This window comes from Schistocerca gregaria, chromosome 6 (assembly GCF_023897955.1).
Source record: "Schistocerca gregaria isolate iqSchGreg1 chromosome 6, iqSchGreg1.2, whole genome shotgun sequence".
NCBI lineage: Eukaryota > Metazoa > Arthropoda > Insecta > Orthoptera > Acrididae > Schistocerca > Schistocerca gregaria.
The window spans coordinates 31,669,729-31,813,907 of NC_064925.1; the positions used below are offsets into that span (position 1 = coordinate 31,669,729).

At 42.2% G+C, this 144,179-nt stretch overlaps 1 protein-coding gene across 2 annotated transcripts; it reads left to right on the top strand.

The window, feature by feature from the left end:
* Positions 1–1,807: 1,807 nt before the first annotated feature.
* LOC126278208 (derlin-1) lies at positions 1,808–111,275 on the top strand. Of its 2 annotated transcripts, none has more exons than XM_049978140.1 (7): positions 1,808–2,770; positions 2,869–3,045; positions 56,576–56,687; positions 69,645–69,736; positions 79,076–79,224; positions 94,608–94,718; positions 110,713–111,275. In XM_049978140.1, exons 2-7 carry the CDS (start codon positions 2,893–2,895, stop codon positions 110,843–110,845), a joined length of 750 nt encoding a protein of 249 aa, XP_049834097.1. In that variant the 5' UTR covers positions 1,808–2,770; positions 2,869–2,892; the 3' UTR covers positions 110,846–111,275. The 2 variants fall into 2 exon arrangements, with proteins under 2 accessions (XP_049834097.1, XP_049834096.1); XM_049978139.1 differs by having other exon boundaries at positions 2,478–2,770; positions 2,852–3,045.
* Positions 111,276–144,179: the final 32,904 nt, after the last annotated feature.

Sequence of the window (144,179 nt, forward strand, 5' to 3'; positions counted from 1 at the left end):
GTATTTTAAATGCTGCATGTTAGACTGTTGTGCACTTTATTTACTCTAGCACCTGGCAAATATCTTCACCACATCCTTGAAACAGTTTCTGGTAAAGTAAAGCAAAAAGAGTAACTTGTTTGTATTTTAAATGCGGCATGTTAGACAGGTGTGCACTTATTCACTGTAGCACGTGGCAAATACCTTCACCACATCCTTGGAACAATTTTGGTAAAGTAAAATAAAAACTTGTGCCATCAATGTTCTGAAGTTACAGTACAGAAATTACAGTAAGGTTCCAGCAATTCATGTTAATCTGTTGTGTCCAAAGCTATTTACAGTAGTATCTCTGTTCCAGTTTGAATAGTTACATGTTAAACAATTTTTGTTGAAAGTAAAATCGATGATAGGGAATGAAAAAAAAACAACACTAAACAGCATTTCATTAAATAACATCAGAGCACTGTGCTTTATTTTCATGAGGGAATAATTACTGTAATTACAGAAAATATCAAATTGGGTTTCAATGTTTGGGCAGACACCCATACATTACAGTTGTCGTATTACATTTACAATTTCCCGTCTCCTATTTGTTCCACGTACACGTACGTTTGCTGCTTCCTCTTCTCCCAGTACTGGAAGAGTGTTGTCGTCATCACAAGGTGTCTCAAAATCCTCATCCCCTACATGTTTTGCTACGTTGTGCAAAACAAAACAGGCTACTATCACACTGGGGATTTTTGTTTGGGCAAGCCTTATCTTATTTTGCAGAACTGGGAAACGCCTTTTCACCTGTCCAAAGCACCGTTCGATTATCACCCTTTCCTTAGAGTGAAGTCTGTTGTATGCCCTCTCATCAGGTGTTTCTGGATTTTGAAATGGTGTCATTAACCACGGTGCAATGCCATATCCTTCGTCTCCTAAAATTAGTTCGTTGCACTGATTCTCACGTAATATACGACAGACATCGGAGTTTCTCCATATCCTAGCGTCATGCACAGACCCTGGCCATGAAGCATCAACGCTCGTAAACATTTCACTGTTGTCACACGTCGCCTGCACGTTTATAGATGGAAAGCCCTTTCGATTGACGTATTCATCTACATGTGAAGAAGGTTTCATTATAGGTATGTGAGTGCAATCTAGGACCCCTATCGCACATGGAAACTTGCATCTCGATTGCCATTTAACTTTCGCTGTTTCAAGTTCGTTAATATTTCTCGGAAATCTGATCCACAACGGTGCTTTCCTGTTGACCTGTTGCAGAACATACGAAAATGTTACTGATACTGTAGTCTGGTGTACTCCCAAATCTTCTCCTACGCCTATCTGAAAGCCTGGATCCGCTAAATAGCGCAAAAATATTTTGATTTTGCATTCATTGGAAAGGGTGCCTCCTCTTCTTTCGCAATTTTCCGGAAAAAAGTGATTGGCCAGCCAGTTAATGTTTTGACTGTTAAATCTATACAAACTTCTACAGTTCCTTTCTTTTGTGTTCCTGCGTACTACGTGTATCTTTTTTTGCCTTTCAAGAAACATAAATTCCGCCATTTTCGCTAAAAACACTCGGTAACGCTTAATCACAACACAACACAACACAACTCACTCAGCTCGAAGTATGCTATGGAGCTCACTCACAAAAACAGAGATTGTTCTCCGCTTGTGAGAAACTTCTTTGGCTTTATTCATACGAAATCGGAGAATATACCTTGCTTTGAGCGACTTCCCCCACCCTTCAACCCACACTGAGAACATACTCGGGTGAAGTATATTCTCAGACTCGCTTTATTCATGCCAACCGGAGAACTTTCTCCGAACATCTGAGTATAAAGTATATTCTCTGTTTAATTCATACGACTCTATATGTACATCGACTACCAAGAGGTCTGCGAAATGGATGTCAGTTTCTCGAAATTATCACAAAGGTTTACGTTAACTGCATGAACAGGCAGATACAATTGCTTCACAGTTTTCCATAGAATGTTACAAATTAAGCTCACTGATATTACAGTACTAAAACTTGGGCATTGGAATGGCCTTTCTGTCACTTGACATTTCGGAGTTACTTGTAGTGGAAAGCGACTGCCTCTCTCATTAACATATTTATCACAAATAATTTGCCGCACGATGCAGAACTCATCGGAAAATAATTTATGAAATCTTTCGGGTTCGTGATTTGTATCTGTCAATGAATTAACATGTGACTGATCGCTCCTTTTCTCAACCAGTCTCGGACCCATTTCCTCTCCTTCGTTGTTTTCTGTTTCTTGCAAGCTATAACTCGCAGACATGTCTGTGCCATAGCTTTCTTTTGACTGTTTGGCAACTTAAATTTGTAAAATCATGTTGTCAACTGACAACTTTGGCAATGTTATTGATACTGTGAGGTCGCTTAAATATATTGAAGGATTGAAAACTAGTATTTTCAATAAATACTGATTGTGTGTAGGCCCCGACAGCACTCGTAAAACCAGATGATGTAGTCGATAGGTGAACTAGTCGATATTAGCCAAAGGTCTGAGAAAGAATCTAGTCATGCACTGCTAAGCTGTTTGAGTTGGGTTGGTTAAAGTTGTGTGTACTGTGTAGTGTATAATATGACACGTGTCTACAAATAATTCGTGTGACAGTGTGCACTCCAATAATCAGTCCAGATATGGAAGTTTCATGACATGAGTATTCTTTGTCTACTTATTCCTAAATAAACGCCACGGTGATGAGAGCTGAATAAAATAAGTTTGGAGGGTCCAACGCCAATGGGATTACTTGAAGGCATTTAATTATTTTGAAGGTAATGTGAAATGCCAGCGAACTGTATGATTATATACTTTGTAGATAATAGGTCGGAAAAATCGTGCACGCGATATAATAGTGGTTTCTGCGTTTCAGACGGGTACCTGGCTGCGAAGAAGAATGAGTGATTTAAGTAACTGGTTCTATTCATTACCAGTCTTCACGAGATGGTGGATGACACTGACAACGGCGTTCTCTCTTCTGGGACGCTTTGGATTGCTGAGAGGCATTTATCTCGCCTTACTTTACGAACCTTTCATCCACCGATTCCAGGTTTGGAACATCAAATATGTATCTTGCATAGTTGGTTTGTTACTTGGAGCATTCATAAGCTGTTTAGTGTGTTCTGTATTCCTCCTATCCTGCAGTGTGCACTAAGAGTAAGAGAACACACACACACTTCTTGCATCCTTATTCCAATTGAAATATGGGTTGTGTTGCGTTGAGACTATCTACAGCGTAGCCCAAAGTAGGCATAAGTGTAGAACGTGACAGTGTATCAGATGAAAAAGCGGTATCGAATACTTCAGTTAAGCTGAATGTGACCGGTTTAGTTCAGAGCACATTATGGATATTGATTTTATTCTCTGTAAGATTTCTGGTCAGTTTAGTGGGATTAAGGTGTTTCTTTTGTCATTTGGTGGAGGGGAACAGTAAGTTTTTAGCACAGACATATGTAACTCAAACAAGGCATATTAATAAACGCCATTTCCTCAGAATTAATAACAGAACTTGTGTCTTGAGTGATGAATGATATTGCGGAATATGTTATACTGAGCAATATTTGATATGTCATGTGCTTTGACTACTGATGTATTTGTAACGGCTGCTATGGCTTCACCTTTTGGTGCACATATTAACATTTTTGTTGTTAGTTGCCATAGCTGAGTTTAGATGTTCCAGATAATTGCCACAGATATGTTATAGGCATGTTGTTTGTGGCATCTGTAGCACATTTGCTGCATCACTTGTAATGAATATTCCTCTTATCCAACTTTTCAGTGTTTTGCAGAGTGCGCATTTGTACATTTTCTTATGTTTAAAACAAGTTGCCAGTCCATACAGCACTCTGAATTATTATTATAATCTGACTGAATATTGCACCTTTAGACAGTACTCCATTAAAGACAACTGCGGCTACAAAATGTGTGTGGTTACTGTCAATATTGACTGCAGGGTCAGCAGTGTACAACATGAACAGCAAGGGTAGCAATTCTCTTCCCTGGCGTATACTTGAAGTTATTTCTCCATTTTGTGATGACACTCTGTCCAAGAAAACAGTGTGCCTTCTGTGCCAAGAAATTTACTCCAATCACAAATGTTTTTGATAACATGTATCATTGCACTTGTGTTAATAATTGTCTGTGTGGCATATAGTCCATTATTTTGTTTAAGTCAAGAAGTACTGCATACATTGATTGCCCTGATCCATTCAAGATCTCCTGTAAGAAAAGCTCAAGTTGGGTCTTGAAAGACTTAAGTTTCCTGAATTGATGCTGCTTGCCATGGGGTGCTCATTCTGTTAGAGATGCCTCTTTGTGTTTCAGCTCAGTTTATAATTTGAGATTGTACAACAAAAACATGTGAAGGATATTGGATGGTAGACTTGTAGATGCCTCTACCTCCCTCCAGGTATTTGCTGCAGTCCCTCCCCCCACCCCAACCCACCCTTCCTAAGGCATTTATCGTAATTTACTGGTCAAAAGGGGGGGGGGGGGGAGGTAACTGATCTTTAGATTGTGTATAGACTGTGACAGGTTCTCCATTGGGCTTTGGAGCTTTGTTCAATTTGCACAATTTCTGCTGTTTTCCAATGTCACTGTCAATAATACACTGATAAGCCAAAACTTCAGGCCCACTGCACACCCTAAGAGTGAATACTGCCTGGTGCTATTGTGAGCATGAGGCACAGTAAGAAACATTTATAGTAGGAGCAGAACGAAGTGGGCTTTCATCCTAGTATTGATAAAGGACTCGAATGGAGAAATCACCGACGCAGGAGATTCTGACAAATGGCAGTTTGTCATAGGCCAGTGTCTGTGAAGGAGCAACCTAGAAACAGCAAAGCTGGTTGGCCGTTCTCATGATGCTGTTGTGTGTGTCTATGGAAAGTGGTTTCAAGGACAAATCACAACCAAAAGCTGACTGGGTGTCAGAGGCCTACACCTATGCACAGAACATGGAGACCAGAGGCTTGCTTGTTCAGTAAAGCAGAATGGATGGCAGTTTTTTGTAGGTCAGATGACAGAGTACAGTGCTGGTACAAGTGTTTTGGAGCATGCTGTTCACCATACATTGTAGGATATAGGACTCTGCAGCATACAACCTCTACATGTTCCCTTGTTGACTCAATGATAGCCCCCCCCCCCCCCTTCCCTTCCTCGGCTCCGGCGGTTAGAAAAGGCCCGAGGTATTCCTGCCTGTCGTAAGAGACAACTAAAAGTAGTGTCTCACATTTCGGCGTTCATGTGATGGTCCCCTGTAGGATTTCACCTCCATTTTTCAAAATTTTCCCTAAGAACGAGCCAATTGGGGAAGGGTGCCTTAAATGGTGCATAGTGTCCATCATGCTCTGAGATCCTTCATCAACGTGGATCTGCACTCCCTCTCATTCTGCAGCTGTTGGATGCGTTCACCCTCCTGGCTGCATTTTTCTCCATCCTCTGTGCAGTTTGCTTTCTGCGTTGTTGACGATAATGGACTTCTTAGCTCATTTGCACCTGATATCCAGCATGTTAGCCAGTCCATTGTTGTGTGGCCACCATGTACCCTTTTGGTTGTAGCCTCCTGACAACACAGGGATCGCTCTGCTGATGCCTGTGCCGTTAACTACCCACATATGCCAAGGAGTATATACCCACTCCCACCAATGGCTAACCTGCCAGATGGCCTTTGCTGCAACTGGGTGGCACCCATGGGGAGGGCCCCTGATTGGAGTGGATGGCATCAGGGCAGATGACACGCCATGAAGTGTAGTTCGTCATCTCTTGCTGGTGGTCAAACACCAGCAGTCTTCTCTAAGCGGACAATGTCTAACTTCAATGCTAAGAAATGTGACACCAAATCGTTCCCTCCCCCTCCTCCTGACCACATAATGGGAGAAATGCTAGGCTAAGGATGGCAACGAACCTTATTAACCCCAGTACCCTGTATGTATGAGAATTGATTGGGAATCTTTCTTTTCAATGAAACCTAGTTTTTTGTGGACCATTTAGAGGACAAGTTTCGGGTGGTGAAGGGCTTGTCCAAAATTCGGTCATGGTCGGTCTTGATCAAAACAGCATCCTCTGCACAGTCGTGGTTATTACTCGCATGTGACAAACTGTTTCGATCACACCCACCATAAGAGCTTAAATATGGTCCAGGGACCTTCTTTTGCAGTCTGAAGATGAGCTGCAGGCCAATTTAGAGCGGCGAGAAGTCCATTTCATCCAGCGCATCCACTGGGGCCCGAGGGATAATCAGGTTGCCACCGGTGTCTTCATCTTGGTTTTTGAGGGTGACAAATTACCTGAGAAGGTCAAGGTGATGGTCTGCCGCTGTGATGTAAAGCCATATATCCCTCTCACTATGCAATGCAGTAAGTGCTGGAAGTTTGGCCGTATGTCTTTCTCCTGTACTTCCAGCGTCACCTGTCGGGATCATGTCCTTCACATCCCAATACCCCCCAGGGGATCCACAACTCTTTTATGGATGGATACATGCGTAGCGAACACGGACCCCGAGCTAATGTGGCCCTCCTTCCTTTCCGGGCTGCATACCTTCCTTTTCCACATCCTTCCCCATCCCCCGTCTTCGTGCCACCCCTCCCCCCCCCACCCCTCACCTACGCCTCTTTCCTTCCCTTTCTCCCCCTCTGGGAGTATGTTTTGTGCCTACGTCCGGAGATGGACGCTTGAAAGTGTGACATTTCATTTGCTTGCAAGTCTTCGTCCTTCCTTTGTCCTTCTCTTTTCCTTACCTCTTCTTTACCCCTTTCTCCGCTGCGGCGTTTGAGACCTCTCTTCTTTCCTTTCCCATTCTTTGTATTTCCCTTTGTCTTTCTTCCTCCCTGTGCGTATCTGAAGGCCAACCCACACATTTTCATGCATAGCCGGTGACGGGGTAACGCGTTATTTCCCGGCCCGGGTAGACAGGTAGGACACATACGTACCCCCTGGTAACGGCCAGGCCCAGGGAGGGTTGATTACCTGAGCTGATACCTTCCGAAAGTGCCGATTGGTCCCTCCGTCCGTTTCTTGGGAGGTGTGACCTGAGGTGTGAACAATCACCTAAGGCGGGAGTGCTCTCAGAGTGGGCCCCCACAAGGAAGGAGCGCGCCATCAGATACACCAGTAATCATGGGGTATTCTTCCGCAATGGTTTCCTCATCTTCCACTATGTCTGCTCACAAGAGTAAGTTCACTGAGTCTCAGCCACAGACAGTTCTTCCCTCGTTGCCACAGTTCCTTGTTCCTCGGTCTGACGAAGGTCACGACTTCTCCACGGTCAACCCTTTCGTCATTCAGAAAGGTGTCAACACAATTGCAGGGCCTGTGAAGTCTTGTTCCAGATTACGAAATGGCACCTTGTTGTTAGAAACAGTCAGTGCCCTCCAGCCACAAAAATTGCTGCGTACTTCATTGCTCCACGCCTTCCCTGTCCGGGTGGAAGCGCACCGCACTTTAAATTCCTCACGTGGAGTCGTTTATACACGGATTGTCTGACGAGGAAACTCAACACTACCTGTCTTACCAGGGCGTAACGGCTGTTCATAGAGTTATGAAAAGGGTTGACACGAACATCGTTCCAACCTGTACTGTCTTCTTGGCATTTGACAGAGTTCAACGCACATCCAAAATAAAAGCGAGCTGTGTGATAATTTCCGTTCGCCCCTACGTCCCAAACCCTACGCATTGCTATCGGTGCCAGCGGTTCAATCATACCAGCCAGTCCTGTTCCAACCGGACCAAATGTGTTACGTGTGGCAAGGATGCCCATGAGGGTGCTTGTCCACCTCCATCCCCTCGTTGCATCAACTGTATGCGTGACCACGCTGCTTCCTCTCGAGATTGCCCCATTTTTAAAGATGAAAAGCTCATTCAGAAAATCAGAGTGAAGGAAAAGGTGTCTACCTTTGCTGCTCGAAAATTATTCGCCAGTCGAAAGCCCACTGTGCCTCAGACATGAAAATACAGCACTGTCCTTGCCTCTTCTCGGCCAACAAAGGAGATGGCCACGCTGACTTGTAATCTCACCTTTAGTGACATGGTCGTCAGATCGGCCAGCGCAAAGATCGTCCGTTCAACCTCCCCACTTTCGCCTGCTCACTCTATGGCTCACCCTTCATCAGGTTCTGCTAAATTTCGATCCCAAAAGTCAGACACGTGGACTTCCAAAAAAGAGCATACTTGTGAAGATTTTTTACGTACCCCAAATTCACAACCATCTGTTCCTCCTTCATCTAAACATCATGTTTCCAAGAAGGCTAATAAGAAACCCGGTTCCTCTCCTTCTCTGCCATGGCGTGTCTCATCTACAGCACAACCTGGCGCTAACTGCCCTTGGCCATCTTCTGTGTCGCCGAGGCGCACTGCTGGCGGCCGATCGCTGGCCGCTGCTCCTGAACAACCTATGGATCAGGATCTTCTTCCTTCGGCTGAGTGTCGTTCCATGCTGTCGGTCCACGCTGTCATTCACAAGCTCTGACCAGTCATTGAGTTGACTGTAACCTTGGTTACATTCTTTCATTTTCTGTCCACCCTATGTTCATTATCCATTGGAAAATCCACAGCATTCGAGCCAATCGGGATGAACTGATGAGCCTCTTACGATCCTACTCGCCTGTCATTTTCTGTCTTCAGGAAACAAAACTTCGTTCCCACGACCACTTTGTTTCCCCCCCATTTTGAGTCAGTCAGATTTGATCTCCCCTCTGTTGAAGGCACTACAGCACATGGAGGACACATGATTCTTCTCCATAATACTCTCCACTATCACCCAATCCCCTTAAACACTTCCAAGCAGTCGCTGTCCGTCTTTCCCTTTCTGGATACACCTTCTCTCTTTGTACTGTATATATTCCATCGTCCACATCAATGGCACAAGCTGATCTCCTTCATCTTCTTGGTCAGCTTCCACTCCCTCATTTGCTGGTTGGGGACTTCAGTGCCCACCACCTGCTTTGGGGATCTCCTCATCCTTGTCCGTGTGGCTCACTATTGCTAGACATCTTCCACCAAGCAGATCTTGTTAGCCTCAACACTGGGGACCCTACATTTTTGTCTGCCTCCACGACAAATTTCTCTCATTTGGACCTTTCGGTTGGTACTGTTCCTCTAGCTCGGCGCTTTGAATGGTTCGCCCTTGCTGATACACACTTGAGTGACCACTTTCCATGTGTCCTTCGTTTGCAGACACAACTGCCATATATGCGCCCGAGACGCTGGAAGTTTGCCAAAGCCGATTGGATACTTTTTTCGTCTCTAGCGACATTCGATGACTGTCACTTTCCTAGTGTCGACAATGAGGTCACTCACATTACAGACGTTATTCTTACAGCTGCGGAACGTTCAATACCTCGCACAACCGAATTGCCCTGGCACCCCCTAGTTCCTTGGTGGAACGAGGCATGCCGTGACGCAATACGTGAGCTATGTGCTCTTCGCGTTTTCATACACCATCCTACATTGGCCAACTGTATCCGCTATAAGCAGTTCCATGTGCGATGCCGTCGCGTCATCCACGATAGCAAGAAGGCAAGCTGGGACTTCTTCACTAGCTCATTTAACTACTTCACTCCCTCCTCGGAAGTTTGGAGTCGGATTCGACGGTTATCAGTCGTGCCTAGTTTACCCCCGGTCTCTGGGCTCACCGTCGCGCATGATAAGTTAGTGGACCCCGTCGCAATTTCTAACTCATTGGGTCAACACTTTGCTGAGATTTTGAGCTCTTCAAATTACCCGCCAGCGGTTCTCCCGAAGAAACGTGCAGTGGAAGTGCAACCTCTTGCTTTCTCCTCAAAATAGCGAAAGCTACAATACTGTTTTCTCCATGCGGGAACTCCAACATGCACTCTCTTCTTCTGGCTCCTCCGCCCCAGGACCGGATGGTATCCACATCCAAATGTTGCTGCATTTATCAACCCATAGTCTGCGTTACCTCCTTCGCCTTTATAATCGAATTTGGACTTTCAGTTCTTTTCCCAGACGATGGCGGGAAGCTATCGTTGTTCCTGGTCCGAAACCTGGAAAGGACAAACATCTCCCCTCTAGCTATCGCCCCATTCCTCTCAAGAGTAGTGTTTGTAAGGTTTTGGAGCATATGGTGTATTGCCATTTAGCTTGGTTGCTTAACACCTGCCCAATACTGTTTCCAAAAGCATCGTTCTGCAGTTGACCATCTTGTTGTTCTCTCCACTTATATCATGAAAAATTTGCTCCGGAAATGCCAAACAGTAGCAATATTTTTTGATCTGGAGAGAGCATACGATACCTGTTGGAGGACAGGCATCCTCCGTACACTGTTCTCTTGGGGCTTTCGCGGTCGGCTGCCACTATTTCTTCGCGAATTTATGGCAGAGCGCACATTGAAAGTGCGGGTGGACACTACTCTCTCCTGTACTTTCTCCCAAGAAAATGGGGTACTGCAGGGCTCCATGCTAAGTGTTGTACTGTTCGCCATTTCCATAAATCCAATTATGGATTGTCTCCTTCCTGATGACTCGGGCTCCCTCTTTGTGGACGATTTTGCTATCTACTACAGTTCTCAATGGACCAGCCTTCTTGAACGACGTCTTCAAGGTTGTCTAAATTGCCTCCACTCTTGGAGCATCGAAACAGGCTTCCGCTTTTCTCCCAGTATGACCGTTTGTGTTAATTTTTGGTGTCGTACGGAGTTTCTTCCACCTTCCATACATCTAGGACTTGTCAACCTTCCGTTTTTGGACGTTGCTAAATTCTTGGGCCTTATGTTTCACAGCAAACTGTGCTGGTCCTCCCACGTTTCCTATCTTTCGGCTCGCTGTCTGCGATCCCTCAACACTCTCCGTGTCCTGAATGGCACATCCTGGGGATCGGACCGAGTGGTCCTTCACAGCCCCTATCGCGCCTTAGTGCGCTCGAAATTGGACTATGGAAGCATAGTTTACTCCTCTGTTCAGCTGTCTATTCTTCGGCGTCTCGCCTCTATCCACCACCGTGGATTACATTTAGTGTCTGGAGCTTTTTACACCAGCCCTGTGGACAGCCTTCATGCTGAGACTGCTGAACCTCCACTGTCCAATCGGCGAGCTGTCCTAAGTCGTTATGCTAGCCATGCCTGCTAATCCGGCCCATGATATTTTTTTCGACGCCTCCCTGGATTTAGGGTATGCAGGCCGCCCTTCCTCCCTTCTACCACCAGGAGTCCACTTCCGTCAGCTGCTCCATTCTCTTTCCTTCCACTTTCCTAAAACTTTCTTGACAACTTGGGGTACAGCACCGCCTTGGCTCTGTCCCTGGACCTGCCTGCTCCGTGACCTTTGTCAGTTTCCCAAGGATGGTACCCCTTGACTTGTTTATCATTGCACATTTTCTGCTCTATGTGCACAAATGAAGGAAGCCACATTTATTTACACTGATGGCTCAAAAACATCGTTTGGTGTAGGGAGTGCCTATATTGTTGGCGACACCCCAAATTGATTTCGGCTTCCCGGCTAGTGTTCGATTTATACTGTGGAGCTTTACACTGTTCTCCAGGCTGTCCATCACCATCAGTGGATACAGTATGTTACCTGTTCAGATTCTCTCAGCTCTCTCCTCAGTCTCCAAGCTCTCTACCCTGTCCACCCTCTGGTCCATTGGATTCAGGACTGCCTCCACTTGGGGGGCGTCTCGGTGGCGTTCCTCTGGATCCCAGGACACGTTGGTATCTGTGGAAATGAGGCGGCCGATATAGTCGTCGGGAGGAGGTAATTTTAACTAGACTCCGGATAGGGCACTGTCTTTTTAGCCATCGACATCTTTTAAGCGGCGATCCTCCCCCACTCTGTCCCCACTGCTCTCAGCTGTGGACGGTAAGACACATTTTACTGGAGTGCCCCTATTTTATTCCGTTACACACCCATCTACAGCTTTCGCCTGAAATATCGTCCATTTTAGCAGATGACACGCACTCAGCCGATCGCTTTCTTGAGTTTATTAGTGCCAGTGAGATGTCAGTCATTTGAAGCTCTTTTTGGGGACAACCAACCCCTTTCTGTAATGGTTTTTTAAGCTTTCCTTCTGCTTTTAGTTTCTCCATTTTTTTGAGTTTCATTCCCATTGCTGCTGGTTTCCATTTTCGTTTTTTACCTTTTCATAAGTCACAGACAGGGCGCAAATGACCATAGCAGTTTTGCACCCTAAGAAAAAAGAAAAAAAAAAATCCCAATACTCCATGTGCCCGACCTCCCATCTGTCAACTGGAGAGCACCATTTGCCTTACTCGCCAGACTGCAGGGTTCTCCATAAAGCAAGAAAAGTAATGGAATACAAGACCCTGGACTGACTGACCTACACTGAGGCTAAGAGAAAATATGAGAGGCTACATCCTGTGCATATGACGTCAGCCTATGCTGCTGTTACGACAACAGTTCTACCATCTTCTGTTCCACAGCATACAGTTGGCTCCGAGCTGTCAGACTCCACCTGTTCCCTTGATGGTGTGGCACTTCCCTCCCCGCTGCTCCTGCACAACCTATTCCAGGAGGAAACCTCCCCCCCCTCCACCCCCCCCCCCTCCCAACCATCAGAGACGTCAGTCCTCACTTCTCAGCTGAAGAAATGTAAGTCTTCTTTGGCTCCTCTCGATAGGAAGGGATCCCTTGGGTAACTCCCTTCTCAGGTTCTTTCCAGTGGCTAAAGCTATGACAGTAGCTGGTCGTAGGGCTTCACGGCCCTCTTCAGTCCCTGAAGCTGAATCAGTGAAGCCCTCCCAGCCAGACAAACCTAAGGAGCAGCGAGAGAAACCAGAAATGAAAAAGGACCCCAAAGAACCAAGGCATTGCAGTGGCTCCCACACCACCACCACCACCACCACCACCACCACCTACAAGCTCTATGTCTGAGGATAAGGTGAAGATTCTGGTGTCCGCTGAGAACCTAGATCTCACTGGGCCCTCAGACACAATGGATGTCGATCTCACAGATACTCATATGGCCGCAGGTGTCCCTGAGGTGTAGACTGCCTCATTGAATGAATGTGTCATGCCTTCCCAGTCTCACAATCACATAATCCTCCAGTGGAAATGTGGCAGTTTTTTTTTCTCGCTACTTGGCTGAGTTGTAGCAACTGTAAGCTTTACACCTGATTTTTGCATTGCCCTCCAGGAAACTTCGTTCCTGGCAATGTGGACCCCTTCCCTTTGTGGCTATAAGGGTATATTACAGGAACCATAGTGACTATTATAGTGTCAGGTGGAGTTTTTGTCTATGTCCTGAACTCAGTCTGTAGTGAACCTGTGCCCCTTTAAGGTCCTCTTGAAGCTGTGGCTGCCAGGATAAGAATGACACAGGAAATAACTGTCTGCAATGGATATCTTCCTCCAGATGGTGCAGTACCCCTGAACGTATTGGCTGCACTGATTGATCAACTCCCTAAACCTTTCCTACTTTAGGTCGATTTGAACAACCGTAACCACTTGTGGGGTGGCTCCATGCTTACTGGCAGAGGTAGGGAGGTCAAAAATTTACTGTCACAACTTGACCTCTGCCTCTTAAATACAGGTGCCCCCACACATTTCAGTGTTGCACATGGCACACTGTCACTAACCCGGTGCCATGCCCATGGATGCCTGCACAGATGGGCTTTAAACAAGGTAGACCGGGAAGCCTTTCTTTTGCTGTCACCGCTGAATCTCCGCCACATGGTGCCATCATGTTGTTGTCGAGCAGGTCACTACAACAATCGTATCTGCGGTGGAAAACACACTTCCTTGTTCATATTTAGGGTGCCCTCAGCAAAAAACAGTCCCTTAGTGGTTGCTGGAAGTCGCTGGGGCAATTAAAGAGCATCGGCAAGCTCTACAGCGACATAAGCGGCACTCTTCCCTAGAGCACCTAATAGCCTTAAAGCAGCTCTGTGCCCTTGTTTGCCAGCTTACTAAACAATGGAAACAGGAGTGTTGAGAGAGGTATGTGTCAACCACTGGGTGCCATACATCACCTTCCCAAGTCTGGACGAAGATCAGACATCTTTCTGGGTACCAGACCCCATCAGGTATCCCTGGCATTATCATAAATGGCATGTTATCTACCGACACAAATGTGATTGCTGAGCACTTTGCTAAGCACTATGCTCGAGCCTCTGTGTCGGAAAACTACCCCCCCAGCCTTTCGAACCCTCAAATGGCGGATGGTAAGGAAAGTCCTCTTGTTCACTACATGCCACAGTGAACCCTATAACGCCCCATTTACAGAGTGGGAGCTCCTCAGCATCCTTGCACATTGCCCTGACACAGCTCCTGGGCCGGATTGGATACACAGTCAGATGATTAATTATCTCTCATATGACTACAAGGGACATCTCCTCGTCATCTTCAACCGGATCTGGTGCGATGGGTCTTTCCGTCGCAATGGCAGGAGGGCACCGTCATTACGGTGCTCAAACCTGGTGGATAGCTGCCAGCCCATGAGCCTCACCAAATTTCTTTGTAAGCTGCTTGAACGTATGGTGTGTTGGCGGTTGGGTTGTGTCCTGGAGTCACGTGGGCTACTGGCTCCATGTCAGGGTAGCTTCTGCCAGGGCCACTCTACCACTGATAATCTCGTGTCCCTCGAGTCTGCCATCCAAACAGTATTTCCACATGCCAACACCTGGTTGCCGTCTTTTTTGACTTACATAAAGCATACGACACGACCTGGTGACTTCATTTCCTTGCCACAGTGTATGCGTGGTAGAGCTGGCGGCCATATCTCGTGCTCTTGAGCACATCCACTTGTGCCCTGGCGAGTCATTTCTCCTGTGTACTGACTCTGTAGCAGCCTAAAACTTATCAATCGATACTACCCTTGCCATCCTTTGGTAGCATCCATCCAGGCGCTCATCTGTGCCCTGGAAGAGTCCCATCGTTCAGTGGTGTTTGTGTGGACCCCAGGACATGTCGTAATCCCAGGCAACAAATTTGCCGACAGGCTGGTCAGACTGACTACGAGGAAACTGCTTCTGGAGATGGGCGTCTCCGAAACTGACATGATTTCTGTCTTACACAACAGGGTTTTTAGGCTTTGGAAGATGGAGTGGCATAACAGTTCGCACAACAAACTTGGTGTAGTTAAGGAGACCATAAATGTGTGGGTGTCTTCCATGCGGTCCTCGCTCAGGGGACCAGTTGTCCTCCGTTGGCTCTGCATTGGCCATACGTGGCCAACACATGGTTACGTCCTCCGTTACGAGGACCCACCTTGGTGTCACTGTGGCTCACAAATGACGGTTGTCATCCTCTTGCTGGACTGCCCACTTTCCACCACTCTGCGGTGGACCTATTACTTTCCCAGCACCCTACCTTTGGTGTTGGGTGGCAATGCTTCATTAGCAGCTTTATTTTTATGTTTTGTTCATCAGGGTGGGTTTTATCAATTGATTTAAGTTTTAGCGCATATCCTTTATCCCTCTGTCCTCCACCCTAGTGCTTTTAGGGTGGAGGTTTTAATGTGATGCTTTTTGTTCTCATGGTCAGCCAGCCATTGTAATCTGCTCTCTTGTTTTGATCTCTTCTGTGGTTTTGTTGTCTGATTTGGTCTATTTTAGTGTTTGTTGCCCTTCTGTCATTCTTGTGGTTTTCTCCTTTCTCCCAGCTGTTTTTTGTATGTCTTGATTACTTTACTCCCTCTCTTGTGGAATTATTTTAATTGGAACGAGGGACCAATGGCCCAGCAACATTGCCCCCTTAGGGGGTTCACAGTTCTTTTGTGGGTTGGTGCATAGCACACATGGGTCCTTAGTTATTGTAGCCCATTCTTCCTTCCCTGGCTGCATTTCCTTCACTGTGGCCCTCCCTTTCCATCCTCACTCCTGGCCACTGCCCTCTCCTCTCTCCTTCCACACTGTGCGTTCTTATTTATTTCAACCTGGATATCCACCAGGTTCCCTCTATTCGTTACAATTTTGTTCCTCTTGCCCATTCTGTTTCAACCTTTTTAGTGTTTTGGCCCTCCCTCGGAGATTAACCTCCACTTATAAATTTTCTGTCTTTAGTGTGAGCCATTTGGGGAAGAACTCTCTCCATAACATGTACGGCATAGATTCCTCTACCTGGTCCCCTTTCTCTCCCCTCTCCCCTCTTCCTTCCCTGCCATAGTGCCTCCTCTGTCCTGCTAGGTCACCAGCCAGCTGTGTGGTGCTCTTATGTACCCATATGGCTGAATCCCTCGACAACACAGGACTCGCACTACTGATATCGGACTTGTTGCCTCCCCATGTATGCCTAGAAGTGATTCCTTGTCATTCCAGCCCTTGCTGTGGCTGGGTGGCACCCATGGGGAGAGCCCCTGATTGGAGTGTGTGGTATCAGGGCATATGCTTTGCACATGAAGTGTATCAAGCTCCAAACATCTGCCCATTCTCCTATGGCCATCTCGTCTGGTGGTAATGGATCACTGAATGCTGTTTATGACCCAGCGACCTTCTTTGCCCTGGCTACAGCTGGGAGAAGGGCCAGGCTCGCTGGCTTGGAGAGAAACACTTTCCTCGCTACCTGGTCTGTACTAGGACAGATGGGGTACACACTAACTTTCACAAAGCCACTATTTTTTTGGGAAAATATCCAAGCCCAGTTTCGTGAAGTGGAGTGTCTTAGGACGATCCGGTCAGGTTCCCTGTTATTTGAAGCTTCTGCCACCCAATCTGCAGCTCTTCTTTCTTGTGATCATCTTTGCAATTTCCTGGTGTCTATTACACCTTACCAGTCTGAGTATGGTCCAGGAAGTGGGCCTCATCCTGTAAACTGATGAGGATCTCTTGGCTAACCTGGAGCGACATGGTGTTCATTTTGTTCAGTGTGTGCAAAAGTGTTGTTAAGACAACCTCCCCAATATTGGTGCTTGTTCTGGTTTTTGAATGGGAACCCTCCCATAGGTCAAGGTTATGTGTTCCTGATGCAACATGAATCTGTACATCCCACCATCCATGAGATGCTTTTAGTGCTTGTATTTTGGGCATATGTCTTTCCACTGTACAGTGGACTCAGTGTGGCGTCTGTGGCCACCCACTCTATGCCGGAAGCTCTTGTGTACTGCCACCTTTGTGTGTCAACTGATGTGAATGCCAATCTACACGCTCACCAGATTTCCAGTTTACAAAAAAGAAAAGAAGAGCCAAGAGTACAACTCCGTGGATTGTCTATCTTACGCTGAGGCCTATCAAAAATATGACCATACCCACCCAGTGTTGATTTCCTGTACTTTTGCCTCTGTTGCATCCTTTCCCCTTCCTACCTCTTCCTTGTGCTAGCCCTGTTCCCCTCTCGTGTCCCCCTCCGCTGTGGTTCCCATACCCTCCCTTCCAGCTATAACTACCCCTCCCTGGCCAAAGAACTGCCCCCTTCTTCAGCGCCTGCCAGTGACAGAGCTCTGCTGACACCTGCCTCCGGCACCTCTCAGGCTGGTGGCCTGCTCCCACAACTCGGCCAATGCACCCCAAGGTTGTCCACTCCCTTTTGGTTCTAGATCTTGTGAAAGCCTACTCTCCCTCTGTGCCTTTCTGTCCTCAACCTCTAAAGGACAAGAAGAAGAAACATAAGTCCCAGGACAATCCCACCAGCCTAACAGCCCCCCTCCCTCTCTGGGCCACCAGATGTGCCATCTCCCCCTTCACAACATGAGTCTGACATCTTATGTACTGGAGCCATGCCATCCACTTCAGTTACTATTACTAACCCAGTGACATGACCTCCCCTTGGCTTCTTTGTCTAATGAAGACTTGCACGACAGGAGAATCCAGTGGAACTGCAACGGATATTACTGTCACCTTCTGGAAATGAGACTTGTTTTCTTTTATTCTGCCTTCTGTCTGGCTCTTCAGGAAACACATTTCCATGATGACCATTCTCCAATATTACATGCTTATTGGGCATTCTGTCGAAACCAGGCCGTTCCCAGGATAGCATCTGGAGGGGGCCTGCAGTTTGATTCACCCTAAAGTTGTGCGAAGGCTCGCACCCTTATTAAGCACAGTAAAAAGGAATGGTGGAATCACTGTTTCCTCCGTGGGCATTATGCTTCTTCATCATAGGTTTGGTCAAAGCTCTGTAGTCTTCTGGGCTGCTAGCGACAATCAACTTTCCAGGGTCGTATCCTACAAGAGTGCTCTGTGTACCGATCTATCAGTTCTTGACGAACACTTCACGACACTCTTTGTGGCAACATCGGCATCCGCATCCTCTTCATATCCTGCTGCCTGTCTCCAGCACAAACCACGAGTTGAAGAAAGCCCCTGTGTTTCAACCCCCACCAAGCTGAATCCTATAATTAGAGGTCTGCACGGATAAGAAAGTGCAATCCGCATCCGCACCCACATCCGCAGCAATTAATCGGCATCTGGAAGTTCCTCATCTGCTTATATTTAAGTTTTGAATGAGTAATTAATAGTAATAGACAGTAGTACTTAGAATTATGGTATGTAATGACATAGTTATTGTTATGCTGCCATTTCTGTGACAACTTAACTACTTTTGACTTCTTAAATCGCAGGAAATGCTCTATACCTACTCTAAATCAAACCATTCCAAACTGGAAAGCATTGGCACTCCGGAGCACACACAATAGAGGCTCGGATCTCGTGAGATTGAAAACGCTATTTTAAAAAATAAAATTCAATGTAATAGTATTAAATGATGAATATACATGTATAGAAACAATTATATTTCGCTGCTCTTGAGCCAAGGCAGATGAAAATGACGATGGTTTTAAACTGTTACTAGCACATTACATCATTTGCCGACAGTTTTTTTTTTTTGTACTCACTGCTTGGATGTGTCAAATTTTGAAGCCATTCATGTCAGCTGATGATTATATCATAGCTTACGTGTTCAGTCCTCGTAATTTCCAGGTAAAAATATTCTCTTCCGAAGAGAGATTACAAAATCAGTGGTTATAGAAATTAGGAGTCCATTTAGCTTTAGCTAAAAATACTATTGAAATCTCAAACCTCACCTTTTGGTTGATTTATCGAATTAAGACCTAGCGATAAAAGAATTGTCTGTTTCATTCTCAACTAAACAAAGTTTTTCGCACTTTATAACATCCTCAACATTGGTCTAAATTACTAAGACAAAATTTGCAATAGATTTCGCAGTTAATACTTCCAATTTAAAAAAAAAAAAAAAATTTCAGAGTTTAATGGAACTGCAAATGATTTCAAAATGTCTATATAAAGACCACTGTCCCATAACTTCAAATGTTTGTCACTGTTCCCTGTTAAGCAATACAGAGTTACAGTTAAAATTTTCAATTTTGTTACGAAATTCAGCCCTTATCTTTACTAATTGTCTGGTAAATTAAGACACATTATTATTTTGGATGATTTGAATATGTTTTAAGTTTTCAATGTAATCAGAATAATCTTTCACGGGCTATCGCAGTCACAGCTTGTTGGTCATCGTGAGCCGTAGTTTGAAGTCCCACTTGTAATTAATTACAAGGCTCGCCATGCCACCGCTCCGGCCGGGCTGTTTCACTGTTCACAAAGAGCGAGAATGCTTGGCGGCTGCAAATGTTACTGTAGTGCACGCTAAAATTTAGGTAGGCACTTATGAGATCATCATTACCTAGTTTAATAATATTGACGTGTTAGCTATTCAATGTTTTTGTTGCAAAGAGTAAAACCTTAAAATTGAGCTCTTTAATATGAAAATTACAACAAAACAAATTGCTTGTTAAATATTTCCTTCTATTACCTAATGCTACTTAAATGTTCTTATTGGGAATAGTAAAAATACTAACAATATGTCGAGGAAATTCTTTACTATAAATATTACAATTAAAACTACCAGGCTTCAGATAAAATAGTTTCATCTTTTGCTTGCTTCTGATTCAAATTATGTAAAAGAAAGAATCAGATGGAAAAAATAGTAACTAATTCAGATAAGCCCAAAAAATACAGTGAAATAAGAGAAGCTGTACAAGTAAGTACCTTTCTACTTTGGAAGATTACTATGCAGTAACATGTCGTCAATCGTCTGTGGCTTCAAAGACGTCAGTCCTGCATTATTTGTCCCGCAGTAGAGAAGCTTCTCTCAGATGACGCGCTGGCCGCTGAAATGAAGTGCACGAAGTACGTGAGTTTGGCAAGACACGGATAGACGTTTTCATATCCATGCCACCAAGCTATCAGGTCGATGCCTTCCGAAAATTGGACTTTGTTGTTGTTGTGGTCTTCAGTCCTGAGACTGGTTTGATGCAGCTCTCCCTGCAACTCTATCCTGTGCAAGCTTCTTCATCTCCCAGTACCTACTGCAACCTACATCCTTCTGAATCTGCTTAGTGTATTCATCTCTTGGCATCCCTCTACGATTTTTACCCTCCACGCTGCTCTCCAATGCAAAATTGGTGATCCCTTGATGCCTCAGAACATGTCCTACCAACCGATCCCTTCTTCTGGTCAAGTTGTGCCACAAGCTTCTCTTCTCCCCAATCCTATTCAATACTTCCTCATTAGTTATGTGATCTACCCGTCTAATCTTCAGCATTCTTCTGTTCTGTAGCACCACATTTCGAAAGCTTCTATTGTCTTCTTGTCCAAACTATTTATTGTCCATGTTTCACTTCCCTACATGGCTACACTCCATACAAAGACTTTCAGAAACGACTTCCTCACAAATCTATACTCTATGTTAACAAATATCTCTTATTCAGAAACACTTTCCTTGTCATTGCCAGTCTACATTTTATATCCTCTCTACTTCGACCGTCATCAGTTATTTTGCTCCCCAAATAGCAAAACTCCTTTACTACTTTAAGTGTCTCATTTCCTAATCTAATTCCCTCAGCATCACCCGACTTAATTAGACTACATTCCATTATCCTCGTTTTGCTTTTGTTGATGTTCATCTTATACCCTCCTTTCAAGACAGTGTCCATTCCGTTCAACTGCTCTTCCAAGTCCTTTGCTGTCTCTGACAGAATTACAAGGTCATCGGCAAACCTCCAAGTTTTTATTTCTTCTCCATGGATTTTAATACCTACGAATTTTTCTTTTGTTTCCGTCACTGCTTGCTCAATATATAGATTGAATAACATCGGGGAGAGACTACAACCCTGTCTCACTCCCTTCCCAACCACTGCTTCCCTTTCATGTCTCAACTGTAACTGCCATCTGGTTTCTGTACAAATTGTAAATAGCCTTTCGCTCTCTGTATTTTACCCCTGCCATCTTTAGAATTTGAAAGAGAGTATTCCAGTCAACGTTGTCAAAAGCTTTCTCTAAGTCTACAAATGCTAGAAACGTAGGTTTGCCCTTCCTTAATCTAGCTTCTAAGATAAGTCATAGGGTCAGTATTGCCTCAAGTGTTCCAACATTTCTGCGGAATCCAAACTGGTCTTCCCCAAGGTCGGCTTCTACCAGTTTTTCCATTCGTCTGTAAAGAATTCGTGTTAGTATTTTGCAGCTGTGGCTTTTTTAATGGATTGTTTGGTAATTTTCACATCAGTCAACACCTGTTTTCTTTGGGATTGGAATTATTATATTCTTCTTGAAGTCTGAGGGAATTTCGCCTGTCTCATACATCTTGCTCACCAGATGGTAGTTCTGTCAGGCCCGGGTCTCTCAAGGCTGTCAGTAGTTCCAATGGAATGTTGTTTACTCCCAGGGCCTTGTTACGACTCTTGTCTTTCAGTGCTCTGTCACTCTCTTCACGCGCTATCGTATCTCCCATTTCATTTTCACTTACATCCTCTTCCATTTTCATAATATTGTCCTAAAGTACATCGTCCTTGTATAGACCCTCTATATACTCCTTCCACCTTTTTGCTTTATCTTCTTTGCTTAAAACTGGGTTTCCATCTGAGCTCTTGATATTCATACACGTGGTTCTCTTCTCTCCAAAGGTCTCTTTAATTTTCCTGTAGGCAGTATCCATCTTACCCCTAGTGAGATAAGCTTCTACATCCTTACATTTGTACTCTAGCCATCCCTGCTTAGCCATTTTGCACTTCCTGTTGATCTCATTTTTGAGACATTTGTAATCCTTTTTGCCTGCTTCATTTATTGCATTTTTATATTTTCTCCTTTCATCAATTAAATTCAATATTTCTTCTGTTACCCAAGGATTTCTACTAGCCCTCGTCTTTTTACCTACTTGATCCTCTGCTGCCTTCACTACTTCATCCCTCAAAGCTACCCATTTTTCTTCTACTGTATTTCTTTCTCCCATTCCTGTCAATTGTTCCCTTATGCTCTCCCTGCAACTCTGTACAACCTCTGGTTCTTTCAGTTTATCCAGGTCCCATCTCCTTAAATTCCCACCATTTTGCAGTTTCTTCAGTTTTAATCTACAGGTCATAACCAATAGATTGTGGTCAGAATCCACATCTGCCCCTGGAAATGTCTTACAATTTAAAACCTGGTTCCTAAATCTCTGTCTTGCCATTATGTAATCTGAAACCTGTCAGTATCTCCAAGCTTCTTCCATGTATACACCCTTCTTTATCATTCGTATATCTGAGAATTTCATCTGACGCAGTCAAGATCTCTCGCTGATTCATCTTCTGAGGAATCTTCAAATTCATTAAAAAGTATGTCAGACTTTTTTTATTTTTTAATGAATTCCAGGTTTTGTTTCCTTATTATCTTTGAACTGTGGACAATTTCTCGCAACATAATTTTTCACTTCCTTTACAACTTCATCTTTTTCGACCATGCTAAGAAATTTTAGGTTTTTATATTTTGGATTCAAAAATGTTGCAATTTTATGGGTTACTTTTATGTCCCATTTGCTGATTAAAATAATTTGGGTGTACTCTTTAAATCTATCAGTAATGGGCAGTCTCCATCATTTTTTTTTTCAAGGAAGGAGAGAAGTTTTAACTTCCACAACACACACAAAGCAAGCATAGGGGTTTTGGAGGCTGAGAGATCACAAGAAGCTATTTTAAATGGTATCAGAAAGGTTATTATATCTTCCAACTTCCTCTTGTCTATAGAATCAATCAAATTATCTTGATTTTTCTCTGACAAAATTAACAGAAATTCAAACCATTGTGAATTAATAGATTCAAACGTATCCAATTTACTGTTTCATTGTGTGTCTATGTCTCCTTTCAATGACTTTTGAAGGCGATTCTAAAGACCAGATCTTTTAAAGAAAGTTGTGACTGCTCGACTGGAAGTTAATAGTCGCTGCACGTCACTCTTCTCATCATTTGCGTCTCCTCAAGTCGTGTGCTCCAGAAGAGTATTAAGAATGTGTGCTGAGCATGAGAGCCTCTTGTATTGGTGAAGTGCTGTCACAATATTTGGACCTCTATCTGCAATGAACATGATGTTATTCACAGCACTTAATAAATCTAATGACTGTAGTATCTTAATTAATTCAAGTTTAATGTTTTCTCCTGGTTTTTTAATCTCACTCTCAAAATTTCTGGTGCACAACACTCGATCCTCAAGTTTCACTTCTTCATAATTAACATAATGTGCAGTTACTCCCATATAGTTTATTTTACGGTACAAATCAGTCCATAAATCAACAGTTAGTGCTCCACCTATATCTCTGAATATGTTCTTCACTTCTGTGGAGACAGTTTCACACAGACGATCGGCATTTTCCTTCAAATTTTTGGATATGGTGGTTGGGTGAGGTAGCAGTTCCTTAGTACTCACTGCACCATACTTGGCCCCCACATCAATAAGAAACTGTGCCATCTCGAGAAACCCAGATCCACACGCAACTTCGAATGGTAAAATGTCTTTGCTGACAAGATTGATAAGTTTTTCTGTCGCGGCTGTCTTCAAATTTGGCGGAACTTCAGGAACTTTCACGTCTCTCTTGGTATTTAGATAAGCAATTATGCTACTTTGTCCAGCCTCAAACGAATGTTTTAGCAAATTTGAAGTTCCACTTTTATGTCCAGTGTAGGAATATAGTTTTTTACATGCAAAACAAGCCACTATATCTTTTTCGTTGCCATCAAATACGTATCCGAATTTTTTCCAAATTGGCGATTTCAATTTGTTTTCCTTCACTAATGTAAAATCACCTTTTTTCACCTTACATGAAATTGTATCCATCAATATGGTGTTCATTTGAAGAAAGAACTCTCACTGATATTTGCTGCGATGCACGTTGTTACTTGGTCACTACAATGCGCTAACTGAAGGCAGCGGAAAATTGCAACGGGCACCTGTCTGGTAGACAGTGGGCAGGTTTGCCACCTAGAAAGCACTTCACAGGCCACACAAAAGACAGTTGCGGAAACGGATTAGGTGCAGGTCTCTTGGGTACAGCTACGTCGGTCGTAGCCAGGGGCTGAGGACAACAAACATCCGCTCTACCCAGGCTCTGCAAGATTCCAAGAATGTTAACAGACTTGAAGTTTTCAATTAACATTGCAACATACGTACTGGGCAGATGCTTGCTCATTATCCACAGATGACCCGCGGATATCCGCGCCGGTCACGATTTTATCTGCCAAGTAACAAATACTGCGGATATCCGCATCTGTGAACCCTCCACTGAATGGGAATTATTGCAGGCTCTTACCTCTTCTTATGACACACCCCCAGGCCCGAATTCTATCCGCAACCAAATAATCCAACACTTGTGCGTTACTCAGAGGCGACATCTGCTCACGGTCTTCCCACAGGTGCCTTCCCTTGAAATGGCGAGACAGCATAGTTATCCCCACCCTTAAGCCCGAGAGGGACCCATTGTATCTTGATGGCTATTGTCGGATTAGCCTCACCAGCATATTTTATAAACTGCTGGAGAGAATGGTTACCTTCTGATAATGTTGGGTACTTGAATCTTTGGGCCTTTTGTCCCTGTAACGGTGTGGGTTCTGGGTAGGACGATCTCCAGCTGACCATTTACAAATATTAGAAATAGCAATCTGACAGGCTTTTACTAAACAGTGGCACCTAATCGCGGTCTTCTGTGGCCTATGTAAGGCATATAACACAGCTTGGCACTGTCATATTTTAGTTGCTCTCCATGACTGGGAGTTTTCGTCCCACCAGCTCTTCTGGGTTTAAGGCGGCACTTCACTAGGTACCCCTCAGATCCAGGAGAATGGGATCCCACAGGGTTTAATCTTAACTGTCATATTCTTCCTTGTTGCCCTCAAAGGCCTTGTAACGTCTGTTAGGCCTCTGGTTACCTTGGCATTGTATGTCAATGATTTTTACATCTGGTGCAGCCCTTAATCACTACCAGGTGCTGAATGCCAGCTCAAAAGCACTATCTGACAGGCCTCTGAGTTGGTCCTTTCCTATGGATTCCAGTTCTCTCCCTCCAAATCGAGGTTTATGCATTTTTGCCTTTGACCCACAGTACACACCAATCCAGAACTTCATTTAGGTGACCAGCCCCTAGATGTTGTAGCACAGTCCTGTTCCTTGGGCCTTCTTTTTGATAAAAAGCTGATGTTGCTGTCCCATATTCGCCACCTGAAGACCATCTGCATGCAGAATCTTAATGCTCTCCGCTTACCAGCCCATATGTGTTGGAATGCAGACTGTGCTACTCTTATCCATCTTTATTACACACTTATGTAGACTTCGAGCAGAAATCTGTAGCTAAGGTAGAATATTCAAAATTTCTAGGTGTATGCATTGATGAGGGGTTGAACTGGAAAAAACACACTGAAGATCTGCTGAAACGTTTGATTTTAGCTACTTATTCCATTAGGGTCATTGGAAATGTTGACTATATACATCTCAGTAAATTAGCTTTCCACGCCTGTTTTCATTCTCTGCTTTCGTATGGCATCATATTCTGGGGTAACTCATCATTGAGTAAAAGAGTGTTCATTGCACAAAAGTGTGTAATTAGAATAATTGCTGGAGCTCATTCAAGATCATTGTGTGGACACTTATTTGAAGAGCTATGGATCTTCACTGTAGCCTCAATATATATATAAAAAAGCAAAGATTCCAAGACATACCAAGTTGGAAAGCGCCGGTAGACAGGCACAATAAAATCACACACACACACACACACACACACACACACACACACACCAAATTTCGAGCTTTCGCAACCGGCGGTTGCTTAGTCAGGATGCCGGTTGTGAAAGCTCGAAATTTTGTGTGTGTGTTTGTGTTTTATTTTATTGTGCCTGTCTACCGGCGCTTTCCCGCTTGGTAAGTCTTGGAATCTTTGTATATATATGAAATTTGTTATTAACAATCCGAACGAATTCAAAAGTAATAGCAGTGTACATGGGTACAACACTAGGAAAAAGGATGATCTTCACAACTCGAGGTTAAATCTAACTTTGGCTCAGAAAGGGGTAAATTATGCTGCCACGAAAGTCTTTGGTCACTTACCTAATAGCATCAAAAGTCTGACACATAGCCATATAGCATTTAAAAGGAAATCAAAAGAATTTCTGAATGGGAACTCCTTCTACTACTCATTAGATGAATTTTTGGATATAGTAAGTGGGTAATTTCCCCAACCCCCACCAAAAAAAATTAAAAATATTAAGTGTCATGTAATATTTTAACGTAATATCTTGCATAGGCACCTTTTATTAACCTGACACATTCCACATGATTACGAAGTGTCATATTCATGATCTATGGAACAAGTACTAATCTAATCTAACTGGTTTGTCCAGACTAGATTATGGTTGTCAGGTTTATGGCTTGTTGGCTGCTTCCAATCTGAAACTACTTGACCCTGTGTATCATTTATGGGACGTGCTTGGCTATCAGTGCCTTACGCTCTAGTTCTGTCAACAGTCTATTTGCAGGAGCGGGGATTCCCCCTCTACAAATACGACTGAGCAGACTTTGAACCCTGTCCTCTTTGAAAATGAGGTATGTCTCCCTCCTGGGACCTCCTTTTGTACGAATTGCTGGTTTGAATTCGTCTCACTTCCCTCTGTGGGGAACTCCATCTCCACTCACAGGAATGAGCCCTGTGTATACGGCTTGGCAATTACATACTTGTAAATCTTACTTTATATTGTGCAAAAAATTGTGATGTTTCCATTAAACTGTATCTCAGTAGGACAAAATAACAGCTACCTTCAGGGAGCTCATCGCTCTTCGGTGAGTTTGTGCTTGGCTACAACGGGGTCCCATATTTGCAGCACCTTTTCCCTTCCTTGGCGCGTGTCTATCCTCCTGCCATTCTGTTTTCCGCTCCCTTGGGAATATATCTGGAATATTTCTGGGAATGCATTCAGAAGTTTCAATAGCTTCACATCAGAAAAGTCCATACCTTTTTCTTTCTTTCTTTATTCTTTCTTGGTTCTCCATCTCCTGTCCTTCCTCTGCTTTGGTGCTTGAGGTCCCTTTTTGATTCTGCTTCCTCTGTGTGTGCTCCTGAAGGCCAGCCCACTTGACTGCCGCGTAACAGGTGACTGGGTAATGTGTAAATGTGTAATTCTCAACCTCGGGTTGACAGATAGGGTTTGCGTGTACACTTTGGTACAGGGCAGGGCCCAGGGAGGGATGGTTGCCCGAGATATTACATTCCCAAATAGCTGATTGTCCCTCTGCCAGGAGTTTTTGAGGTCTGAACAATCAACTAAGGCAGGGGGTCTCCAGTTGGAAGGGGCGCACTATTGGAGTTGCTGGCAATCGTGGTTTTTTTTGCAATGAGCCAGTCACCATCTCAGTCTATGTCTACTAAACGTAAAAGGGATGGTGCTATAGATTCCATGACTTTCCCAGCTGCACCTCGGTTCCTTGTGGTATCATGTACTGCAGGATATCAGTCCTTTTTTACTGTTAATCTGTTGATTATTCAGCAAGATGCTGATGCAATTGCCGGCCGTCTGAAATCTTGCACTTGTTTACATAATGACAATTCGCTTTTGGAAACCTATTGTGATTCTCAAGCACAACTGCTTGCCGCTCTGCTCCTCCATGGTTATCCTGTTTGTGTCAAGGCCCATCGAACACTGAATTCTTCACATGGTTTTATTTACACTATGATGCTTCATGGCCTGACTTAGGGAGAAATCCGAACTTACCTCTCTGATCAGGATGTCACTGCAGTCCGTCGGGAGTTTACAAAGGTTGATGCAACCTTCGTACCTACAGGGACACTTTTCTTCGTGTTTGTTAGAGTAATGCTTTCATCAAAGATCAAAGTAGGCTATGAAGTCATCACGGTCCAACTGTACATTCCAAACCCAATGCGTTGCTACCAGCGTCAACATTACAACCACACTCTAATCGCCTGTCAAAACAGGACCAGATGTGTTATTCGTGGTAGGGATACACAAGAGGGCAATCGCTTGCCTCCTCACTGTTGTACCAATTGCAATGGCAACCATGCTGCCTCATCCTGAGAATGTCCCATGTATCTCGACGAGGTGGCTGTAAAGGAGATCCAGATTAAGGAGAAAGTTCTTTACCCTGTCATTTGCCTGCATTTCACTATATGGCACTTACAGTACTGTTCTTGCTACACCTCACTCCACAAAGGACAGAGTCACGGCAACCTCAAATTCAGCACCACAGTTGTAAAGTTGCCCAGTGTCACAGTAGGAGCCCCATCTCCTCCTCCTCCTCCTCCTCCTCCTCCTCCAGCTGTACAAGAAGCCACCAAATCTTTGCTGCCCGCGGTGGTAAAATCACCACCTACACAATCAGCTGGCCGGAAAGGACAGAAGTAATACACCTGCAAAGATCTTCTTCAATGGTGTTGCTGCATGATACCCTCACTCGGCCAACCTCCACTCTGCCGGTGTGCATCACTAAAAATTTTTTTTGCTCTGGAATCCACAGACCGACACAGTGAGAATGCGGATGCCCATGTTTATCTCGTGGAACAGGATCCTCCAGCCTCTGTGCTCTATAGTAGTGAGTCTTCAAAGGCTGGCACTCGCTGGCTACCGAGGTGACAACCCTTAACTTTTACTCTGGTATAGTCCATATCGATTCAGACAGCTTAGGGAGAAATCTTACCTTAATAGTCTCATACGTCATTGAATTTGGCATATAGCATAATCCCATTGCCTCTGCTGAAACTGTTCTTCTCAGGCGACCAATATTTTAAGATAGCACTCTTCCGCAGCATGCATAGGTTCCTGGAACAGCAAAAGTGAACTCCTCGTGCCTTTTAAATTCTTCATTATATCGCAATGAGTCTTCATACAGTCGTCGTCGTCGTCAGTCCTGAGACTAGTTTGATGCAACTCTCTATGCTAATCTATCCTGTGCAAGATTCATCATCTCAGAGTACCTACTGCAATCTCCATCCTTCTGAATCTGCATAGTTTATTCATCTCTTGGCCTCCCTCTATGATTTTTACCCTCCACGCAGTTCTCCATTGCTAAATTTGTGATCCCTTGATGCCTCAGAACATGTCCTACCAAATGGTCCCTTCTTTTTGTCAACTTGTGCCACAAACTCCCCTTCTCCCCAATTCTATTCAATACTTCATCGTTAATTATGTGATCTACCCATCTAATCTTCAGCATTCTTCTGTAGGACCGCATTTTGAAAGCTTCTATTCTCTTCTTGTCCAAACTATTTATTGTCCATGTTTCACTTCCCTACATGGCTACACTCCATACAAATACTTTCAGAAAAGGCTTCCTGACACTTAAATCTATACTCAATGTTAACTAATTTCTCTTCTTCAGAAACGCTTTCCTTGCCATTGCCAGTCTACCTTTTATATCCTCTCTACTTCGACCATCATCAGTTATTTTACTCCCCAGACAGCATAACTAATTTACTACTTTCTGTCTCATTTCCTAATCTAATTCCCTCAGCATCACCCGACTTAATTCAGCTACATTCCATTATCCTCGTTTTGCTTTTTTTGATGTTCATCTTATATCCTCCTTTCAAAACACTATCCATTCCGTTCAACTGATCTTCCAAGTACTTCGCTGTCTCTGACAGAATTACAATGTCACCGGCGAACCTCCAAGTTTTTATTTCTTCTCCATGGATTTTAATACCTACTCCAAATTTTTCTTGTGTTTCCTTTACTGCTCGCTCAATATACAGATTGAATAACATCGGGGAGAGACTACAACCCTTTCTCACTCCCTCCCCAACCACTGCTTCCCTTTCATGTCTCTCAACTCTAACTGCCATCTGGTTTCTGTACAAATTGTAAATATCCTTCCGTTCCCTGTATTTTACCCCTGCCACCTTCAGAATTTGAGTGAGAGTATTCCAGTCAACATTGTCAAAAGCTTTCTCTAAGTCTACAAATTCTAGAAATGAAGGTTTGACTTTCCTTAATATTTCATTTAAAATGAGTCGTAGGATCAGTACTGCCTCAAGTGTTCCAACATTTCTGCGGAATCCAAACCGATCTTCCCTGCCGTCGGCTTCTACCAGTTTTTCCATTCGTCTGTGAATAATTCGCGCTTGTATTTTGCAGCTGTGACTTGTTAAACTGATAGTTGGGTAATTTTCACATTGTCAACACCTGCTTTCTTTGGGATTGGAATTATTATATTTTTCTTGAAGTCTGAGGGTATTTCGTCTGTCTCGTACATGTTGCTCACCAGATGGTAGAGTTTTGTCAGGACTGGCTCTCCCAAGGCTGTCAGTAGTTCCAATGGAATGTTGTCTACTCCCGGGGCCTTGTTAGACTCAGGTCTTTCAGTGCTCTGTCAAACTCTTCACGCACTATCGTATCTCCCATTTCATCTTCACCTACATCCTCTTTAATTTCCATAATATTGTTCTCAAGTACATCGCCCTTGTATAGACCCTCTATATACTCCTTCCACCTTTCTGCTTTCCCTGCTTTGCTTAGAACTGGGTTTCCATCTGAGCTCTTCATATTCATACAAGTGGTTCTCTTTTCTCCAAATGTCTCTTTAATATTCCTGTAGGCAGTATCTATTTTACCCCTAGTGAGATAAGACTCTACATCCTTACATTTGTACTCTAGGCATCCCTGCTTAGCCATTTTGCACTTCCTATCGATCTCATTTTTTAGACATTTGTAATCCTTTTTGCCTGCTTCATTTATTGCATTTTTATATTTTCTCCTTTCATCAATTAAATTCAATATTTCTTCTATTACCCAAGGATTTCTACTAGCCCTCGTCTTTTTACCTACTTGATCCTCTGCTGCCTTCACTACTTCATCCCTCAAAGCTACCCATTTTTCTTCTACTGTATTTCTTTCTCCCATTCCTGTCAATTGTTCCCTTATGCTCTCCCTGCAACTCTGTACAACCTCTGGTTCTTTCAGTTTATCCAGGTCCCATCTCCTTAAATTCCCACCTTTCTGCAGTTTCTTCAGTTTTAATCTGCAGTTCATAACCCATAGATTGTGGTCAGAGTCCACATCTGCCCCTGGAAATGTCCTATAACTTAAAACCTGATTCTTAAATCTCTGGCTTACCATTATGTAATCTATCTGATACCTTTTAGTATCTCCAGGATTCTTCCATGTATACAACCTTCTTTCATGATTCTTGAATCAAGTGTTAGCTATGATCCATTTAGGCTCTGTGCAAAATTCTACCAGACGGTTTCCCCTTTCATTTCTCCCCCCCCCCCCCCCCCCCCAATCCATATTCACCCACTATGTTTCCTTCTCTCCCTTTTCCTACTCTTGAATTCCAGTCACCCACGACTATTAAATTTTTGTCTCCTTTCACTACTTGAATAATTTATTTTATCTCATCATACATTTCATCAATTTCTTCATCTTCTGTAGAGCTAGTTGGCATATAAACTTACACTACCATAGTAGGCATGGGCTTCGTGTCTATCGTGGCCACAATAATGTTTTTACTGTGCTTTTTGTAGTAGCTTACCCGCACTCCTATTTATTTTTTAAATTCATTATTAAACCTATTCATGCATTACCCCTATTTGATTTTGTATTTATAACCCTGTATTCACCTGACCAAAAGTCTTGTTCCTCCTGCCACCAAACTTCACTAATTCCCACTATATCTAACTTTAACCTAACCATTTTTAAATTTTCTAACCTACCTGCCCGATTAAGGGATCTGACATTCCCGCCGGAAGATCCGAATGGGGGACTATTTCACCTCTGGAATATTTTACTCAAGAGGACGGCATCATTATTTAACCATACAGTAAAGCTGCATGCCCTCGGGAAAAATTACGGCTGTAGTTTCCCCTAGCTTTCAGCCGTTCGCAGTACCAGCACAGCAAGGCCATTTTGGTTAGTGTTACAAGGCCAGATCAATCATCCAGACTCTTGCCCCTGCAACTACTGAAAAGACTGCTGCCCCTCTTCACGAACCACACATTTGTGTGGCCTCTCAACAGATACCCCTCCGTTGTGGTTGCACCTACGGTACGGCAAGGTCCATGGTTGATGGGGTAGGGCTACCACCATAGTCTTTGATTTTATTGAATTTAGCACATGTTAAAATTCAGGAGTAAGTAAGAAATACTTTTTTTTCCAAAAAAATTTCTGCCCCGAAATACAGATCTCCACTCTGCGAACACCATTTCGTAGATGAAATTTTTCGAAAAATTTTTAAAGGCTTTATCTCTGTAGATATTTGAAAGATAATTGCTATATGATTGCACTGGTATCCTCTGTTTGGGTGTATCTGTCAAAGTTCTTCTACTGTCACCCTTTGATATTTTTTATAATTTACAGATTTTTTTCCCTTCTTCAAAAATGCCAATCCAGAAAAGTTAGATTTTTCTGTTGATTAGTACAATGTAGTTCTATAATAGCTGTAAAGGAGAACTTCCACTCCTGTCAAATTTGAAACCTTGTCATTACACCAATTATACCTTTGTTCTTCTTGTGTGAGAATTACAGACCAGTTCTTAGCAAAATCATAGTGAAGCACTAAACATAGTTCAGCCAGTACACACCCTTTCACTTCTGCAATGTGTTATTGCAATTTCTTCGGATGCTGGTGTTTTACTGCTTTCATTGACCATTTACCAAGTTCATCAATGAAACTGTCAAAGGCAACAGTTTTCTTAATTATGTTTTTCCTCCGATGTTGCATATGTAATTTATGTACTTATCCACTATGTCTTCCAGTCCAAGTGTCTGTAAAGACAGTCCTACCTTTCCAGGGCAGTCACCACATTTTAGTAACAGACAAGTCTCTTGCTTTACGTCACAGACTACAAACGACTTCACACGCCCAACCAAGGTGTCATATGTCACATGCTCCACTAAGTTCTTGAAAGTTATCACACAAAGTTCAAAATTCATGCCACCTCTAGGTGGGTATGGACTACCCACTTAGGTAGTAGTGAATAAAATTTTGATCTTCCAATAAGTGAAGTTGTATAGCTGCTCTTATAAATTGCAAAAGTTTCTTTAATACTGCGAGTCATGTACCTCTTCACTTTCACAACTTTTAGACCTTCAGTCGTTTCAGTTTTATTGTCTTTTTTGTTGGTACTCTGGCGAGAAAAGTCCCATTTATGTTCCAGATAAAGTTGAATGCACTATTTGAACTTAAGCTGCTTCTACAGGATGACAATATTAGGAAACAAGTCTTCCAAAGACTCTTGCAATTTACTAACCACTGCACAATTTGGCTTTTGAACATGCCGTTCTGTAGTTGACCATCTCATCACTTAGTCCACCCATATCATGAATGGCCTTCTACAGAAATCCCAGACTGGCTGTATTTTTCGATGTGGAGAAAGTGTACAGCACCTGCAACTGGACTGTTATCCTCCATACACTCTAAATGTGGGGTTCTGTGGCCGCATGTGTTGATTTCTTCTGAAATTTTTAAAAGACAGATTTTTCAAGGTACATGTGGGTTCTGCCTTGTCGGACACCTTTATCCAGGAAAATGGTGTGCGTCAGGTTTCCGTCCTGAGTGTCATCCTCTTTGCTGTAACCATTAGACCTATAACGGCCTCTCTCCCACTGGGCATCTCTGGCTCCCTTTTTGACAGATTTTGCCATCTGTTTCAGTTCTCCATGGAGCTGTCTCATTGAGCAGCATCTTAAACGACATCTCAGTTGTCGCTACTCGTGGAGCATCAACAACAGCTTTCACTTTTCCATTGACAAAACAGTTTGTATGAATTTCTGGTGGAACAGTGGGTTTCTTCCACTGCCTTTACATCTTGGGCTCTTCTATTCACTGAAAGTACGAAATTCTTGGGGCTCATGCTCAATAGGAAACGTCCTTGGTCCTCCCACTTGCCTTATCTGGTCGCCCACTGTAGGCGGTCCCTCAGTGACCCAGGATCTGGATTGGCTCATTTCTGGGAAGGAACATGTAGAAGAGGTGAGATTGATGTTAAGAAGAAAACTTGACCAAACACAGGTCTCACATATACCTAGTAGAACAGTTCGTGATGGCAGGCACACACATGATATAGTCTCTGTAAAGAAACTAAAACTACTGTAGAATAGCTGCCAAACAAGCATAGCATAGTTGGCCAAGCCAGTAGAATCTCAACATGAAAATAGGATTGCCGTAATAAGTAGTGTAGCCCCAGATACTAATTATACATTAGTCATGGCAATTATTTGGGTAAAATATTCCGGAGGTAAAATAGTCCTCCATTCGGATCTCTGGGCGGGGACTAATCAAGAGGATGTCGTTATCAGGAGAAAGAAAACTGGCGTTCTACGGATCGGAGTGTGGAATGTTAGATCCCTTAATCGGGTAGGTAGGTTAGAAAATTTATTAATTAGTGGGAATTAGTGAAGTTCGGTAGCAGGAGGAACAAGACTTCTGGTCAGGTGACTACAGGGTTATAAACCCAAAATCAAATAGGGGTAATGCAGGAGTAGGTTTCATAATGAATAGGAAAATAGGAATGTGGGTAAGCTACTACAAACAGCATAGTGAACGCATTATTGTGGCCAAGATACACGAAGCCCACACCTACTACAGTAGTACAAGTTTATATGCAAACTATCACTGCAGATTACGAAGAAATTGAAGAAATTTATGGTGAAATAAAAGAAATTATTCAGATAGTGAAGGGAGACTAAAATTTAAGTTACGGGTGACTGGAATTAGAGTGTAGGAAAATTTAGAGAAGGAAACGTAGTAGGTGAATATGGATTGGGGCTAAGAAATGAAAGAGGAAGCCGCCTGGTAGAATTTTGCACAGAGCACAACTTAATCATAGCTAACACTTGGTTTAAGAACCATGATAGAAGGTTGTGTACATAGAAGAACCCTGGAGATACTAAAAGGTATCAGATAGATTTATATAATGGTAAGACAGAGATTTAGGAACCAGGTTTTAAATTGTAAGACATTTCCAGGGGCAGATGTGGACTGACCACAATCTATTGGTTATGACCTGTAGATTAAAACTGAAGAAACTGCAAAATGGTGGGAATTTAAGGAGATGGGACCTGGATAAACTGAAAGAACCAGAGGTTGTACAGAGTTGCAGGGAGAGCATAAGGGAACAATTGACAGGAATGGGAGAAAGAAATACAGTAGAAGAAAAATGGGTAGCTTTGAGGGATGAAGTAGTGAAGGCAGCAGAGGATCAAGTAGGTAAAAAGACGAGGGCTAGTAGAAATCCTTGGGTAACAGAAGAAATATTGAATTTAATTGATGAAAGGAGAAAATATAAAAATGCAATAAATGAAGCAGGCAAAAAGGATTACAAATGTCTCAAAAATGAGATCAACAGGAAGTGCAAAATGGCTAAGCAGGGATGGCTAGAGTACAAATGTAAGGATTAGAAGCTTATCTCACTAGGGGTAAGATGGATACTGCCTACAGGAAAATTAAAGAGACCTTTGGAGAGAAGAGAACCACGTGTATGAATATGAAGAGCTCAGATGGAAACACAGTTCTAAGCAAAGAGGGAAAAGCAGAAAGGTAGGAGTATATAGGAGTAGTATACAAGAGCGATGTACTTGAGGACAATGTCATGGAAATGGAAGAGTATGTAAATAGGAGATATGATACTGCGTGAAGAGTTTGACAGAGCACTGAAAGACAAGAGTCGAAACAAGGCCCCCGGAGTAGACAACATTCCATTGGAACTAATGATGGCCTTAAGAGAGCCAGTCTTGACAAAACTCTACCATCTGGTGAGCAAGATGTATGAGACAGGCAAAATACCCTCAGACTTCAAGAAGAATATAGTAATTCCAATCCCAAAGAAAGCAGGTGTTGACAGTCTGAAAATTACCGAACAATCAGTTTAATAAGTCACAGCTGCAAAATACTAACACGAATTCTTTACAGACGAATGGAAAAACTAGTAGAAGCCGACCTCGGGGAAGATCAGTTTGGATTCCATAGAAATACTGGAACACGTGAGGCAATACTGACCTTACGACTTATCTTAGAAGAAAGATTATGGAAAGGCAAACCTACGTTTCTAGCATTTGTAGACTTAGAGAAAGCTTTTGACAATGTTGACTGGAATACTCTCAGATTCTAAAGGTGGCAGGGGTAAAATACAGGGAGCGGAAGGCTATTTACAATTTGTACAGAAACCAGATGGCAGTTACAGTTGAGACATGAAAGGGAAGCAGTGGTTGGGAAGGGAGTGAGACAGGGTTGTAGTCTCTCCCCGATGTTATTCAATCTATATATTGAGCAAGCAGTGACGGAAACAAAAGAAAAATTCGTAGGTATTAAAATCCATGGAGAAGAAATAAAAACTTGGAGGTTTGCCGATGACCTTGTAATTCTGTCAGAGACAGCAAAGGACTTGAAAGAGCAGTTGAACGGAATGGACACTGTCTTGAAAGGAGGGTATAAGATGAACATCAACAAAAGCAAAACGAGGATAATGGAATGTAGTCGAATTAAGTCGGATGATGCTGAGGGAATTAGATTAGGAAATGAAACACTTAGTGTAGTAAGAGTTTTGCTATTTGGGGAGCAAAATAACTGATGACCGTTGAAGTAGCGAGGATATAAAATGTAGACTGGCAATGACAAGGAAAGTGTTTCTGAAGAAGAGATATTTGTTAACATGCCTGGGGCCTGCAAGAATTCCCAATCAGTGAAGTGTTCATTACAGGATTCAGGCTTGTGGGGATTCAAGCAGAGGGGGTTTTTCAACTCATCATTTCTGCTGGACACAGGTAGCAGGGTAGAGAGGATGCCGATGTCGCTCAGTGTGTCGTAAGCTGTTAGACATGGACCGATGGATCAGTACACAGAGCACAGTCTCGTAGGTGAGCATACAATAAGCAAGTAAACTTAAGTGAGGCCAAGGGCTTGGCTCTTTGGGCTTATATTAGGCTGCTGTGCACGTGGCACTGTGCTTCCTGTGTCATCTGTCCAGGTGTGAGGCAACATTACCAGGCTGGCTGTGAAAGCTTTTGTATCATGCACTAAAAGATTACATGCACTCACAACGGAGGGCTACAAGAAAAGCAAAGTGGAAGTTTGCAAATGGTGTTAGAGTTCACAGGGAAGAAATTACCCGTGAAAGTTAGTCAGTGGCATTAAAATTGTCAGAGAGATTGCAAATGATTTAGCTCAGTTTAGTTGAATGTAATGGATATTGCCTCGGAAAAGAAGTTAAAAGACGAACATCATCAAAAGTAAAACAATGGTGCTAGAATGTAGCCATATTAGGTAGGAAAATTGTGATGTAATGAATTTAGGAAATGACACTAACAACAAAAGATGAGTTGCTTTGGCAGCAAAATGATTGACATTTGCTGAAGTAGACTGACAGTAGCAAGAAATACAAAATTATTGCATTCCATTCCTTTGTGGCAGGGAGTTAGAGCAACCAGTGTAGAATTGACATACTTACTGACTTAATTCCTTTTACTCCGATGTGGAGCGTAGGGCACATATTAGAGTTCTCCATCTGACCCTGTTTGTTGCCATCTTCTTGATATTACTCTGGGAGTGGCCAATGGCTGTCACTTCAGCTTCAGCCGTTGTGTGCCAGGTTGACCTTTGTCTGCCTGTGCTCCTTGCTCCTTTGGGGTTCCATTCTAAAGCCTGCTTCGGATTATGTTGCGGCCTCTTCACATGGTGTGTCCAAGCCATCTCCATCTCCATTTCCTTTCTTTTATGGGTTATGTCGGCTTTGTGTTGGGTTCATTGCCATAGTTCTTGGTTTGAGATAAGATTTGACCAGCATACTCCCAGTATAGTCCTCAAACATTTATTAATGAAGGTTTGTACTCTTGTTTTAATTTGTGCTGTCACCTTCCATGTCTCACTACCTTAAAAGAGAACTGATTTTACATCCTCCCAGCAAGAGTGAAATTATCAAGGCTCTTAAAAGCTGCAAGAATAACAAGGCACCTGGTGTAGACAGTGTGGTGGCAGAAATGCTCAGGGTAGACTATGAAGTAACAGCATATATGTTACTGCTCCTTTTCGAGTTGCCCATGAAAGGAGACCTGACAAAGTGCAACTGGTGCAGCATCACACTTTTGTCAGTACCCAGGAAAGTATTTTCAAGGATTGTTTAAGTGCCCATGGATAGTAAGTCCAGGAAAGAACAGGCTGGTTTCAGAGAAAGCAGATCATGCGCAGACCAAATCAACACCTTGAGGATCGCTATTGAGCAATTCATAGAATACTGGTCTCCTTTGTATCTGGCTTTTATTGACTTTGAAAAAGCCTTTGATAGGGTGCAGTGTGAAGCCATCTGGAAAACAGCACAGAGCTACAGAGTACCTTCAAAGATCATCAGTATTGTGAAGATGATGTATAGAGAATATACTTGCCAGCTGAAATATGACGAAAATCTCTGTGTAGAATTATTTCAGAAAAAAATTGTCTTTGTTGAAAAGTTATTTAATACCAGTGACGCGTTTCAAGCATCATCAGATGGCCTGTACAAACAAGAAAGCAATTAATTAGTGGAATGGGCATGACCCTAACTTTTTTCTACTACAAAGCTGAAATGAACTAAAAGTAGATGAAAGTTATTTAAAGGTAGCTGAATATGTAACCCATCATAACGCTATGTATAATGGAAAATGGATGCAACAGTAACTGGCCATGTAATCCATCTGTCATAAAAACATATAAAAGCACAGTGAATCTAGTTAAAAGAAGACTTCTAGTGTGTCATTGAAAAGATACAGGAAGGTGGGGGGAAAATTTCAACGACAGTAACTTGATACCTTGAGCACCTCAGCTGACTGCCATAGCAGCACAAAGTTGGGCCCCACTTACAAAATAAACATGGTAAGAGCCACACACAACACTGTCTGTTCAGCGTGCATGCAGATATTACTGTGATAGATCAAGATGCCATAATGGCATGTAGTGTGGCAAGAGGTGCCCAGTGGCACGCCTGATTGATGTAAGACACATTTTCAAAATAAGAAAACTCTGTAAAACTAATTACATGAAAGCTAGGTACACACACACCATTTCAATTGCATAAAATCAAAAGTACACTGAGGTACTACTACATAAAGCAGCAAAAATAGATAAAATTATGACATAAAAATTGCAAGTCAAATTATACCATTGAAACTGTCATATGGAGTAAAATAGCCAAGTTTTTGAAGTCCTTTCTTCCAGGAGTGCTAGTTCTGCAAGGTTCGCAGGAGAGCTTCTGTGAAGTTTGGAAGGTAGGAGACGAGGTACTGGTGGAATTAAAGCTGTGATGACGGGGCAAGAGCCGTGCTCGGGTAGCTGAGTCGGTAGAGCACTTGCCTGCGAAAGGAAAGGTCCTGAGTTAGTCTCAGTCCGGCACACAGTTTTAATCTGCCAAGAAGCTTAGAGTTTTTAAAGTGCTTGTGCAGCGTATGTATACGAGACTAATAACCCAAACATCAAGGCACGAAGATCAGGGACAGTAAGTAAGCATCACAAAATAGAGACAAAGATTATTTTTAGTCATTAAAAAAACTTAAAAATTAGGCTGTTAATAAGATAAAAGGTAGGATTGTAGCAATGTTCCAAACACTGGTAGAATTGCATCATAATGTACTTGATTTTTGCTAATCAGTTGACAATTTAGTAACTTGTCTTTATTATCACCATAGACATATTTAACAATTTTCAGCTGCTCAAGTAGATTCAGATTTTTTCCCCTTCTGAGCAAGGTGCAGCATTCTCAAGTTTTCTAATGTGGGCTGCTTGTGCCCATTTAACTTGTAATGCTCAGCAAACACAGAATTCTGTTAAACAGGGTCTTTCATAGTTAGCTTGTGTTCATTGAACCTGGTCTTAAATATCTTGCCAGTCTACCCTTTATGACATTTCACAATCATTGCTCTGTAATTTGTATATGACTGTCCCTGCATGATTATCCTTATGGGGGCATTCACTGTGAATTTAATATGCCGAAGCTTATTACCGGTAATGAAAACATGGAAATACTGGTTTTTAAACAAACGTAGGCAAATTGTAAGAGGGGTTCCCAATTTAAGGGATCTTCACAAATTTGGACATCAAAAACACCTAGATTGGGAGACATCTGTGCTCAGCTACTTAGATATTTTCTTTATGTAGCTTATCAAAGATTACAGGATCATAGGTATTTACAGCAATGCATTTGAAATTCTCTCCCCCTTTTTTATGGAGTATGGTCTGAGTGGTATATCACTAATGCAGTGCACCACAAGTATGAAAAAACTCAGCTTACTCTGATAAGGGTGGCAGGAGGAAGTGTAGATTATAGAATTATTAGTTGTGGGTTTACGATAAATGTCAGACCGAATAATCCCTCACCAAACTGAAGATACAACTCTAAGTAATTGTGTCCTGTTGTAGCCAATCACTTTTTGTGTAAATACCATCATTTCATGTGACATTAAATTTCTCAGCTAGTAATGTAATGTCAGAGATAGAGCTGTCGAAGACAGTAATAATATCACCTATACACCAGTGATAAAATACACTACTGGCCAGTAAAATTGCTACACCATGAAGATGACATGCTACAGACGTGAAATTTAACCAACAGGACGATGATGCTGTGATATGCAAATGATTAGCTTTTCAGAGCATTCACACAAGGTTGACGCCAGTGGGGACACCTACAACATGCTGACATGAGGAAAGTTTCCAACCGATTTCTCATACACAAACAGTCATTGACCAGTGTTGCCTGGTGAAACAGTGATGAGATTCGTGTGGTGTCTCATGTAAGGAGGAGAAATGTGTACTGTCACATTTCAGACATTGATATAGGTCAGATTGTAGCCTATCACAATTGCGGTTTATCGTATCGCAACATAGCTGCTTGCGTTGGTCAAGATCAAATGACTGTTAGCAGAGTATGGAATCGGTGGGTTCAGGAGGGTAATACGGAACGCCTTACTGGATCCCAACAGTCTCGTATCACTAGGAGTCGAGATGACAAGCATGTTATCCTCATGGCTGTAATGGATCATGCAGCCACATCTCGATCCCCGAGTCAACAGATAGGGACGTTTGCAGGACAATGATTTGCACAAACAGTTCGACGTTTGCAGCAGCATGGACTATAAGCTCAGAGACTGTGGCTGTGATTACCCTTGACGCTGCATCACAGTTGGGAGCGCCTGTGATGGTGTACTCGGCGACAAACCTGGGTGCACGAATGGCAAAACGTCATTTTTTTTATGAATCCAGGTTCTGTTTACAGCATCATGATGGTCACATCCATGTTTGGCGACATCACAGTGAACGCACAGTGGAAGCGTGTATTTGTCATCGCCATACTGACGAATCATCTGGCATGATGGTGTGGGGTGCCATTGGTTACACGTCTCGGTCATCTCTTGTTTGCATTGACAGCACTTTGAACAGTGGATGTTACAGTTCAGATGTGTTACGACCCGTGGCTCTACCCTTCATTCGATCCCTCCAAAACCCTTCATTTCAGCAGGATAATGCACGACCGCATGTTGCAGGTCCTGTATGGGCCTTTGTGGATACAGAAAATGTTAGACTGCTGCCCTGGCCAGCACATTCTACAGATCTCTCATCAACTGAAAACGTCTGGTCAATGGTGGCCGAGCAACTGGCTCATCACAATACGCCAGTCACTACTCTTGATGAACTGTGGTATTGTGTTGAAACTGCATGGGCAGCTGTACCTGTACACGCCATCCAAGCCCTGTTTTACTCAATGCCCGGGTGTATCAATGGTGTTATTATGGCCAGAGGTGGTTGTTCTGGGTACTGATTTCTCAGGATCTATGTACCCAAATTACATCAAAATGTAATCACATGTCAGTTCTAGTATAATATATTTGTCCAATGAATATCTGCTTATCATCTGCATTTCCTCGTGGTGTAGCAATTTTAATTTCCAGTAGTGTAGTATCTATTGAGAGAGACAAGCATTTTGTCTCAAATATTTACACTCTAGGTGATTGACATAAATATCCACGAGACTCCGTGCTAAACAGTTCTCCATGATCAGACCATCATTTTGTTTTTAATACTGACCATGGAAGTGAAGTAATTGTAGGATGTAAGTGACCTATGTAAGGTGATTAATTCTGCTATCTCATTTATGCTGATACGCTGATGTTTGAGGAAATTTTCTTGTATAATGATGACTGTTTCGTAGAGATACATTTGTATATAGATTTTTAATATCCGAGGAGAGCAAACTGCAATCATGTGGAAAAGTTTTACCATATAGAAGCTGAACCAACTCTCTTCTAGTAGAGATTACAAAATTTTCTTCATGGACAATTTTTGTCCATATTAGCTGTGACTTGTATTCAGAGGCAAGTTCAGCTGGGAATAGTATACTGTTAATTATTACATATATGGGGGAATTAGATTTGAGTCTTAATTTGGGCAGGTAGGACTGGTGCCTTAGGATTCATCACTTTAAATTCTATAATCCACACTCCATCCTCCACCTTCAACATAAGCTGAGCTTTTTCGAATCTATGTTGCACCACATTAGTGAGCTATTGCTCAGCCAATCCTCCATAGAAAAAGAAATAGCGAATCTGAAATGCATTGCTATAAACAATGCTTACACTCCTGCAATTGGTCGCAAGCTATAAAGAAAACACATCAGCGACTGAACACAGGGGTTTCTCCATCTCAATGCTTACGAGGCCCAAATTTGTGAAAGTCCCTTTCATGGGGAACCTCTCTTACAATTCAGCTAAGCTTTTTTAAAGCAAGTATTTGCTTGTTGTTTTCACTACAGGTAATAAGGTTTAACGTATTTAAATTTAGAATGAATGCACCCATAAGAATGTAGGATTGGGCATATACAGGTTAGCGTGTAATGATGCGAAATGTCATGTATGGGCCAGACTGGGAGGGTGTTTAAGTAAAGTACAGTGAGCACATGCCAACAAAAAAAGACCAGGTTAAATAGAATTCTGTGTTTGCTGAGCATTGGAAGTCATGTGGGCACCCGTGTCCTGCACTAGAAAGCTGATTCTACTCAAGTAACTGGAAATTGTTAAACATCTCTGTTAATAAAGAAAAGTTGCTGAAGGATCAAATGGTTAGCAGAAATAAAGTATATTATGGTGCAACACTGCCAGTATTTCGAATATTGCTATAATGATATCTTTTATCTTGTTGACAGCCTTTTTTTTGTGTGTGTGAGTGAAGTAAAAGGAGTTATATTTCAAGGGAGGCTTACTAGTGACCTTATTTTATTGTAGGTGACATTATCTTTATATATTCTACAGAATATATTTCATATATTTCATTTTAATGACTAAAAGTAAGTCATTGTCTTTAGTTTGCAGTGCTTACAACTGTTCCTGATTTTGATGTTTGGGTTCTTGGTCTTGTATGGGTAACCTTTGCAAGTGCTTTAAAATTTAGCTGTTTTACTTCCTATGACAGTTTTAATGAGACTTTTGACTTGCAATGTACATTAATGTACATTTGTCTTTATGTGACAGCAATGGTATGCATGCATTTTATGCAGTTTTTGTATTTTGAAAATGTCTTACGCTAGTAATGCGTGCCTGGACACCTCTTGTCACGCTATATAGGATGTTGTCATTTTGATCTGTACCAGTAAATATATGTATATGTGCATGGCGATTGGATGTGTTTATTTTGTAAGCATGGCCCTCTTTTGTACTGCTATGGCAGTCACCTTGTGTGCTTCCTTTTTCTATACCTTCTTGATGATATATTGGGAGTTTCCTTTTTTTTTAAAAAAAAATTTGGTCTGCCTTGCATTTTGTGTGTTTTAGTGATGGATGGATTACATGTCCAGATACTGTTACATCCATTTTCCACTGTATATGGGCTTGTGATGATAGGTTACATATTCATCTTTCTTTTAAACAAGTTTCTTCTGCTTTTAGTTCTTTTTGCCTTTGTAGTTGTACAAGATAGGGCCATGCCCATTGCCCTGTCCGTGTCTAATTACTGGTTTATTGTTTTTATAGACAATTTGATGATTCACCAAAAGGGTGAAATGTCACTGATATTTAATAATTTTGCAGCTAAGATTGTTTTTATTCTAGAGCAAGAAATATGGTTTTGAAAAAAGATATGTGTATCCTTAATCTAAATTTGCATGAGGAAGTCTTTTCTGAAAGTATTTGTCTGGAGGTTAGCTTCCTATTGATGCAAAGCCTGGATGACAGTGTTAGGATGTGGTTTGACCATACAGGCATGAGAATAATGCAGAACTAAGAACAACAGACTTAAAAGCATGTGCATAACATCATCTGTAGGCACTAAAGATAGTACATAGTGGTAAAATTTGAATGTCAATACCCCTGCTGAATTTTTAATTGGTTATAAATTAAGAATTGATTTATTAAGTTCATGGCTCTAGGGTTTAAGTCAGTACCTACACATTTCAGATGCTTTGGTGCAGGAAGAGCCTTCACCAGTACATTTGCCATCATACCTTCTGGTGACTGATATTCCAGTTTCAATGGATCCTCTTGCAGAGCTTGACATACAAAGCATAATTTTATATGAATGTACTTCATCTTTAGTGGAAAAACTGGGTTGTGCGCTACCTTTCCAGCTTGGTGATTGTTAATAAACAAGATTATTTATGACAGTTTCCCTAACTGTAGCTTCTTCATGAATGTTCACAGGTGAATTGCTTCCCCCATTCTTTGGTGAGGCTCATACCAGCTTCAGTTAATGAAAGAGCAGTGGTTCTCTGCTTGCTTGAAGCCCTTGAGATGGCTGATATGGGTAGAGTGTAGTTGTAGCCTGTGTATGACTTCCTATCAGCATCAGAACTTCCCCATTCGGCATCCATGAAACCAAAGATTCCATCCTTACCCCTGATGTAGGTCAGTTTCTTGTCTAGGATTCCTTTGAAGTAGCTAAAGATTCACTTATCCACTTGCCAGTGAAAAAAAAATATGTCTATCATTGTATTTTATTTATGGCATAGTATAACAAGTTGAGTACAGATGGTGGTGATGTACATAAGTGCTCCAACCAGTTCTCTAAATGGATTGAGTGCCATCTTCCATAATCGTAGTTGTTGCACCCGGCTTGCTTCCAGTTTCCAATGCAGTTCTTGCCAGTATGCTGTCATCCATTCTGAATCTGTGTAGAACTTCTTTGACATTATTAATTAATGGAAAATCTCATATAAAGATGTGAAACAATTACTAACAAAGAGATAGAGGGGCTGGCCAGTACTTACCTCAGCTCAGTACAGCCGATAGAAACACAAAAAACAACTGAAAATTTAAGTTCCTAGCTTTCAGAATAAATGTTCCTTCATCAGGGAGGAGAGAGGGGAAAGAAGGGGAAGAAGGGAAAGTGAATTTAGTTACTCACAACCCAGGTTATGAAGCAACAGGGAAAGGAAAACAGGGAAGGTAGCAAGGATGGAGGCATGGTTGTCAGAGGGAAGCCAAAGATATTCTCTCTTCCCTCTGACAACCATGCCTCCATCCTTGCTACCTTCCCTGTTTTCCTTTCCCTGTTGCTTCATAACCTGGGTTGTGAGTAATTAAATCCACTTTCCCTTCTTCCCTTTCTTTCCCCTCTCTCCTCCCTGATGAAGGAACATTTATTTCGAAAGCTAGGAACTTAAATTTTCGTTTTTTTTTTTTTTGTGTTTCTATCGGCTGTACTACTTTGACATAATGTAATTTTTTGAACTTATTGGTTTACTTAAATTCACAAATAGTGTCTTACGGCACCAAATTTCTTGACGTCAAATCTGCCAGTTAACTCATCAATTTGTTTGGTCCTTCCTGTATTATCTCAAGTGGTTATAAGGCGATCCACATGAATAGGTAGGAAGACTGGTCATTTTGGTACATTGCATTGATCTAAATTTGTGGATTGCAGTTTAGTTTGTTAGGGTTGCATTCAGCTTAGCATACCACTCTAGACTAGCTTGCTGCAGCCTGTAAATGGCTTTTCTAAGTTCTCAGTTTACCACCAAATTTCAATGTTTTCAGCATGCCACTTGCCTTCTTGATTTTATAATTATCTTTTTCCACATCTTTCACCTTTTACAATGGAAGATCCACACACACACACACACACACACACACACACACACACACACACACACACACACACACACATTAGTATGAGTGCAACACAAGGCCCCTTGCTATTGCAACCCAGTCTTCCTTCCCAGGCTGCATTTCCTTCCCTGTGCCCCTCCCTATCCATCCTACCCATCCTACCCATGCTCACTGCTCACTCCTTCCACGCTGCCACTCCCCCCCCCCCCCCCCCAGCACCCCTCTTTCAGTGCTGTTACCTATGTTCCCTTCGCCTGTTCTGCTTCATCCTTTTTGGCATTTTGTTCCCCTTTCGAGTTCCACTTCTAAATTTAGTGTCTGCAGTGTGAGCCATTTGGGGAAGAATTCCCTCCTGTCATTCACGTCATGGATTCCTCTTCTCCTCTTTCTTTCCTGCTGTAGTCCCCCTTCACCCCAGTAGATCACCAGCATGTGTAACCAGTCCGTGTGTGGGGCTTTTATGTACCCATCAGGTTCCACCCCATAACAACACAGGGATCACACTGCTGAAACCTAAGCTGTTGCCTCCCCATACATCTGTAGGAGGGGCTGCTTGTCTTTCTGGCCCTTGCTGCGGCTGGGCGGCACCCATGGGAAGAGTCCATGATTGGAGAGGGTGGTTTGCGCATGGAGCGTGTCAATCTCCAAACATCTGGCAGTTCTCCTACGGCCATGTCTTCGGGTGATAATGGATCATGAATGCTGCTGCTTATGACCCAGCAGCCTTCTCTTCCCTGGCTACACCCTGGGAAAAGGACCAGGCTCACTGGCTTGGAGTGAAATACGTTCCACACTACCTGGTCAGTATTAGGACAGATGGGGACACACTCACAGCCACAAAGCCACTATTTTTTGTGGAAAATATCATAGATGAGTTTGTCAAACTGGAGTGTCTTAGGAAGATGTGGTTATGTCCCTGTAGTTCAAAACTTCTGTGGCCCTATCTGCAGCTCTTCTCTCGTCTTTCTGGGTTAATCTGGAATGACAGTGTGATAATTTTTTTGTTTGATGAGTGCAAAAAGGTTGTAAGACATTTTATTTGTGACTGTCACCCCATTATCATTGGTGGTGGTGGGTGATCCCATTTGGATACGCACTCCGTGGTAATTTAGTGGAACTGTAATGGGTACTACCATTGACTTCCAGAGCTGCAATACCTTATTGTCTTTTACTCGGCAGATTGTGTTGTTCTCCAGGAATCGCATTTTACTGATGCTTAGTTTCTGATCCTCCACGGGTTCCGTGCTTCGTCGGAACTGGGACAGCCCTTTGAGGGCTTCTGGTGGGGCCTACTTTGATAGATACAGATATTCTTAGTACACGGATCCAACTTCGTACCACATTGGAAGCTGTTACTGTTTGGGACCACTCTGCCATCAAGGTTTGCAATCTCTATCTCCCTCCTGATAGGTCATCTACATCTACATCCATACTCCGCAAGCCACCTGACGGTGTGTGTCGGAGGGTACCCTGAGTACCTCTATCGGTTCTCCCTTCTATTCCAGTCTCGTATTGTACGTGGAAAGAAGGATTGTCGGTATGCTTCTGTGTGGGCTCTAATCTCTCTGATTTTATCCTCATGGTCTCTTCGCGAGATATACGTAGGAGGGAGCAATATACTGCTTGACTCTTCGGTGAAGGTATGTTCTCGAAACTTTAACAAAAGCCCGTACCGAGCTACTGAGCGTCTCTCCTGCAGAGTCTTCCACTGGCGTTTATCTATCATCTCCGTAACGCTTTCGCAATTGCTAAATGATCCTGTAACGAAGCGCGCTGCTCTCCGTTGGATCTTCTCTATCTCTTCTATCAACCCTACCTGGTGCGGATCCCACACTGCTGAGCAGTATTCAAGCATTGGGCGAACAAGCGTACTGTAACCTACTTCCTTTGTTGTCGGATTGCATTTCCTTAAGATTCTTCCAATGAATCTGTCTGGCATCTGCTTTACCGACGATCAACTTTATATGATCATTCCATTTTAAATCACTCCTAATGAGTACTCCCAGATAATTTATGGAATTAACTACTTCCAGTTGCTGACCTGCTATTTTGTAGCTAAATGATAAGGGACCTATCTTTCTATGTATTCGCATCACATTACACTTGTCTACATTGAGATTCAATTGCCATTTCGTGCACCATGCGTCAATTCGCTGCAGATCCTCCTGCATTTCAGTACAATTTTCCATTGTTGCAACCTCTCGATACACCACAGCATCATCTGCAAAAAGCCTCAGTGAACTTCCGATGTCTTCCACCAGGTCATTTATGTATATTGTGAATAGCAACGGTCCTATGACACTCCCCTGGGGCACACCTGAAATCACTCTTACTTCGGAAGACTTCTCTCCATTGAGAATGACATGCTGCGTTCTGTTATCTAGGAACTCCTCAATCCAATCACACAATTGATCTGATAGTCCGTATGCTCTTACTTTGTTCATTAAACGACTGTGGGGAACTGTGTCAAACGCCTTGCGGAAGTCAAGAAATACGGCATCTACCTGTGAACCCGTGTCTAAGGCCCTCCGAGTCTCGTGGACGAATAGCGAGAGCTGGGTTTCACACGACCGTCTTTTTCGAAACCCATGCTGATTCCTACAGAGTAGATTTCTAGTCTCCAGAAAAGACATTATACTCGAACATAATACGTGTTCCAAAATTCTACAACTGATCGACGTTAGAGATATAGGTCTATAGTTCTGCACATCTGTTTGACGTCCCTTCTTGAAAACGGGGATGACCTGTGCCCTTTTCCAATCCTTTGGAACGCTTCGCTCTTCTAGAGACCTACGGTACACCGCTGCAAGAAGGGGGGCAAGTTCCTTCGCGTACTCTGTGTAAAATCGAACTGGTATTCCATCAGGACCAGCGGCCTTTCCTCTTTTGAGCGATTTTAATTGTTTCTCTATCCCTCTGTCGTCTATTTCGATATCTACCATTTTGTCAACTGTGCGACAATCTAGAGAAGGAACTACAGTGCAGTCTTCCTCTGTCATGTGCTGCCCTAACTGCCCTCCTTCAAAATATGTTTCCCAACCACTGAACAAGCAGATAGAATGATACTCTTGACAGACCACCACATCTTAATTAAACTCCTGGGATAGGTTTGCTCAAGAAGGGGTGATGGAATAGACTGGAAACAAATTTACAAGGATTTTGTGAGGGCACATGGCCATGTTTACTATAACCCTAAAGAGACAGAAAACTAAGTCTACACAAAATATCCACCAACAACACACAACTTATCCAACTAAATTGCATGAGAAGTGTGTTAGTGGGGACAGAGCTGATTAAACTAATAAAGGATGAAGCAGCTGACATAATTTGCCTAGAGGAACCATACATGCACATGGGAAAGTACCTGGCATTCCAAGGCAATACATTGTAATCACGGGTTCCACATATGCAAAGGCAGCAATCATAGTGGCAAACACATAGATAAGTCACACAAATTACACAGCTGAACATGGAACACTCAGTAGCAATAGAAATCACACTAAGCAGGGAACACTGGGTAATCTCTTCCATGTATGCCCAGTAGTTACTCGAAATAGAACCTTCCACATATAAAATAAGATAACACATTTCACTCAAGGCAGACACTTACTGGTACACACTGACATCAGTGCATGCTCGACCCTCTGGCATGCTGACAGAACACATGCCAAAAGGCAGGACATTGCAGACACAATAAGTGAGTGTAACCTTTTTGACTGAATAAAGCAGGTGAACCACCAACCTTCTGTGGATTTCAGGTGAAACTTTAACAAATGAAAAATGTTACAATGTCCTAGTCAATGTCACACGTAGTGACCACAACATAATACACACACACACACACACACACACACACACACACACACACACACACACACACACACACACAACCCACCGTTGCTGCTACACAAAGGAAACTGGCAAACTCCGAAAGAGGATGTTAATTACTGTGGTGCCTCTATACCACACATGATAGCATTGATTTCAGAGTTTACACACTGGCACATACAGGGGACAGACTAAATAATGTGAACAGTAGTATTAATGGAATGGTTGTTTGGTGTATTAATGGAATGGTTGTTTGGTGATCAACAACGCAGTTAAGGCACGTGTTGCACTGGACTGTGCATGTGCAGTACGGACTAGGCATTAGTGCAGAATGTTTACGAGTAGTGCACACTTCTTATTTGCAGAGGCTGAGGTCAACAGGCAATGAAAGACCTAACAGAGTTCCAAAGAGGGCAGATTGTGGGGCCGTCATTAGCTGGAGCATCAGTCACCAAGACAGCCAACTTAGTGGAATGTTTCAAGAGTGTTTCAACAGTCATGACGGTCTACCCAAAACATGGAGAGAAACCATTGTGTAAACATAATAGTGGGTGCAAATTAAAACTAAATGACAGGGAATGGTGTACACTAACACAAATTGTGTCAAAAAACACAAAACTACTGCAGCTAAAGTGACAGCAGGTACTGCAGCTAAAGTGACAGTAGCCATCTTAAAAAAGAGACCCTGTATCTGTTGACACTGGCCGCCGAAAACCCCATTATGTGAATATTCGTGGGTGAGCTGCTATACGGAAACCATTAGTGATGACAACCGACACAAAGAAGTGTAAAACATGGGCATCAGGAGCAGAAATCCTGGACAGCTGATCAATGGAAATACATCATATGGTCCAATGAGTCAATGTTTTGATTATTTCCAACATCAGGCTGGGTTTACATATGGAGAGTGCCAAAAGAAGCCTACAATCATGATTGCTTGATTTCAGTGGTTAAGCATGGTAGTGGAAGTGTGATGGTGTGGAAATCCATATCACGGTATTCTGCTGGTCCCATCATTACTCTCAAAGGCCGCATTACAGACAACAATTATGCAGACATTTCAGGTAATCAGGTGCGCCTATCCCTTGTATATTACAAAAAGCCCAGCTGCCATACCCGTAGCAAACAAAGGGCAAAACAGGAATGCCACGGTCCAAAATGTTGACCAGTCTCCGGAGGGACCCACGAGAAAATTATACTCCAAATCTATTGCGACACTAAAGACAGGTATAAAACCGAACTTAACAAGACAAGACAGAACTGATGGGACACCTTTGTGTGGACTCAGTTGGAAAATATGTGGGGAGAGCAGTACAAACAGCAGGCTGACAAAATCAAAACACCATTTGTACTGTTGACACTGAGACCTACAGACAGCTCCTCTATGTGAGGCTGGAGAAGCTTTGCAGAATACCCTTGTCAGAAGCTTCTCCTGGCCGATGACCAAACTGAAGCGCACCAACAACACATCAGTCTCAGTCGACTAATTGAAATTAACTACATTATTAACCAAGTAGTCATCCCTTTCGCTCAGGAGGAAGTTACCTTGGCAGTTAGAAAACTCAAACCTAGGAAAGCCCCAGGGCCCTGACAGAATTCACCCAGAATGCAGCACCACAGATCGTACCATTTCTGACCAAATTACTGAATGACACCTTACAACAACACAATATACCCACAACATGGAAATCTGCAGATGCAGTAATGATCAAGAAGACTGAGGACAGAGACCTGACAGATCCGAAGACGTACAGACCAATTTGCTTGATCAACACTTTGGCTAAGATTCAGGAGAGACTGCTGTGCGACACTCTAGTTGCACAGACAGCTCTTCAGCCTTAGTCCCCACCAGTTCGGGTTGAGACCACAAAAATCTATCGATGACGCCATTAACAGTGCACTGCAAAGAATACAAATGTCATAAGACAAATATGTAGCTGCGATCCTAATTGATATAGCCACTACCTTTCATAACCTCTGGTGACCTGTACTATTTGCAATATTTAGGGAAATGCAGATACCCACATCGTCATATTACAGTCTCCTAGACAACTGTAACAATAGAGTTATAGAATAATGTGCAGGCCATCAAAGGGTCATCAAAAGGGCTGCCCACAGGGGTCTATATGTGGTCCCATATTCTAGGTCATCACTATAGAACCTCTTTCAAACACTCTTGATGAGGGCAATAGGGTAGCTAAAGGTAGCATTACAAAGAAACCTAACAATCAGACTTGACAATACCACCATACAACAAAAGCTTATGACAAGATACAATGGACTATATGTTGACAGAAAACTTTCATTCAAGGACCATGCAAAACTCGTGAGTGACGAAAAGCTGATGGATAAATGAGCCAGACTCAACACTGCACAGTTTATACTACCACTACAGATGATATGAACCTACCATATCACCTTGTTTGACTCCATTCTGAGCTTTGCAGCCAGCACATGGGCGCATGGTATCAGCCTCACATCACACAAAACCATTCTACAATGTGGACAGAGAAGCATCCATTTAAGAGTGTCAGGAGCATTTGGGACAACATCTATAGAGGCATTGTGTGTTATCCAGAGTGTGCAGCCAACAGACGTTTCAGAGCTGCAGCATACTGGACGAAAAAGGAGTTACAAGAATAAGTACAAGAAATTACAAGGGGGGAAAAAATAAATGGCGAGAAACGACTTAATGAATGACAAAATGATACTTGGCAGACTGAATTGGGCGCAACAGGACGACGACACACAGTACGCACATTCTTCCTGAACATCTGAGAACTAATGAGCGTGTAATATATAGATTCGACACATGGTATGGTCCACATTGTTACGGGACATGGACGTGCCCACATCATCTCCATCGTTTGGATTAAGTGACTCAGACATATGCATATGTGTAGAAATCAGCACAGTGGAACACACAACATTATATTGCGACGTGTTTTGACATATACGACTGCAACAGCATGACAGTGATGTACGACAAAGGATAAGATAGCCAGATGACTGGTTAGAACTAAATAGTCACCAACAGAATTTCACAGCATATGGACAATCGTACACAAGACGGAGAATAGGGAATTGCCCCACAAGGCAACACAACCATTGACTAAGATGCCTCAACCAACTTAAAACAAGACAGTATGGACTTGTAGTAGTAGTAGTAGTAGTAGTAGTAGTAGTAGTAGTAGTAGTAGTAATCATAATCATGATGATGATGATGATGATGATGATGATGATGATGATGATGATGATGATGATGATGAACCTTATGCCTGCCCACAATGGTAATGACACTGCAAAAAAAGTGAAAATAGAAGGAAACAAAACCAAACATTCAACACAAACCAAAACAAATTTTACCAGACAATAGATAACACACACATTAAAATAGACAATCCACCTAACATAAGACATGGAACACTTCTGGAGCAACATACAGTCAAACCCGGTACAACATAACAGGCATGCACGGTGGATAGAAGCAGAAACAGACACATACAAGATGATACCACAAATGCCTGAAGTGATAATTTTGCAACATGAAGTCACTCAAGCAATTAATTCTACTCACAATTGGAAAGCCCCTGGAAATGATAAAATAGCAAATTTCTGGCTAAAGAAGTTCACCTCAACACATGCACATCTAACTAAATTATTTAACAGTTACATTGCAGACCCATAGACGTTCCCTGATAATACCGCCCCATAACATGCCTACCAACAATATACAAAATACTAACTTCAGTCATTACACAGAAATTGATGACACATATAACACAGAACAAAATTATAAATGAAGAACAAAAAGGCTGTTGCGAAGGAGCACGAGGATGTAAAGAAAAACTGATAATAGATGCAGAGGTGACATATCAAGCTAAAACTAAACAAAGGTCGCTACACTACGCATACATTGATTACCGAAAAGCTTTTGTTAGTGTACCCCACTCATGGTTACTACAAATATTGGAAATATACAAAGTAGATCCTAAATTGATAAAGTTCCTAAACATAGTAATGAAAAATTGGAAAACCACACCTAATATCTAAACAAATTCAAATATCACATCACAGCCAATACAGATTAAGCGTGGAATATACCAAGGAGACTCATTCAGTCCTTTCTGGTTCTGCCTTGCTCTGAACCCACTATCCAACATGCAAAATAATAGAAATTATGGATACAATGTTACTGGAACATACCCACACAAAATCACACATTTGCTATACATGGATGATCTAAAACTACTGGCAGCAACAAATCAACAACTCAACCAATTACTAAGTATTCAGCAATGATATAAATATGGCTTTTGGAACAGACAAATGTAAGAAAAATAGCATAGTCAAGGGAAAACACACTAAACAAGAAGATTACACCGAGTGAGGTGGCGCAGTGGTTAGTACACTGGACTCGCATTCGGGGGGACGACGGTTCAATCCCGTCTCTGGCCATCCTGATTTAGGTTTTCTGTGATTTCCCTAAATCGCTTCAGGCACATGCCGGGATGGTTCCTTTGAAAGGGCACGGCCGATTTCCTTCCCAATCCTTCCCTAACCCAAGCTTTCGCTCCGTCTCTAATGACCTCGTTGTCGACGGGACATTAAACGCTAACAACCACCACCACCACCACCACCACCAAGAAAATTATATATTGGATAACCACAGTGACTGCATAGAAGCGATGGAAAAAACAGATGCTCATAAATATCTAGGATACAGACAAAAAATAGGAATACATAATGCAAATACGAAAGAAGAACTAAAAGAAAAATATACACAAAGACTATCAAAAATACTGAAAACAGAATAGACAGCAAGAAACAAAACAAAAGCTATAAATACCTATGCTATACCAATATTGACCTACTCATTTGGAGTAGTGAAATGGAGTAACACAGACCTAGAAGCACTCAATACACTTACACGATCACAATGCCACAAATATAGAATACATCACATACATTCAGCAACAGAAAGATTCACATTAAGCGGAAAGGAAGGAGGAAGGGGATTTATCGACATAAAAAACTTACATTATGGACAGGTAGACAATTCAAGAAAGTTCTTTATAAAATGAGCAGATACTAGCAAAATACACAAAGCAATCACTCATATAAATACATCGGCTACACCACTGCAATTTCATAACCACTTCTACAACCCTTTAGATCACATAACATCAACAGATACGAAGAAAGTAAATATGAAAAAGAAAACACTACATGGCAAGCAACCGTATCATCTAACACAGCCACTCATCGATCAAGACGCATCCAACACATGGCTAAGAAAAGGCAATATATACAGTGAGACGGAAGGATTCATGATTGCGATACAGGATCAAACAATAAACACCATATATTACAGCAGGCATATTATTATAGATCCCAATACCACAACAGATAAATGCAGACTTCGCAAACAACAAATAGAAGCAGTAGATGACATCACAAGCGGATGTACAATACTAGCAAATACCGAATACACCAGAAGACATGACAATATAGCAAAAATAATACATCAACAGCTTGCCTTACAACATAAACTTATAAAACAACACGTTCCCACATACAAGTATGCACCACAAAATGTACTGGAGAATGATGAATACAAATTATACTGGAAGAGAACCATTATAACAGATAAAACACCACCACATAACAAACCTGACATCATACTCACCAATAAAAAGAAGAAATTAACACAACTAATCAAAATATCCATACCCAATACAACAAATATACAAAAGAAAACAGGAGAAAAAATTGAAAAATACATCCAACTGGCTGAGGAAGTCAAGGATATGTGGCATCAGGATAAAGTTGACATTATACCAATTACACTATCAACTACAGGAGTCATACCACACAATATCCACCAGTACATCAATGCAATACAGCTACATCCAAACTTGTATATACAAATACAGAAATCCGTAATTATTGATACTTGTTCAGTTACCCAAAAGTTCCTAAATGCAATATAACATATACCGTACAGTTAAAAGGAAGTCACGCTTGATCAAGGTCCACATCACTTTCTACTTTTGACCAGATATAACGTCTGAGATAAGAAATAATAATAATAATAATAATAATAATAATAATAATAATAATAATAATAATGTAGTAATAGTAATGCATCTTTCAGCTATGATTTACTTTATTGTGGTTGATACATCAATTTTTCCTTGCAAAGGAAGTGACAAAAATTCTAAATAGAAAGAAGTCCATCTAAATATGAAGAAGCCAATTTTTGGCACTCACTGCTGATTGTTCCTGTCTCAGTGCTTGATAACCAAATGATGCTCTTCTGCCTTCAAAGATATTTGACTGTGCATGTCTGAAGATCTGTGTTCCTGATATAATAATGGAGGTTTTGAAAGAATATTTTTGTGGATGAGTTTGGGGGGAGGGAGGGGGGTGGTTGTGGATACGTCTTTATTATTATATATTTTATATTATTATATATTATAGTATATATTGTTCATTTGATATGTAGGTCTTACCTAACTTACAAATGCTTTTGAATGTTTCAGATATGGAGGCCAGTCACAGCTGTCTTCTACTACCCCATTACTGCTTCAACAGGATTCCATTTCTTAATAAATTTATACTTCTTATACAAGTATTCATTACTTTTGGAAACTGGTAAGAATGCATGACTATTGTGTCAGAAATTTGTCTCATTATTTATTATATAAGAAACGCAACCTAAGGGGGTGTGATAAAAGAAGTTGGGAACAGTAAGATTACCTGATTGGACCACTGTATTTATAATAGATATATGCCACTGTGAGCGATAAAATATGCTCTTTAGTAACATGTTCATATCGAAGTGTTGTGATTAGTAGTTAAAGGCCTGATGCAACAGGAGGCTTAACTATCTATTAATCTGGAGGAGTTATGTGCAACAAAGGAAAGTGAGTGGAACTTGATGACCGATTACCAGGTGTGTGGAATTAGCACAGTATGACATGACACATTTGTGTGTGGCTCATGTGGGTACATCTGCCTAAATACCCCACAGGCAACCTAAGACGGAGAGTGCCTTGTGTCACTGGTATTGGTGCTCTTTCCAGTTCCACTCAAATGGAGTGAGGCAAAAAGGACTGTCTACATGCCTCAGTAGAGACCCCAGTTTCTCTTGTCTTTTCTTTGTGTTCCTTATCCAAAATTTATGTTGGTGCCAGCAGAATCAGTCTGCATTCAGTCTGAAATACCAGCTATCTACACTTTGTCAATAGTATTCTGCAAAAAGAACGTAACTTCCTTCCACAGATTTTCCTTGGTGTCTACAGAGTATTTCTGTAATGTGTTGATTGAACATGCTGGTAAATCTCTGGCAGCATGCCTTTGAATTTCTTTGACGTCTCCATTTAATCTGACCTTGAGGGATCACAAACATACGAGCAGTACTCAAGAGTGAGTTACAAACAAGTGTTCTGTATGTTGTTTCTTTTATAACAGGTAAACTTTCCTAGCATTCGTCAGTTAACAGAAGTTGGCCATTCGTATTTCCTAAAATCATCCTTATGTGCTCATTCCATTTCTCATAACTTTGTAATGTTAATGAGTCAATTGGGCAGCACACCACTAATCGTGTACTTCGAATTTTAAGGGATTGTTTTTTCTACTTCTCAGATAGAAATTCTGTTAGTCATCCTGTACCCTCCTGTAGTTAATCAATGAAAACACTTTACCATACACCTCAGCATCATCAGCAAACCACTGCTGCTCACCCCACCCTCCAGATTATTTGTAAATTTTGAGAACAAACTTGATCCTATCACACTTCAGTAGAGAACTTGTTTGTTTTGAACACTCGCCATCCAGGACAACGTACTGTGTTCTTTCATTTAAGAAATCTTTGAGCTATTCACATATATGATAACCTGTTCCACATACTCAAACCATAGTTAAGTTTGCAGTGAAGCATTGTGCTTTCCGGAAATCTAGGAATATGGAATCTGCTATTGCCTTTCATCCACGGTTTGTGGGATATCGTACGAGAAAAGGGCAAGCTGAGATCACATGAACAGTGCTTTCCAAATCCCAGCTGATCTGTGGACAGGTGCTTATGTTTATGGGTGTTGCTCTGTAATTTTGTGGGTCCACTCTTTTACCCTTCTTATATACAGGAGTCACCTGCACTTCCTCTCAGCGGGACTTTGCACTGAATGCCTCTGGTGGTGTTGTGACCACGTGACACTGTACAGAAAAAGTGTAAGCAGAAGAGAGATGAAGTGGCAGTCATTATAGTGAAGATACAGGCCACAACTGCGGAAATCGACTGATATAAATGGTTTGGACAAAGAGTACATTTTTGTGGCACTGCAGCTGGAAACGAGAATCTTTTAAATAGCGAAGCTGGTCACCTGTTGACATACTACTGTTGAGCACCTATGGAAATACGTTGAAGGATGGTGAAATGAGTAGGCCGCATGGTATTGGATGACCACGTCCCATCACAAAACATAGAGGTCAGAGGACCCTCCACTGTGCAATCCAGGATAGGCAGCAATCTGTGGCAGATCTGACAGAAGAGTACAGTGCTGGTACAGGTATGAGTGTTTTGGAGCACAGTGTTCAAAGGCCACTGTTGAATATGGAACTCCACGTCACACAACCCCTACATGTTCTTGTACTGACCCAATGACATCAGTTCTGATTGCTGTGGGCACAGCTTCACTGAGTTCTCACTGTGGACCTCGCGCATCAAATGAATCGCATTTCTTGTTACACCAGGTTGATGATTGGGTCCTTACACGCTGCACAGACGTGCAGTCCTGTGAGTCTGGTGAGGACAAAATTATGCTTTGGGGTACATTGACCTGGGCTTTGATGGGATCTGTGGTGGTAATTGAAGGCATCATGACTGCAGTGGACTACGTGAACATTATTTTGTACGACCTGCATCACTTGAAGTCTTCCCCTTTGGCAATGACATCTTCCAGCAGGATAACTGTCCCTGTTGCAAGGTCAGAATCGTGTGAGAGTGGCTTTAGGGGTATTATAGTGAACTCACATTGATGTCTTGGCCAGCAAGTGTGCCTGATCTGTTCCCATTGGAACACATCTTGGACACCAGCTGCCTGCCCTTAAACGACCATCTTACAGTTTGTGGGAACTACTTGATCTGTGCATGGGCATCTGGTGCCACATACTTTTTCGAATTCTGTAAAGGACTTGTAGAATCCATGCCAGACTGAATCTCTTTCATTGTGTGTGAAAAAAACACACTATTAAACAGGTGTTCATAATATTTTGGCTCATTAGGCTTTAATAAATCCAAAGATACATTTATTGTCATTGAAAACTTAGTCCTTTGTGTTCATATTAAGTACTATCACTCACTGTGAAACATGCCCCAAATTTTGAGTTGTCACAACGATTATATCAACAGCAGTGTGCTTTATCATGCATCTGCTTTGCAAGCATTACGTTAGTACTGCATTATCTGGTTGTTGCTTAATGTGCTGAGGGAAGATAACTGCAGCATCAGCAGTGTGAGAAATCATCATGCTCTCCCCCCCCCCCCCCTCTTGTCCTCTTCATCAGTTTCATCTTTTCTTTCTTGTAGGCTTTTGATTATTTCTTCATCTATTGAAGTTTGATCTGTATCACAGTTTTCCTCGTTCAGCCACTTAGCAACATAATCTTCATGAGTATCTCCTCCTCCTGGAAGCGTGTGGAACATGTCGGTGTACAAAGCGTCAACAACTGACAGTTTGAATTGACTGGCTCATGGCTGTTGCTCAGTACTGGCTCCAACTTAGCATCAGTGCATAATCATAGTTTTCTCCAGGTCTTCATTTTGGTAGTACCAGTCTCCACCTTCTTATGCCTCTGCTGTTTGGAAAACATCATGTAAGTTGATTTCTTTCCGCACCTTCAACATAGCCTCGCTAGAATCTTTTTCAGTTTTGTGTGGCAAGCGGACAAGAAGTCCGTGTTGATAGTGATGTTTTAATTTGATATCACAATTCCCTAATCAGTGGGCTAAAGCAGAGCTGTGAATTGAATGAAAGTGTGTTTCATCAGACTGTAGAGTCAAGCCAGAAGGATGACAGGAAGCACTGTCAGTTATAAGGATAGCTTTCAGAAGAATGTTTTTCTTCTTTAGCTCTTCTCTTGTGAATGGTGCAAATGAGATACTGAGATACTATTTCTGTCCATCCACGTGTTCTTCTCATGCATTGTTGCATTGGTAGTGTATTTTGATTACTTTTTTGAAAACATTGTAGATGTTGATTTCCCAGTCACCATGAACAGTAGTTTGACTCCCATTTGCATTCCAACACGCATCGTTTCTGTTGTTTGTGCACATGAACTTTTTCTTATTCTTGGCAGCTAATGTTTTTGAAGGAAGTATCTTGTAAAACAGGCTGGTTTCATCAGCATTGTACAGGGCATCAGAAGTTAAAATCTTCTTCCTCTGTTATCTTCCATATCTTGGTTACAAACCTACATGCATCTTTTTTGTTAGCTGAGCAAGTTTCCCCATTGACTGTCACGTGCTGCATGCCATGTCGGTCTTGCCAGTTTGATAGCCAACCCTGTCTTGCTGCAAACAAAGCTACTGCCATCAAGTTGTTTCTAAAATGCAACTGTTTTTCCCCCTATTATGGGGCCACTGAATGGAATTCCTTTACTGTGTTGTATGAACCAGTCAAGTTATTACTTCTCATTCTTTCATATAACCTCCCATTTACCCAGTTCGATCTCCACTTGTGTTGCATCCTGTTGAATAATGTCTTGTTTCATTTTTGCAGAAAACCTCAGTTCAACTTACCTAAAATTTAAAGGTTGTCCATAAGGTCTAGTGTAACATGATTCCTTTTAGAAGTGATGATACTGAACTGTAAAGAAAGCCACCATTTCAAGTATGTATAGAATTATTTAACACCATAATTAACAATATTGTCACACACGATAATGATTTGTTGTGCTTGTCATTTCTGTGTGAGCAACTAAATGCTGAATGTGGGTCAGATAACTGAGGGGAAAGGCCAGTAAGAGTTCAGTGTAGTTCAATAGGAAAGAGTTTGAGGGTGAGAGGAATATCTATAATGTAATTTTATAATTATAGTAGAATTACATTGGAGAAAATGGGAGAGAGGCCAGTTAAGTATGAGAGAATGAAAATACATACTGCACGTGGCAAAAAGAAACAGCTGCAGAGAAAATTGTAAGCAGTGAACTCCAGAGCAGCAGTAACCAAGAAAAGTAAAATCTTGAAATAAAGATGGACATGACAAAGTGAAGAAATATTAAAATTGTGATGGATAAGTCTGCAAGGAGGATGAGGGGAGAGGGGGAGGGGATTTGAATTGGGAGAGGGGGTAAGAGGGTTATTAACATAAAACATTTGCAGTTGGTAACCAAGCATTTGACAGGTAAGTCTTATTTCTGAAGTACTCACATAATCCAAAGTATGGAACGTCTGTCATCCCTGTAGTGCAGCTTGAACCTGAGGGTGGGATAACAAGAATGAGGCACATAGATGGGAGAAACAAGAACTGGGGATTGGCGGATAGTCACAGGAGTAGTGTGGTGCATGTGGCTATGCTGGGATAGTTTCCTGACTCATAAACAAGAAAAAAAAAATCATGTCAACATGGGATTTAAAATGTTTACAATAAGAGCTATCAGCCCTTTTTCAATATGAGATGTGTTTCACAGGAGCAAAGATGTAGTAGTGCTCATATCTTAAGGTACACATTTTAGAGCAAGTGTTTACTTCATGGTTTTTCTTGATTTGGCGTAAGGAACCGGTCTCCAAAGGTTTATAGACACATTTTTGAAATACCATGTATACAATGGCCTGTTGGGGAATTTAGTCTGGTGATCTCCAGTCAAATGGAAACTTCTGACAGAACAGTGTGGATGAAGTTTAATAGGTGTCAACTGAACTGATACAAGATGTGATAAAAAGTAATGGGAATTTTTAATTTAGTGGGTTGTGTTCATAGGATTTTCGATGTATTAATTTTTGTTGTTCATATACATTTTCTTGATGTACGTTTGCATTTTAGCTGTTTTGAATACTTAGTTTTTGACTGTTTTCAAGTACTCAGATAATTTTTTCTTTCGGTAAAGATGGTTCAAAGAATTTGCTTTAAAAAATGGAAGAAAAAGCAGCACCACATCCAAAATGTTAATTGTGTCTTTAGGCAAAACTACTAGGAGTAAGACAAAAGTTTATTGGTGGTATAAATGTTTAAGAGGTTTGAGAAGACCGTCGACCACCACCACCCTGGGCACCCTAGTGCAATTACTAACAATAATGTGGAAGAAGTAAAGACCCCCCTGTGGGTTCGGGGGTAAGAATAGGCCCACGGTATTCCTGCCTGTCGTAAGAGGCGACTAAAAGGAGTCTCAAACGTTTTGGCCTTGTGAGATGGTCCCCTAACGGGTTTGACCTCCATCCTTCTAAATTTTCCAAAGAGCAAGCCGATTTGGGAAGGGCGCCTTACAAGGAGCGATGTGTCCATCATGCATTACCATCTCTAGCCAGGTTTGTCGTCATCGCTTAGCAGTCCCGCTCACCTGCCATCTCTTGGGCGTGGATTTGTTCTTGGGTGCAGTTTATTGCAGTCTGCTATGCTGTGTCGCTTTATGCGCCAATGACGATATTGGACTACATCACCTGAAATCCAGCACGGTAGCCAGTCCGTTGTGGTGGGGCCGCCATGTACCCTGTTGGTTGTAGCCCCCTGACTACACAGGGATCGCTCTGCTGATGCCAGCGCCGTTCACTCCCCACGTATGCCAAGGAGTAGATGCCTATCTCCTTGGGGCATTGGGACTCCCGGCAATGGCCATCCTGCCAGGTGGTCGTTGCTGAGGCTGGGTGGCGCCCGTGGGGAGGGCCCTTGCTTGGAGTAGGTGGCATCAGGGCGGATGACCCGCAATGAAGCGTGGCGGCCAGCCGCCAGCAGTCTCTAAGTGTTCCAGGGCTCAATACAACGCAACTACATATGACCCCAAATCGTTCCCCTCCCTGGCTACACCATGGGAGGACCGAAAGACTAAGGATGCCAGCGAACCATACTCGCCCCGCTACCTGGTGTGTAAGAGAGCTGATGGTAAATCCTTTACATCCATGAAGCCTCAGTTCTTCGTCGAGCACTTAGAGGACAAGTTCGGGGAGGTGGAGGGCTTGTCCAAAATGCGCTCGGGCTCGGTTTTGATCAAATCGGCGTCCTCCGCTCAGTCCCGCCGGTTACTCGATTGTAACAAGCTGGGGGATGTTCCGGTTACAATCACGCCCCATAATAGTCTTAATATGGTCCAGGGCATAATACTCCATCAGGACCTTCTATTGCAGTCCGATGACGAGCTTCGTGCCAATTTAGAGCGGCGAGGTGTTCACTTCGTCCGGCGCGTACATCGTGGTCCAAGGGATAAGCAGGTTGCCACCGGTGCCTTCATCTTGGCCTTCGAGGGTGATACTTTACCTGAGAAGGTCAAGGTGATGGTCTATCGTTGTGACGTCAAGCCATATATCCCTCCCCCGATGCGGTGCTTTAAGTGCTGGAATTTCGGGCATATGTCTTCCCGCTGTACTTCCAGCCTCACATGTCGAGATTGTGGACGCCCATCACATCCCCATACTCCATGTGCTCCGCCTCCCATCTGTGTAAACTGCGGAGAGCACCACTCGCCTTGCTCGCCGGACTGCAGGATCTTCCAGAAAGAGCGCAAGATCATGGAGTATAAGACCCTGGACCGCCTGACATACACTGAGGCCAGGCAGAAGTTCGAACGCCTCCATCCTGTTCGAATGACTGCCTCTTACGCCGCAGCTACTACTGTTATGGCCCCATTAGCTCTCCCTCAGACTGCCACCTCTCAGAGCCGGAATGCTACACCTGCCCCCTTGATGGTGGGGGGCACTTCACTCCCTGCTGCTCCTGCACTACCTGCCTCAGGAGCAGCAACCCCCCCCAACCATCAGGGACATCAGTCCCCACTTCTAAGCTGGGGAAGCCTCAAACTTCCCCGGCTCGAATAGCACGTAAAGGGTCCCTTGGGTCCCTTCCTTCCCAGGTTTCCGCCTCTGTGAAGGGTGACGTCAGCCAATGGAAGAAAAGCAGACCAGCGGCTGGTCGCAGGGCTTCCCGCTCCTCCTCCGTCCCGAAGACTGACTCATTGGAGCCCTCCCAGCCAATGAAACCCAAGGACCAGAGAGACAAGACGAAGAAGACCTCTAAGGCCAAGGACCACGCGGTGGCATCCACCCCACTGCTCCCTACAGGCTCTGCGTCCGAGGATAAGGTGGAGATCCGGGTGTCCGCTGAGGACCTGGATCTCGCCGGACCCTCGGACACCATGGAAGCAGATTGTACTGGTCCTCCATCGGTGGCAGCAGGTGACCCAGTGGCGTGATCTGCCTCCTCGGCCCCTTCACGCCTTTTTCGGACATGGACAAAGCGATACTCCAGTGGAACTGCAGCGCTTTGTTCCACCACCTTGCTGAGCTTCGCCAACTCATCAGCAGTCACCCTTTCCTCTGCATTGCCCTACAGGAAACTTGGTTTCCGGCAATGCGGACCCCTGCCCTACGTGGGTATCGGGGTTATTACAAGAACCGGGCAGCTTATGAGAGGGTATCTGGTGGAGTCTGCGTCTACATCCTTAACTCTGTCTACAGCGAATGTGTACCTCTTCACACACCTTTAGAGGCTGTCGCTGTAAGGATGTGGACGCCTCAGCCTATTACTGTCTGCAGTTTGTATCTTCCGCCAGATGGTGATGTCTCGCGTCATGTGTTGGCTGCATTGATAGCACAACTGCCTCCTCCTTTTGTGTTACTGTGCGACTTTAACGCCCATAACCCCCCTGTGGGGTAGTGCCGCGATTACTGGCCGGGGTAGAGATGTCGAGACTCTTCTCTCGCAGCTTGACCTCTGCCTCTTAAACACGGGAGAGCCGACACATTTCAGCGTAGTCCATGGCACATTTTCGGCCATCGACCTTTCTATCTGCAGCCCCGGACTTTCACCATCCATCCACTGGAGTGTCCATGACGACTTATGTGGTAGTGACCATTTCCCCATCTTTCTGTCACTACCACAGCATCACTCTTCTGAACGCCCCTCCAGATGGGCTCTGAATAAGGCTGATTGGGGCTTGTTCTCCTCTCTCGCCACTATCGCACCTCCTTCCCCTGACACCATTGATGCGGTGGTTCAGTCGGTCACCACCGACATCGTTTCTGCGGCGGCATCTGCGATTCCCTGTTCATCCGGGTCCCCTCGGCGGTGGACTGTGCCTTGGTGGGCGCCCGAGATCGCAGAGGCGATTAGAGATCGCCGGCGGGCTCTTCAACACCATAAGCGGCACCCGTCCTTGGAGAACCTCATCGTTTTTAAACAGCTCCGTGCCCGTGCCCGACGCCTTATCCGCCAACGGAAGCAGGAGTGCTGGGAACGGTATGTTTCCACCATTGGCGTCCGTACCTCTGCATCGCAGGTTTGGGCTAAGATTAGGCGACTCCATGGCTATCGGCCGCCTGTCTCTGTCCCTGGGCTTTCGCTGAATGGAGTGGTGTGTACTGACTCCGACACGATTGCGGACCGGTTAGCAGCGCATTTTGCTCAGTGTTCCGCATCTACGAATTACCCACTGGCCTTCCGCTCCCGGAAAGAGCGGTTGGAAAGTTGGAGGCTTTCCTTTCACACGCGCCACGCGGAGTCGTACAATGCTCCTTTCAGCGACTGGGAATTCCAGAGTGCCCTATCTGCTTGCCCTGATACGGCTCCTGGGCCAGACCGCATCCACAGCCAGATGCTGAAACACCTCTCTGTGAATTGCCAGCGACGCCTCCTAGATGTTTTCAACCGCATCTGGGTTGAGGGTGTGTTCCCGTCTCAATGGCGAGAAAGCATTGTCCTCCCCGTGTTGAAACCTGGCAAGAACCCGCTGGAGGTGGACAGCTACCGCCCCATAAGCCTCACCAACGTTCTTTGCAAGTTGCTAGAACGTATGGTGAGCCGGAGGTTGAGTTGGCTCCTCGAGTCTCGAGGCCTTCTGGCTCCGTCTGAGGGTGGGTTCCGTAAAGGCCGCTCTGCCGTCGATAATCTGGTCTCCCTAGAGTCTGCCGTCTGTACAGCCTTTGCACGCCGCCAACATCTGGTTGCCGTCTTCTTCGACATGCGGAAGGCGTACGATACGACTTGGCGATATCACATCCTGGCCACACTTCATGGTTGGGGTCTTAGGGGCCCGCTCCTGATTTTTATTCAGAATTTTCTGTCGTCTCGTTCCTTCCGCGTGCAAGTTGCTGCGTCCCATAGTTCCTCCCGGGTCCAGGAGAACGGGGTCCCACAGGGGTCTGTCCTCAGTGTCTCCCTGTTTTTAATTGCGATCAATGGGCTCGCTGAGGCCGTGGGATCGTCCGTCGCAGCTTCGTTGTATGCAGACGACTTCTGCCTCTACTACAGCTCCGCTGGCATTGCAGTTGCTGAGCGCCAACTGCAGGGCGCTATCCGCAAGGCGCAGTCGTGGGCTGTAGCGCACGGCTTCCAGTTTTCGGCCGCTAAGACCTGCGTTGTGCATTTCTGCCGGCGTCGCACGGTTCACCCTGAGCCACGCCTTTTCCTTGACGGTGAACCTCTTGCTGTGGTAGAGACGCATCGGTTCTTGGGACTGGTATTTGATGCCCGGTTGACTTGGCTGCCTCATATTAGGCAGCTTAAACAAACATGCTGGCGGCATTTAAACGCTCTCCATTGCCTTAGCCACACCGGATGGGGTGCCGATCGGTCCACCCTTCTCCGGCTGTATCAAGCGCTGATCCAGTCCCGCCTTGATTATGGGTGTGTGGCTTATGGTTCGGCATCGCTATCAGCATTGCAATTGCTGGATCCCATCCATCACTGCGGGATCTGACTCGCCACAGGAGCATTTCGGACAAGCCCTGTTGACAGCTTACTTGTGGAGGCTGGTGTTCCTCCATTGCGGATCCGGCGCGAACGACTTCTGGCCGCTTATGCTGCCCACGTTTGTAGCTTGCCAGGGCATCCCAACTACCGTCTCCTGTTCCCGCACTCGATCGTCCATCTTCCAGACAGGCGGCCCCGGTCAGGGTGTACGATCGCGGTTCGCATCCGGGCTCTACTGTGTGGGATTGAGTTTTTTCCTCTCCCGCCTGTTTTCCGGGCCAATCTCCGTCTGCCCCCTTGGTGTGTGCGCCGACCATGCATTCGGCTGGATTTGGCACAGGGTCCGAAAGACTCGGTCCCTCCTCCGGCCCTCCGCCGCCGCTTTGTTTCTCTCCTTGCCGAGATTCCCGGATCTGCCGTGGCCTATACCGACGGTTCGATGGTCTCTGGTCGCACTGGTTACGCTCTTACTCTAGAGGATCATTGTGAACAACGGTTGCTGGCACCCGGGAACAGTGTATACACTGCCGAGTTGGTTGCCATCTATCACGCCCTAGAGTATATCCACTCCCACTCAGGTGAGTCCTTTGTCATCTGTAGTGACTCCCTGAGTGGTTTACGAGCTCTTGACCAGTGCTTTCCTCGTTCCCATCTGGTGATGGCCATCCACGAGTCACTCCATGCTCTTGCCCGTTGCGGCCGCTCCGTGGTCTTTGTTTGGACCCCAGGTCATGTCGGCATCCCGGGCAATGAGTGGGTTGACACGCTGGCTAAACAGGCAGTGAGTTCACCGGCTCTGGAACTCGGCCTTATGGAGTATGATCTCCTGTCGCTTTTGCGCCAGAAAGTGCTTGGTGCCTGGGGTGACGAGTGGCGCACCCTGCCCACGCCCAACAAACTTCGGGCAGTGAAGGAGACGACCGGTGTGTGGCGCTCCTCCATGCGGGCTTCTCGGAAGGACTCTGTCGTCCTCTGCCGGCTGCGCGTTGGCCACACGTGGCTGACGCACAGCCATTTGTTGCGCCGGGAGGACCCACCGCTATGTCGCTGCGGGGCAGCTCTGACGGTGGTCCACATTTTGGTGGACTGCCCGCTTTTAACAGGACTCAGGCAGACGTTTGCGCTGCCTGATACCCTCCCTGCCCTTTTATGTGATGACGTTGCTATGGCGGACCTCGTGTTGAGTTTTATTCGGGCAGGGGGTTTTTATCGTATGATTTGAGTGTTTGTCCTTTTATTTCCTGTATTGACTTGGGCCTTTGGCCTGTGGTTTTAAACTGTGGGTTTTAATGTCGTTTGGTGGTTGGCTTTTCCTTATTTTCATGGTCGGCCAACCACCTTCACACTCTGTGTGATTTTAGTTCCGTTTGTCTGGTCTTTGTCTGTCTTTCTTGTATTGTGTCGTCCCTTGTCTCAGTTCTCCGTTTTTAACGACTGACAGTTTTTATTTCGTGTGATTTTATTGTGGAACAAGGGACCGATGACCTTAGCAGTCTGGTCCCTTCAATCCCACACCCAACCAACCAACCAAGAAGTAAAGAAAATGGTTCTGGAAAATCACCGAATCACCATTAGAGGGGTTGTTTTCAGATGTTCTAGGCATGAAAGAGGCAGCAACCAAGTGTGTTCCAAAATTGTTGAATTTAGGTCAGAAACACATTCCGTAGACATACCCAAGAAAGTGTTGAATGTAGTCGACAATGATCCAGGACTTACGAAAGGTGACAAAGCATGGGTATATGGATATTACAATAAAACTAAGGCCCAGTCATCCCAATGGAAACTGCCTGAAGAGCCAAGACGAAAAAAAAAATTCAAGAAGTTCGATTACATGAAGATTATTCAGTTTCCTTTGATTACTTTGGCATAATCCTTCGCGAGCTCCTGTGTTATGGTTGTACAGTTAATAAGGTATGCTACCTGTAAGTTATGCACCATTTGCATGAAGCAGTCCAGAGAAAATGACCAGAATTGTCGCAATACCACTCAAGGAAATTAAATCAGTCATGCTCCTGCTCATGATTGTTTGTTTTTTGGCAAAAAAAACAAAACTGTTGTTGCCTCAGCCACTGTATTCACAGGACATGGCCCCTTGCAACTTCTGTCTATTACCGAGGCTGAAGAGAACCATGAAAGGACATTGTATTGCCACCGTTGATGAGATAAAAAGACTCACTGAAGGAGATAAACTCAATAATGGAAAGTGGGCTCCAGATTTGCTTCCTGGAGTGGAAAAATCACTGGTGCAAGTGTGTTACATCTGAGGTGGATTAGTCTGAAGGTGACAAAGTTGACAATGACTATGAATCAAGATTCATAAAGAAAAATAAAAACACGCGTTACTTTTTGATCACAGCTTGTATATCGGGTAAACAGGATCCACAACTGCCACACATTCTCTGAATTATAATATGTCATTAGATGAATTACCATTTATTTTATTTCCATTACAATACAGTTACTGCTGTAAAGCTGTATTAGTGTGTCAACATTTGCTCACTCTTTGACCCTTTGTTTAGTGCTGTGTGGTAAATATTATCTATTCCATTTTTGAAGATTATAGTCAGTCTAAAAAATATTTTATTTAGGTTCCATAAGGAATAGTTTTTAGTTACTGTGAGGAATAGGTGTTGAGGAGATAATTTGAATTGATATATGCAGTGTTGTTTTTTGATATGATTTACAAATCCTGCCAATGTTTTTCTCATTGTTCTAGGTATTTTTGATGGTCGCCCTGCAGATTATCTGTTCTTACTTCTTTTCAACTGGATATGTATTGTTATTGTAGCACTCATGGCTGATATTAATGTAAGTACAGTTATATTTCATAAGTTTTTGCATGGTATTGTGGAAATGTAAATTATAAAGTCCTGCAAAGAAATTAAAGAAATGTATGATGAAATAAAAGAAATTATTCAGATAGTGAAGGAAGACGAAAATTTTATAGTCGTGGGTGACTGGAATTGGGTAGTAGGAAAAGGGAGAGAAGGAAACATGGTAGGTGAGTATGGATTGGGGCTAAGAAATGAAAGAGGAAGCCGCCTGGTACAATTTTGCACAGAGCGCAATTTAATCATAGCTAACACTTGGTTCAAGAATCATAAAAGAAGGTTGTATACGTGGAAGAACCCTGGAGATACTAAAAGGTATCAGATAGATTATATAATGGTAAGACAGATTTAGGAACCAGTTTTTAAATTTTAGGACATTTCCAGGGACAGATGTGGACTGACCACAATCTATTGGTTATGAACTGTAGGTTAAAACTGAAGAAACTGCAAAAAAGGTGGGAATTTAAGGAGATAGGACGTGGATAAAGTGAAAGAACCAGAGGTCGTACAGAGTTTCAGGGAGAGCATAAGGGAACAATTGACAGGAAGGGGGAAAAGAAATACAGTAAAAGAAGAATGGGTAACATTGATAGATGAAATAGTGAAGGCAGCAGAGGATCAAGTAGGTAAAAAGACGAGGGCTTGTAGAAATCCTTAGGTAACAGAAGAAATATTGAATTTAATTGATGAAAGGAGAAAATATAAAAATGCAGTAAATGAAGCAGGCAAAAAGGAATACAAACGTCTCAAAAATGAGATCGACAGGAAGTGCAAAATGGCTAAGCAGGGATGGCTAGAGTACAAATGTAAGGATGTAGAGTCTTATCTCACTAGGGGTAAAATAGATACTGCCTACAGGAATATTAAAGAGACCTTCAGAGAAAATAGAAACACTTGTATGAATATCAAGAGGTCAGATCGAAACCCAGTTCTAAGCAAAGAAGGGAAAGCAGAAAGGTGGAGGAAGTATATAGAGGATCTATACAAGGGCGATGTACTTCAGGACAATATTATGGAAATGGAAGAGGGTGTAGACGAAGATGAAATGGCAGAAACGATACTGCATGAAGAGTTTGACAGAGTAATGAATCACCCAAGTCGAAACAAGGCCCTGGGAGTAGACAACATTCCATTGGAACTACTGATGGCCTTGGGAGAGCGAGTCCTGACAAAACTATACCATCTGGTGAGCAAGGTGCATGAGACAGGTGAAATAACCTCAGACTTCAAGATGAATATATTAATGCCAATCGCAAAGAAAGATGATGCTGACAGATGTGGAAATTACCGAACAATCAGTTTAATAAGTCACAGATGCAAAATACTAACGCAAATTCTTTACAGACGAATGGAAAAACTGGTAGAAGCCGACCTCTTGGATTCCGTAGAAACGTTGGAACACGTCAGGCAATATTGACCCTACAACTTATCTTAGAAGCTAGATTAAGGAAAGGCAAACCTATGTTTCTAGCATATGTGGACTTAGAGAAAGCTTGTGACAATGTTGACTGCAATACTCCCTTTCAAATTCTGAAGGTGGCAGGGGTAAAATACAGGGAGCGAAAGGCTATTTACAATTTGTACAGAAACCAGATGGCAGTTACAGTTGAGACATGAAAGGGAAGCAGTGGTTGGGAAGGGAGTGAGACAGGGTTGTAGTCTCTCCCCGATGTTATTCAATCTATATATTGAGCAAGCAGTGACGGAAACAAAAGAAAAATTCATAGGTATTAAAATCCATGGAGAAGAAATAAAAACTTGGAGGTTTGCCGATGACCTTGTAATTCTGTCAGAGACAGCAAAGGACTTGAAAGAGCAGTTGAACGGAATGGACACTGTCTTGAAAGGAGGGTATAAGATGAACATCAACAAAAGCAAAACGAGGATAATGGAATGTAGTCGAATTAAGTCGGATGATGCTGAGGGAATTAGATTAGGAAATGAGACACTTAGTGAGGTAAGAGAGTTTTGCTATTTGGGGAGCAAAATAACTGATGACGGTCGAAGTAGCGAGGATATAAAATGTAGACTGGCAATGACAAGGAAAGTGTTTCTGAAGAAGAGATATTTGTTAACATAGAGTATAGATTTGTCAGGAAGTCGTTTCTGAAAGTCTTTGTATGGAGTGTAGCCGTGTAGGGAAGTGAAACATGGACGATAAATACTTTGGACAAGAGGAGAATAGATGCTTTTGGAATGTGGTGCTACAGAAGAATGCTGAGGATTTGATAGGTAGACCACATAACTCAAGAGGAGGTATCGCAAAGAATTGGGCAGAAGAGGAGTTTGTGGAGGGATCGATTGGTAGGGCATGTTCTGAGGCATCAAGGAATAACCAATTTTGCATTGGAGGGCAGCATGGAGGGTAAAAATCTTAGAGAGAGACCAAGAGATGAATACACTAAGGAAATTCAGAAGGATGTAGGTTGCAGTAGGTACTGGGAGATGAAGAAGCTTGCACAGGATATAGTAGCACGGAGAGCTGCATCAAACCAGTCTCAGGACTGAAGACAACAACAACAAAAACATCAACAGCAACAGCAACAAACTCCTTATTTTGCAGTTGCTTTTCTTTCAAAACAAAGAAATTGGTTGATGAGCCATGTTCAGATGAAGGGTTGGGATTATATATGTGGGTCAGCTTTTAACAAATTATGAACTACATATCCCATGGGTGCTCATGTAAAATCCCAGAGCTGCCACACTGTTGCTCACTGTTTGCAGCAGTCTGAGGTGAATGTGTTGCAGGTTTGAAATAATGTAGCTTCTGCATGGCACTCAGGAGGAAAATTGAACTGATTGACAGTTAACATCATTTTGTGTATTAAATGGAATGCTGTCAATGGATGGGACTCTGGGATATGATGCAATGTAAACATGAGTAAATGATGATCTTGCCCATTGAAATGGCATTGACCAACTGAATTCTGCACTGGGTACCAAGTTAGCACAAACTCGGCTCGGGTGCTCTCTATTGCAAATGGAGCTGACAACAAACACTCTAGATTGGCAGCTGCAAGTGTAGATATCTGCAACACACACCACCAGGAAGAACTCCCACTTTGCAAGCCATGCTGCTTGTGCTCCCTCCTGAGAGCCAGTTGCCACAGATTTCTACGAGACTGCTTCCTGTAAGATCTTAACAAGACTTCTTGTTCATGAAATAAAAAAGTTATCATAATTACGCAAATTTGTCACATTTGAAGGGCCTTTGAAATATTTTGGCTTAAATGATCAGCCCATCCATGAGAGTTTAAATAAAATCGTTGTTGTCCAAACCAATCACTTGAAATCCCTCCCCCCTTCCATAGTGCTCAGAGACATTTGACTGTCCCCCCCTGACCTCTCTCCCCCCCTGACCTCTCTCCCCCCCTGACCTCTCTCCCCCCCCTGACCTCTCTCCCCCCCCTGACCTCTCTCCCCCCCCTGACCTCTCCCCCCCCTGACCTCTCTCCCCCCCTGACCTCTCTCCCCCCCCTGACCTCTCTCCCCCCCCTGACCTCTCTCCCCCCTGACCTCTCTCCCCCCTGACCTCTCTCCCCCCTGACCTCTCTCCCCCCTGACCTCTCTCCCCCCTGACCTCTCTCCCCCCTGACCTCTCTCCCCCCTGACCTCTCTCCCCCCTGACCTCTCTCCCCCCTGACCTCTCTCCCCCCTGACCTCTCTCCCCCCTGACCTCTCTCCCCCCTGACCTCTCTCCCCCCTGACCTCTCTCCCCCCTGACCTCTCTCCCCCCTGACCTCTCTCCCCCCTGACCTCTCTCCCCCCTGACCTCTCTCCCCCCTGACCTCTCTCCCCCCTGACCTCTCTCCCCCCTGACCTCTCTCCCCCCTGACCTCTCTCCCCCCTGACCTCTCTCCCCCCTGACCTCTCTCCCCCCTGACCTCTCTCCCCCCTGACCTCTCTCCCCCCTGACCTCTCTCCCCCCTGACCTCTCTCCCCCCTGACCTCTCTCCCCCCTGACCTCTCTCCCCCCTGACCTCTCTCCCCCCTGACCTCTCTCCCCCCTGACCTCTCTCCCCCCTGACCTCTCTCCCCCCTGACCTCTCTCCCCCCTGACCTCTCTCCCCCCTGACCTCTCTCCCCCCTGACCTCTCTCCCCCCTGACCTCTCTCCCCCCTGACCTCTCTCCCCCCTGACCTCTCTCCCCCCTGACCTCTCTCCCCCCTGACCTCTCTCCCCCCTGACCTCTCTCCCCCCTGACCTCTCTCCCCCCTGACCTCTCTCCCCCCTGACCTCTCTCCCCCCTGACCTCTCTCCCCCCTGACCTCTCTCCCCCCTGACCTCTCTCCCCCCTGACCTCTCTCCCCCCTGACCTCTCTCCCCCCTGACCTCTCTCCCCCCTGACCTCTCTCCCCCCTGACCTCTCTCCCCCCTGACCTCTCTCCCCCCTGACCTCTCTCCCCCCTGACCTCTCTCCCCCCTGACCTCTCTCCCCCCTGACCTCTCTCCCCCCTGACCTCTCTCCCCCCTGACCTCTCTCCCCCCTGACCTCTCTCCCCCCTGACCTCTCTCCCCCCTGACCTCTCTCCCCCCTGACCTCTCTCCCCCCTGACCTCTCTCCCCCCTGACCTCTCTCCCCCCTGACCTCTCTCCCCCCTGACCTCTCTCCCCCCTGACCTCTCTCCCCCCTGACCTCTCTCCCCCCTGACCTCTCTCCCCCCTGACCTCTCTCCCCCCTGACCTCTCTCCCCCCTGACCTCTCTCCCCCCTGACCTCTCTCCCCCCTGACCTCTCTCCCCCCTGACCTCTCTCCCCCCTGACCTCTCTCCCCCCTGACCTCTCTCCCCCCTGACCTCTCTCCCCCCTGACCTCTCTCCCCCCTGACCTCTCTCCCCCCTGACCTCTCTCCCCCCTGACCTCTCTCCCCCCTGACCTCTCTCCCCCCTGACCTCTCTCCCCCCTGACCTCTCTCCCCCCTGACCTCTCTCCCCCCTGACCTCTCTCCCCCCTGACCTCTCTCCCCCCTGACCTCTCTCCCCCCTGACCTCTCTCCCCCCTGACCTCTCTCCCCCCTGACCTCTCTCCCCCCTGACCTCTCTCCCCCCTGACCTCTCTCCCCCCTGACCTCTCTCCCCCCTGACCTCTCTCCCCCCTGACCTCTCTCCCCCCTGACCTCTCTCCCCCCTGACCTCTCTCCCCCCTGACCTCTCTCCCCCCTGACCTCTCTCCCCCCTGACCTCTCTCCCCCCTGACCTCTCTCCCCCCTGACCTCTCTCCCCCCTGACCTCTCTCCCCCCTGACCTCTCTCCCCCCTGACCTCTCTCCCCCCTGACCTCTCTCCCCCCTGACCTCTCTCCCCCCTGACCTCTCTCCCCCCTGACCTCTCTCCCCCCTGACCTCTCTCCCCCCTGACCTCTCTCCCCCCTGACCTCTCTCCCCCCTGACCTCTCTCCCCCCTGACCTCTCTCCCCCCTGACCTCTCTCCCCCCCTGACCTCTCTCCCCCCCTGACCTCTCTCCCCCCCTGACCTCTCTCCCCCCCTGACCTCTCTCCCCCCTGACCTCTCTCCCCCCTGACCTCTCTCCCCCCTGACCTCTCTCCCCCCTGACCTCTCTCCCCCCTGACCTCTCTCCCCCCCTGACCTCTCTCCCCCCCTGACCTCTCTCCCCCCCTGACCTCTCTCCCCCCCTGACCTCTCTCCCCCCCTGACCTCTCTCCCCCCCTGACCTCTCTCCCCCCCTGACCTCTCTCCCCCCCTGACCTCTCTCCCCCCCCTGACCTCTCTCCTCCCCCCTGACCTCTCTCTCCCCCCTGACCTCTCTCTCCCCCCTGACCTCTCTCTCCCCCCTGACCTCTCTCTCCCCCCTGACCTCTCTCTCCCCCCTGACCTCTCTCTCCCCCCTGACCTCTCTCTCCCCCCTGACCTCTCTCTCCCCCCTGACCTCTCTCTCCCCCCTGACCTCTCTCTCCCCCCTGACCTCTCTCTCCCCCCTGACCTCTCTCTCCCCCCTGACCTCTCTCTCCCCCCTGACCTCTCTCTCCCCCCTGACCTCTCTCTCCCCCCTGACCTCTCTCTCCCCCCTGACCTCTCTCTCCCCCCTGACCTCTCTCTCCCCCCTGACCTCTCTCTCCCCCCTGACCTCTCTCTCCCCCCTGACCTCTCTCTCCCCCCTGACCTCTCTCTCCCCCCTGACCTCTCTCTCCCCCCTGACCTCTCTCTCCCCCCTGACCTCTCTCTCCCCCCTGACCTCTCTCTCCCCCCTGACCTCTCTCTCCCCCCTGACCTCTCTCTCCCCCCTGACCTCTCTCCCCCCCTGACCTCTCTCCCCCCTGACCTCTCTCTCCCCCCTGACCTCTCTCCCCCCCTGACCTCTCTCCCCCCCCTGACCTCTCTCCCCCCCTGACCTCTCTCCCCCCCTGACCTCTCTCCCCCCCTGACCTCTCTCCCCCCCCTGACCTCTCTCCCCCCCTGACCTCTCTCCCCCCCCTGACCTCTCTCCCCCCCCCTGACCTCTCTCCCCCCCCTGACCTCTCTCCCCCCCCTGACCTCTCTCCCCCCCCTGACCTCTCTCCCCCCCCTGACCTCTCTCCCCCCCCTGACCTCTCTCCCCCCCTGACATCTCTCCCCCCCCTGACCTCTATCCCCCCCTGACCTCTATCCCCCCTGACCTCTATCCCCCCCTGACCTCTATCCCCCCCTGACCTCTCTCCCCCCCTGACCTCTCTCCCCCCTGACCTCTCTCCCCCCTGACCTCTCTCCCCCCCTGACCTCTCTCCCCCCCTGACCTCGCTCCCCCCCTGACCTCGCTCCCCCCCTGACCTCGCTCCCCCCCTGACCTCGCTCCCCCCCTGACCTCGCTCCCCCCCTGACCTCGCTCCCCCCCTGACCTCGCTCCCCCCCTGACCTCGCTCCCCCCCTGACCTCTCTCCCCCCTGACCTCTCTCCCCCCCTGACCTCTCTCCCCCCCTGACCTCTCTCCCCCCCTGACCTCTCTCCCCCCCTGACCTCTCTCCCCCCCTGACCTCTCTCCCCCCCTGACCTCTCTCCCCCCCTGACCTCTCTCCCCCCCTGACCTCTCTCCCCCCCTGACCTCTCTCCCCCCCTGACCTCTCTCCCCCCCTGACCTCTCTCCCCCCCTGACCTCTCTCCCCCCCTGACCTCTCTCCCCCCCTGACCTCTCTCCCCCCCTGACCTCTCTCCCCCCCTGACCTCTCTCCCCCCCTGACCTCTCTCCCCCCCTGACCTCTCTCCCCCCCTGACCTCTCTCCCCCCCTGACCTCTCTCCCCCCCTGACCTCTCTCCCCCCCTGACCTCTCTCCCCCCCTGACCTCTCTCCCCCCCTGACCTCTCTCCCCCCCTGACCTCTCTCCCCCCCTGACCTCTCTCCCCCCCTGACCTCTCTCCCCCCCTGACCTCTCTCCCCCCCTGACCTCTCTCCCCCCCTGACCTCTCTCCCCCCCTGACCTCTCTCCCCCCCTGACCTCTCTCCCCCCCTGACCTCTCTCCCCCCCTGACCTCTCTCCCCCCCTGACCTCTCTCCCCCCCTGACCTCTCTCCCCCCCTGACCTCTCTCCCCCCCTGACCTCTCTCCCCCCCTGACCTCTCTCCCCCCCTGACGTGTCTCCCCCCCGGACGTGTCTCCCCCCCCCCCCGGACGTGTCTCCCCCCCCCCCCGGACGTGTCTCCCCCCCCCCCCCCCGGACGTGTCTCCCCCCCCCCCATCTTGCGCATGGACTGCTCAGTTTGTGTATTTTGCTCATTTTTTTCATAGTTCCACACAACTTCCTCCTATTTTCTCGCTTGATCTGTGTTGAGTTTTTCAAGGCGTATCCACTGTGCCAACTTATTATAACTAAAGCTGAGGGGGGTGCGATGGGGAGGTTTCCTTGTTAGAAGGCAAACTGAAGAAATAAAAATTTAAAATGGAAACACCAAGCAGAAATACCAGCAGTGTAAGAAAAGAAAGATTGCTCCTTAGGACAAAAGAAGACATGAAAAGTTGCAGACAGGCCTGTCTGCAATTTCACACGTCTTCTTTACAGTAGGTAGCAATCTGTCTTTCCCTACATTGTTCAAACACAAATTTAAATTTATAGATTTGGCGTATTTAGAAAAAGCTTTTGAGTGTGTTGACTGGAATAGTCTTTTGGAATTCTGAAACTTGCAGAGGTAAAATTCAGGAAGCAAAAGGTATTAATGACTTGTATAGAACCCACTCTACAATGACAAGAGTAAAAGTGCGTGAATGGGAAGCATTGGTTGAGAACAGTGAGTCAGGGTTTTAGAGTATCACCAATGTTGTTCAATCTGTATATTGAGCAAACAATGAAGGAAACCAAGGAGTAATATGGAAAGGGAATTAAAAATTCAGGGAGAAGAAATGAATTTTTGACGTTTGCCGTTGACTGTGGTTCTGTCAGAGAGAGCAAAGAGCAGTTGAACATCATGAAAGGTCACTTGGAAAGACGTTATAAGGTGAATATCAAAAAAGTAAAACTACAGTAAAGGAGTCTAGTAAAATTAAATTGGTTGATGCTGAGAAATAAGATACGGACATCACACACTAAAAATATTACTTAATTTTGTTTGAGCAGCAAAACAACGGGCTCTTGTTTAAGTAGAGTGCATAAAAGTGCAGGCTGGCAATACTAAGAAAATTTTTTCTGAAGTTGTTTGTCTATTGTGTAGAGGTCTAAGTGAATAAGAGAAAAGAGATCTGCAGGTGCCTTATCTGCAACCACAGCTCTTTCACATCATTTGTATCCACGAATATAAATAATCAATCTGCAGAAATCATAAGGTAGGATGCTTCAGGGTACTCACTGGACTGGATTTTCATCTGGTAAAGTTGGACCTTATACTTCACATTACGTAGACTACTAAGGAAGGAGGCCAATCATGACCGTTTCTTAATACAACAAATCCTGTTTTAGTAAGTTTCATACCCTACAAATTTGTATCGAAATTAGTGGAATTAATTTTCTGAAAACATTTTTGTAATATTGAGAAGTCAAAAATGTGTTAATACTCGTCATAGCATTTTTATATGGTAAGTTGATCATCTAGTTTATCAAAATCTCACAAATTCACCACAATTTTGTCAGTAGTGAAATCTTTTGTCTTACACAATTGTGAAAAATAAAGGCCGTAAATAATTAACAAAAATCTGGGAGTTGTGCACTGAGTAATGATGGGGATCTTCCCCCTAACCCTTCGAACTTTGGTCATCTCTACGATTTGCACAACTTCTTAATACATTATATTGCTTATGCAAGTGTATAGTATCTGTTCTCTTGTCTGTATTGTAGATATCCTAGCAAATGTTTCTAAAAGTTTGATTGTTAATATAATGCTTTATAATTACAATTCCAGCTCCTTATGGTTTCCATGGTCCTCAGTGTTCTGTATGTTTGGTGCCAGCTAAACAAAGACGTCATAGTCAGCTTTTGGTTTGGAACTCGCTTCAGAGCTACATATTTACCATGGGTCCTCTTTGCCTTTCATCTTATTATTTCTGGAGGGTAAGCACAATTAGCTATACAAAAAAGTTATTAGATTAAGAGAGAGTAGTAATATTACTTATGACACAAAAAAGTAATCTGTTGCATTAGGACCTTAGCTGTTTGTAAATTGAAGCAGGAGTTCCTTGTAACTGAAACCAGCTTTCTTATTGTACCAAATGATAGCTGGACACATTGAAGTGAGCCAGTGACTGAAAAGGGGTGCTTGAACTTATAGGGAAGTGTTACAGCAGCTGGAGTGGATTCTGTTTTGTTCGTTGGTGAGAGGACTGGAATTAGAATAAGGTGTTTTCAGTCTTGTGTGGCTAATTGAGGAGGTGCGTGGGTGAGAATTGGTTCCAAGGTTTAGAAAGCTGACAGTGGCTGGGACAGTGGTGTGCCGATCTTATGCCCTTCCACACCTCACCAGTGATGACCCAGGGAGAGGATGATATGGCGGCTGGTTGATACCACCATCCTCGTGGCTCGGTTTTGGAGTCAGGATTTTTTAAAATGTGGTGTCCTTTATCAGATTTCCTGCTTCAGTCAACTTATCCCTTTAAGTTTTTCATTTTGCTTTAATTATATTTGCTTAGGTAATTTCAATGGTGTAGATACCCATAATGTAATTTTTTCTTTAATTCTGAAATTTACTGTTGATAATTGTGTTGTGCATTTTCTAGAATGCATATGGAAGTATACTCACATTCTAAACATTTAATAGTTATTGCAATACAAACCTGTACTCAAAGATTTTTGATGAAAACATTAAACTCACCTGTAGTGATAAACTTAATATTGCCCAATTTAATTTGAGTAACTATGCATTACAACCAAACTGGCAAAGTGAGTAAAATAAGTGAAATACGTTGATTTAAAACAGAATCCCCAAAATCTATAGTTCACTTATGACAATGTTTGCATTTCCCTGACCTTGCATAATATGTAGTGGCCTCAAAATCATGGCGTTGTTGTTAAATCCAGTGGATTTGTAGGAACAGAAGCCATTAAAACTGTTCTGTGTGAAAAGTTAATAGCATTGGGCAAATGGCTTACGTGTCTCAGTACTGACAAGCTGACATACAAGATGTCGTTTGTCTGTGAGTGTCCAACATAAAAGCATTGAGTTGGCAGCAGGTGTGCACACACAGAAAAGAAATTTGCTAGCTTTCGGAATCATTTGATTTTTTATGTACCCCATCACCATGACTTACGTAATTGGTTTATGCAAATAAGGAAGCAGAAAAAATAAGGCTGTGCAAAATATATGTGGGGACTTCAAAAATTCAACTTATGTTGACATAAGTATACCAGGGAGATGATTTCATACAGGATGTTGTTTTTTACACATTAACAGACTGGGAAAAGCCTTTCTTAGTCATAAGATCTTGAATATCATCCATGTGAAATGAAATGTGCAGCAAGGCTTTAAGCAAATTGTAGCTTTGAAAGGCGTGAAAGGTGTGTGTGTGTGTGTGTGTGTGTGTGTGTGTGTGTAATTTAATTTAATTTGCAATGTGGAACAAATTGTTATTTACTGACAAGTCAAAGAATGCAAAGTAGGACTCTGTATATGAGTGTCAGACAGAAAAAATGGAGTTGAAAATGATTTTTGATGACTTTTTTAAAAATATTGAGATCCAAGGTTTTCATGTTCCCCATTAATAATAATTATCTCCTTTGTTGTTGTTGTTGTTGTTGTTGTTGTTGTGGTGGTGGTGGTGGTGGTGGTGGTGGTGGTGGTGGTGGTCTTCAGTCCTGAGACTGGTTTGATGCAGCTCTCCCTCCTAATCTACCCTGTGCAATCTCCTTCATCTCCCAGTACCTACAACAACCTACATCCTTCGGAATCTGCTTAGTGTATTCATCTCTTGGTCTCCCTCTACAATTTTTACCCTCCACGCTGCCGTCCAATGCTAAATTTGTGATCCCCTGATGCCTCACGACATGTCCTACCAATTGATCCCTTCTTCTAGTCAAGTTGTGCCACAAACTTCTCTTTTCCCCAATCCTATTCAACACCTCCTCATCAGTTATGTGATCTACCCATCTAATCTTCAGCATTCTTCTGTAGTACCACATTTCGAAAGCTTCTATTCTCTTCTTGTCCAAACTATTTATCGTCCATGTTTCACTTCCATACATGGCTACACTCCATACAAATACTTTCAGAAACGACTTCCTTACACTTAAATCTATACTTGATGTTAACAAATTTCTCTACTTCAGAAACACTTTCCTTGTCATTGCCAGTTTACATTTTATATTCTCTCTACTTCGACCATCATCAGTTATTTTGCTCCTCAAATAGCAAAACTCCTTTACTGCTTTAAGTATCTCATTTCCTAATCTAATTCCCTCAGCATCACCCGATTTAATTTGACTACATTCCATTATCCTCGTTTTGCTTTTGTTGATGTTTATCTTGTATCCTCCTTTCAAGATTCTGTCCATTCCATTCAACTGCTCTTCCAAGTCCTTTGCCGTCTCGGACAGAATTACAATGTCATCGGCGAACCTCAAAGTTTTTACTTCGTCTCCATGAATTTTAATACCTACTACAAATTGTTCTTTTGTTTCCTTTACTGCTCACTCAGTATACAGATTGAATAACATTGGGGAGAGGCTACAACCCTGTCTTACTCCCTTCGCAACAACTGCTTCCCTTTCATGCCCCTCGACACTTGTAACTGCCATCTGGTTTCTGTACAAATTGTAAATAGCCTTTCGCTCCCTGTATTTTACCCCTGCCACCTTTAGAATTTGAAAGAGAGTATTCCAGTCAACATTGTCGAAAGCTTTCTGTAAGTCAACGAATGCTAGAAACATAGGTTTGCCTTTCCTTAATCTTTCATCTAAGATAAGTCGTAGGGTCAGTATTGCCTCACGTGTTCCAACATTTCTGTGGAATCCAAACCGGTTTTTCCATTTGTCTGTAAATAATTTGCGTTTGTATTTTGCAGCTGTGACTTATTAAACTGATAGTTCAGTAATTTTCACGTCTGTCAACACCTGCTTTCTTTGGAATTATTATAGTCTTCTTGAAGTTTGAGGGTATTCCGCCTGTCTCATACATCTTGCTCACCAGATGGTAGAGTTTCGTCAGGACTCACTCTCCCAAGGCCGCCAGTAGTTCTAATGAAATGCTGTCTGCTCCCGGGGCCTTGTTTTGACTCAGGTCTTTCAGTGCTCTGTCAAACTGTTCACACACTATCGTATATCCCATTTCATCTTCATCTATATCCTCTTCCATTTCTATAATATTGTCCTCAAGTACATCGCCCTTGTATAGACCCTCTATATACTCCTTCCACCTTTCTGCTTTGCCCCTCTTTGCTTAGAACTGGGTTTCCATCTGAGCTCTTCATATTTATACAAGTGGCTCTCTTTTCTCCAAAGGTCTCTTTAATTTTCCTGTAGGCTGTATCTATCTTACCCCTTAGTGAGATAAGCCTCTACATCCTTACATTTGTCCTCTAGCCATCCCTGCTTAGCCATTTTGCACTTCCTATCGATCTCATTTTTGGGACGTTTGTATTCCTTTTTGCCTGCTTCATTTACTGAATTTTTATATTTCCTCCTTTCATCTATTAAATTCAATATTTCTTCTGTTACCCAAGGATTTCTACTAGCCCTCGTCTTTTTACCTACTTGATCCTCTGCTGCCTTCACTACTTCATCTCTCAGTTACGCATTCTTCTTCTACTTTCCCTCCCTCATTCCTGTCAATTGTTCCCTTATGCTCTCCCTGAATGTCTGTACAACCTCTGGTTTAGTCAGTTTATCCACGTCCCATCTCCTTAAATTCCCACCTTTTTGCAGTTTTTTTCAGTTTTAACCTACAGTTCATAACCAATAGATTGTGGTCAGTCCACATCTGTCCCTGGAAATGTCCTAAAATTTAAAAACTGGTTCCTAAATCTGTCTTACCATTGTATAATCTATCTGATACCTTTTAGTATCTCCAGGATTCTTCCATGTATACAACGTTCTTTTATGATTCTTGAACCAAGTGTTAGCTATGATTAAGTTGTGCTCTATGCAAAATTCTACTAGGCGGCTTCCTCTTTCATTTCTTAGCCCCAATCCATATTCACCTACTACATTTCCCTCTCTTCCTTTTCCTACTGTCGAATTCCAGTCACCCATGACTATTAAATTTTCGTCTCCATTCACTACCTGAATTATTTCTTTTTATCTCATCATACATTTCTTCAATTTCTTCGTCATCTGCAGAGCTAGTTTGCATATAAACTTGTACTACTGTAGTAGGCATGGGCTTCGTTTCTATCTTAGCCTTTATAATATGTACACTATGCTGTTTGTAGTAGCTTATCCGCACTCATATTTTTTTGTTCATTATTAAACCTACTGCTGCATTACCCTTATTTGATTTTGTATTTATAACCCTGTATTCACCTGACCAGAAGTCTTGTTCCTCCTGCCACCGAAATTCACTAATTCCCACTATATCTAACTTTAACCTATCCATTTCCCTTAATAAATTTTCTAACCTATCTGCCCGATTAAGGGATCTGACATTGCATGCTCCGATCCATTGAATGCCAGTTTTCTTTCTCCTGATAACGACGTCCTCTTGAGTAGTCCCCGCCCGGCGATCCGGATGGGGGACTATTTTACCTCCGGAATATTTTACCCAAGATGACGCCATCATCATTTAACCATACAGTAAAGCTGCATCTCCTTTAGGAAATGTAAAAATACAAAAATTACCAGGTACACAGGACTGGCAGAAATCGCTCATATGGTATTAAATATATAAAAATGAGCATAATTGTGGGATTTGGATTAGAATGCTTACTTTAATAGTAAAATAAGTACTACAAAACAGATCATACAGGCTAAAACAGCAGTATGTAAAAGGCACATAGGTGCTCCAAATAACTACAAGGCAGGGTGGAAAGTCATCAGACCAGTGAATTCTTCCAACTGGGTCTGTCAAACACCGCTTGATCCAGGAGAGTTAAATGACTACTTTGTCACATCAGTCAGAGAAAAAGACAATATTAAAACAACAGTCATGTCTGCAAGGGATCTGTGTGGTCCCCAGTTGCCTGAAAGGGCTTTGTTTCATTGGAATAAAATCATGCCTGATAACGTCTGTAAAACTATTTCCAAAGCATCTAATTCCAAAAGTATGGACTGTGGCTGGATGTCTTATGTTGTTAAACAAATAGATCACTTGATAAGCAAGCCACTAAGTTTTGTTTGTAATAAATGTTGAATATTTATTTTTTCCAGGATTCACTCAAAAATCTCAATCTATCCTCATTTTCAAAACGGGTCATAAGCAAATCCTCCAGATCTACCAACCAGTTTATATTGTGCCAGTATTCTAAAAAATATTTGAATCATTCATGTACATTCAATTAACCCTGGAGTGTATAGAGGTTTTTGCTAGGGAACACTGCTTTTTCTCAGATTGTTGGCACACTTGCTATTCCTCTATTGTGGTCTCGGCTACCGACTGTTGTAGTTAGTTTCACTCTGTTGCTTTCTGGTGCCTGTGGTTCCATGAATCTGTTGGCAGAATGCTATTGGTGTACAAAGTACTCTGCAGGTTTGATCCTGTAAGTAAATACATAGTTGATATGTATGTTCAAACATGTGTAGATATTTATATCAGATTGGTTGTTTGAAAAAGCTAATTAGTTTGTTATTTATTCAGGGAAATGACACCAGAAGTAGTAGCCAAAATTCCGCAGGAGTTGTCAGATTATAAACTCTGCAGCAGTGGGATTGGGATGACGAGGTGGAAGTAATTCAATAAAGTGAGCATGGCAGTGATTTTGAACAAGACACACTATCTGTTACTAAAGGTGGCAATAGTGATTCAAAAGAAAAGTAAATGTGGAGTTTTTTATTGGAAGAGATAATGTTACCAAGTGGAGAAAAACTGAATACTTTACCCCCAGGATGTGATGTGATGGAAAGGACACAAGAGATGAAAGTGGAAAACGGACAAACTAGATGCCATTCATCCTGTCTTGCAGCCATTTGTTCTCAATGGCAGAAATTTGTACAGCCTCGGGCCGTATGTGACTATTGATGAGAAATTCTGTGGGGCTGCAATGTGATACAGAATATTCCCAATAAGCACGCAAAATATGGACTCAAGATCTTTCCTATGTCCAAAACAGAAACATTTTTACTTGTAATTCATGCATCTTTTACATATAGCTTGGAAGTATACTGGGGAAAACAAGAGGGTGGCCCATATCAGACCCCAAACAAGCCAAGCAAGATAATACTGCACCTGATTCCTGATGTCAAAGGTGGCGATAGGAATGTCACATTTACATTATTATTATTATTATTATTATTATTATTATTATTATTATTATTACATATCTGCTAAAGAAGCAGCTCACTTGTGTTGGTACACTGAAGGACAGAAGAGAGATACTTGTTGAATTCCAGGAAGGCAAAAATCAAAAAGTTGGGTCTTTACTTTTTGGATTTCAAAGACGTCATTCTCACATCATGTGTACCAAAGAAAAATGACTCAGATACATAAACTACCCAAACTTGACAATAAAACAAACAAGACTGAAATAATAATGTACTATAACTTGGCAAAAGGGGAGTTGACACTGTGAATCAATTATATAAGAGGCGATGGCAAATGGGTGTCTTTTACTCTCTCATGAATGCACAGGAATCAAGGCACAGAGTTTGTATTCCTCAAATCTAAAATAACTTGCATCATGCAAGAAGAACTTTCTTTTTAAGAATTTAGCAATGGCATTTATGGGGCCACATCAGACTGAAAGATATAAATGATGTGTTGGCCTGGTGACATTTCGGCATTCTTGATGAAATGGTGAGAAACCTTGGAAAACAGAGACATACGTCTATCTACTTCTCAAGAATCAGCAAGCAAGAAATGTGGGCGGTGTGTGGTTTGTGGCTGAGCAGCAGGTGTGTGTGATATATGCAAAAAGTTTGTTTGTAAGAAATATGACAGTTGTTTATGGTTGCAACAACTGTAATGCCTAAGCTGTTTTTTCAGCTGTGGCTTATGTTCATGAGGCTTAAATTGTAGGGGACATGTACAAAAATGAAAAATAAAATAGGTAAACCTTAAGCGAAACATTTTCTATTAACTTTTCATGAAATATTTAAATTTCATCGTAGAAAAGTTCAATTAATCAGTCAGGTTCAGAAAGAAATATAGAATTAAAATGCTCAGTAACATTATTCATAAATCGAACGTCATTTTCCCAAAGATTTAGATTTTGTTATGTAAATTGTGTACTGGGCTATAAAATACCCCACCTGTCTGCTTTACTAATGAAAATGTGGCATGCCTGATCGAGGGTTAAGCAATTATTTTGAAAAACACAACATCCTTACCAACGGTCAATACAGATTTCAGCCAGGTAAAATTACCACCTCAGCTGTTCTGGAAATTATTGATCAAACTTTTAACAGCTTTTGAAACTAAGAAGCCAGTGTCACTTGCATTATGCAGTCTAAATGAAGCATTCGACTGCATTCCTTTTAACATATTGCTAACAAAATTAGAATATTATAGTATATAAAAATCTAATTTACCTGTAATTTCTTCCTACCTGAACATCAGGACAATTTGTCTCAATTAGAAATACACACACCTCCAGATGTATCACATGGCTCTGTCCTTGGCCTGTTTTTCATTGTGTATCACAGTTGGTTATCTGGTATGCTGATGATACGACTTTACTTACTTTGCATCACGTCATCCTGATGCTGGATAAGATTACACAGGAAACTCTTGACTCTGCATTAAACTGGTTTGCTGCCATAAACTTGTCTGCAATCCAGACAAAAACCAGAAGGGGTGCCTAAAAATATAGATAACAAATGTGTCAAACTTTTAGGAACATGTATTTATTCCAAACTCAGTTGGGAAGAACATATCATCAAGTCGGTAAAAAGATTTTGTGATTGTCCTACCTCATGTGGATATGGTCAGCAATAATCATCTGTGTGTGACATATTTTGCACTCTGTCACGTATATCATATGGTCTACTCATACGAGGTCATTCTCTTCAAATCAATAGCATTAAAAAAATTGTGCATGTAATATGCAAGGCTGGGCCAAATCAGCACTGCCCGCTCTCTTTTTACCAGGCGTAGGGTATTAACAGTTGTGAATATGTAAGTGTGCACCCTTTGTCAAGAACAAGATAAAAAAAATTGTTATTAGGAAAACAATTCACGAACATGACACTAGAAATAAGGCAAACATTGACATCCCAAGTTGTATGTTACCAATAACAGAAAACTCCCATAAAGTGAATACGCTGAACTTTTTAAGAAGTTTCTTCTCGCTGCTCTATCTTGCTATTCAAAAAATTAAAATTTAATTTATGACTGGCTAACAAAAGATCTGTGTTATGATATCAGGGTTTCCACAAGTCCTGGAACTCGGTGAATATCAGGGAATTTCAAATGTGTCGGGGGAAGCATCAGGGAAATCTGAAAAACACTGGAAAAATCCTGTTTTTGTCCCAATAGATCAAATGGTTTGGTTACTGAAATATCATGCTGGCTGAACGCAGTGGAGTATGTGCGCCGCTTCATACTTCTCATTCTTACTGCTTCTCCTTTTCCTACCATAGCCCTCTGCTTACTGTCAGTGCTACCATCAAATCTTGCCACTAGCCTAGCAGCTGCCGACGAGAGGCAGGGAAGCATGAGGAGTGGTTTGTTTGGAACTGATTCTTAGAGATTGTTTGTGCAGTGGCTGGAGACAGCAGTTGTGTGCGTGTGCGCACATCTATAAAAAAAAATTAAAAAATCCTCAATCTCAGGGCGTGCTGCCACTGATGGGATAGGTGACTGTTGAGGTGGAACAGTCATTAGCAGGCAACCTCTAGGGAACCTGCCACACCTCAGTTGTATAATGCTTACTCAGGCATGCAGGGCTCTGTCAGAGTGGACCCTTATTTCCCTAGCTGCTCGTGGGACCAAGACGGAACCCTCAAAATCATCATCATCTCTTTCCAGTGGGAAGGTTACTGCCTGGGAGTATTCATGCCCATTCATCCAAGAGAATGAGAGTGGTTAGTCCTCCTGATAATAAGAATACTTTGTCTGGTACCACGTCCCTTGGAATTCGAATCCCCACCAGATGTCATGGACGTCGAAGACCCCCTAGAAGTCTGCACAATCACGCCGTAAGTTGTGGCGGCACGCGCCTCCTGGCCGGCTTTTAGTGTGAGAGTGCCACAGTGGATCACGTGGTTCCAGCGGCCAATAGCGGCACCCCCGATAGCGTACTTAAGCGCCTGCCTCTGTCAGCCAGTCAGTCTAATCTCGCGTATGTCTGTTGACACATCGCCTTACTTTAGACAGCTTACTTATTTGTTCTATGTACAAGTGGACGTGTTTGTTAGGTTTCCTTGCGACTCCGTCGTCCGATCTTGCCGTCGTCCGATCTTGCCGTCGTCCGATCTTGCCGTCGTCCGATCTTGCCGTCGTCCGATCTTGCCGTCGTCCGATCTTGCCGTCGTCCGATCTTGCCGTCGTCCGATCTTGCCGTCGTCCGATCTTGCCGTCGTCCGTCCCAGTCTGTTAAAACACTTTGGTGTTCAGTCACAGGGCACATGGAGTTATAAACAATAATGTGTTTTTCGTGACAGAGGAAGGAAGGGAAATTTGAGAAAGTGTCGTCCTTCTATATCCGTAAGGGCCGGGGTAGGCTTTGCTGGCACTTTAAAATCTATAAAAATGACTGCATAATGTCTCACTTTTGGTCAAAACTAACAGGTCAAAGCAAGTGGAACTTGATAAGAAATTGCAGAAACTCAGTGAATATTATATCATTGTTTAGATTCAAATCTCTCTCAACTAAGGGCATTGTCATGTGCTGAGATATCATGCACATGGATATAGCGCAACTCGAACAAGAATGGGCATCCCAGGAAATAACTGATGTGAAGAAATGGACACGGACAAATGGAGACACTGAAAAGACTACCACTTTCATTATCACATTCGATTCTGACACTGCTTGAACATAATATGGCAGGATTCCTTCCTCTTAATGTTCAGCCTTACATACCAAACCCCATGCAGTTCTGTGTCAGCATTTTGGTCGTAAACCCTGAGTTGTGGAGTGCAGAAAAGCAGCTGACACTGGGAGCGACTGCCCATATCAAGCAATCTGTGAACTGCTCTGGGAACCACTGAGTCTGGAGCTGAGACTGCCCTGTTTGTGCTGAGAAACGCAAAATACAGGAAATAAGTTACCAAGCAGATCCCTGTGCTGTAGCTAAAAAAGAGTACAAGGTAACAAACTCCCCCGTCTTTGCCATCTCATTTTAATCCATGGTGCAGAAACCTGTTTTCAAGTCAGATGCTGCAATGCAGACGATGTCTAGTTTGCCTGTATACACCACAATCACCTATACTTGTGCATGTACAAGCCAAGGAAAAAGAGCAAGGACAAACTAGTCCAGGCAGCTGCAGTAGGAAAGACCAATGACAATTGAGCAGTGAACATCCAGAAGGCACCACAAAGCAGAGTGCCTCTCAATACCCCCTTCTCCCTCATCCTTGATGGGACAGGGTGCAGGGAGAGGAACCCAACATTCAGGTGGCAAGCTTTCCAGGCGTTGTCAGATGTCATTCTGGCACGTCTGACTGATGAGGGTGAGGAGAATGTCATGAAGTTAGATGCCTTGGATCCAGGCAGCCCTTCCATTTACAGTCACTCTACAAGCCTTCCTGATGCAAAGATACGGGTAAAGTAAAATCACACCAATGACTTGTGTTTACAAGAAACACATTTCAAAGGTACAGACATCCCTGTGCTATGGGGCTATATGCTATACTGCAAAGATGACCTATTGTGGGGAAGGAGCCAAGGGAGAGGTTGCAGTGTTAGTCACTAATGCGTACCATTCTTCTGCTGCCCTCCTGGATACTGGCCTGCAAGCAGTAGCAGTTGAAATTTATGCATGTCGGAGGCATACAGATTGCTCTCTGTATTTACATCTGTTGGATGCAATAGGTTCTAAGGCTCCCCTCAGATATTATGGAACAACTCCCTCAACCTGAAGATGGGGTTTTGGAGAGCCTCCTGATATCTCAAGAGCTATGCATCGTACTCATTTCTGTGCTGCTACTGGATTATTCATGGCCATCAACCTATCTCTCTGCTCTCCAGCTCTTCCCAACTCTGTTTACTGGGAGGTCATTGACAACCTTTATTCCAGCGACCACTTCTCAATTTGCTTTCGCCTAATGTTGCTTGAACACAAGCCACCAACATGGATGATTGGCAGGTCTAACTGGGCATTGTTCGGCCAGTTGGCTGTGTTTGAACACTGTGACAACATCCAGGAATGGGTGGACCACAACACTAGTGGGATCCATCATGGTGCTGACCTGTGTATACCAGTCTTTGTCTTCTTAGGTAGTGACTTGTACCCTACTTGACAGAAGAGTGCCGTTCAGCCATCCAGGCCAGATGTGCAGCTCTTAGACAGTTTAAATGCTGCTCAACAGCAGATAACCTCACTGCTTTTCGTGTCAAGAGAGCCAAGGCTTGATGTATCATTAAGGAAAGCAAAAAGCACTCATGGCAAACATTCCAGGACTCCATTAACTGTTCCACATGTTAAACAAAATCATGGGAAGCCATCAGGAGGATTTCCAGTAAACACAGCCATTTACCAATAACAAGTGCTGAAATAGGTGTGTCTTCAAACGATGCCCAGAGGCATGGCTCAGAACACTGGCCAGAATATTTGCAAAAACCACAGCCGATACAATCCAGGATCTGGCATTCCATCATTATTGTGCAACTGTAGGGAGAGGCAAGTTGGACTTCAGATCCAACTTTTCTGAAGCCCACAACTTTCCTTTCTCTACGTGGATGCTTTAATCAGCACTGTCAGAGACTCATGATACTGCACCTGCTCACGACCAAATTTGCTACTGCATGCTTACACTTGCCAGTGGCATCAAAGGAAATCCTCCTCAAATGTTTTAATCTTACATGGAAGACAGGCAACGTCCCCAACTCACGGAGGGTGACAGTTTTATTTTACTTTATTTACACGTTGCTTTCCATAGGACAAAATTGAGGAACAAATCTTCAGGGTCATGGAACGTGTCAGTACATGAAAGTACATCATAGAAATAATAACGATTAAAAATAAATACATTTTTATGAACTCAAAAAAGTCAGTCAATAAGTTTAAGTAAATGCAATCAACAATGCAACAAAAATCAGCTTAATTTTTCAAGAAATTCCTTGACAGAATAGGAGGAGTGACCTATGAGGACTCTTCAATTTCGATTTGAAAGTGCATGGATTACTGCTAAGATTTTTGAATTCGAGTGGTATCTTATTGAAAATGGATGCAGCAGTATACTGCACACATTTCTGCACAAGAGTTAAGGAAGTCCAATCCAAATGCAGGTTTGATTTCTGCCAAGTATTAACTGAGCGAAAGCTGCTTGTTCTTTGGAATAAGCTAATATTATTAACAAGAAATGACAGTAAGGATTATATATGAGAGGCCAGTGTCAAAATATCCAGACTCGTGAACAGGGTTCAACAAGAAGTTTGTAAACTTGCACCACTCACTGCCCGAAACGCCGTTTTCTAAGCCGAAAATATCATTTTAGAATGGAAAGAGTTACCCCATAATATAATACCACACGACATAAGCAAATGAAATTAAGCAAAGTAGACTAATTTTTGTGTTGAACAATCACTCACTTCAGATACCATTCGAATAGCAAAAATGACAACATTAAGCCTTTGAACAAGATCCTGAATGTGGGCTTTCCACGACAGGTTACTATCTGAAAACCTAGAAATTTGAACTGTTCAGTTTCAGTAATCACATGCCCATTTTGTGAAATTAAAACATCAGGTTTTGTTGAATTGTGTGTTAGAAACTGTAAAAACTGAGACTTGCTGCGACTTAGTGTTAGTTTATTTTGTACAAGCCATGAACTTAGATCATGAACTGCACTATCTAAAACCTAGCCAGTGTTGCACCCAACATCCTTTACTACCAAGCTAATGTCATTAGCAAACAGAAACATTTTAGAGTTACCTGTAATACTAGAGGGCATATCATTTATACAAATATAGAACAGGAGAGGCACCAACACTGATCCCTGGGGCACCCCCCACTTGACTGTACTCCACTCATACTCCACATCACAGCCATTCTCAACATTTCGAATAATGACATTTACTGCCTGTTGCCAAAGTAAGAGGTGAACCAATTGTGATCTACTCCCCATTTTCCGTAGTGGTCCAACTTGTGGAGCAATATTTTGTGACCAACACAATGAAATGCCTTAGTTAAATAAAAAACATATGCCTAGCATTCGAAACCTTTTATTTAACCCATCCAGTTCCTCACAGAGAAAAGAAAATAGTGTTTTCGGTTGTTAAGACTCTTATAGCCGAACTGCACATTTGATAGCAAATCCTGTGATATAAAATGATCTGTTATCCTTATATACACAGCCTTTTCAATAACTTTACCAAACTCAGATGGCTTAGAAATAGGTCTAAAATTGTCTACATTATCCTTTTCTCCCTTTTTATAAAGCGGCTTTACTACTGAGTACTTAAACCGCTCAGAAAACTGCCCGTTCCTAAAGCAAAAATTACAAATATGGCTAAATACAGGGCTAACATGTGCAGCACAGTACTTTAATATTCTGCAAGGTGCTTCATCGTATCCAGGAGTCCTTACTCTTCAGTGATTTAATTATTGATTCAATCCCCCTCTTGTCTGCATCACAGAAGTATTTCAGACATCAATCTTGAAAATGCATTTGCCAAAAAAGTTATATGCTTCCCTGTAGAAACTAAATTTTTATTTAATTTGCCAGCAATGCTCGAAAAATGATTGTTAAAAACCGTACATATATCTGATTTGTCAGTAACAGAAATATTTTTACTGCAAACTGACTTTATTTCGTCGACCTTGTGCTGCTGACCAGACACTTTTTTCACAAGTGACCATATGGTTTTAATTCTCGCCTGTGAATTAATTATTCTATTTGCATACCACATTCTCTCTGCTTTCCTTATAACATTTTTAAGCACCTTACAGTACTGTTTGTATTGGGCTACTGTTGCTTGACTACTTCAGACGTTTTATATGTGCACTGCAACTACATTACTGTCTTTACAGATGGATCTAAGCAAGGGGGTTCCATTGGTTGCTCCGTTGTTGTCATGGATCCGACTGCCTCAGGAATTTACTATCTTCAACACAAAGTTATATGCAATCTTACAGTCGCTGGAACAGATGCGGCATTCTTCCAGTGCTAAACTTCTTGTCTGTTCAGATTATCTGAGTGCCATTTACTCTCTCAAACATTTGTACCCAGCAGGTAAACTCATCCAGAATATCCAGGATTCCCTCCTCCAACTGTGAGTGGGGAAGGTGGTGTCTTTCTGCTGGGTACCTTGGCAGGTTGGAACTGATAGGAATGAAAGGGCAGATCGAGCAGTCATGGGGGTGTGTCGTGATCTGGCAGGAAGTGACTGACAACAAGCTCCATGTAGTAAGCCAACAACTCGGCTGTGGTGTACTTCCTTCCAGTCACATTGATGGGACGAGGTCCTTCTTGCTCATCTTCACATAGGCCACAGCCCCATGACACAAGGATTCTTATGCTGGCAAAGGAACCCTCCAATGTGTGGTGCTTGTGGTGTGCAAGATCACTGTGCAGCACATTTTATTGGACTGAGTTTTATTTGTCAACCAGCAGACTGCAGTGGATTTGCCGACAGATCTCCCTCTATATGAAGCAATGTTCCAATGGTGTGGTTAAAGTGTTAAAGTTTTGTGAATTGTCCAACATTATTAAGATGATTATAGGGAGATGTTTTTAATGTGTCAACAGGGTGAGTGGCTCACCCAATTTTTTTGTATGTGTTCAGCCAGTTGCATTTCTCTGTCCTTCCTTTTAGCTCTTCTGTGTTTTAATTTCATGTATAGCTACTTTCTCTCCTAATTGTTTGTAGAGCATTTGAGATAGTGACCGTATAGTCACTTCCAGTGCATGAGTGTACAATTTTAGTTTATCTCCACATTCATTTCTTTTCATAAGTGTAAGGGTTCTTATGACCTCGCTATTAGGTGCCCATAAAACTCATGCCCCTCCAAAATCCACCACAACTTTCCAAGTATATTGTCCATAAATCACTAATTTACCAGGACCAAGATAGCTCTGGGCCATAGCAAAATGATTTTAAACTGTTACATCAACTGATAAGTTTGTATTAGTTGAGCAGAGTCAGTTCTTAAGCATTCTATGTTTATTTTCTTTAAATTTTTGAAAATTTTCCATGTGTAATATTGTTTTTTGTATTAAGTGTGCTACATTTGTTGTTTTTCTGTTGCAGAGGACTTAATGAGTTGGTGGGTATCCTAGTTGGACACCTGTACTTCTTCCTCATGTTTAAATATCCCCAGGAAATGGGAGGTCCAAGCCTCTTAACAACACCATCAATTTTGTAAGTAGACATTAAAATTTAATACATGGAATGGCTAAGGTGTAAATTAGTGCTGAAATTGTATTATAAGTAGCTACTAAACATAATGAGAAACTTTTGTCATATCAACATACCACTTGATGTATTTGTGGTATGGTATTCAGCATTGTTGGTGTGCTGTGGTAGGGGCATAATTGTTAGTATTTTACGGTTTCAAAATTAAAACAGACAAACTTGGCCAAATGCTGTAATGTATTGTTGCAATTTCAGTGTGTTCGGGATGGACAAGCTCTTGTATGCTGGGCTTACCAAATGGAGATATTAGGTTAGCAATTAGACTTGTGTGGTAATCCCCTGTTGACAGCAATATCACCACGGTGAACCACATTCAGAATTTTTAGTATGAACGCCTAGCTAATCTATAAACCTGGCATCTATATTCACAGTGGGGTCGCACGAAGGCATTATAATATGGGAGCAGACATGCTCTTTTGGCTCCCCAAGGCCTGTATCTGGGGAATTTAAGGATGTTAACCTTGCAACATGGTCTCCATTGTTGGGTTTGATCTGCCACCACTTTTCCAGAAGTGCAGATTGTGCAGAGAGAGTCCCTCAATGTTGTGCATATTCCACCTTAGCCCACTTCCTTTCCAATAAGGTAGTACATCCAAAACCCTGCACAGTAGCCATCCCATTAGGGGGGGTTGTCAAGTACCTGCATGGTGGTAGCTCTCTGACCATGCAGGGTTGCATGTGCTAGAAACTCCCTATGTCTGCCAAAGAGTATGAGCTTGTCATGACTGGGGCAAGAGGACTCTGAGCAATGGGTTACTGGCTAGGCAGCTGTTGCCGCAGCTGGGTGTCTTCCATGGGGAGAGCCCTCGTTCGGAGTGGGTGCCACTGTGGTGGATGGCTTGCATATTAAGCAGATGAAGCTTTCTCCTGCTGGTTGTCATAAGGCCTCAGCATTCCCTTCTGAAGGAAAGAACTCATTCAATGCAGAAAGATATGACCCCAAAATATTTCTTTCCCTGGCTGCACTGTGGGAGGAATGTAGAGTTATGTGACAAGCAGAGAAATACTCCCTCCAGTATCTGGTATGTAAAAAGAGTGATGGGGAGTCTTTCCTGGCCACAAAGCCTCTATTCTTTGTGGAGAACATAAAGGAAAAGTTTGGAGAAGCTCCAACAACATCCAAAATGAAGAGTGGGTCAGTTTTGATTAAAATGGCATCCCCTGCCCAGTCATGGGTGTTAGTCACTTGTGACAAGCTGGATGACATTTCTATGATAAAAAGAAATCTAAAAGGAGATTCCAGTGGCCCCAACACAACTATATCCTGCGTGTTCCACTTCTGTGGCCAAGGCGGAGATACCAGTGACTCCTGAGGCCCAAGATTGCTCTAAACAATGTCTCAAAACCTACATGTGTTGATACAATGACCTCTCAACCAGTGGCAGCAGGTGACCATGGGGCATAACCTACGTCCTTGGTCCCTTTGCACCTTCACAGTGTACCAACAGCAAGAGGTTTTTTCCACCACCTGACTGAGCAATGACATATCTAAGCTCCTGCCCTGCTCTCTGCATAGCCCTTCATGTAACTTGTTTTCAACAATGTGGAGCCTTGCCCTTCATGACTACCAGAGATATTTTAAGAATCGCACTGACTATGATTCGGAGTCAGGTAGAGTTTGCACAAATGTTCTGGACTCTGTATGTAACGAACTTGTGCCTCTCGATACAGTTTTGGAGAATGTGGTTGTTTGGGTAAGGGCGTCTCAGAATTTTACCATCTGTAACGTTCATCTCCCTCCTGATGGTGAAGTCTCAGATCGTATTATCTCCATTGGTTTCTCAGTTTGCCCACCTTTCCTAATCTTGGGTAACTTCATTGCCTATAACCCTTTGCAGGGTGGAACCACTATCACTGGCCACATTAAAGGCATCAAAAACTTACATTTGTCTTTTGAATACTGGCGATCCCATACACTTCAGTGTGGCACACGGAACTTACTTGGCCAATGATCTTTCTATTTGCAGCCCTAGTCTTCTCCCATTCGTCCACAGGAGAATCTGCAATGACCTGTGTGGTGGTGACAACTTTCAATCTTCCTGTCCCTCCCTCAATGTCACTCCCCTGGGTGCCCACCCAGATGGGCTCTCGACCATGCCGACTAGGGTGCTTTCACTTCCAGTGTCATCCTTAGCACTCCCAACATGGAGATATTGGCATGGCTGTCCAGAGTAAAACAGCAGCCATTCTACTGGTGACCAACTTAATGATACCCTATTCTTGAGGATTGCACAATTGGAAGGTAATGTGCTGGAAGAACCTCAGAAATCACTGAAGCTGTTAGAGGTAGCAGGTGTGTTCTTCAGTGACATAAGCGGCATCTATTGATGGAGTACCTTATGCATTAAACCAGCTCCATGCCTGGGTCCACCATTTAATAAAACGGCGGAAGCAAGAACGTTAGGAATGGTTTGTTTTGAATGATGTCCACACTTTATTTCTATCTTCTTTGACCTGCAGAAGGCTTATGACACCTCATCCTCACTACCTTACGTGAATGGTAGCAGTTTGTGTTAGAGCTGCACATTTTTTTACATTGAAGTCAGCTGATAGGTATACCTACTGAACGGAAGTCCCTCTAACTAAGGGCTCACCTTCAGAGGATGTAATGTTTCCAAGTAGAGAAGGGATTAGCATATTTCATCAAAATATGAGTTATTAGAGATGAAGTTAGTGACCTGCTTATGGATGTCAACTCTGAAATTGTTGGTATATCAGAGCACCACTTAAATAATTTGACAACTCAAGAGGCTTCCTTTACCAGGCTACACATTAGCTGACTGTTTCTCGAGGAGTTCCTAGCGGGTTGGGAGAGTGCCTCCGTAAAAAAAAAAAAAAAAAAAAAAAAAAAGTATTCCATTTGAGTCCATATACGTATCATGACACTGTACTGAACAGATATTTGAATGTTGTTCAGCGTTAGTTGAATTTAGTGAAACTAAACTTCCAATTCTTATTGTTTATAGGTCCCGTATCTAGAGAGGGTTCTTGATTCACTTTGTAGGAAGTGCCAAAACTAGTTATATGTGGTGACGTCAATATTAATTTGTATATGATTGTGCAAGAGAAAGGATGTTGGTAGATCTCCTAAATTCATATGATCTGATGCAAACTGTGTTTTTTCCAACTATGGTGCAAGGGAACAGTAGCGCAGCCATAGACAATATTTTTATTCATTCTTCATTATTGGATAGGCATTCTGTTAGTAAAAGGGTGAATGGCCTTTCAGACCATGATGCACAAATTTTAACACTAAAAGGCTTTTGTACTAGAAACAACGTCATATTTAATTACAAACTGTGTAGGAAAGTTAATCCAACAGCAATAGAAAAATTTTTTAAACTTGTCAAGGAACAGGGATGTTTATAGCGCCGCTAACATAGATGATAAATACAACGCTTTCCTTAGCACGTTTCTCATGCTCTTTGAGAGTTGCTTTCCATTAGAACATTCTAAACGGGGTACAAGCAGTAATGGGCTGCCCAGGTGGCTGACTAGTGGAACAGGGATATCATGTAGAACAAAAAGGGAATTATATCAAAATGTTAGAAGCAGTCACAATCAAGCTGCAGTAGCCCATTACAAACAGTATTGTAATGTGTTTAAAAATGTTATTAGGAAGGCAGAGAGAATGTGGTATGCAAACAGAATAATTAATTCATAGGATAGAATTAAAACCATATGGTCAGTTGTGGAGGAAGTGTCTGATCAGCAGCACAAGGTTGATGATATAAAGTCAGTTAGCAGTAAAAATATTTGTGTTACTGATAAATCAGATATATGTATGGTATTTAACAATCATTTTCCGAGCATTGCTGGTGAATAAAATAAAATTTTAGTTTCTACAGGGAAACATGTAACTTTTTTGCAAATGCCTTTCCAAGATTGATGTCTGAAATGCTTCTGTGACAGACAAGAGGGAGATTGAATCAATAATTAAATCACTGAAGGCTAAAGACTCATGGATATGATGGAGTGCCTAGCAGAATATTAAAGTACTGTGCTCCACATTAGCCCTGTATTTAGCCATATTTGTAATTTTTCATTTAGGAACGGTCAGTTTCCTGAGCGATTTAAGTACTCAGTAGTAAAGCTGCTTTATAAAAAGGGAGGAAGGGATAATGTAGATATTTTTAGACCTATTTCTATGCAACCAGTGTTCGCGAAAGTTATTGAAAAGTCTGTGTATGTAAGGTTAATTGATCATTTTATACCATTTGCTATCAAATGTACGGTTCGGCTTTAGTAGTTGTTTAACAACTGAAAATGCTATATTCTCTTTTCTCTGTGAGCTACCGGATGGGTTAAACAAAAAGTTTCGAATGCTTGGTCAGCTTTACCTGTACACGCCATCCAAGCTTTGTTTGACTCAATGCCTGGGCGTATCAAGGCTGTTTTTATGGCCAGGGGTGGTTGTTCTGGTTACTGATTTCTCAGAATCGCCGGCCACGGTGGTCTCGCGGTTCTAGGCGCGTAGTCCGGAACCGTGCGACTGCTACGGTCGCAGGTTCGAATCCTGCCTTGGGCATGGATGTGTGTGATGTCGTTAGGTTAGTTAGGTTTAAGTAGTTCTAAGTTCTAGGGGACTAATGACCGACCACAGCAGTTGAGTCCCATAGTACTCAGAGCCATTTTTTTTTTCTCAGAATCTATGCACCCAAATTGCGTGAAAATGTAATCCAGGTCAGTTCTTGTGTAATATATTTGTCCAATGAATACCCGTTTATCATCTGCGTTTCTTGTTGGTGTAGCAATTTTAATGGCCAGTAGTGTAAGAGTATAATCAGGGTGTATAGCAAATAGCAAAAATATGTCAAAGGCCCTAGGGCGCAGACTGAAATTCTTCATAACAATAAACTGCTTGCTATGAGCACGACGTCACAACTGTTCACGTTAGGTTCGTTTGACCAATTGCCAGCAGTCTGTTGCGCATGTGCATTTGACTCGTGTATAAGCAGTACCTTCTCCCGCTACTTGAAGTTTGGCTGTTAGCTGTATCGGTAGTAGCAGCAACCAGCCAGATGCAAACGAGAAAATATTTTCTCCCGTACCCTAGCTGCTAGATTCACCCAAACAGAGTTGTCTGAGTGGTAGTGGGGAGGGGGTTAACCTCCACGTGACCCGTGTTTACATTAAGTGATTTCGCTGCTTCTCTTAGTGTACAGCTCCCACGTCAAATGAAAATGGATTTCTGTGGCTGGGAGCTATGAAGTGAATTAAAACAAATTCACATAATTACGGAGGGCAAAAATATATTATTAATTTCAGTTTTCTGATTTTATTTCCAAGTTAGTAGCAATCAAGCATTAATCGCCTTGCAGAACAGTGAAGTTATTTTTGCAAGTTTGCTAAAGAAATTTGGCTTTATTAATCTATCCCCTGAGGCAATCATTTTATTTGAAACAAAGTGTTTCATTCTACAGTATTGCCTAGTTCCAACTGTTCGCTGAATTTCAAGTGCACATTATCATTTTCTGCCATATGGCATTATGCCATAATAAAGAACCAAAAATGAGATCGCAGAGTACTGTCACTCCAAAAAAATGTACATCCTAAAAACCACACTGAAAAGCTTCATATCAGATGGGACCTACTTCATTGTGAATCTGGAAAAAGCCAATTTGCACTTAAAGCCGAATTATGCATTTTAGTATGGTTTACAAAATTCAGATGCTTTGTTTCTTTTATGGTGTAATGTAAGCTCTGTTAGTGCTTTATACACACGAACATGCGGACTTCCTACACCACTACAGTTGCGTACACACACAATAATGCCGGTTTTCTGGCGTTCCCTGGCAACTGGTAAATCAAACCTATTTCTAACAGTCTCTGGATAGTATTGCGAACGGTGGTTAGAAAAGCGTTACTTTCAAAGTAAATTTCTTTTTACGCAAGATGAATTATGTTACATGTGATAAAGTGGGATGGGTATCGAAATCACAGAGCGTTCAAAACTGAACAGTTTGAGGACCAGCCACTTATAAGAATTTCGAGCGGAGACATTTATGTCAGAATTTTAAATTTACTGGCACATTTGTGTAATGTATCTTAAAGTATAACACACGCAAAAAAAAAATCAATATTACATGTGAAAGCTTAGGTTCTGTTGTAGCGTGTTAATCTTAGAGACCAAAATTATATGTGAAAGCTTAGCTTTTCTTGTAGATATATGGTACTGTGTACATTAATGTAAACAGTTAACTTTTCCTCTTGTGTGTTCGCGCTATGTAACAAGTGATCTTGATATTGGCTGACTATAACACGTGTCCTATGCTCTGAATAGCTGCTGTCATCAGCTTGCGAGATTTCGTGGCTTGAGATACGGTGCAGTTCGAATTTGTATTTTCGTAATATGAAAATATGCTGCGTATATGTTGCTGCAAATCAAAGGTCTTTCCAAAACTTCTCTGCCCCGTCCTTTCTTTTTTTTTTCCGGGAAGTTCTACGCGATTGTATAAAACGTTAACCATTCAAAGGATTGATAAGTTTTACAGTTCCGCGGGAAAATTTACGGTAAACCTGCTGTCACTTAGCACAGAAAAAGTGTATTTTCGCCCGGGAAAAAGCATATTTTTTAAATGGGATATCCGGGAGAAATCCGGGAATTTTTTTTCCTTGTCCCCATATACACCCTGATAATATGTAGTCATAGGAGCAAAGACATAATACCATAATTTACTACTAAAAGTCATCCATCAAGTAAGTTATAATGAGCCAATATATCTACAGATATGATTTGTTTCTACATAAAAAAATCACAAGTTTCACTAATGTATACAATGTATAATGGGTCAGTTTTAGATACTTAAAAATGGTATAAGGCCAAAATTGTACAATTATACATGAAATAAAGAGAATGGAAACTAAAGCCATCATGAAATCTTTCAAAAAACTGATATTGGCTGAAGTGGGGAGGATATAAAGTGGACATTGGCAATGGCAAGAAAAGAATTTGTGAAGAAGACACATTTGGTAACATCGGATATAGGCTGAAGAGCCAAAAAAACTGGTATACCAGCCTAATATTATATAGTGCCCTGCGAGCATGCAGAAGTGCTGGAACACGACTTGGCATGGACTCGATTAATGTCCGACGTAGTGCTGGAGGGAGTTGTCACCATAAATCCTGCAGGGCTGTCTATAAATCCATAAGAGTACGAGGGGTTGGACATCTCTTCTGAACAGGACATTGCAGGGCACCCCAGATATTCTCAATAAGGTTTATGTCTGGGGAGTTTGGTGGCCATTGGAAATGTTTAAACTCAAAAGTGTGGTCCTGGAGCCACTCTGTAGCAATTCTGGATGCTTGGGGTGTCGCATTGTCATGCTGGATTGCACAATAAACATGAATGGATGCAAATGATCAGAGAGGATGCTTATGTATGTGTCACCTGTCAGCCACGTCTAGACGTATCAGGGATCGCGTATCACTCAAAGTGCACATATGCAGCACCATTACAGAGCCTCCACTAGCTTGAACAGTCCCCTGTTGACATGCAGGGTCCACGTATTCATGAGTTTTTCTCCATACTCGTACGTGTTGATCCACTTGATACAGTTTTCCAATCGTCAACAGTCCAATGTCGGTGTTGACAGGCTCAGGCAAGGCACAAAGCTTTGTGTTGTGCAGTCATAAAGGATACGTGAGTGGGCCTTCAGCTCTGAAAGCCCATATCTATGATGTTTCGTTGAATGATTTGCATGCTGAGACTTGTTGATGGCCGAGTATTGAAATCTGCAGCAATTTGCAGAAGGATTGCACTTCCGTCGCATTGAAAGATTCTCTTCAGTCATAGTTGGTCCCATTCTTATAGGATCTTTTTCTGGCTGTGGTGATGTCGGAGATTTAATGTTTTAAGGATTCCTGTTATTCACAGTACTCGTCTGAAATGGTTGTATGGGGAAATCTCCACATTCCCACTTCCTCGCTACCTTGAAGATGATGTACTCAGACTCAATTAAATCTTCATAATGTACCATTGTAGTAGCAGTAACCAATCTAACAACTGCACCAGGCACTTGTTGTCTTATATAGGCATTGCTGACTGCAGTGCCATATTCTGCCTGTTTACATATCTCTGTATTTGAATATACATGCCTATACCAGTTTCTTTGGCACTTCAGTGTAGATTTAAGTGTTAGGAAGTCTTTTCTGTAGATATCTGTGTGGAGTGTAGCCAGCCACATATGGAAGTGAAACATGGACAATAAACAGTTTAGACAAAAAGAAAACAGAAGCTCTCAAAATTTTGTGCTATGGAAGAATGTTGAAAATTATATGTGTTGATCACATAACCAATGAGGAGATATTGAATAGAATTGGGCAGACAAGAAATTTGTGGCACAGTTTCACCGAAAGTGACATATTCTGAGACACAAAGGCATCACCAATTTGGTAATGGAGATAAGTGTCGGGAGGGGTAGAAATCATGGAGGCAGACCAAAAGATGAGTACAGTAAATAGATAGAGGACGACGTAGGTTGCAGTAGTTACTCAGAGGTGAAGAGGCTCATACAGAATAGAGTAGCATGGAGACCTGTATCAAACCAGTCTTCAGGCTGAAGACAATAATAATAATAATAATAATAATAATAATAATAATAATAATAATAATAATAATAATTATAATTATAATTAATTAATTAATTAATTAATTAATTAATTAATTAATTAATTAATTAATTAATTACAAGCATTGGCCAAACGACTTAGAAAATACAAAAACAGTGAAAATAGAAGGAAACAAAACCAAACATAACAGACATGGAACACTTCTGGAGCAAAAATTGTCAAATCCGGTACAACATAACAGGCATGCACGGTGGATAGAAGCAGAAACAGACACATACAAGATGATACCACAAATGCCTGAAGTGATAATTTTGCAACATGAAGTCACCAAAGCAATCAGTTCTACTCACAATTGGAAAGCCCCTGGAAAAGATAAAATAGCAAACTTCTGGCTAAAGTAGTTCACCTCAACACATTCACATCTAACTAAATTATTTAACAGTTACATTGCAGACCCATACACGTTCCCTGATACACTTACACGTGGAATAGCTTATATCAAACCTAAAGATCAAGCAGACACAGCAAACCCAGCTAATTACTACCCCATAACATGCCTACCAACAATATACAAAATACTAACTTCAGTCATTACACAGAAATTGACACATACAACACAGAACAAAATTATAAGTGAAGAACAAAAAGGCTATTGCAAAGGAGTTCGAGGATGTAAAGAGCAACTGATAATAGATGCAGAGGTTACATATCAAGCTAAAACTAAACAAAGGTCGCTACACTACGCATACATTGATTACCGAAAAGCTTTTGTTAGTGTACCCCACTCATGGTTACTACAAATATTGGAAATATACAAAGTAGATCCTAAATTGATAAAGTTCCTAAACATAGTAATGAAAAATTGGAAAACCACACCTAATATCTAAACAAATTCAAATATCACATCACAGCCAATACAGATTAAGCATGGAATATACCAAGGAGACTCATTCAGTCCTTTCTGGTTCTGCCTTGCTCTGAACCTACTATCCAACATGCTAAATAATAGAAATTATGGATACAATGTTACTGGAACATACCCACACAAAATCACACATTTGCTATACATGGATGATCTAAAACTACTGGCAGCAACAAATCAACAACTCGACCAATTACTAAGTATTCAGCAATGATATAAATATGGCTTTTGGAACAGACAAATGTAAGAAAAATAGCATAGTCAAGGGAAAACACACTAAACAAGATTATTACATATTGGATAACCACAGCGACTGCATAGAAGCGATGGAAAAAACAGATGCCCATAAATATCTAGGATACAGACAAAAAATAGGAATAGATAATGCAAATACTAAAGAACTAAAAGAAAAATATAGACAAAGACTATCAAAAATACTGAAAACAGAATTGACAGCAAGAAACAAAACAAAAGCTATAAATACCTATGCTATACCAATATTGACCTACTCATTTGGAGTAGTGAAATGGAGTAACACAGACCTAGAAGCACTCAATACACTTACACGATCACAATGGCACAAATATAGAATACATCACATACATTCAGCAACAGAAAGATTCACATTAAGCAGAAAGGAAGGAGGAAGGGGATTTATAGACATAAAAAACTTACATTATGGACAGGTAGACAATTCAAGAAAGTTCTTTATAAAATGAGCAGATACTAGCAAAATACACAAAGCAATCACTCATATAAATACATCGGCTACACCACTGCAATTTCATAACCACTTCTACAACCCTTTAGATCACATAACATCAACAGATACGAAGAAAGTAAATATGAAAAAGAAAACACTACATTTCAAGCAACCGTATCATCTAACACAGCCACTCATCGATCAAGACGCATCCAACACATGGCTAAGAAAAGGCAATATATACAGTGAGACGGAAGGATTCATGATTGCGATACAGGATCAAACAATAAACACCAGATATTACAGCAGGCATATTATTATAGATCCCAATACCACAACAGATAAATGCAGACTTCGCAAACAACAAATAGAAGCAGTAGATGACATCACAAGCGGATGTACAATACTAGCAAATACCGAATACACCAGAAGACATGACAATATAGCAAAAATAATACATCAACAGCTTGCCTTACAACATAAACTTATAAAACAACACGTTCCCACATACAAGTATGCACCACAAAATGTACTGGAGAATGATGAATACAAATTATACTGGAAGAGAACCATTATAACAGATAAAACACCACCACATAACAAACCTGACATCATACTCACCAATAAAAAGAAGAAATTAACACAACTAATCAAAATATCCATACCCAATACAACAAATATACAAAAGAAAACAGGAGAAAAAATTGAAAAATACATCCAACTGGCTGAGGAAGTCAAGGATATGTGGCATCAGGATAAAGTTGACATTATACCAATTACACTATCAACTACAAGAGTCATACCACACAATATCCACCAGTACATCGATGCAATACAGCTACATCCAAACTTGTATATACAAATACAGAAATCCGTAATTATTGATACATGTTCAATTACCCAAAAGTTCCTAAATGCAATATAACATATACCGTACAGTTAAAAGGAAGTCACGCTTGATCAAGGCCTGCGAAGCTTTCCATTTTTAACCAGACATAACCTCTGAGACTGAAAAGATAATAATAATAATAATTTCCCCTTGGCGGCCCAGGAAAAGAATAGGCCTCTGGTATGTTCTGCCAGTCGTAAAAGGCGACGAAAAGAACAACCAACTAATAGGGGTAACCCGCCTTTTAGTGTGATTAATTGGTTCAGGACACAACTAAAGAAGCCTCGGACAAGCGCCGTCATGGTCGGGGACGATGCCTGAACCCTGTGCCTGCCCACAATGGTAACGACACTGCTAGCCAACTGGAAAGAGATTTAAATCCAAATAGAGGTGTTTTGCAGGATATGCTTCCTGCAACCATCCTAGAAGGAAAACAAAGACAGAGGATGAGATGGTCAGATGAAGTTAATCGACACTTAAATGTTCTGTTATTACCAAGCATCAAACCTAGGAACCAACACAACTGGATACAGATCACAAGTATACACAACATTTATTACCAGATACCCAGAATTGAAATTTTTAACAGAACGACTAGCTGATAAGATCCGTGTAATAATAAAAAATAACAGGATACCCCAGTCAGTTAGAAAACATAAAACAACAAGTACAACAAATACTGGAACAAAATAATGTGCAATTAGAAGAAGAAGGAAATACAGTAATGGACTCACACATCCCAGAGCAAACAAACAAAGAACAACACACCATATTTATATTAAACAATCAGAGGAAAATGAAATCTTAAGACTGCCACCAGAACAAGTACAAATAGAACATGAAGTGACACACATGTTAGATATAGAAGAAAGATTTCAACTGACATATATAGAATACAAAGACACAAATACAGATATTAGACCATTCTTGCATAGACCGCCAAATAACCCACAAGTCGAAACAACAATAACAACTATCAACACAATCATACACAGCAAAATAAATGAAAACACAACTATGGAAGAGTTAAAACTACTGGTTTATATAGGAGCACTAACTACACTAAATATACATACTAGGCAGAGATGAGAACCAACACACAGAAGAAACCCACAAAACCAGCATGGCAACACAGGCTACAGATCAGTATAGAAAAAAACTAAGAAAAGACATTGGACAGCTAACACAATTTATAAGCCATCAACTGTCAGAAAAAACGGAAAGGGTTAGGTAAAATCTCACAACAAGAAGCGATAGAACAATTAGATGAAAAGAAGCAGAAATTTCAAGCATTCGCCAAATGACTTAGAAGATACAAAAAAAGTGAAAATAGAAGGAAACAAAACCAAACATTCAACACAAACCAAAACAAATTTTACCATACAATAGATAATACACACATTAAAATAGACAATCCACCTAACATAAGACATGGAACACTTCTGGAGCAACATATGGTCAAGCCCGGTACAACATAACAGGCATGCACGGTGGATAGAAGCAGAAACACACATACAAGATGATACCACAAATGCCTTAAGTGATAATTTTGCAACATGAAGTCACCAAAGCAATTAATTCTACTCACAATTGGAAAGCCCCTGGAAAAGATAAAGTAGCAAATTTCTGGCTAAAGTTCACCTCAACACATTCACATCTAAATTATTTAACAAATAAATGATGATGTAAATCTTGGCACAGTGTTACACCGTCCCAGTTATCTGGATACTTCCAACCAACACCACCCTATCTGAACTCCGGAGATGGGAACTTGCCCTTCAATATATCCTCTCTTCTCGTTATTCATCAGGCCTCAATCTCCGCTAATTAAAAGTTGCCGCCACTCATACCTCACCTGTCTTTCAACAACATCTTTGCCTCCACACTTCCGCCTCGACTTACATATCTGCCTTTACTCTTTGCCTTTAAATATGTCTGCTTGTGTCTGTGTATGTATGGATGGATATGTGCGTGTGCGCACCTATCCTTTTTTCTCCCTAAGGTAAGCCTTTCTGCTCCCGGGATTGGAATGACTCCTTACCCTCTCCCTTAAAACCCACATCCTTCCCTCTTTCCTTTTCCTTCCCTCTTTCCTGACGAAGCAGCCGCCGGTTGCCAAAGCTCAAAATTCTGTGTTTGTGTTTTATTCATTGTGCCCATCTACCGGCACTTTCCCGCTTGGTAAGTCTTGGAATCTTTGTTTTTAATATAAATTATTTAACAAACGTAATTGTTGGGTTCAAATTAATGATGTAAATAAAATAGAAAGAAACATTCCACATGGAATCTTTGTTTTTAATATATTTTTCCCAAGACTTACCAAGTGGGAAAGTGCCGGTAGATAGGCACAATAAAAAAAACCCAAACACACACACAAAATTTCGAGCTTTCGCAACCGGTGGTTGCTTCATCAGGAAAGAGGGAAGGAGAAGGAAAGATGAAAGGATGTGGGTTTTAAGGAAACCAACTGGCTGAGGAAGTCAAGGATATGTGGCATCAGGATAAAGTTGACATTCTACCAATTATACTATCAACTACAGGAGTAATACCACACAATATCCACCAGTACATCAATGCAATACAGCTACATCCAAACTTGTATATACAACTACAGAAATCCGTAATTATTGATACATGTTCAATTACCCAAAAGTTCCTAAATGCAATATAACATATACCGTACAGTTAAAAGGAAGTCACGCTTGATCAAGGTCTGCGTCATTTTCTACTTTCGACCAGACATAACGTCTGAGATAAGAAAGATATAATAATAATAGAGTATAGTGGTCAGCAAGTTAAAAAAAAAAAGTATTTTCAATCATTTTTATTATATGTAAGCCACCAACTTTCTCTAGGCTGCTCATAGTACACTCATGTACAGAAAAACTTGAATAATTATAGATAGGACATTCATATTCACAGGACATGTACAATAGCAAGTTCTGCAGAAATTATCATTTTTCACCTCATTTCAGTATGTGTGCTGTTGCCTAGCATCCACCATGGGACCTAATAACGTGTTCCAAGCTAGATAGCATCCTATGGTATAGGAAATAAACAGAACCTGGATTTGTAGGAGAACACTATCTGATGCCATTCCTTCCTCCAGTGACGTCGTACTATACACCATTGCCGTCTTGCATGTTTCTGCACATTCGTCAGAGGTAGGCAAGAAGTGGATGATGCACACAGAACCCTTGCTGCAATGAACGGCGACGGACTGTCACCCCTGATAGTGTACAATGTGTTAAACTGTTCCACTTTTGCAACAGACCCGAGGAGGACACAGATCTGTCCTGAAATGCAATTCAGTTAAAGTGTTGATCTTGGCGGGGTGTGGTGTGGGTGGTGGGACCTGACCCATCTCGTCGTGTTCTACAGCCTTCCATAAACCATTCTGCATACAACCTTGCCGCTCGTATGGAATGAGATGTGCAATTTCCCAGATAGATGCATCACATTCTCTCGTGCCAATAATGCGCCCTCTTTCAAACTCATTTATTTGATGGTATGGTTCGAGCATATGTCTACGAGGCATCCTGCATGTCTGCTAAAGTCACACTGATCCAATACATTCAGTTTATAGCAACAACAAGAGCTGCTGGCACATTTAACACTAAGTGGTGGTGTGCCACACTATAGATGTTCACATTGAACCCATGGGCCGATGTGGTTCTAGTGTTAATCATTTTTACAGAATGTACTAATGTATGTGTCCTGTAAAATTGAACATACTGTATCTTGTGTTCAGGGTGTTCTGTCTTTCCTGAACATGAGTGTATGTTACTCACCTTACTGAAACTCTTTCATCATATGATTTGGTGACTTTCCATTTTTTACCAAGTTGGTATCAACATTTTGAAGATGAAGGCAGAGCACAGCTCAGGTCACAACATTGTGTCAAAAAGAGCATGCCCGAATATAGGTCAAGCATTGGTTTTCTTGATGAATGAGCCACATATCACTCAAAAACTGGACTCTTTTCATGCAAGAAAAATGTACAGATGTCTCAATAGCTGTCCTTCAACTGGTGCTATCTTTTATTGTCTGTTTCTGTATTTATTTCAAAAGAAACATTAGTGGACATAACAACTGCTGTTGTGATGGATGAGCCGATACGGTCAATTTGATATTTGTTAGATTTTGGAGTTTGCTATAATTCTGCTACAGATATGTAACATTTATTGAGAGGTGATGAGCTGCAGATAGGCACAACAAAAAGACTGACAGCAACTAAGCTTTCGGCCAAAAAGCCAAAGAGGCATACATTAGAAGTACGTACACACACGTGCGGCCATAGTCTGTGGCTGTTGAGGCCGGACTGTGAGCAGCACTGCATGATGGGAGAAACAACCCAGTGGTGTGGGTAAGGAGGAGGCTGGGGCAGATTGGGGGAAGGATAGCAGGATAGGGGTGGGGGGCAGTAATGTGCTGCTTGTGGGAGCATACAAGGATGAGGTAGGGAGAGGGTAGGGCAACTGACAGTGGATTGAGTGTTGCATTTGCAGCAAAGTGTTAAGTGTGAGTAGTATATACATTTCATAATCTCATTTAAAACATATTTGTAAGGACCTACCATACAGCTAGTCTGTGGTATTGTACAGTTTGAACCATAATGTCTTTTGAAACTATGTCAATTGTTTGTTGCACAAATATTTACAGGAAATACTGCAAATTATAATTATTTAATATTTGTATCCAGTTTATTCGATTGTCTTCAGTCACATTTGACTCACTCCAGCTGAAAGCAGTAATGATAAGTTAGTCTTACATTCTGTTATTATTAGATGTGGGGCTTCAGGACAATGTTAGGTTGTTGTTGTTTTTTTTCTTTTAATTTTTTCTCCCTTTCAGGTACAGGTGGTTCCCAAACCGACAAGGATCGGTGCACGGTTTTGGTGTCCCACCACAGAGCCGGCGGCCAGTGGCTGATCCTCCAGGGGGGCGCCACAACTGGGGCCGTGGATATGTTCTCGGCGAGGAATGAGCGAGCTGCATGGAGCTATCATAAAGCAAATTTGTTAAAATCTTATTTTCCTAAAACATGTTTGTTTTGCTTAAAGTATATAATATTTTAATAACTTGTTAGGTGAATGAAGGTTTCAGGACAAATAACATGTGCTGGCATAAATCTTGTTTTATTGAAGATTGTTCAGTGTGCAGTTTATTATCTTTCATGACAGGGAGAGATAATGTTTGTCATCTTAAGTATTATTTCTGTACAGTTACTTAACCGCTTAAAGGCATAAGTAATACTAAATGCAGAAAAGGGAGGATTATTTGTTTTACACTTCCAGAGCAACTTACTGAAAGTGTAAGTACTATTCAGTAGTAAAAATGAAGGTTGTAAAAGAACAGTGATGTGTATGTATGAAAGTGGAAAAAAGTAAAAAAATAAAATAAAAAAATAGACCATATTCTAACATTGTCAGTATTCTTTCCTTAAAAATTATTTAGTAAGCCATTTCAAACCTTTAGCATTTTGTTGTGGCCTCCATGTGTGTTACGGAGGGTGCATGCTGCAGTAGCTTTGGAAATAAGTCCACATAATGACCAATCACTATTTTACCATTTTGATTTAAGTGCACAAGATGGTTACCAAAGAATGTACTCGCATGCTAATACTTGCAGAGACGTGATAATCTTTGTTCCTCATTATCCTAACAATAGGTGTGTCTAAGGATCTGAGCTGAGTAACCTCTCCTTCTATAAGCTTTCTTGACCTATCCCTCTTTCCTCACCAAGAAAGGAACTAATAATTCCAAAAGTTAGGATATTGGCAGTGTCAAGAATTATATAGTTCTATACTAGTGTTCCAGTTTCAGCCAGGAATGTGTAGTGCGTCCAGTGTAGCAGATGGTAACCACCACATATTGGTTTCCAGATATTAAAGCTCTGTTGGTATGATAAAAATGCAACTTACCAGGACTCCAGTAATGCTCATAGTTGGTATGTGGTTTCATTTCTGCAGATGCCCGAGAGCAGTTGTCAGTGTTTGGCTGACAGGTTTTAAGTAAAGTTTAAAGGATCATGTGATCCAGATAAAATGACAGCTGGGTTAACCAAATAAATAATTCTGATGTAAGTAGTACACTGCAAATATCGTGTATAGTTTATGTAACATAGACTGGCAGTTTCTAGTATGACAGAGCTGATTGAGATATTTAAAGAATATTTAGGGTCAAAAGAGAGTGTCAACTGGTAATTAAATTGAAGTGCCTTCTTTTAAAGTATCAAATGTTACATCATTGTGAGTGGTCAGTTTGTGGACCCGGAGGGGACCTTAACTGTTAGTGGTAAGTGTGGCCCTAGGCAAGCAGTGACGGGTGGGCATGCAAGGTGATTGATACAGAATGGCAACAGCAGTGAATGAAATATCTTGAGAAACCAGTTACAAACCCTACAAACATGATACAATAAAACCAAATACACCATCATGGTGGTGAAATGAGCTCATTGCATTTTTATGCATACTTCTATGATAAGGATAACAATTGAAACACTGGAGTTGTCACATCAAATTACAATTGACATCAGTAAACACCACAATATGCTAAATTCCAAATCCTGCATGGAAAACTAGACTATTTTGTGAAAGAGATATAAGCAAATGTGCCACAGCCATAAATCCTCCACAAACTACACATGATATGAAGGCAGCATGAGTTACATATTTCCTACCCTAATTATGGCAGGTAATGACTACCTATAGCTAACAATTTGATATACTTTAAATGAACAGCTGTTAATGAAAATTACATTAAACTGGTATGAAAACACAAATAATAAAAAAGAAAACATTTGCATGAAAGAACACACATCTAGAGAACAGAAGGGAATGCTTTCATTGATCTGTCCACTGAAAACTTGTAACTTTAAGTAACTATTTCATATTGTAAAATGGAAGTATAGCAGTTTTGCTAATAACAATAATGGAAATTCCTGGACGGAAAAATGTGTAAAGGCAACTACTTACCCATAGAGGATTAGTGTGGGCCACACAGAAACGTGAAAAAGCAGTTAACACTAGAATGAGATTTTCACTCTGCAGTGGAGTGTGCACTGATATGAAACTTCCTGGCAGATTGAAACTGTGTGCCAGACAGAGACTCAAATGCGGGAACTTTGCCTTTTGCCGGCAAGTGCTCTACCACTTGGTAGAGCACTCGCCTGTGAAAGGCAAAGGTTCCGAGTTAGAGTATCGATACAGCACACAGTTTTAATCTGCCAGGGAGTTTCAGTTAACACTAGTTTTCAAGCTCCTGTTCTTTTTTTCTAGTAAGAGTACACACATTCTCGCACACATCCAAACGTACCTGCTTGCAGTAGCAGTAAGACTTCTTATTGATTATCGAAAGCAGTTATTTGAACTGCTGGAGGTGAGCTGTGGTAACAGGTTAGTGTGAGAAAGGTCTTTCACCAGATTGCTATGTGGCTGCACAAGGCAAAATTACGAGTGCATTTCGAAAAGTAAAGATACAATGGTTTGCAGTCCTTAAATAGAACATTTATTTAGAAAAGTCAGTTACTACATCTTATTAACTGGATTATTTATTATTTTTCGACATAATCGCCCCCGTTATCCAAACATTTAAGTTTGTGCACAAGCTTTTGTATCCCACAGTCACAGAAGGTTGCCGCCTGTTTTTGGAACCACATTTCAACTTTATCTTTGATCTCTTCATAGTCGTGGAATTATTTTCCACCAAGATGTGACTTCAGGTAACAGAAGACATTGAAGTCAGTGGGTACAAGATCCGGGCTGTATGGCGGATGGTCCAGTACGTCCCATTTGAATTGTTTGAGTAGTGCTTTGGTTACGAGCACTGTGTGAGGCCGAGCATTGTCATGAAGCAAGCGGACTCCACTTGTCAGTATTCCCCTGCGTTTGTTTTGAATTGCCCTTTGAAGACATTTCAAAGTCTGGCAATATGCAACAGCATTAATTGTCGTTCCAGGACGCATAAATTCCAACAGAAGAATGCCTTGTCTGTCTCAAAAAACAGAAGCCATGATTTTCTTCACTGAAATCGACATTTTGCATTTCTTGGCTTTTGGTGAATTTGAATGGCGCCATTGCATTGATTGTTGCTTGGATTCAGGCGTATGGTGATAAACCCACGTCTCATCACCTGTCACAATGTGATCAAGGAACTCATGACCTGCTTCAAAATAGCGTGTGAGGAAGTCAAATGCAAAGCCCATCCTTTTCTTTTTGTGTTCTTCCATTAACAGTTTTGGAACCCAGCGTGCACACGATTTCCTGTACCCTAACTTGACAGTCACGACTATGTAAAAGGTTGTCATTGACACGTCCAGTATGATCTGATGCAATTCTTTCAATGTGAGACGTCTATTCACACAAATTGCTCCCTCCGTTCTCCGAAGATGGGCATCAGAGATCACAGATGGCCGACTTGTTCTTTGTCATGAACATTGGTCCTACCTTCAAAGAAATGACGACACTATTTAGTTACATTTTGTTGATTCATAATGTTCCCATAAACAGAAAGAATTTCTTTGTGAATATCTGCTGGTCGCTGACCTTTTGCATGAAGAAAATGTATTACGGAGCGCACTTCGCATTTGGCGACAGTCTGAATCTGCGCAGCCATTTTAAACACGGCCTATTCCAAACAGAAGCAACATTCAACTGCCGAACAGCTGCGAAGAGAAAGCTAACGGTTCAAGGTTTACACCAGTGTTGCTAACTTGCTTGCCAAAACTCTTCTGTACCTCTGGCGTATCCTTACTTTCCGAAATACCCTCATACTTCAGAGGGTAGGGGCACATTATGGACTGGGGGGAGGCAAGGAAGGTGGTGGCAAAGAGCAAGCCATATGGGGGGGAGGGGGGCCAAAGAAAGAAAGGAAGGAAGATTGAGCTCCTATGAGAGGAAAAAGACTGGTGAGAGAAGGTGAAACACAATCTGCATAGGGAAGAAGTGGTGCGGACAGAAGAGAGAAGGGTAAATGTTAGGTGAGGCAGTGAGAAACAAGTTAGCAGAGGTTTAGGCCAGGGGGACTGCAAGAGCACAGAATATGCTGGCGACACATTTCCCATGTGTGTAGTTCAGAGAAACATCTCAAAGAGAGAATCCAAGTGGTCCATGTAGTGAAGCAGCTGTTTAACTCAGTAGTGTCTTGATATGCTGCTTGTTTGGCAACTGGATGGCAAAGTTTATAGTTTAGCAGTAGCCATTCATGTGAATGGATAGTTGCTTGTCGTGCCCACAAAGAATGCAGATACATAAGAGGCTGCTTTCATACGTGGCCCTTCCTTTCATTGGGTGGGAAATGCTTGTCACTGGACTGTGCATACACCCCTCCCCCTCTGATTCATGCGCTGTGGGCCTCACCACTCTTTGGTGAGTTCATGCTTGGCTACTACGGGGCCACAGCCTTTGCAGCACCTCTTCCCTATCCATGCTGTGCATGTCTGTCCTTCTACTGTTCTTTTTCCCCTTCCCATTGGGAATGTATTCTGGGGTATTAATAGCCTGACATCAGAGCAGCCCCTCATCTATTTTTTCTTTCTTCCTTTCTTCTCCAGCTCCTACCCTTCCTTTGCTCTGGAATTTGAGGTTCTTCTCTGCTTCTTCTTCTTCCTCCTCGTGAGCTCGTGAAGGCCGGTCTGAATGTTGGCATGTAACAGGTGACAAGTTTCCTAACTCCGGGTCAACACGCAAGGTTCCCACTTACTCCTTGTACAGGCCAGGCCCAGGAAGGGGTGATTGCCTGAGCTGTTACTTTGCCAAACTGCCAGTTGGTCCCTCTGTCTGGAGTTCGGGAGATATGACCTGAGGTGTGAACAACCATCTAAGGTAGGTGAGCCCTCCTCTGAGGGAGGCCCCATTTGGAAGGAGTGCGCCATCAGAGAAGCTGACAATTGTGGGGGATTTTTTCACAATGAGCCAATCACCAACTCAGTCTACATCTAGTAGACATAAACAGAATTAGAATAAAGATTCAAAGAATCTCCCTCCTGCACCTTGGTTCACATACTGAAGGTCAGTCCTTTGCTATGGTTAATCTGTTTATTATTCAGGAAGGTGTTGATGCTGTTTAGAGCCCTGTAAAATCTGCTCTCATTTATGCAATGGCACTTTGCTTTTGGAGAGTACTTCTAATTCTCAAGCCCAACAACTGCTTGGAGCTTCGCTCTTCCACGGCTATGCTGTTCACGTCGAGGCCCATCGAATGCTGAAATCCTCATGTGGTATCATTGACACTAGGCTGCTTCATGGTCTGTCTGCAAGAGTAATCCAAACTTATCTCGGATCAGGGCATCACTGCATTTCACTGGTTAATGATAAAGGTTGAGGCAATGTTGGTGCCTACATACACTCTTTTTCTCATGTTTTATAGAGTAGTGCTTCTGTTTAAGATCGAAGCAGGCTATGAAGTTGTCATGGCATTCGTGGCATTAGATCCAACAAGGAGGAACTACAGCCACTCTTGGAATCACAGAGTCCGCTTGTTTCCTGCCTCCGAGAATCAAAACTGTATGCTGGAGACTGCTTTGACCTCTCGCATTTCCTTTCTGTCTGTTTTGATTTTCCCCCTGTGCACAGCATTCCATCTCATGTGGGAGTCACACTGCTCATCTGAGATGACATTCATAGCCAAACCATTTCACTGAACACAGTCTGTATTATACTTCTTTGTTTACCTTTTCTCTTTGCAATATCTACAATATCTACATCCCTCTGTCGTTCTGTATCACCAGAGCTGACTTCCTCCAGCTTATTGGTCAACTCTCTCACCCCTTTCTGCTGCTTGGTGACTTTAATGCACCCGCTGGGGGAGGGGGGGTCTTCCAGAGCCTATCTGAGAGATGCTCTTTTTCCTGACCTTCTCAATTAACTCAACCTCATTTGCCTGTACACTGGAGCACCCGTTTTCCTTTAAGACTCGACACACACACATTCCCATTTGGACTTTTCCTTCTGCACTGTCCAACATCGTCTCGAGTGGTCCGTTCTCAGACACGTACTCGAGCAACCATTTCCCATGTGCTATCATTTTGTCAACCCCTACCCCACATACATGTAAACCCAATTGGCGGCTTTCTAAGGCCAACTAGAGGCTTTACTCCTCCCTGGTGACTTTTGATGAACAAAATTTTCCCAGTCGTGGTGACCAGGTAGAGTACATTACAAATGAAGACATGGGCGGGAGGGGGGGGGGGGACACAATGAATGTCACTTTTTACCAAAATTTTGTTTATTCTTCTGTTAAACTTGTTGAAGTGCATAATTTAGAATCATAAGACAGGAAAAATTATGATTGGCACGGTATTTTGCAAAGCAATGATAAATGTCTTGGATGTGTTTGAACATTATTAAAATCAGGTTCAAGTTTGTATTTTAGTGTAAGTGGTGCTGAATATCAGTTTAAAGTATTTCCATTGTTGTTTAGATGAATTACTGCTTTAATTGTTTAAAATGTCAATAGATTCAAGAGCCACATGGATTAAGTTTAGTATTCTTTGAAGACTCATAGTGATATGAAGTGCTATTTTGTTAGTGCAAAGGTATTGTTATTTCGATTTCTACAATGGATCCAAATGAAAATGCTGTTCCAGAGTGGAAAGTTAATCCAAAGATAAGGCAGAAGTATGGATGAGTATGGGGTGCTACTAAGATGAGTAACCACAAACGTGAAACTGGAAAAAACTGTGAGTGTAGTAGATTAAAATGTTTTGAGAAAATTAATGAAAGTGAAGGGCAGACTATTATAAAGCATTTTAATGGGTTAGCCGATAAATCAAGCAGAGTCTGATCTTCTTCATCGTTTGTACACATTCAGAGTTTGGGTAAAAAGAGGTGAATTATTACATGAAGAATGTGTATGCTACAAAGCGTTCTTAGCACTTCATTGTGTAACCCCATAACGTCTGCAAACTATTCAACAACAGCTGACAATGTATGGGATGGTGTGTTATGGAAGAGGTAAACACAGTAACAGACCCCACTCTATAAGTAATGAAACACAATTAAAGGTCAATGAATATATTCAGTCCCTGAAAGGTCACCACTCTCATTACTCCTTGGAAAAAAATCCAAAATATATTTACCAGAGGAACTGAGTGCAAGGATATAACACAAAATGTATAGGGAAATTAATCCAAACAACCCCATTTCATATGATAGCTACTTGCACATTTATAACAATGAGTATGACATTTCATTTGGTTATCGTAGGTCAGACACTTTGTAGTGAATGTGATTCAATAGAGGTACAAGAGAAACAACTACATGAAGAGCTGCCACTCTTTGCAGAAACTAACAACCCCAGTTTAGTCAGCCAGAAAAAAACTTTTAAAAAACCTGGCCATAGTAAAGGAGCTCTACTTAAAGAGAGCACAAACTTTCTACAAAAGTAAACAAAAATACTGAAAAAGTTATTAAAAAAGTGACACAGAAGAATCTATGGAGTTCCAAAAGAACTCGTCTCCAAATATATCAAGCAATATTGTGTACTACAAACACCAGTTGACAATACGTCTGTTTAATATCCGTGTTCTGACATCTGGTTACTCAGTGTTTTACTGTTTTTGATCCATTGCAAAGAAAGAATTGGATGAAATAGTATCCATGCTTCACCACAATATCTTTAATATTTTTCCACCTAAAGTGAAATAGGTACACATTTTCTGTGACTCTTGTGGTTGACAGAATAAAAATTACACCGTTTTCCGCTACATTCATTACATTGTAACAACATGGTGCCGTTTAGAAAAAATCACAATGACGTATCCTGAAAGGGGGCACTCTTATTTGGAGTGCGACAAAAATAGGGTGCTCATTCCACAGAAACGAATTGATGAAGTTCCTCAAGACTAGTATGCCGTTGTTAGAGATTGCAGCCTAACCCATTCAAAGTACTTGAATGTGACCAGACTCTTTTCAAACAATGGACATAATTCTTTTCTCTTCGAAATTGGAACAAGCCAAAATTATCTATACCTCCTAGACCATTGAATGAAGTTAAAACTGAAGTTCAGCTGCCGCGCCTTCTTTCTCCGAGGACAGGAATCTGCAATGGGCCTTGGGAACCTACAGTAGTGACCATGAAGAGGAAGACAATTGAAGATAAACTAACTGATGGAGAATTCATGTTACCTGGCTCAGCCTACTCGGACTTCATACTAGTTCCACTGTTGAAATGAGTGAATGAATGAATGAATGAATCCAACTGTTCACAAATTTTTTTTCTCTGTAATGGTAAAAATTGACAGTCATTGTTCCCCCTCCCCCTCATGTCTTCAAATGTTATTTTTACCTCTGCATAATGTTCCATACCTTGCACTTCATCTTTACCACACTGTCTTGGTCCCTTGATGGACTGAGGCATGCTGCAACATGGTTTGCACACGGAGATGTGTTCTCCACATTTTTAACTGTCATCTTACAATGCCAAACTGTTTTTGTTATAAATCATTGCATGCACCATGTCGTCACATTCTTCAGGATAGCAAGAAAGCTAGCTGAATTTCACTTACTAGTACTTTTAACAGTTTGACTCCCTCTTTCGTCATGTGGGGCAACCTCCGTTCGCTCTCTGAGGCCTCGATGCATTCCTCAAATTCTGGCCTGACCATAGCAGATTATGTTGTGACCATATTGCTATCTTCAATACCTTAGGCGCTATTTTGCAAAGAGTTTGAGCTCCAACCACTATTACCCCACCTTCCTCCCTTGAAAATGAGTAGAGGAGGCTCAGGTGACACCTTTCTCCTCTCAGAATCAGGAGTGCTACAATGTCGCCTTTACCATGAGGGCGCTAGATCATGCTCCCACTTCATCCCAATCCTCTGCTCCAGGATTGAACTGTGTTCAATTCAGATGTTGCATGTTGCAGCCCATTTCTCTTGAGGGCAAGCACTGTGTCCTTCATATGTACTATCACTTTTGGGCAGGTGGCATGTTTCTTAGATGTTGGCATGAAGCCACTGTCATATCTAATCCGGGAAAGGACAGACGTGTTTCGTCTAGATACTGCCCCATTTTTCTCCCCACCTGTATTTTCAAGGTGATGGAATGTATGGTTCTTGGCCGGCTGGTATTGTGGCTCGAATCTCGCAATTGAGTAGCAACTACACAATGTGAATTTTGACCACCCATTCTGCAGTTGACTATTTCATCACTTTGTCAACCCATGTCATGAACGGTTTTCTGCGGAAATGCAAAACTGTGACCGTGTTTTTTGATTTAGAGGAAGCCTGTGACACCTGCTGGGAGGCTTGTATTCTCCGTACTATATACACGTGGGGCTTCTGAGGCCACCTGTCCCACTTCCTTCAGTAATTTTTAAAAGACCAAGTTTTCAAGGTATGTGTGGGTTCCGCCTCAAGGCTCCAACCTTAGCATCATCATCTTTGCTATTGCCATAAATGCTATTACAGACTGTTTCGTGCCAGCATCTGCAGCTCCCATTTTGTCAACAAATTTGTGATCTATTACAGTTCTCCATGGACTTGTCTCCTTGAGTGGCATCTTCAGCATTGTCTTGATTGCCTTTACTTGTGGAGCATTGAAAACGGCTTTTGCTTTTTCGCTGACAAAACCGTGTGTTTGAAATTCTGGTGGTGCAATGGGTTTCTTCCACTTTCTTTACATCTTGGGCCTGTTGCTCTTCCATTCACTGAAAATGCTAAACTGGTGGGGCTCATGCTTGATAGAAAACTTTCTTGGTCCTCTGACGTGTCTTACCTGGCTGCCAGCTGTACCCGATCCATCAATGTCCTGTGTGTCCTAAGCAGTCCTTCCCAGGGATTGGATTGGACCACCCTCCTCCATTTGTACTGATGCTTTGTCTGTTCGAAACTATATTATGGGTGTTTCATTTCTTTATCTGCACATATGTCCATCTTATGCTCTCTTAATACATTCCACCATTGTGTAATCCGTTTGGCCACTGGCACCTTCAACACTAGTCTGGTTGACAGTCTCTGTGCAAAAGCCGCCGAACTATCACTGTCATATCAGTGTGATGTTCTCCTCAGCAGATATAAGTGTCATTGGTCTCCCATGCCCAGTCACCCATCCTAAGCCTCCTTTTTTGATCGTTCCCTTGACCGCCAGTATGGGGCACATTTTTCATCTCTGTTACCATCTGGAATTTACTTTCAGCTATTGCTCCAGAGCTTAATTACACGCTACCTGCCACATTCCTGGTGTGTGTGAACCGTTCACCACCTTGGACCTTGGCTTTGTGCGGCAGCCCATGTTCATTTTGGACTTCATTCGGTTCCTAAGGAAACTACTCTGGATTTGATCTATCACTGTAAGATTCTCGACCTTCACAAGCAACTTAGTGATAGCACCTTCACGCACACTGATGCAATAGCTATTTTTTGGTATAGGCTTTCAGAATGCTGCTTGATTTTTACAGCAAAGGTCTTTGCCCTCCATCAGGCCACTCAGTACATCCAATGATAAGGATTTTTAATTGTGTCATCTCCCTGACAGTGTATACCCTTCAGAGCCTCTGTCTGCTGTACACAGTTCATCCCTTAGTTCAACGGGTCCAGAAAAGCTTCTACTTTCTTGCTCTTGAGGTAGCCACTTTTATATGGGCACCTGGTCACATTGGTGTGAAGCAAATGAGGCTGCTGATGCTGCTGCCAAGGCCACAGTCCTCCTACCTCAGCCTGCTAGTTCTTTAATTCCTTTGGATGATCTCTTTGTTGCCATCTGTCAACAGGTGGTGTCACTTTGACATCACCAGTGGTGTTTTCTTAATGGGAACAAGGTCAGGGCATTAAACCTCTCCCAGAAGCTTAGCTGACCACCTCTTGGTCATCTTGCCATGAGGAGATCATTTCAGCTAGGTTGTGTATTGGGGATTGTTGTTTTAGCTCTCATCATTTATTAAATGGTGATCCCCCACCACTGTGAACTCAATGCCATCAACCTTTATTGGTTTGTCATTTCATGACCAAATGCTTTTTCCCCCCACTGTAGTGTATGTTTGCCATCCGACTTATTGGTCGTTTCAGTGAATGATGCATAGGCTGTCAAGTGCATTTTACTTCTTATCTGTTGTAGCAATATGATGAAGGACATTTAATCTTTAGTTCAGGACCTCCGCTGTCTCAACAGCGTATTGTGTGGACCTTTAACTAAGAGGAAACCCTTGTTCTTAGCTCACTTGCCTTCAATTTAGCTTAATGTGTAGTTGCTTTTAATTTCTTTTTCATATTGGTTTTCTGAAGGTATGACATGGGTGCTTACAATCTCAGTTGTCTTTGCATCCCCCTGCCCTGCAAAAAAAGAAGAAGAAGAGGAAGAAGAAGCTCTGGACTGCAGCAGGAGATTGTGGATAGATGGATGGGGCAGGTCTCTTTCACCTGGGTCAACCACAAGGGAATTACTCAGGGGATGCAGGATTAGTACAAGGTTGGACGAGACATTCTGTAGGTTAGGTGGCCAGCAGAACACTGGTTTAGGAAATGTGGGAAGGTTATCGGTGGAATATCCCTCATCTTGGGGCACAGAGAGAGGATGTCGAATTCCTTGTGAAGAATATAGTTAACCTTTTCGAGACCACAGTGATACTGAATGGTTAGAGGAATGCTGGTTGATGGCTGGTTAACAGGGTTGCTGGAGTCAGAGGAGGAGGTGGCACAGGAGATAGGTTTATGGATGAGCTGGATAACAAATTGTCTGTCAGTGGAGGCTGTGGTAAGTTAATCAATGTATTTCGGCAACTCCTGCTTTCCTTTCCAGAGGCAGTGTCCACGGGTGGCAAGGCTGTGTGGAAGAGACTTTTTGACAAGGAAGGGCCGACAGCTATCAAAGTGAAGGTACTGTTTGTGTTGGTGAGCTTGATATGAAGGCTGTATTTGTGGAGCCATCTGAGATACGGAGATCAACACCTAGAAAGATGGCTCGTTGAGTTGAGAAGGACCAGGCAAAGTGGATTTGGGTACAGATGTTACAGTAATGGAGGGAGGAGCAAAGGTTGTCCCCCCTTCCATGAATCCAGATCATGAAAATGCTGTCAATGAATCTGAAGCAACAACGTTTTTTCGGTGTTGACTGGAAAGGAAGGATTTCTCCAGGTGAGACATAAATTAGTTGGCGTAGGAAGGTACCATATGAGTACCTATGGCAGTATCACATAGATTTGGCTTCAAAAGTGAAATAATTGCGGGATCAGGATGTGATTGGCAATGATGATTAGAAAAGAGCTGATGGGTTTTGTATCACGATGATGTTTGGAAAGGTAGTGTTGGAAAGTTGGTGTATAAGGATGTCGCATCCACAGTGACCAGCAATGTGTCTGGTGGTAACGGAATACTTACTGCGGAAAGATGCTGAAGAAAGTGATTATGTCTTGAATGTGGGACGGGAGGTTGTGGACAATAGTTTGGAGGTGTTGGCCAACAATTGCAGAGGTTTGTTTAGTGGGGACATTGTGCCCATCCACAGTGGAGTAACTAGTGGGAAGACAAGTGCGGGTTGGTTTTGGAGAGTAGGTAAAACGTAGGAGTGCAGAGGTTGTAGGTCAGGGAAGGAAATGGATTAAGGTTTCCTAATTTGAGATGGACCTTAATGGCCTTAAGGAACTGCTGGTGGCCTTGTTGAACCTTTGGATTTGGATCATGGTCATAAAGTTTGTATGCAGAAGTGTCAGAAAGTTGGCAGAGACCCTCAGCCACTTCCACTATGATTGATGACTATTATGGAGAAGCCTTTTCCTATGGGAAAGATAATCAGATCTGGATTTGTGTTTAGGTTACCAATAGCTGTGTTATGTCAAAGTAATCCTGGACTCATTGGGGAGAGGTTTATGAAAGGAAGGAGAGGCCAGGTTAGAAGTGAGGAATTCATGAAAGCTAACCAGAGGGTGACTGGCTGTAAGGGGAGGAGGGTCATGGCTGGAGGCAGCTTCTGTGTAGTGTTTTGGTTGGCTGTTGTCAGTGCGATGTGTGGTGAAGAAATTTGTCCACTGCAGAGAACGGGTAAAGGAAACAGGTCCATTACAAGTCCAGCGTGGTTGAATTTGAGTTGTCAGTGAAAGGCAGGGCCTTTAGAAAATACTGAGATCTCTGCAGGAGTTAGTGTTTTGGTAGAAAGGTTGACAACAGTGTTATGGCATGGGTGTTTAGTAGTAGTCTGTTTTGTGAAGTGTGTAGTTAGTTAGTTAAGGATATGAAAAGTGAAGTAGTAGTAGTAGTAGCAGCAGCAGCAGATTTATTCATCCATAGATCCGTCTGTATTTACAAGTTTAGATCTATTTAAAATAAGCTAATTCATATACACATATATTTACAGATTTCTAGTTAGAGGCAATCATTTGATTAACTCCTGGTATACAATACTTTTTTATAACTTGTTAAATAATGTAATGCCACACTGTTCACTCATATCTCACCGTCAGTCACTGCAAACACTATACCCACATTGTTTCACTTCAGTCACTACACACACACACACACACACACACACACACACACACACACACACATGATCTCTGGGCAATTTTCTGTAATGCAACTTTCCATTTGCTATCCTGAAAAACTGAGTCAGCATCCTTCCATAATGAGTGAGATGTTGAGCTCAGAAAGAGGAAGAGGTGTTAGTATTGTGCTATGCATAGCTTGCGAGTAAGTATTTCTATAAAAGTAAAAAGAAGGAAAAAACATAAAGTGAAGGTGTTATGTGGAATGTTAGATGTTTTATAATCATTATTATTTATTTCTATAACTTTTTCATCAAACCCCCACTCTGTTTTATCTAAGTAATCCTTCAATGTATAGCATAAGACGTACTTTTTAGCTGCTTTTTTAAATAAATGTATTTTTGCAATTTCTTTTATCTCTTTTGGTAATTTATTGTACAGTTTTATTCCTTGGTAGAAAAAGCTGTTTTGAGTTTTATGTTTATTTTTTCTTGGTAAATGTAAGTTGAGTCTATCTCTTGTTGCACAGTCATGGACAGAACAGTTTGTGCAGTAATAACCAATGTTATTTTTGATCTGTACGACTGATTGGTAAATATATTCACATGGAGCAATTAAAATCCCCAGTGTTTTGAACAGATGTTTACAATGAGCTCAACTAGTATTTTTGGTTATTATTATTATGGCTCTTTTCCGAAGTTTGAAAATTGTGTTCATATTTTGTGCATTTGTTCCCTAAAAAAGAATGCCATAGCTAAGAATTGAGTGTACATATGAATAGTATGTAACTAAAAGACACTGCATGTTACACACTGATGATATTCTGTTTGCGGATCATTGTGAGTCTTTTTCATGGAACTGAGGTGTTTAAGTGTTTGGGAGGACTTCTTAATTCCTGCTGTTGTCCATCTGTTTTTGTGAGATGTTGATACAGACATGAATACTTTTGGAAATGCCTTTTCAAAGTTAAATTTAAACAATGTGGAGAATTTAGAGAATTTCATATTCACATTGGTTTCCTTATATACTTCATCCGAGCTTTGTTTTTCTAGTTCTTTTGAAAAATCTTCTATTTTGATTTCTGATACATGTTGTCTGTAGGCTTGTAGTTCAGGGAATGATTTGATGCCTTATTTTCCTGTTGTTATTTGACAGAGATGGGCTGATAGTCTGAGATCTTTTACAGCTACATCACATTTTTCCCTGACCATGTTTGAGGCCATATGGTCAATTACGGATGCTGTTGTTGCAATAGCCCTTGTTGCACTATTGACCAATAGGGACATGCCAAAAATTTGAAGGATGTTTATGAAGGTGCTTCTGGATTCATTTATGATATTAGTGTTGATGTTAATTTCCCCACATAGAATTATGTTTACCTTTGTACTTGAGACTTTATCTAAATCTTCTGTTACTTTATTGAAAAAAGTGTCCACTCTATCACTGGGAGATCTATACACACCCAAAATGATTAATTTCTTGGTGATACCACACCCTGTTAATGCAATAGTTGGAATTTCAAAGTGTTTGTGTTCACTTACTGTACTGAGGTCATATCTTGATTTGAACTGTGTTCCTTTTCTGATATAAATTCGTGATCCTCCATCCCTTGAAGTAGTTCTGCAGTAAGAGTTTGCTTTTTCATACAATGATAATACTACAAAACCGTGTCTCTACACCAGTGCTCAGTATTCCGTGTCTCTACACCAGTGCTCAGTAATACAAACTACTGTGCAGTTCAAAGATTGGACCTCAACTTCTAATAGTTGTAATTTATTTTTTATTGATTGCATGTTTTGATGGAGGATTGTAAAGTCTGTGAAATGCCCCATGTTACTCTTTCCAATGGTTTGTTTTTCTTTGTGACATCTGGTTTATATGATATTTGAAGTGTTAAAATCTGTTTTGTGAATGATTGTTTCAGTATTTTTTAAACTGCTGGAGATACTCTTTAGGCAGGGGAACCTGTTGTCTGGGTTTATCCTAAAAAAGTCATACTTTTCCTACCTATGACAACAGGTATTTGACCGTGTGTCACCTGAGATCCACCCCCTATACTTTCATGAATCAGCTGTACCAGTCTTCCTTTCCCAGTCCTGTTTAGGTGTGGGCCATGCCTCGTGAAACCCCATCTGTTGATAGTCCTGACAGGCACCAGAGAAACATGAGCAAAGTGGGCTGTCCTCAGAGCCATCTCTAACCCCACATTGATTAGCCTCACAGCTCCATCAAGGTGTGGTCGATCATGACACTGGAACAGCTCAACGAAGTGTACGTTGGTGCCATGAGTCAGGGAAGCTATCTTGTCCAGGTCATCACCTATGTTATACGCCCCATCCCTGTCCAAACTGTTCCCCACCCCACCCACTATCACTACATGGTCCTCTTTTGTGAAGTTCTTACATAAAGACCCTAGGTCCTCTGTCACATGACTTAGCCCTGCATTTGGCTTGAAGATACTGGTGGCCTGGTACCCTGCCCCTAAGCTTTCCTGTAACTGAGGCCCTACATCTCACCCATGGCTACTATCTAGCAGGAGCACTTTCTTCTCTCTAAGAATTTGTACATTTCTAGGCTTCTTGGCCTCGGTTGAAGTGTGCTGCACATTTCCTGCTCCTCGTTCTACCTGAGGCTCTTCTCCACTTAACTCTGGCAGTGATAGATACTTGTTTTTGGTGTTGATGATAAAACTGTCAGATCGCATTTTCTTTCTTCCCGTCCGCGTCCGCCTACCAGCTGCCAGTTCCCAACCACCCTCCTCCCCCCTATCTCCCTTGATCCTTATGAGTTTCTTCCTTGCTTCCTTCCAACTGTGCCTGAAGGGCACAGATTTTCCTTTCCTGTTCCCCAATGAAAATGTTCCTACTGCATACTCTGTAGTTCCAGGAGAGAGCTTCTTCTGTTCTCCTAACATTCTCCCCACTGCAGCCTTCTCCCCCCCCCCCCCCCCCCTCCCCTCCAGTGAAAACATTTGCAACAAATCTCTCTACTACCCTATAACAGCTCCCACATTTCTCACTCATGGTCAGTTTTGAAAGAATAACTAAATTTAAAGAACGTTTTAAATTTGTCAAGTGCGGAAGACAGAAAGGTCTTATGTGTGATGGTTGTTGTTTTTGTACTGATTTAGAGATACGACGACAGAAGAATGAATTTGTAATTACTTTCCTTTTAGAGAATTTACATTATCAGGTGTGTTCGGTCAGGCTCTTAAGCGTTTATAACTCGGAAAATTTAGGCCTAAATCGCATCTAACTAGTAAACAATACAAAATGTGTTGGTTCAATATGATTTAGAAACGTTTAATTACACTTTTATTGTGACAATAAACACAGATGAAACTAGTAGCTGACTTTTTAAAACGAGTTTTGCACTATCAAAAAAACTAGAATAGAATGTTTTGTGTTTGTCACGCAAAATTTCTGGTTATGTCGCGATTATTGGGACTTAAGATAAAGAACAAGTTTTTTCGAGAAATTGTATGGACAGCTTCCTAAGATCATGCTGGGAATGCTGTTCCAACTGTTGGAGGAAGAGCATTTCTATTGCAATAACGGAATTAAGTAAGTTGTGGTCTGAGAGTAAAATGGTTTTGTGAAAGGAGTAGAGGCTGTCAAAGAATGATTTGAGCTTGGCTTGTTTGATTATGAAGGACCAGATTGGTGAGGGGCTAATGGAACTGGAGAAGGTGAAACTTCTTGTGATAGGATGGATGACAGCATGAAATGCCAATTTTAATGGTAAACCCATAAGGTGGAATACCAAGTGCTTGACAAGATTTCAGGAAGAGGATGTGTGCTTGGAGTTTCGCTGGGGCAATGTGGAGTGAATGAGCAGAGATTCATGGTTGGATGGTCAGAAGACGAAAGCATGAATGGGGAAAAAAGTAAGAAAATGAAAGCTTATGGTCAAAGAGTTACAAAGGTAAAACATGGTAGGTACCATAGATAGAGCTATGTAGGAAGTTCTAATGAAGATTAGGAAATGTTTTAAAGAAGCAGGAGGTAGTAGGATAATTCTTCAATACATATGCTTGATCACAAATTGACACATCCAACAGTAAAAAATACGCACGACCCTAAAGTGCTGTGGAAAATAAACATGCGCATTTGGACAGCATGAGTCAGAGGTGAAGAAAATTTGTAACAAAGCACTGGAATTAAATATTCCAAGGAAAGAAACCATTGTGAGAACAGGTAATTGTAGCACAGCAGTTATTAATGTGGTGGGTTGTCACAACAGTGAGCATTCTGACTGTACAATAGAGGGTGTTTGGTGTATGTTTAGAAGGCAGATACTGCAGAGGAGAAGAAAGTAAACACATATTAAGGAATAAAGAATGGGCAAATAAGCTTTAGATAATGAAAGAAAGACAGTAACAAACATAAAACAATACGGGATTCAAGAGAGCCGATTGGCAATGTAATACGAGGGTTGACTGAAAAGTAATGCCTACACCTTCGAAGTCTTCAACGGTTTCCAGTATTGGTATGTGACAGGTACTGGCTTGTTCCATAGTCTCTTCTCTACAGCTCCAGTTGGCTGGAAGCCTTAGCATTGAATGGTTGTGTTGTTACAGTGTGAAGTATTGATCTCTGCACGGAAAGTCAGTCAATGCAATTCAAGCAACGTTCAGGCATTGAATTCTTGACAAAGGAGATTCATCAGTCACATTATTGCTTTGCTTGGCTATCAGAACATTTGTGCACGATGGGTACCCCAGATGCTGATTCCTGAAATGAAAGCACACAGATTTGAATTTTGCCAGGATCTCGTCTTGCATTATTAGAATGAAGGTGACACATTTCTCCATTCAATTGTGACAGGAGGTGAAATGCGGGTACACCATCATGACCCAGAGATGAAACATCAGTCTATTGAATATTGACACAAAGACTCACCCCAGAAAAAGAAATCCAGGATGCAGCTCTTAGCTGGAAAAATTGGGCCAAAGTGTTCTGGGATGCAGATGGTGTTACCAATATTGACTTCCTTGATCATGGAACAACAATAAATTTAGAGCATTACATCACTTAATACTGTGAAACGATGGCTAACAAGTCTCTGAAAGGAAAAGGGAAATGTTTTCCTGCAGTATGACAATGCCAAACCACAAACTTCAAATGCCACCACAGCAGAACTTCAGAGACTGCATCTCACCAACGTACGCCATCCTCCATACAGCCCAGATTTAGCACTGTCTGACTTCCATCTGTTCCTGATAATGAAAGACAATCTGTGGAGAGATCATCAGGTTTCTGATGAATACATTGAGAGAACTGTGAAACTGTGGTTGTGGAAACAGTGTGTCGACTTCTTCCGTGACGACTTCAGAAAACTTGTTCATCGTTGGCAGAAATGTATCCAATTTGTTGGTGATTATGTGGAAAAGTGAATATTGGTAATTAAAAATCACATTCTAAGGACTATTTCTGTGTTTGATTTATTAAAATATTCCCATCCAAATCCAGTTAATGAAGGTGGGGGCATTGCTTTTCATTCAACACTTATACAATGATGGAAATGTTTGGATGAAAAATTAAGGGAAAGACAACCACTTCCCTATAGAGGGTTGGCAAGTGGCACACAGAAACAGGTAATAGAAAACGATTAGCACTAGCTTTTGAGTTCTTGCTTGTTTTCTGCTAAGAGTGTACACATTTACACACACAGACAGTGCTCGCCTCCTTCATCACCTTTTCACAGTTCTTCTCCCATTACAACCAGACTCCTTACTGGTCACAGTGGATGCAACGCTCTTAACATTAACATTCCAACTCTACCTTTCCTCCTGATACCAAACCTACCACCTCTGTCCTAATTATCCTAGCCATCCACATTCTGTCCCACAATTAGTTCACTTTTGAAGGCCAGATCTATCAACAAATCCATGGTACTGCTATGGGTACTCACATGACACCTTTCTCTGCCAACATATTTATGAGCCATCTGGAGGAATTCCTCCTTTCCATTCAACAGCTAAACCCCTTGTCTGCTTCATATTCATTGATGGCATTTTCATGATATGGGCTAATGTGAGGGACAACATTTACTCCTTCCTCCAAAACCTTAATACCTGTTCCCAAATCCACTTCATTGGTCCTTGTCAATGAATGAGCCACCTTCCTAGATGTTGAGCTCTACCTCCCAGATTGCTCCATAAATATGTCCATTCATATCAAGTTCACCAACCACAAACTGTACCTCCACTTTGACAACAGTCACTCCTTGCATGCTAAAAAGCCTCTGCCATCATCCATACAGCCTCCCCACCTGTGCACACTGCATGTACAGTGGAAAACGGGAGTTGTCAATGTATACTGATAACTTTACCACAGCCTTTATTAACAGACTATATTCTATCCAACTCATCCATAAACATATCTCCCAGGCCATCTCCTCTGGTGACACCTGTAGCCCTGTTAAGCAGCCATCGACCTGCATTCCTCTAATGATCCAGTATCACCCTGACCTCGAAAATCTCAATCACATTCTTCACCAGGGCTTTGACTCCCTGTCGTTCTACCCTTAGATGATGAATATCCTGCCCAAAATCTTGCCCATATTGCTAAAAGCAGTGTTCTACCACCCACCCAACCTACAGCAAGTCTTTGTCCATCTATATTCTAAGATTCTAAGCCAGTTCCCAGTCCTACAAACCCGTAGCTCAAATCAAATGTAAGATGTGTTCCATACATCTACTTATCACCTCCTACTGGAATCCAGTCGCAGGCATCTCTCACCCAATAAAAGGCAGGACCACATTTCAAAGCATGCATATTATATATCAGCTACGCTGCAATTACCGTACACTACTCTATGTAGGCATTACAAGTAACCAACTGTCCACTTATGTGAATGGTCACCACCAAACTGTAGCAAACTGCTGAGCTGTTTGTAGTCACATTAGAGTTGTAATGAAGATCTTTGGCTCTCAGCAATGGCACAAACTATAAACCACACAACAGTAGTATCAGGAGCAAGAGGAGCTGTGAAGCAACACATTCTGGCAAGTACTTGTAACGTGTGACCTGGTTAGCAAAGGTGGCTACAGGAAGTGTGTTGTGGCTGACCTCTACCCTGCATATGGTACTGGAACTTGGTAGTTGGAGCAGTGGTGCCAGAGTTGACATTATGGGTCAGAGGGATTAAGAGAGGGATTAAGTATGATTCCATGGTGGATCACATCAGTTGCTGAACTCTCAGGAGAGAAGTTGTTTCCTTGATGAGCGACGGCAGTACAAGGAAAATTGTATACACTGCCCGAAACAATTAGAGGAACAAGAATTTGGTTGAGTGCACTATGTACATAGTCCATGGTCAGGATATATATATTGTTGTTCTTGTGCTTCCAACATGTTTTAATAATGACAACAATCCTCCTCAAAACAGTTGAAAGCCATGGGTTAGTGGCAGTATTCAAATGTATTTCACTAAGCCTAAGAGTGAAATGGATGAGCAATGTTTCCCTCTTCCATCTAGTGAGTGCCCTGTCTAATCTTTGTGTATATTTCATAAGTCAACATAACGCATCTGACAGGCAAAACATGCTGAGGCCATGACTTTACTGTAGGAAGGTTGGTCTATTTTTTTCAGTGTCTACAGAACTTAATGTGGCTTCATCTGTTGTTCGGAGGGTTTGGAAATGATTTCCTAGAAAGGGTATGTACATAAGTAGACCAGGGTAAGGGAGGAAACGGAAAATATCAGCCATAGATGACTGATATGTAGTTAATTGTTCTCTCCACTGGCACACTTTGACTGCTGAGAACCTACAAATTGATTTGAGGGCAACAACTGGTTGCAATGTCGGTGACCAAACACTGGTCAACTGACTCCAAAAGACTAGTTTAAGTCCAAAAAAACCTCATCACATGCCTTGATTAACTGCTCGGCACATGGGAGATCAATTTTGATTTGCTGAGGAATACAAGCACTGGTGGCTGCATCACTTCCTCAATGTATTGTTTACAGAGGAGTCCTGCTTTTGTCTAACACAGTACAATGAACATATATATATATATATATATATATATATGTATCGTCAATGTGGTGAACATTATAATGAAGCAGTAGTCCAGGAAATGGGCAGATTTGGTTACAATTCAGTCACAATTGATGGTCGATCAAAATTTCAGGTACTCAAGAGGCAGACTTAATGGTCAGAGGCACAGCAGAGAGATTGTACAGACTTTTTTATGTCCATTGCAGATGTAGTGGGTCCCCAGTTTATCCTACAACAAGACAGTGTGAGAGTGCATTAAGCAGAAGTCACTCTGGAAATGTTGCAGGAACTCGCAGTTCAAACATTAGAGGGGACTGCTCTGAGTCCTGACCTCACTCCTATTGAATCCTTATCAGATATACTGGACAGACATCTATGGACATGTTCTATAGCACCACAGACTCGTGAACAACTTGCAGAGGCGCTCAATGAGGAATGGGAAAAAATTCCGTAAGAAAATGTTTGCAGACATGTCAGGAGCATGACTCGGAGATATGGGACAGTAATTCTGGCACGTGGAGGACCTATCACATACTGAAATGTTTCGTTTTGTAACAAGTGAAGGAATTTCCACTTTGATTTATGACATTGTGGTGAATTTCTTGCCATAGCATGAAAAGAGAACAGGCTAAGTACATTTCTGCTAAAAGGTTTCACTTTCCAGAACAAAAGTCTGTTTCACTCCAGACATTCCTGAAAGGTGTTTAAAATGTTGCCCTTTAACTTTTTGAGCAGTGAATATTGGTATGTTCCCTCTGAAACTAAAAGTACTTGGCACAACTAAATTACACTCGAGTCCTTTGTGACTTCAGTAATTGCATTTGAACTTTCTTTGTAAATTCTGCTTTTCAGTTTAAAAAATTATTGCTACAGTGTTTGCAGGTGGTGCCTCCATTTTGACATTGATAGTTATTCACGTAATCAGAAATTCAGACTTGTATTTATGAATGTTTTACTGCATGTGTAGTTGGCAATAATGTACAAGTCATCAATCCTCTAAGGCATTAATCTACATAAGTTTAACATTGATGTTTAGTGCTTCCAGAGAGAATTGTACTGGAAAAGGCATTTTGTAATTGTTACTGTTTTGAATATTGTGAGTTCCTTTTATTTGGTGTTGAGTGCATTTAGAAGAGAAATTGTTTATTCTCCGGTTTATTAGAAATTTTAACCAGCCTAGTGTGAGTAGCTACACACCTTATGGTATGTAATAATAATAATAATAAAACCCGTGGAGGCCCAGGAAAACAATAGGCCTCTGGTATGTTCTGCCAGTTGTCAAAGGTGACGAAAAGAACAAACCACTAATAGGGCTAACCCCCCTTTTAGTATGATTACTTGGTTCAGGACAGAACTAATGAAGCCTTGGACAAGCGCTGTCATGGTTGGGGATGACGCTTGAACCCTATGCCTGTCCACAATGGTAACAACACTGCTAGCCACACGGAAAATGATTTAAATCCAAATAGAGGTGTTTTGCAGGATATGCTTCCTGCAACCACACTAGCAGGAAAACAAAGACAGAGGATGAGATGGTCAGATGAAGTCAACCGACACTTCATGTTCTGTTATTACCAAGCAACAAACTTACGAACCAACACAACTGGATACAGATCACAAGTATACACAACATTTATTACCAGATACCCAGAATTAAAATTTTTAACAAAACAACGACTAGCTGATCAGATCGATGTAATAATCAAAAACAACAGGATACCCCAGTCAGAATTAGAAAACATAAAACAACAAGTACAACAAATACTGGAACAAAATAATGTGCAATCAGAAGAAGAAGAAAATACAGTAATGGACTCAAACATCTCAGAGCAAACAAACAAAGAACAACATGCATCAATTAAACAATCAGAGGAAAACGAAATCTTAAGACAGCCACCAGAACAAGCACAAATAGAACACAGTGACACACATGTTAGATATAGAAGAAAAATTTCAGCTGACATATATAGAATACAAAGACACAAATACAGACATTAGACCATTCTTCCATAGACCACCAAATAACGCACAAGTCGAAACAACAATAACAACTATCAACACAATCATACACAACAAAATAAATGAAAATAAAACTATGGAAGAGTAACAACTACTGGTTTATATAGGAGCACTCACTTCACTAAATATACACACTAGGCAGAGATCAGAAACAACCAACACACAGAAGAAACGCCCACAAAACCAGCATGGCAACACAGGCTACAGATCAGAATAGAAAAACTGAGAAAAAGACGAAAGACGAAAAAGGTTAGGTAAAATCTCACAACAAGAAGCGATAGAGGAATTAGATGAAAAGAAGTAGAAATTACAAGCATTGGCCAGATGACTTAGAAGATACAAAAAAAGTGAAAATAGAAGGAAACAAAACCAAACATTCAACACAAACCAAAACAAATTTTACCAGACAATAGATAACACACACATTAAAATAGACAATCCACCTAACATAACAGACATGGAACACTTCTGGAGCAACATATGGTCAAGCCCGGTACAACATAACAGGCATGCACGGTGGATAGAAGCAGAAACAGACACATACAAGATGATACCACAAATGCCTGAAGTGATAATTTTGCAACATGAAGTCACTCAAGCAATTAATTCTACTCACAATTGGAAAGCCCCTGGAAATGATAAAATAGCAAATTTCTGGCTAAAGAAGTTCACCTCAACACATGCACATCTAACTAAATTATTTAACAGTTACATTGCAGACCCATACACAGTCCCCGATACACTTACACAAGGAATAACTTATCTGAAACCTAAAGATCAAGCAGACACAGCAAACCCAGCAAAATATCGCCACATAACATGCCTACCAACAATATAAAAATATTAACTTAAGTCATTACACAGAAATTAATGACACATGCAACACAGAACCAAATCATAAATGAAGAACAAAAAGGCTGCTGCAAAGGAGCACGAGAATGTAAAGAGCAACTGATAATAGATGCAGAGGTGACATATCAAGCTAAAACTAAACAAAGGTCGCTACACTACGCATACAATGATTACCGAAAAGCTTTTGACAGTGTACCCAACTTATGGTTACTACAAATATTGGAAATATACAAAGTAGATCCTAAATTGATACAGTTCCTAAACATGGTAATGAAAAATTGGAAAACCACACTTAACATCCAAACAAATTCAAATAATATCTCGTAACAGCCAATACAGTTTAATCGTGGAACATACCAGGAAGACTCATTCAGTCCTTTCTGGTTCTGCCTTGCTCTGAACCCACTATCCAACATGCTAAATATTACAAATTATGAATATAATATTACTGGAACATGTTTTCATAGTTGTTGGTCTTCAGTCCTGAGACTGGTTTGATGCAGCTCTCTATGCTACTCTATCCTGCACAGCTTCCTCAATTCCCAGGACCTACTGCAACCTACATCCTTCTGAATCTGCTTAGTGCATTCATCTCTGGGTCTCCCTCTATGATTTTTACCCTCCACGCTGCCCTCCAAAGCTAAATTGGTGGTCCCTTGATGGCTCAGAACATGTCCTACCAACCGATCCCTTCTTCTAGTCAGGTTGTGCCACAAACTCCTCTTCTCCCCAATCCTATTCAATACCTCCTCATTAGTTATGTGATCTACCCATCTAATCTTCAGCATTTTTCTGTAGCACCACTTTTCAAAAGCTTCTATTCTCTTCTTGTCCAAACTATTTATCATCCATGTTTCACTTCCATACGTGGCTACACTCCATACAAATACTTTCAGAAACGACTTCCTGGCAATTAAATCTATACTCTATGTTACCAAATTTCTCTTCTTCAGAAACGCTTTCCTTGCCATTGCCAGTCTACATTTTATATCCTCTCTACTTCAACCATCATCAGTTATTTTGCTCCCCATATAGCAAAAATCCCTTACCAATTTTAAGTGTCTCATTTCCTAATCTAATTTCCTCAGCATCACCCGACTTAATTCGACTACATTCCATTATCCTCGTTTTGCTTTTGTTGATGTTTATCTTATATCATTCTTTCAAGACACTGTCCATTCCGTTCAACTGCTCTTCCAAATCCTTTGCTGTCTCTGACAGAATTACAATGTCATCGGCGAACCTCAAAGTTTTTATTTCTTCTCCATGGATTTTAACACCTACTCCAAATTTTTATTTCATTTCCTTTACTGCTTGCTCAATATACAGATTGAATGACATCAGGGAGAGGCTACAACTCTGTCTCACTCCCTTCCCAACCACTGCTTCCCTTTCATGCCCCTCAACTCTTATAACTGCCATCTGGTTTCTGTACAAATTGTAAATAGCCTTATGCTCCCTGTATTTTACCCAGTCAACATTGTCGAAAGCTTTCTGTAAGTCTACAAATGCTAGAAACATAGGTTTTCCTTTTCTTAATCTAGCTTCTAAGATAAGTCGTAGGGCCAGTATTGCCTCATGTGTTCCAATATTTGTACGGAATCCAAACTGATCATCCCCAACGTCGGCCTCTACTAGTTTTTCCATTCGTCTGTAAAAAATTCACGTTAGTATTTTGCTGCCGTGACTTATTAAATTGATAGTTCGGTAATTTTCGCATCTGTCAACACCTACTTTCTTTGGGATTGGAATTATTATATTCTTCTTGAAGCCAGTCTCATATATCTTGCTCACCAGTGGTAGAGGTTTGTCAGGACTGGCTCTCCCAAGGCTGTCAGTAGTTCTAATGGAATGTTGTCTACTCCTGGGGCCTTGCTTTGACTCAGGTCTTTCAGTGCTCTGTCAAACTCTTCACGCAGTATCATATCTCCCATTTCATCTTCATCTACATCCTCTTCCATTTCCATAATATTGTCCTCAAGAACATTGCCCTTGTATAGACCCTCAATATGCTCTTTCCACCTTTCTACTTCCCTTCTTTGCTTAGAACTGGGTTTCCATCTGAGCTCTTGATATTCATACAAGTGGTTCTCTTTTCTCCAAATGTCTCTTTAATATTCCTGTAGGCATTATCTATCTTACCCCTAGTGAGATACGCCTCTACATCCTTACATTTATTCTCTACCTACGGTACAGCTATCTGTATCGCTGAGGCACGCAAGCCTCCCCACCAATGGCAAGGTCAGTGGTCAATGGTTCATGGGGGGGTACTGGAACATACTAACACAAAATCACACATTTGCTATACATGGATGATCTAAAACTACTGGCAGCAACAACTCAACCAATTACTAAAGACAAGAGAAGTTTTCAGCAATGGTATAAATATGGCTTTTGGAACAGACAAATGTAAGAAAAATAGCATAGTCAAGGGAAAACACACGAAACAAGAAGATTACATATTGGATAACCACAGTGACTGCATAGAAGCGATGGAAAAATCAGATGCCTATATATATCTAGGATACAGACAAAAATAAGAATAGATAATACAAATATTAAAGAAGAACTAAAAGAAAAATATACACAAAGACTAACAAAAATACTGGAAACACAATTGACAGCAAGAAACAAGACAAAAGCTATAAATACTTATGCTATACCAATAATGACCTACTCATTTGGAGTAGTGAAATGGAGTAACACAGACCTAGAAGCACTCAATACACTTACACGATCACAATGCCACAAATATATAATACATCATATACATTCAGCAACAGAAAGATTCACATTAAGTAGAAAGGAAGGAGGAATGGGATTTATCATCAAAAAAACCTACATTATGGACAGGTAGATAGTTTAAGAAAATTCTTTATAGAACAAGCAGAAACTAGCAAAATACACAAAGCAATCACTCATATAAATACATCGGCTACACTATTGCAATTTCATAACCACTTCTACAACCCTTTAGATAACATAACATCAACAGATACAATTAAAGTAAATTGGAAAAAGAAAACACTACATGGCAAGCACCCGTATCATCTAACACAGCCACACATTGGTCAAGACACATCCAAGACATGGCTAAGAAAAGGCACTATATACTGTGAGACAGAAGGATTCATGATTGTAATACAGGATCAAACAATAAACACCAGATACTAGAGCAAGCATTTTATTAAAGATCCCAATACCACAACAGATAAATGCAGACTTTGCAAACAACAAATAGAAACAGTAGATCAAATCACAAGTGGATGTACAATACTAGCAAATACAGAATACACCAGAAGACATGTCAGTGTAGCAAAAATAATACATCAACAACTTGCCATACAACATAAACTAATATAACATGATTGCGACACACAAGTATGCACCACAAAATGTACTGGAGAATGGTGAATACAAATTATACTGGAACACAACCATTATAACAGATAAAACACCACATAACAAACCTGACATCATACTCACCAATAAAAAGAAGAAATTAATTAAAATATCCATAAATCATAATTACCATAATTAATCAAAATATCCATACCGAATACAACAAATATACAGAAGATAACAGAAGAAAAAATTGAAAAATACATCCAGTTGGCTGAGGAAGTGAAGGACATGTGGCATCAGGATAAAGTTGACACTATACCAATTATACTATCCTTTACAGGAGTCATACCACACAATATCCACCAGCACATCAATGCATTACAGCTACATCAAAAGTATATATACAACTACAGAAATCTGTAATTATTGATACATGTTCAATTACCCAAAAGTTCCTAAACGCAATGTAACATATACCGTACAGTTAAAAGGAAGTCACGCTTGATCAAGGTCCACATCACTTTCCATTTTTAACCGGACATAATGTCTGGACCTTGCCGCTGGTGGGGAGGCTTGCATGCATGAACGGTACAGATAGCTGTACCGTAGGTGGAGCGACAACGGAGGGGTATCTGTTGTGAGGCCAGACAAACATGTGGTTCCTGAAGAGGGGCAGCAGCCTTGTCAGTAGTAGCAGGGGCAACAAACAGTCTGGATGATTGACTGATCTGGCCCTGTAACACTAACCAAAACGGCCTTGCTGTTGTGGTACTGCGAACAGCTGAAAACAAGGGGAAACTACAGCTGTAATTTTTCTCGAGGGCATGCAGCTTTACTGTATGATTAAATGATGGTGGCATCCTCTTGGGTAAAATATTCCGGAGGTAAAATAGTCCCCCATTCGGATCTCCAGGCGGGGACTACTCAAGAGGATGTCGTTATCAGGAGAAAGAAAGCTGGCGTTCTACAGATTGGAGTGTGGAATGTCAGACCCCTTAATTGGGTAGGTAGGCTAGAAAATTTAAAAAGGAAAATGGATAGGTTAAAGTTAGATATAGTGGGAATTAGTGAAGTTCGGTGACAGGAGGAACAAGACTTTTGGTCAGGTGAATACAGGGTTATAAATACAAAATCAAATAGGGGTAATGCAAGAGTAGATTTAATAATGAATAAAAAAAATAGGAGTGCAGATGAGCTACTACAAAGAGCATAGCGAACGCATTATTGTGGCCAAGATAGAAACGAAGCCCACAGCCTAAATGAACACTGGTTAACAGAAGATAGTATAAAAGTACTAAATAGCATTAATAATTTTAAGGTAGCTGCTAGCTTTTGTAAAATAAGCAAATCTCGTGGAGGCTCCTGCATTCTTGTCAATTCTTCCGTAAGTTATACAGTAAGAGATAGTTTTAATTATTTAAATGAAGAGAGCGTGTTTGAAAGTTGCTCTGTAGAACTAAGTGATCTGAATACAGTGGTTATAGCAATCTATAGAATTCCTGGATGTGCGGTAACAAAAGTGTTTTTAGCCAAATTCGAATGCCTCCTGGAAAAACTCCAGAAAGAAAGAAAAAAGTTGTTATAGCAGCAGACTTCAGCTTAAACGTCTTAGTTGAAAGCAATGATTCCACAAAATTTCATGACTTAATTCAGAAATCTGGTTTCATGCTAAATTTTTCTGAAGGCACTAGGGAAAACAGCAGATCAGTGATCTGCATTGATAATATTACTACTAACTACAAATTTGACAGTGAAAATAAGAACAAATACTGCTTAGTCTTGGGTATTTCAGATCACTCAGCTCTGTTTATTGAGCTCTCAAAGGAAAAAAACCTAAAGCCTCCAGAAGTGTGTATAAAAAGGGATCTCAGTAAAAGTAAAATGGATTTATTCCACAGTAAATTAAGTATAATAAGCTGGCCTGTAGACTACAATAGTTCAAGCTCAGTAAACTATGACAAATTCTTAAATTGTTTCTTAGAGGTATTTAATGAATCATTTCCTCATATATATAAGCAAAAGAAAGTTAATGGTAAACTCAAATGGATTACAACAGGAATAAAAATCTCTAGTGCCAAAAAGAGAGAGCTCCACAATGAGTTAAAATCAAACAGAAATCCAGATTTTGTTATTTATGTCAAACAGTATAAAGCTGCATTTAGGAAAGTCGCATTGGCAGCTAAAAAAATGGCAAATAATAAATTCATATGAGAACACAGAAATAAGACAAAAGCAGTGTGGTCAGTTGTTCAGTCCGAACTAGGAGCCAAAGTAAAAATTCATGAGATTTTGAAAATTAGATATGAAAATGAAATGATAGTAAACCCTGTTCAGATGTCAAGTTGTTTCAATGAATTCTTCCTAAATGCAGTAAGATCGGATGTGGATATGACATTCTATCAGGGCATCACAAATTTGAAAACAGCCAGAGCACATCTTTTAAACAATTTGAAAAAATCACCCAAAGATATGTGGAAAAGGAAATATTGTCTCTAAAAAACAAAACCTCACATGAGTAGGATGAAATAACAACATCTGTAATCAAGTATGTGTACCATATTATTTCCCAACCACTGTCAACTATTATAAATCAATCTTTTGAACAGGGATGCTTTCCAGAGGTATTGAAATATGGTGAGATCAAACCTCTATTCAAGAAAGGATCGACCGAAGATATGGGGAATTACCGCCCTATCTCTCTCTTGCCGGTCTTCTTTAAAGTGTTCGAAAAGATTGCAGTAAAACAAATTAATAACTTTCTTACTGTAAATGAAATAATTTTTAAAAACCAGTTCGGATTCCAACATGGTAAAAGCACTGTGAATGCTATAAATGAGTTTATCCAAAAAATATGCTCCACGTTAGATAAAGGTAGAAAGGTCACAGGTATATTCTGTGATCTGACTAAAGCTTTTGATTCAGTGAACCTCCACAAATTACAGATGTATGGAATTAGAGACACTGCTTTAAAATGGTTTAGCTCTTACCTGTCAGGTAGGAAACAAAGAGTAATTTTAACTTCAAATGGAACCAATTATTCATCAGACTGGAAAACAGTTCCCCTAGGAGTCCCCACAAGGTCCGATATTGGGTCCCTATCTGTTTCTTTTTTACTTAAATGACCTACCACTTACTATTGATGTTCATTCAGTCTTATTTGCTGGTGATACGTCAGTTCTAATTGAAAATGAGGTATCTGAAAATATTCCAGAAAATGCCAAAAATACTTTAGAAAAACTTGAATCTTGGTTCTATCAAAATGGACTAAAACTAAATGTAACTGAAACCAAAATGATGCAATTTGAAGCTAAATCAGTAGAAAGGAGTGAAATAAAGATAACTTGCAATGATCAGGATATCACAGAAGCAAACCTCATGAAGTTCTTAGGCCTAAATCTTGACAAAAATTTAAATTGGAAGGTACGCATAGATTACTTAGCAAATAAACTGAACAGCTTAGCATTTGAAATGTGTATTTTGTCAGGTGCCACAAACATGGATACCAGAAAGATAGTTTATCACTGCTACTTCGTGTCAGTTATTCGTTGTGGCATAATCTTCTGGGGAAATTCAACAAATGTCACTAGGCTCCTAGTACTACAAAAGAAAGTAATTTGAAAGATGTGTGTTGCAAAAAAAGTGGGAATCCTGTCGACCACTGTTAAAAAATTTAAAAATACTATCTATCCCCTCACTTTACATATATGAGATGGTGGTGTTCCTATATAGAAATCAACATACACTAGACACTTTCCATTTTGACCACAACTACAGCACTCGCCACAGAGGTAACTTCAAACTTCCAACACATCGTTTAAAACTTTATGCCCAAACGCCAGAGTATATGGGGTTAAAAATTTTCAATAAAATAAAAGACAGTAACATAATTAAAATGGAAATGGGTTCACTGAAAAGATTGCTCTTGACTCTTCTGGTGGAAAAGTGTTATTATTCCGTCGAAGAATTCATTGAGGACAGCTTCACAATCTGGACACAGGGATTGTATTACACTAATTATTTTATGTACATGTAACTTAAGAAATGTAAAATATAATGTAAACTTTTGTATTTCTCTTAAAAAAGTGAAAAAAGTTTCTTTTGTAAACCTTGACATGTCTCCTGTACATCAAATCAAATGATTTGAAAATTGTATGTAATGAGATAAATAAACCACTTATCACATATACATGGAAGAACCCTGGAGATACTAGAAGGTTTCAGATGATTATATAATGGTAAGATAGAGTTTTAGGAACCAGATTTTAAATTGTACGACATTTCCAGGGGCAGATGTGGACTCTGACCACAATCTTTTGGTTATGAACTGTAGGTTAAACTGAAGAAACTGCAAAAAGGTGGGAATTTAAGGAGATGGGACTTGGATAAACTGACTAAACCAGAGGTTGTACAGAGATTCAGGGAGAGCATAAGGGAACAATTGACAGGAATGGGGGGAATGAAATACAGTAGAAGAAGAATGGGTAGCTTTGAGGAATGAAGTAGTGAAGGCAGCAGAGGATCAAGTAGGTAAAAAGACGAGGACTAGTAGAAATCCTTGGGTAACAGAAGAGATACTGAATTTAATTGATGAAAGGAGAAATGCTATAAGTGAAGCAGGCAAAAAGGAGTACAAATGTCTCAAAAATGAGATCGACAGGTAGTGCAAAATGGCTAAGAAGGGGTGCCTAGAGGACAAATGTAAGGATGTAGAGGCTTATCTTACTGGGGGTAAGATAGATTCTGCCTACAGGAAAATTAAAGAGACCTTTGGAGAAAAGAGAACCACTTGTATGAATATCAAGAACTCAGATGGAAACCCAGTTCTAAGCAAAGAAGGGAAAGCAGAAAGGTGGAAGGACTATATAGAGGGTCTATACAAGGGTGATGTACTTGAGGACAGTATTATGGAAATGGAGAAGGATGTAGATGAAGATGAAATGGCAGAAACGATACTGCGTGAAGAGTGTGACAGAGCAATGAATCACCCAAGTCGAAACAAGGCCCCGGGAGTAGACAACATTCCATTAAAACTACTCGAGGCCTTGGGAGAGCCAGTCCTGACAAAACTCTACCATCTGGTGAGCAAGGTGTATGAGACAGGTGAAATACCCTCAAGACTTCAAGAAGAATACAATAATGCCAATCCCAAAGAAAGCAGGTGCTGACAGATGTGGAAATTACTGAACAACCAGTTTAATAAGTTACGGATGCAAAATACTAACACGAATTCTTTACAGACGAATGGAAAAACTGTTAGAAGCCAACGTCGAGGAAGATCAGTTTGGATTCCATAGAAATGTTGGAACACGTGAGGCAATACTGACCCTACAACTTATCTTAGAAGAAAGATTAAGGAAAGGCAAACCTATGTTTCTAGCATATGTAGAATTAGAGAAATCTTTTGACAATGTTGACTGGAATACTCTCTTTAAAATTCTAAAGGTGGCAGGGGTAAAATGCAGGGAGTGAAAGGCTATTTACAATTTGTAGAGAAAAGAGATGGCGGTTATAACAGTCTAGGGGCATGAAAGGGAAGCAGTGGTTGGGAAGGGAATGAGACAGGTTTGTAGCGTCTCGCCGATGTTATTGAATCTGTATATTGAGCAAGCAGTAAAGGAAACAAAAGAAAAATTTGGAGTAGGTATTAAAATCCAGGGAGAAGAAATAAAAATTTTGTGGTTTGCCAA

Coding starts and splice junctions, on each gene's coding strand:
- LOC126278208 (XM_049978140.1), top strand. CDS start 2,893: ATGAGTGATTTAAGTAACTGGTTCTATTCATTACCAGTCTTCACGAGA. Junction 79,225..94,607: donor CATCTTATTATTTCTGGAGG/GTAAGCACAATT, acceptor TTTCTGTTGCAG/AGGACTTAATGAGTTGGTGG. Junction 94,719..110,712: donor TTAACAACACCATCAATTTT/GTAAGTAGACAT, acceptor TCTCCCTTTCAG/GTACAGGTGGTTCCCAAACC.